Genomic DNA, 114,902 nt, shown 5'->3' with positions numbered 1-114,902 from the left:
ACTGAGCACTGTGAAGTTACTCTGTACTCATCCCTGTAGCCCTTACAGGGTGCTCCCCACTGAGCACTGTGAAGTTACTCTGTACTCATCCCTGTAGCCCTTACAGGGTGCTCCCCACTGAGCACTGTGAAGTTACTCCATACTCATCCCCGTAGCCCTTACAGGGTGCTCCCCACTGAGCACTGTGAAGTTACTCTGTACTCATCCCCGTAGCCCTTACAGGGTGCTCCCCACTTGTGGTTTCTAATTCTTATCGATTAATAAAATGGAAGGACCCCCTAACTAACGAATAAAAGGATCCGGTTCTAATCTGGAGAAGGGGCTCAGTTTGTGTTTTTTCAAGAGATAAAGATAGAGCACGGTGGCTGCCAGAGAGATTAATTAGTCAGATGAACACACATTCCAAATCTTATAAGTATCACCTTGAGGACTAAAATTCCTCTTTTGCTTAAAATTCAGCTAGAAACTGAAGCTCCCAGAAAAGCTGTTTTCCTGCTACTCTCTGAGCCAGCTCCCCCACAAGAGGCCAGAGACTAGCCTTAGCCTTACAATTCACAACTAAATAAAGTACCTAGACTTCTCCAAAAAGAAAATTTACATTGCTACTCTCTCATTGTCTAGATCTCTTTCTTTTTTTCAAGTAGGTCAATCTACATTCTCCGGCCAGACCTACAGACGTGCCTACCCCTCCCCCAAGAACACACAGGTGGCTACTGCTATCTCCCTTCCAAGGACATTCCAACACGTGGCTTTCAGTCTGAGATAGAATTTAGATTTACCAAGAGAGCTAGGGAAATAGAAATTTCTAATATTTACAGAGATTAGTTCTTATTTTGATAGAGATGGACTTAGTCCCTTAACTGGCCTCTGGCTTTTCACCCTTGCTGTTACTGCAAGGTGTCCTTCGTTCCTCAGACTAATGGGAATAACAGGGATGAAGAGAAAAGACTTCCAGCTCCTATTTTAGCCACAATTCGTGGTGTTACTAATGACATAATTCTTGTCTAGGCCTTGCTAAATCTGAGGTTGACAAGTCTCCTATAGAGACTGCGCAAAACTCAAAACTGCGCATACTTGTTCGTGATCATACAAATACAGTATGACTACCGCTTGGCGATCGTGATCATACAAATACAGTATGACTACCGCTTGGCGATCGTGATCATACAAATACAGTATGACTACCGCTTGGCGCAAAAGATTACTGCGGGAGAAGGTCCAGCTTGACCGTTTCTGAGTTCCCTGTACGACACACCTGGTTTAAAGGAGGTTGGTATCTGATTCCAGCTAAAAACCAAAAATACCTAAGGCTCTGCCTCCCCTCCCCAAAAGATACCGAGAGCCACAGATGTGGGTCATTATAACACCCACGAGAAAAATCGGGTCAATGTCCACCCAAGCCAAAGTTAAAGGCCCACTCATCTACGGATGAAAAAATCATTTGATCACCTCAGTTAAGCGTTGCCTTATTAAACTTAATTAATAGGGGGGAGAGAGGTTGGAGACCGTACTGTCGAAAGGGCAAGCCCTTCACTGCCTCCCACCCAAATAAAAAAGCCAATTGGCCTTGTACTAAGGAGCCGGTCTTACCCCTTCTCCCTGTTTCCCTGCCTGTCATCCAAAATTGCGGAGGAATATCAACTCAGTGTTATTCTTAATAAAGCGTATTTCAAATTTGTTCAGTCAAACTTAGCCAGGGTTCCAACGCCCTACTTAAAATGCAACCAGGAAGTTACCTATTCAGCACTAATTAGCATTATAAAGTCAGAGCCTACAGCTCAGCACTATCCTGTTAGTGGTTTACTAGGATAATAAGGACAGTCTTAGCCAGATACAGTTTACCATTAGAAAAGTTAGGGAATCCCACGGAAACAGGTTTTTTTTCTTTAGCCCTAAGAACTCAGGCAGAACTATTAAACATAGATAATTTTTCTGCCTCAAGCCAGCCTTTTCTTTTTTTATTTTTTTTTATTTTTTTGTTAACTAATGGGAGGAGATGTGGTTTCCCTTCCCCCACCTGCTTGAACCTGCTTGCTCAAGGGTGGAGCTTCCTGCTCATTCGTCCTGCCACGCCCACTGCTGGACCCTGCCGCTTTGCTGCTTGGAGGCACACACGTGTTGGTCCTGCTACTGGACCCCGAGATTGTTTGGCGGGAAATCGGGTTCCCTCCCCCTTCCTTTATAACTGAGTGTCTGGAAATAGTAAAATTGAGCTTTGATCAGAATACTGTCTTAGCTACATTTCTTTCTCTCGCCGCCTAGCCCCTCTTCTCTTCCAGGTTTCCAAAATGCCTTTCCAGGCTAGAACCCAGGCTGTGATCTGCTGACCGGACACAACACCCACTGAGCATTCCAGGTTTTCTTTTCCTTTCGCTGTTACTTTCAGGAATGCTCTATGTTTTCATTAATCACATTTGTGCCACCTAGCATACACCACCGTTTACAGAATAAGAATGTCTATGGGGAGAACCATGTTAACAATTTGAAGACTCTGATTTTTTTTTATTTTATAAACTTTATTATTAGAAAAAAAAACTTGCAAATGACTAAGCACACTTACATACACCAAATTAACCAGAAATAATTCTTTTCAAGAATCTCTTAAGTACAACGTTTCCTTTATCAGAATTATAGTGAAAAAGAGTTAACCTGGGACTGTGGAGAGACTCGGTGGTCAGAGCACTGGCTGCTCCTGTAGGGGACCAGGCTTCAACCTCCACATGACAGCTCACAGCCACCCATAACTGACCCCAAGGGATCCATGCCCCATTCTGGTCTCCACAGTACACACACACACCTGCAGGCAAAACACCCACGCACATTAAGTAAAAATACAAGTTAAGAACTGTTTAGCAGCTAAGCAGGATAAGGAAAGATGGGGCCCAGCAACATTACAAGCACTGGACTGGTTTGGGTAAGCACTTACTGGTTTGGGTAAGTTCTGATCACCTGAGCAACTTCTACAGGAAAGTTTTCAGAGGGAAGTTCACAGCCACCTTCCGTGTCCTAATGTAGTAGATAACACCGCACTCACCAACATGGTATTCACTGTGTGTCAGAAGCTGCCACTTATGCAGTCATCCTGGGGCTGTGAGGCAGGGGCTAGAATCCTCACTGCATGACTGAGTGAAGTGGAGATGTTAAGGTAGCTTATCCAAGGCCATAGAGTGTTAATTGCTAGACAGGAATCCAGATCTGTGCGGTGCCCAGCCTGGTGCTCATGCATGCGTTATGTAAGATTACTGAAGGGACTGGTATCAGCACAAGACGCCATGGCCAGGTTATCAACACATAGGAGATTTATTTGTCCCAGAGAGACAAAGAACAGGAAAGACAAGAGGAGGGAGAAGGGGACAGGAACAAGAGAGGGGGAGGGATATTTACCCCAGAGGGACAAAGGACTGCCTCTGAATAGAGAGGACAGACGTGACACATAGGAAAATGGCAGTTTATAAAGGTACAAGGGGTAACCCTGTGTTAGGATGGGGTGTTTAATTTTAAATGGGCATGTTAATTAGATGAGTGAAAGGGATTTTTTTAATTATTATTATTGCTGGGCTTTAATAATTTGCTAGTTGGACCTTGGTAGTCAACCTCGGGAGGAGGAAATGGCCAAATCAGGAAATAGACCCTGTGGCCAGTTTTAGAAACCTAATCATTGTTTACAAGGCAGAGGGAATGGGGAAGAGCCTGCTAGAACCCTTCAATTATTTTGGTGGCTCTGTCTGTGTTTCCCTTTCAAGTGTTTCTTTCTTCTTGCGTGACAAGACTTTTCCTGGGGAGATACAACACACATCTCTACTAAACCTAGATAAGGAGCCCACAACAGACCTCATTGCAGATACCACCAAAGTCCCACTTGGTGAACCAGTGTGTCTTATTGGGGTTAGTAACAAGAGCAGAAATGACTGAAAGACAGCTGCACCACCAAATCGCACCGCAGCACGAATGACAGCTCACAAAGTTGGGAACCTGGAGCACACTGCACAGCCTGCAGGCTGCTCAGAGGGTTGATGAGTGTCCCATGGCTCACTTCATCTAAGCCTCTTCTCAGCACCTGACTGGCTTCTATTGCTTACCCTGAGAGGGAGGGGCCTAGTGAATCTGGTCAGTTTCAGGGACTTCCTGAGGCTATTCTGAGTTGTTCCCCTCTGTCTTTGGAGTTTTCTGGGAGATGGGATGATTCAGCCTCAGAAGAAACTGCTACACAACACCCCCAGCCTTGACTTTATCCTGGCCTTGCATCCCTATTCATGCACCATCTCTAAACTTCTTCACCCATACCAATGTCTGACATCCTAATGATTTAGGAGTCTCTTGGGCATCACTGCACATACTGTTTATTACAGTCAAACATATAAAAGAGCAGCTGGCTAGACTGCTGGCTGTTTTGAACATCTGATAGAGGCTCCCAGTAGGGACATCACTCCTCAGTTTTGTTACACCTGGAAACTCCAACTTTATTTATTTAGTTTTCACAATTAAGCGAGGTTCTGAATAATTAATTCTCACTAATTAATCAGAGAGGTTTTGTTTGGTTTATCTTGGTTTTGGTTTTGTTTGGTTTTGTTTTTTGGTTTGGTTTGGTTTGGTTTGGTTTGGTTTGGTTTGGTTTGGTTTGGTTTGGTTTGGTTTGGTTTTTCCAGACAGGGTTTCTTTGTATAGCCCTGGCTGTCCTGGAACTCACTTTGTAGACCAGGCTGTCCTCAAACTCAGAAATCCACCTGCCTCTGCCTCCCAAGTGCTGGGATTAAAGGTTTGTGCCACCATGCCCAGCTATGAGAGAGGTTTATAATTCAAAATTAGTTTACTAAATTAAAATTAGGGATGGGATGAGGGGAAGGGTTCTAACTAATCTAAGAGAAGGGATGAATCTACTGACCAAACCCCGGGACTGGGCAGCCGAAGGCATACCTAAGGGCAGCTAGAACCAGAGATGCCTGGCCATCCATGCTTTTGGCCTGTACCTTGTCAGGCAGCTCTTAGACTGACTTCATTTGTGGCTTCAAGATCAAAGCACAGTGGTCCCCACTGCCAGGTCCCTGGGAGAGTTCTTCCTGGGCCAGTGCATGGCCATGCCCCACCCTTTTGCCAGGGTGTGAGTTTGGGCTTTCAAATGAAGACAAGAAATGTGGATGGTAGGTAGGTGCCACACCCACTCCAGTGAAAACTGTGTGGCAGGCCCAAAAGCTTAGATGCAGTCCTGAGGCAAAAATGTTTCATGGAAACAGCCTCCTTGAACCTTGGCATTCCCATAGCATGAATGCTCCAAATTTGTCCCTGCAATAGTGTGGAGGGTCTTGCATGCTTTCTTGCAATATTTTACTGGATAGGAGCTAGAAGTCTCAGGGCAAGCTTAGCAAAGTATACTTAGAATTCTCATTACAGATGTGAATGGCAGCCTACATTACATAATAGTAGAAAGAAGGTGGGTTGTGGTTTTAGGAGTATGGAGCTCCCCAGAGGAATAGCATAATCAGGTATTTACTAAGGGAGCCCTGGTGGTGGGTTAGCAATAGGCTAGCATTACATCAGACCTTTCACCTGGCTCCTGTGAATAGCTGACTTTAGATAAGGCTGATCTTATCTCAACTGTAAACATTGACTGGTTCCTGCCAGTCTTTTTGTATGCATTTTTTTGTTTTTGGTCAGATAACTTCAATGTACCTTGGCTGATGTGTCACCTAACTTCTTTGTTTTCTTCTGTAATATAAGTCTGATGCTCACTTTGAGAAATTACATTCAGATCAACACTCCCTTGTGTTCACATCTGTTTGTCACTCCCTGCCCATCTGTACCGGGACCCTGATTCTTCTGCAGGTTGAGGGGCCAACTGAGGCCAGTCCGCAGCAGGTAGGGAATGATAGAGCAGGTGGGTAAAAGATCGGGTAAGCAATCAGTCGTGTTAGGACAGAGACTGTCATGGTATTAAAGATCCAGATGTGGAAACTTAACAGTGTCACCTTTCTCTGAAAATCTAAGAATATACTTCACATTCATATGAGGATCAAAAACCTAAAAGTGCAAGCAATCCCTAAATGCCATCAAGTCTACGATTCTTTTTTTTTAACGTTATTTTTATGTGTATGAGTGTCTTGTCTGCATGTATGCAGGTCTACCACAGGCATGCCTGGTGTCTGTAGACGTCAGACTCATATACTCTGGAACTGGAGTTATGGATGGGTGTGAACCACTATGTGGGTGCTGGGAACCAAACCTGCATCCTCTGCAAGAACAAGTGCTCTTACCTGCAGAGCCATCTCTCCAGCCCCTCAGGTTTTCTTTTAGTTGCTTTTGTGGGTTTTACTGCAACAGAGGCAGGGTTCACACCACAGTGCATGTGTGTGGAGGTCAGAGGACAACACAGCGACATCTTCTTCCATCTTTACTGGGGTCCTGGATATTGATCTCAGGTCATCAGGCTTGGGCAGTAAATGGTTTTCCCTAGTGAGTGCTCTCAGCAGCCCAGGATTTTTCTCCTCTTCCACTTCCTCTTTCTCCTCCTCCCTCCCCCTCCTTCCTTCTTTCTTCTTCTCTTCCTCCTCCTCCTTCTCCTTTCTTCCTAGCTGTCAGCCATACTTCTAGGATATCTAATCCCAATGAGCTCTTTCTAATCACCAAGATTCTTTTGCCTTACACTCTAAGTTTAGACACCCAAACAAGACTTCCTCTTGTGTCACACCTAAATTGTGGCCAGGTCTACTTTTAAAGTGTAGCCACACTCTGTGGTCTCCACAGTGGCATTACTCAAAAATTCTGGTGGAAAGACATCCACCCTTATGCTTCCAGTTCTGAGAACATGCCCACTTAATCCTCACTGTGGTCTCTAACGTCTGTCCCATTCTGACAAGAGTATACACTGAGGGCACGGGACCGCTACACTTGGTTTTCTTTGACAACCTCTACTGACATATAATTATATTGACAAGTGTGTACTCTTCTCTTACTACTTTTCATGACTAGAAATGGGGACCCTGAGCCTCCATTTATAGAGTCCTGGCCATGTGCTTCCAGTTTACTAAACACTTTGCATTAAACCATCTTGATTCCTTCCTGCAGACATCTGAGACCTTACCCTATACTCTGTCAAAAAAAAAAAAAAAAAAAAAGTGTGGCTTTCCCAGAAGCCCAGATGAGTCTCACTGTGTTCCTCTGACTGGTGTAGAACTTGCTATGTAGACCAGGGTGGGTTCAACCTCAAAAAGCAGAATGCCACCTGCCTCTGCCAGCTCCTTTTGTTTTGTTGGTTTTCTAAGCATGCTCATTCTCCTCTCCCTCCTCCCCCTCTTCCTCCTCCTCTCCCCCTCTCCCTCCTCCTCTCCCCCTCTCCCTCTCCTCCTCTCCCTCTCCCCGTCCCCCTCTCCCCCCTCTGTCTCTCACTGTCTCTATCTGTGTCTGTGTGTGTGTGCGCGCGCGAGCGCGTGCACGAGCACATGCTCGCGTGCCATAGCCTGTGTGTAGAGGTCAGATGACCACTTTCAGAAGTCAGTCTACGAGTCTACTTAAATAGGGCAACAGCCAAGGCCCACATTCAGTCACACTAACAGTTGTTTTATTTGTTGTTCAGTGATGGTTGTTTTGAGACAGAATCTCATAGCATTCAGGTTGGTCTTGAACACACCACGTAGCCAAGTTTGGCTTTCAATTTCTTTTTCTTTTTTTTTTTTAATTAGGTATTTTCCTCATTTACATTTCCAATGCTATACAAAAAGTCCCCAATACACTCCCCCCCCACTCCCCTACCCACCCACTCCCACTTTTTGGCCCTGGCGTTCCCCTGTACTGGGGCATATAAAGTTTGCAAGTCCAATGGGCCCCTCTTTCCAGTGATGGCCGACTAGGCCATCTTTTGATACATATGCAGCTAGAGTTAAGAGTTCCAGGGTACTGGTTAGTTCATAATGTTGTTCCACCTATAGGGTTGCAGATCCCTTTAGCTCCTTGGGTACTTTCTCTAGCTCCTCCATTGGGGGCCCTGTGATCCATCCAATAGCTGACTGTGAGCATCCACTTCTGTGTTTGCTAGGCCCCAGCATAGTCTCACAAGAGACAGCTATATCTGGGTCCTTTCAGCAAAATCTTGCTAGTGTATGCAATGGTGTCAGCGTTTGGAAGCTGATTATGGGATGGGTCCCTAGATATGGCAGTCTTTAGATGGTCCATCCTTTCGTCACAGCTCCAAACTTTATCTCTGTAACTCTTTCCATGGGTGTTTTGTTCCCAATTCTAAGAAGGGGCACAGTGTCCACACTTTGGTCTTCGTTCTTCTTGAGTTTCATGCGTTTAACAAATTGTATCTTATATCTTGGGTATCCTAAGTTTTGGGCTAATATCCACTTATCAGTGAGTACATTTCGTGTGAGTTCCTTTGTGATTGTGTTACCTGGCTTTCAATTTCTGATCCTCCTGCTTCTACCTCCTAAGTGCTGGGATTACAGAAGTGAACCACAATGGCCAGTAATGTTCTGCTCTTGATGATAGTTGACTCTGGGGCAGTTTGATTGAGAATGGCACTCATAAGTTCATACGTTCAAATACTTTGTCCCCAGTTGGTGAAAATGTTTGGGAAGGTTTAGGAGGTGTGGCCTTGTTAGAAGAAGTGTGTCAGGCTTTTGGTTTCAAAGGACTGGGGCCATTCCCAATGAGCCTTCTCTGCCTTTGTTTACAGATGGAGATGTGTGCTTTCAGCCTGCCTCGGCTGGGCTTCACTCCACCATCTTGGACTCTAACCCTCTCAAACCATACACTAAATTAACTTTTATACGTTGCCTTAGTCATGGTGTTTTATCGCAGCAATAGAAAAGTAATTAAGACACTGCCCTACAAGTGTTCGGAAAAAGTGGATCAGGAGGGCAGGCTGAGCATGATGTGCTCTTCCAGCCATGGAGCTGTTAAGATAGTTCATGGAGCTAGAATCTGAAAGGTCAGACTCACTGGGCATGGAAGCAGAGACAGACAGATCTTCGTGAGTTCAAGGCCAGCCAGGGCTGCATAGTGAGTTCCAGGCCAGCCAGGGCTGCATGATGGTGAGAACCTGTCTCAAAACAAAACAGAAACAGAAAGAAAGGAAGAAAGAGAAAAAAAGATCAGATGTTTAATGCACCCAACATAAAATAGAAATATGCCCGTTTTTAGAATCAGTTCTGATTTGTATCTGAAGCCCTCTCTACTCCCAGTAAGGTACAAGAACCCCAGGCCCAGGTTAAAGCAAGGTTAGTCAAACTACTATCTCTCTTCCATTTTTGTTTATTTTTTCTCTTTCCCCTCCCCCAACTCCTCCCCACCTCCGTAACCTCCATATCCACCCAACTTTATGTTCTGTGTGTGTGTGTGTGTGTGTGTGTGTGTGTATGTATGTGTGCGCGCGCAAGCACTGTCTAGATGTGAGTCTCTGTGTTAGTTGTCATCCACTGTAAGATGAGGGCTGAGGGTGCTAGGAATTGAACTCAGGTCCTCTGGAAGGCTAGTGTGCATTCTTGACTGCTAAGCCATCTCTCCATCCCCTATAACTTAGTTTTTCTTAACAGCTGAGTAATATTCCTTTCTATAAATGTACCACGTTATCATGATAAGATGTAGCACATTTCATTAAGCAGTCATCAGCTGAACATCTAGGCTGCTTCAGTTTCTGGTGATTACACACAGGGCAGCTGTGAACACGGATGAGCCAGTGTCTGCACAGCAAGACGCAGTGTCCTTTTGGTGTGTGCCCAGGAGTGGCAGAGTTGCATCTTGAGGCAGAGCTATCCCTAGGATCCTAAGGACCAGCCACACTGATTTCCACAGTGGCTGTTCAGTTTCCAGTCCCACCAGCAAGTGTTTCTCAGCCATGTGTGTTTCATCTTTTGAGAGCTTTCTGCTTCATTCTCTACCCCACTTTTCATTGGGTTGTTTTCTTAATGTTCAGGGTTTTTGTTGTTGTTGTTTGTTTTGTTTTGTTTTGGTGGTGTTGATGGTGGTGCTTCGTTTTGTTTGTTTGTTGTTGCTTCCTACACACAGTCTCTGTCTGGAGCTGGTTCCATTCTCTGGAGGTAGCCCTCCTTGAGATGTCTCATGGCTCTGACATCTCTAGGATCTTGGTATCCTCACCACAACTCGGCCTCACCTTCATAGCTTCCCACACGGCCTCTCTCAGCCTTGCAGGGATTCCATCCTTGTTGCAAGTTGCCTGGCCTCAGCGGCTTTCTGATACCACGAAGGAAGAATCCACAACCCCTTCACTTCTGCATCTTTCATGCCTCTCATGGATGGCACTGGCAGCTTGACCGCCAGCTTGGGATGGATGCTCCGCACCCCACAGTTTCATGTGCCGCTGCTTTGCTGAACAAAAGAGGTGGGCTCTCTTGTCCTCATTTCTCTTCCATGCAGTAAAGCATGAATGCATGAACCATGAGCTGTGGCGAGAACAAAATCAGTCAGGGTGAGGAAGATAAATTCTCTGTGTACCAGGGTGAGTGAATTGGGAGGTGGAGTGTTTGAAAGGGAAGTGTGAAGGAGATGGGCCATGAAATAGATGCTGAAGGAACAGGAAAATTTTGAGCATCTGTGATAAATCACGGGAAAGGCATCTGCAGGAGAGAGAGAGAGAGAGATTGAGAGAGAGAGAGAGAGAGAGAGAGAGAATATAGGTATAGGTGCTGCCCCCCCCCCCAGCTAAGGTACATGAAAGGATCAATGAACCACTCCATCTGTACACTGCATTCTTAAACAGTCACAAGAAACCCAAAAGGTCCAAGGTTTGTGCTGAGCCATCTCTGCTCTCTCATCTGGTGTCCCCTGTGATCTAGGGAAGGCATTTGCAAAACACCCGAGAGATGACGGATGGGACCACAATCTCCATATGGCGGAACCATATGGAGATTAAGTTCATAACCTCAGCCTTCTTAGCTCTGTGGACTGTCTAAATGTATGTACCCCTCTGTCAGGGGTCAAGCTGGACACTAGGTACGACACTGTATATGACCAACTAGTTGCCTGTGCTAACCCACTGCAAGGGCTAACAAAAGCAGCAGGGCTCAGCTCAGCTTCTGAGAGTGCAGGGGACTGAGGGAGTCAGATGGGGACAAGTGGAGCCTTGGGCGCAGACTTGTGTGTGTGTGCTAGTTGGTTCTTGCTTGCTTAGAGCAGCAGCACACTTGTCAGACCCTTTGGCTTGACAGGAGGTCACTGAGCAGGCTGGAGCCAGATGCTGACCGTTGAGAGGAGTTAGTTCCTGAACGTCAGCATTTCTAAAAGGCTCTGAAATCCTAAAAGCAACAAACGAGAGATTCTAAGCACATGTGAGTGTGAGAATGCATATACGAGTGTTAGTGTAAGAGTGTGTGTATGTATTGTGTGTGTGAGTGAATTGTGTGAGTGTGTGTATATGTGTGTCAGTGAACATGTGTGTGTTTGAGTGTATATGTGTGTGTGTGAATTAATGTGTGTGTATGAGTGTGTGTGTGTTTATGAGTGAGTATGTGTGTGAGTGTGTGTATGTATGTGTATGAGTGAATGTGTGTGAGTGTGTGTATGTGTGTGAGTGCGTGTATGTGTATGAGTGAATGTGTGTGAGTGTGTGTATTTGTGTGAATGTGATGTGTGAGTGTGTGTATGTGTGTGAGTGTGTGTGAGTGTGTGTGTGTGTTTATGAGTGAGTATGTGTGTGAGTGTATGTATGAGTGTGTGTATGTATGTGTGTGTATGAGTGAATGTGTGTGAGTGTTTGTATGTGTGAGTGTGTGAATGTGTATGAGTGCATGTGTGTGTGTATGAGTGTGTGTATATGTGTGTGTATGAATGAATTGTGTGTATGTGTATGAATGTGTGTGAATGTATGTGAATGTAATGTGTGAGTGTGTGTACATGTGAGTCTGTGTATATGTGTGAGTGTGTGTGTGTGTTAGAAGATCAGCAGTGTGAAAGAAGGGGCTACACAGTGGCACAAGCTCTCTAAAGGAACCACCCTAGGGCTTATCTATCACCAGATTTAGCTGGAACAGAATTGCAGCAAAGCTGAGCTTTGCCGCACAGTCATTTTAAGAGGAGCTGGGTTTATCCTGCAAGTACAGGTTTGAGCCCTTAGAAGCTGGGCTGTCTTTTAGTGAGTGTCAAAATCATTCATCACTTTTAGACCGACACTGGGAGCTTCTGCCCAGAGTTTCGTCAAGGGAGTCTGCTATGGTCCAATCTGAGTGCTGAGTGTTCTGCTTAGGTCACTTTTTAAAGTGACATCACTAAGACACATGTTGAGTCGTCTTCTCTCTGTCATAGCCGGGGTATCCATCTCAGTGTCTGCTCTTCTCTCTTGTACAGTCACAGGGGAGTGGGGGAGTGTTTGCCAGTCATGCTAGCGGCAGGCATAGCTCTTTGGTTCCACTTCCAAAAGTCTGCAGCAGTCTTCAGAAGTCGGGTGACCTTGAAAAGCGTCCTGCAGCCGTCGCTTGGGCCTGAGCAGGTGCAGTTTGGAACGACCTCAAGAGGGACTGAACCTTTATAGGCAGCAGCCTGCATTTAGCTGGCCCTGCCTGCGCAGACTTACTAAATCAAAATTAAATGTTAATGATGGCAGTGTCTGTGCCCCTCTGCTGGGGAAACTGAAATGTGGAGAGAGGAGACGCTAACAGCTGTCAGTAATCGGGTCACTGCCTTCCCCTGAGCCTGGGGTTTGAGGATTCACACCAACACCTAATAATCGTCCAGCTCTGTGAAATATTCCTCTGTCACCATGTCTGACTGGAGGACATGTTCTTCAGAGGCTGTCAGCTCTTGAGAGAAGCACAGAGGAGGGGACAGATATGAGTAGGAAACAGATGTTAACAAACAGAGTGGTCCTCTGCCCCTCACAATAGTGTCCCCCCCAGGAAGCTGTGGAAGCTGTCCCGAAGCCGCTGTGACCAACACATTCTCCAGGGCCGGAGAGCTCCCCCATGGGCCTGTATGTGCTTTGGTTGTCTTTCCCTATAAAATGAGGAGATCCTAACGACCTACAAAATGGTCTTGTCAGCTGAACCTTGAGAGACTCCTGCCCCTCATTAATTCTGAATGGATGATCAAAGGCTGTGGACCCCTAAGGACTCAAGGTTACATTCACAAACAATGGCTGGTTGGATTCCGGTGTCTGATATAAGCCACTGAGAAGTGAATTTCAGCAGCATATGCCAAGTGAGGAGTGTGGGTCCCAGCCTTGGGGATGACCCTGGATCTTCTGCGTGGTTGTTTCACTGGTGACTCAAGTGGCCTTGAGGTGTGAAGTCCAGCCCATGTCTCTCAAATCAACAAAAGAATTTTATGTGTGTGCTTGCTGGGGGCAGTAGAGTTCTCATGAATTTAAAAAGAGAAAAGGAAAGAGGAAAGCGTGGGAGGAGGATAAGGAGGAAGAGGAAGGGGAGGAAGAAAAGAGGAAGCAACAGCAGCTGTTCTTGCTTCTCAGGCATTGCCACCGGGTCAGCTGGTGGAGTAGACCACAGCCAGGAGCACACAGTGGGGTTTGCTCTCTGCGGCTAGGCTCCGAGTCCTTCACCATAGGGTACTTACTAGAGGCATGTGGGAAAACTGTCACATGTGAGTACTGAAAAAGAGACAGGCTAGTCATGGTGGCCTGCTGCAAGCTTGAGGTTAGCTCCCTCTGACCAGCCGGGGCTACACAGTGAGACCCTGTCTAAAACAACACAAACTTAACTCTTTACTGCCTGGAAGGATGGTTAGGTGATTAAGTGGACTTGCTGCTCTTCTAGAGAACCCAGGTTCAGTTCCTACCCGCTCACATCCATCCAGAGGTTCACAGGTACCCATAACTCCAGCTCAAGGGTATCCAATGTCCTCTTCTGGTCTCTATGGTCACCCTCACTCATGTGTACATAGACACACACACACACACACACACTAATAATAAACCCCAGAACCCTGATGGTTGGGATCATGCTGGGGCCCAGAGATCAGACACCTTCCAGGATGTCTGTGTAGGGTGCACTAAGCAATTTGATCTAAAGGATATGATGAGATCCTCAGAACAGTAAAGAATGGACGTCCTTCTGATTCCGCCTTGCTCCTCCCTTCACGATCTAGGAGATGCTCTTTGTAATTCCCTTAAGTTCTGCGTTAAGGCTAGGCCGCCCAAGAGAACACACTGCCTTCACCCCTACTATCCGGCTATCTCCGTCTAATTCAGGAAAGAAGGCAGAGAGATGAAGCCACATGGAAAGTGGCTCACCTACAAAGTCAAGTCTGTCCCTTAGACTCATTCAGATTGCAAAGAGAACCATTCGCAAGCTCTGCCTCTGGCAACCTCACCATCACTTACGGACCCTCCACACTGTCCATACCCCCCACCTTGCCCTCCCTGAGAGAACAGGGATTCGAACTCATGAGCCATGGTATGCTGGAGGTTTTACACTGTCATTGCCTTTGTGAAAAAAAAAAAAAAAAAAAAAGAAAGTGTGATCCTTCTCCAGTTGACCTTTGTCATCTCACTGAATCGCTATGGGGACCTCATCACCCTACAGTCACATCGGAGAAGAAAATTAAGGTTACATTAGGGGCAGAGAGGAATCTGTCTATAGGACTGGACCGTACATGGTCTTCTATGTCATCTGTGAAGTGCCACACTAAGGCCATGTGCCACCAAATAGTCCCACAAGGTACCTTAGTCAGGCCAGGCTATGGTGAAATTTAAGACGTATTGGCATCCCAGACATCAATGGGGCCCAACCGCTTGAGTGTCTTGATGACTGTCTACCACCAGCCAGTTAGAGGCAGTGTGAGCCACTTATGAACTTGCTGGGAACTGGAACTCGGGTCCTCTTGGAGAGCATTGAGACGTCTCTCCAGCCCTAGACCTCGGGTCTGCTGTGACCTATCCCTCAGGTTCACTCCCTTTTCTCCTTAACTGCCCACTCTTCCTCAGACATCTGCACGAAAGCTCACACTTAACCCCATTTCTCTTGACTTCCATTGCTGAAGACCCACATGCCCCATAAAACTTCTCAAATGATCTGTCATGCTTTTCTCTTATTAGTCTGTCATAGGAGTGTCAGCCATGGGCTGTGACATTGAGGGGAAGATGCTACAGCATCCCTTACGTCTTTCCATTAATTGCATAGTTTGGACCTTAAATGGCTCCCAAAGGCCCACATGTTAAAGTCTTAGTCTCCAGCACGGTGCTATTAGGAGGTAATGGAGTGGTGCCTTGTGTGTGTGGGGTGTGTGTGGGGTGTGTGTGTGTGTGGTGTGTGTGTGTGGGGGGGTGTTTGGGTAAGTGAAGGTATGTCCTTAAAGGAAATCACAGGACTCGGGCCTTTTCATCTCTCTTTTCTTCCCTCCTTCCTCCTCCCTCTCTTTCCCTCCCTCCCTCCCTCCCTCCCTCTCTAGCTTTCCAGCCTTGAGATGAGCAGTGTTACTGTACTGTGAGCTCCCACCATGATAAGATGGTGAACAACAGGACCCGAAGGAACGAGAGCAAGCAGTCATTCAAGGCCCAAATGTTCCAAAACCACAAATCCAAACAAACCAACCTTGGCCAGGCACAGTGGGGTCTGTCGACTTAGGAGGACAAGGTCAAGGGTACTACAAGTTCCAGATCAGCGTCAACCTCAAAGCGAGGCCTCCCATCTCAGTGAGGAAGAAAAGGTGGGGTAAGTCAGCGAGCTGGAGAAATCGGGGAGACAGTCTGTTCCTAGCACATGGGAGGCACCAGGCTCAGCAGCAAGCACTGGCACACGCGAAACTCATTATCTTTCTAAGTTGATTCTCTCTGGTATTTACTACAGTGACGGAAAGTTAAAACAACCCCCCAACACACACACACACTCACACATACATACACATACACACACTCATACACACACACTCACACATACATATATACAATACATACACAAACACATACATACACATACACACACACTTTTTTTTTAAATAAAAAATTTCATCTTTCATTAGCAGGAGGTTTGCTTAAAAAATAATTCCCACGGCTATAAAAAGTAGTGATTACTTGTTCAGCTGCAAAACAAGTCAAGAAAAATGAGCGCCAGGTGGGGAGACAAATGTCGAGCCCTTGCGGAGTCTGCAGAACCCCAAGGGAAGGCCTTCCTTACACCCAGCCAGAGAACAGGAATGCTGACTGCCTGCCCATCAGCGCTTACACAGCGGTGCAAGTACGGACTAAAGGTCTGAGAAAAAGACGACAGACAGCAGCTAACGGGCGTGACCCAGAAGAGGTCTTGCCTGCCTTACACCGTGAATGTCTTTTGTCATTGACTTAATGTTATTATTCGAGAAAAGCTTTGCTATGTTGAGAAAAACAAAGTCACCCACTAAAAATTTAGAACACGGAGAACATTTAAAAATGTCCCCACCCAGAAATAATTCATGCTGACACCAGTACTTAGTTATTCTGGTTTGCTTCAAACATATACACTTTTACAATGCACTCGACGGTCCTCCTAATTATTAGTCCTGCTTGAGGAAATGAGGTCACGGTGACATCTCCGGCTTAGAGTGCGGCAGTTGCCAGAAGTTTATGGGAGCAACAATGTCACACATCTCGGGTGACATTCTCCATGTTCAGATAATGGTGGTCTGGGGTGGTATTTGTACATAGCAAGGCTGCTATGCTGATGTGAAAAGAGCCAGAAAGAGGAAACTCCTGCCTTAATGGGAAAACAAAGGTGGGTGCCTCCCAAGGACTGACATGTGAAGTCCATATCTGATCTCCACAGGCAGTGTGCATGCTCACACGCATGTGCACACATATGTGTGCACACACAGACTACATAGGCATACAGGCACAAACATACACACATGCACAAGCACAGACTCACAAGCACACATATGCACATGCACTTGCATCAGGCACACACATATGCATGCACGAACACACAGATACACATGCATACAAGTGCACACACAAGAAGACAGGTTGGACTGGGCCAGGTGAACACACACACACACACACACACACACACATGCACTCACACAGGAAGATATGAAGGACTGGGCCAAGCTGGTCAGATATGTGTTCAAGGCAGGTCCTGAACTTGTATACCTGAAGCTACAGGCCAGTCAGCTCCCCTTTCTGTGCCTAACCTAACCAAATCCAAAATGAGGGGAGAGGGACCTATCCCAGATGCCCCAGATGGTTTGAATGAGAATGTCCCCCACAGGCTCATAGATTTGAATTCTTGGTCACCAGAGAGTGGCACTATTTAAAAGATTAGGAGGTGTGGCCTTGTTGGAGGAAGAATGTCACTAGTGGTAGACTTTGAGGTTTCAAAAGTCCTAGCCAATCCAAGCCTCACCTCCTCCTGCTGCCTGCTGATCCAGATGTAGAACTCTCCAGCACCACTTCTATCTACGTGCCACATGACGGTGACGGACTAAACCTCTGAAACTATAAGCTAGTCCTAATAAAGTGGTTTTTCTTCATATGAGTTGCCATGGTCATGGTGTCTCTTCACAGTGACAGAACACAAACTAAGACACCAGGCCACAAAAACCACTTCAAGTGCCAAAGCCGTCCAGAGAAATGGATTTCAACTCCCAGATCCCTTTCCCATGGGGTCTCTCTCTCTCTCTCTCTCTCTCTCTCTCTCTCTCTCTGTGTGTGTGTGTGTGTGTGTGTGTGTAGGAGAAGCTGATGTGTGTGCACATGTGTACTACCTCATTTTTAATAAGATTATTTACCTGTTTCTGCCTTTTATGTCTGAAACTTGAGTTTTCCATGCCTTTTAATTCTTTAACAGTTGAAGAAAATGAACCTAATCAAGACCCCTAGATAGAAATAGGTTTGTGACTCCCCTTAGTAGAGTGTATGCTTAGCCCTGGGTTCCTTTTTTCACCATAAACACACACACACACACACACACACACACACACAGAGAGAGAGATGCACACACACATGCATGTGCAAGCAGGGAGAACATCACATACAAGGACAGAGGGAAGGGTAGGAAGGGTTGGTCTATAATCCAAGGTGGCCTCTTTGGCACTTGGACTTTGGTCACCAAGTCAACAGAATCGTAAAGAATAAATTCTCATTGAAGTCATGCAGGTCAAAGCACTTGGTTACAGCAGTTCTAGGATGTAAGCCCCCAGCGTCACTTTAGGGGTGTGAGGGTGCTCCCGTCGGCTTCTTCACTCTCTGGTCTTTCCTTCTGTGTGCTGGGAAGCTCTGCAATCTTGATAGCCTTGCTGCTCTCCGTCTCTTCTCACCCTTTGTCCAGGGTAGAGGAGGGGGAGATTCTGACTGCCACGGCTGGGTAAGTATGAGACGACCTTCCCAGATCTGTCTTCTACCCTGCTCTGGGAAGACCTCCCACTCAGCTCCACCATGCTATGTGTGATGGCTTGCTTCCAAAGAAGCAGAGCTTGGGACAGTATCGGAGGCCATCTTCCCTGACCCTCCTCAGACGTATCCACCAATGTATTTTTAAACTGCCTGACTTACAACTTTTTTCTCCTGCTATAAAGCTCCATGAAGCTATGTTGGAACATAGAACCTGGGGTAACCTGGCTCCCTGTTTCCAGGGCCATGGCAACTCAAATTTGCCTCCTCTTTTCTACCAGATATTATAAAACCTGTGTTTATGACAATTAATTCAAATGTTTATCATCCTTGATAAGTCTCCACACTCAGTCAGTAAAACCTTCGTTCACCCAAAGGCCCCACTGCATTCTCAGTTAAAGTGGCTCACTTCTCTCTGCTTCATCCCCTTTGCACCGATTCTTTTAAAACCAATGGAGACTGTGAGGTCAGCCCCAGCCAAGGGAAAGACACAGTCAACCACCTGCCTGCGTTAGAATAAAAACCAGTGACTTCCTGTCTCTGCATGCTCCCCCTCCATGTGCACCCCCTTGATCAAGAGTAAAGGTTTGTGGTGTTGAGATCTCTCTTCTGCTACCCCAAATTTATTCTTAAACCCTTTGTTGTGTGAGCTGTGACAATCCTAACAAAAGAGGTAACAGTGATTTCACTCCTGAAATATAAAGGAAACAGACTAGACGTCTGTCTAGACGTCCACGGAGCTTGTGATTAGCATTTAGGGTTGTTTGCTTCTTCTTTTTTGTTTTCTTTTGTTTTGTTTTTTTGTTTGCTTGCTTGTTTGTTTTGGTTTTTTCAAGACAGGGTTTCTCTGTATAGCCCTGGCTGTCCTGGACTCACTTTGTTGACCAGGCTAGCCTCGAACTCAGAAATCCTCCTGCTTCTGCTTGAGGATTTGGGTTTTCATGGATTTTTTTTTTAAGCCCACTAGACTGGGTTCATGGTAGCAGCCCTGTGGTTGTCTGCCCTATCCATCCTCGAGCGGCAGCTGCAGAGCCCAGGTTGCTATAGCGCATGTACCACAGCGAAAAATCAGTGGTCAAAGAGCCTAATCTGCTTGTCATCAGCTGTCCCACGATAAACTCACCACAGAACCCTATCACAGCAATTCACTAGGTCTGGATTGTAGCTGGCAATCTACAGTGACCAGGCTAGCCTCGAACTCAGAAATCCTCCTGCAAACAGCCCGGCTGTTTGCTTGTTCTTCTTTTTTTTTTTTTAAGATTTATTTATTTATTATTATATGTAAGTACACTGTAGCTATCTTCAGACACACCAGAATAGGGCGTCAGATCTCATTACGGATGGTTGTGAGCCACCATGTAGTTGCTGGGATTTGAACTTGGGACCTTTGGAAGAGCAGTCAGTGCTCTTAACCACTGAGCCATCTCACCAGCCCTGTTTGCTTGTTCTTAAAGAAAGCATTTTGCTTTTTAAAAAAATATTTATTTTATGATCATAGACTTCTGTTTTGCCAGCATGTATGTCTGTGTGAGGGTATTGGGTCCCTTGGAACCGGAGTTACAGACAGTTGTAAGCTGCCATGTGGGTGCTGGGAATTGACCCCAAGTCTACTGGAAGAGCAACCAGTGCTTTTAACCCAGGCCCAAAGAAAGCATTTCTTATTGTGCCAAAAATCAGTGAAGCTAAAACATCAATATTTATGTTAAATGTGTAACTTCTACCCACACAATAAAAGCAGGCAACAAGCTAATTTCAGCCTCGGTCTTTTTCTCTTCTTTATTATGGGTGGTTTTTTTGTTTGTTTGTTTGTTTTGTTTTGTTTTTTGAGATAGGATCTACCCTTGAACTTGTGTAGGTGAGATTGGCTTGGGCTTCACAGGATGTGTCCATGTACTTAGCTTATGCCTGCCTTATCCAGACAGAAATGTGTGCCAGCTACAATCCAGACCTAGTGAATTGCTGTGATAGGGTTCTGTGGTGAGTTTATCGTGGGACAGCTGATGACAAGCAGATTAGGCTCTTTGACCACTGATTTTTCGCTGTGGCACATGCGCTATAGCAACCCGGGCTCTGCAGCTGCCGCTCGAGGATGGATAGGGCAGACAACCACAGGGCTGCTACCATGAACCCAGTCTAGTGGGCTTAAAAAAAAAATCCATGAAAACCCAAATCTCCTGCTTCAAGGCTGGCCATGATGGCACACACCTTTAATTCCAGTATTTACTAGGGAAGCAGAGGCAGGAGGATTTCTGTGAGTTCTTTGAGGCCAGCCTACACTACAAACTCCAGGCTAGCCACGCGCGGTGAGACCCTGTCTTAAAACAATAATAACAAAACTCAACCCTGTTTATAGCTAGGGATCACTTACACCAAGAGGACGCAGGCACATCTCTTCTGCTGTTTTCTTCCCATGTGACTTTCTATTACTCTCCTACCTCAGTTTCCCTGTCTGCACCATGAGGTTAATAACTGAAAGAAAAGATGAAGAAAGGGGAAAGGGGGAGGGGGACATGACCACTCCTAAAGTATGGAGAGGAGTTTTATTGTAGATATGAGGGAGAAAGCAGACAGAGGGAAAATTTCAGGCTGAACATGACCAGAGACTAAACTGGACCATGAGAAGAGATGGGGAGGGCGGGCAAGAGAGGAGATGCCAATCAGGTCCAAGAGGCCAAGAGAGTGGCAAAGTCGAAATGGCTGAGTTATATAGGGATCAGGCTGAGGGGAGGAAAGTGGAAGTCCAGCTCCTGCATAGAAGAGGTTTAGAGTGGGGTACGTGGTAAGAAGTGCTGGGAGGAGCCACAGATACTGAGGGATGCTGGGAGCGCTGCCAGGCTTTGGCTTTGATATGTTTATAGGCACCTCAGTTAGCCATAGCTGCATCTGGCTCGCTTATGTAAGAGCCAAGTCAGTTACACAATCGTTTTGCTGGGTAAGTGGTATCCTTAGCTTTATTAGAGTCTCTCTCAATGTCACTGTGTTCTCCAGTGGGCGTGAGGAAGAAGCCATCTTCCCAGTGAGACTGACCTTCCAGCAAGGGCTGTGAGGATTCTCCAGAGGGCCAAATCTGCCCCATTCTACGGAATCATCCCAGAGCGCTGCCTTTGAGCCTATTTTCTAGCTCCCTGAGCAATTTTGAAAGTACCTAATTACCTCTATAAAAAATTCCTAGTCTGGGATGGAGAGATGGCTCAGTTTGCTGTGCAAATGTAAGGACCTGAGTTCAAATCCTGGGGATCCACTCAAAAAAAAACCCACAAAAATAACAACAACAACAAAAACCAGCATCTGTGGAGCTTGCTGGCTGTCAACCTGAGAATACCGTGGAAAGTGGCAAGGCAGGACACTTGATGTCTTCCACTGGCCAACATGAGCACACTACACATACACAGTCTCCCTAAAACACATGTGTTGTGCTCAGCTCCTACAAATAAATCCTTAGCACCCTGCCTGAGTCCCTGTCTATGTCACTGCTATGAAGAGTCGCCATAACCAAGACACCATAGGAAAGAAAGCATTTAACTGGGGGCTTGCTTACAGCTTTAGAAGGTGACTCTATGCCCACTGTGGCAGTTGGGCAAGCATGGTGCTGGAACTGTAGCTGAGAACTTACATCTTATTCACAAGCTGGAGGCAGAGAGAGAGAGAGAGAGAGAGAGAGAGAGAGAGAGAGAGAGAGACAGAGACAGAGACAGAGACAGAGATAGAGAGACAGAGAGAGAGACAGAGAGAGAGACAGAGACAGAGAGAGAGAGAGAGAGAGAGAGAGAGAGAGACTGGGCCTGCCATAGGCATTTGAAAGCCCAGGCTGGCTTTAGTTCTCCATGCTAGGCAGTGTTTTTGAGTTGTTAGCCCTAAGCATCTACAGGAAGACTTAGGAAGAGCTCGGTACTGTTTTAGGCCACTGGCTGTTATAAACAAAGGCCCTAAGAACAGGCATCTTATGATCAACACTCATTTCCCAGAACCCTAGAGACCAAGGTTTCGGTCTTGGTCCCCACTGACTCAGTGCCTGGTGAGGGTGAGCTCTCTGCTTCCGGGGGGGGGGGCACAATTCTCTAGGGCTTTGTTCTTAGTTTTTTCATGATAGGAGTGCAATATTAAAAGTGCTTCCATAAGAACACTAATTTCGTCTGTGAGGACTCTGCCTCTGTGACCTGCCCATACCTTCCAAAGCTACTATCTCCAAATGCCACTGCCCTGGACACAAGCACTTAGTGTATAGTGATGGTGTTCTGTTGATACATGCTTTGATCCCAGAGACTGTTCTGTACCTCCAAATAATACAGTCTGTCATAGACTTATTAAATGTCTGAGTCTTTGCCTCGGGGTATGATGGGGTTGATAAATCTCCACTGAAAAGTAAAAGTTCCTGAGATAACCAAGGAGACAGTGAAATGTGGCTATCTCTATACACGTGTGGTTATCTCTATACGTGTGTTGCTATCTTTATACATGTGTGGATATCTCTATAAATGTGTGGCTATCTCTACACATGTGTGACTATCTCTATACATGTGTGGTTATCTCTATACGTGTGTGGTGTGTTCATTTTCTGCATTTTTATTTTGTTGTGTGTGAGAGTTTTTGCCTGTGTATGTATTTCTTTGCATGCATATATGGGTACCATATGCTCCAAGAGGCCAGAAGAGGTCATTGATCCCCCTGGATACAGAGTGACAGGTGGTTGAGATCTCTCTAATATGGGTGCTGAGAACTGAACTCAGACCCTCTGACAAAGCAGCAAGTGCTCTTAACCAGGGACCAGTCTCTCCAGCCAGCCATAAAAAGGCCTCTACTTCACAGCCACAGCTGTTAATTACAGGTTGTAATTCATGAGAGCTAAGCAGTATAACTGGGACAAAGCAGAGGCTCTGCTGTGACCACAGAGTTGTTCATAAGTCTGACCAGCCGGGCTCACGGGGCCTGGACTAAGGAAGCAGAAGGCTGTGGGGAACCAGCTGGCTTGTCTCTCTGCCACGCCCCAAGCTTGACCTACCTTCACTGGGCACATCTGCTTCTGTCCCTGCAGAGGGGCTCTCAGCCTCTGTAGATACATGCCAGGGTTAGGGATACTCCCCGGCAGTGCCTTCAGCATCCTCATTACAAGACTTGGCATACGCATACTAACAGGAGCTCATAGAACAAATGTACCACTCCAGAATCACTTCTGTATAAGTGGGGGGGGGGGGCACGGGGAGGATGTGGCTTTTGGAGGTGTGAGACCAGGTAGACAGTGTGGCATGTAGGTAAGAATACTTCAGGGATCAAGGACTTTGTAAGCTTAAAAATCTTTCTTTTCATATAAGTATAGCTAGTCCATTGAACGTAGCCTCCTAGCCCTCCCTTCCGTTTTTCTCACAAGACTTTGTTACTTCAATAGGAAAACCATGTGATGGTTGTGTCTGGATATAAGAACATGATGACCTTCACGTTTAAAACAGAGACTCTTTGCATATGTATCCCCATGTATCCCCCCTGAAATAGCTCAGTGGCTTTAGAGTTTTCCTTATCCAAAAATACGGTCTGGTGACTCTGAGAAGTTATCAGAGTAAGTACAAAGATAATAATGAGATAAATAAAAATAGAACTCTGGAAGCTGTCCAATGGCCAAGTCGTGCTCACGATGCAATTAGGCAGTTGGAGAGGGGCATCCATTTACCCGAGCCACTGGGGCACCATTGAAGAGATCCTTACTCCAGTAAATGAGAGTAAATGGGCCTCCAGTGACTGGGAAACTTGAGGCTGTTTTCAGAAGTTCTGATTTGCACCCAGGGAGTACCAGGAAGAATCTGGGAGGAATAAATAGCCAGATAAATAATGCAAGAGCCGCGTGTGGGCCAAGATGGAAGTCGGGGTTGAGAGAGCAGGTGCTGACGGATGTTTCAAAGCGTATGTCACAGGAAGGTGATCACAGCACATTGATCGGCTTTGACACCGGGGTGTTGGCAAGGGCAAGGATGCACATGGACTCACTTGTCTATTCCTAGCTGAAGCAAGGGCTGAGCTGAGGATGGAGACAGCAGCCATTGGAAGTAGGAAGCTCAGGGGAGAGTAGCCGGTTCCTCCTGGAGCCCCTGCTTGTCACAGCTGCTTTCCTTGCTGCAGACTGTGGAACTTACAGTCACTGTAAGGAACTTCTCTGTATCTTCATGGGCCGTTTTTTTTGTCTGCAGATGGAACGTCATTGGTTATTTTCACTTTTGAAATTAGTATTTGCGGGAGAGCGAGGTGCCTCAGTGGATAATAAAGTCACTTGCTACACAGCCCGGGAGAGCGAGGTGCCTCAGTGGATAATAAAGTCACTTGCTACACAGCCGAGTTTGATTCTCCATTAGAGGGAGAGAATGCAGTACCACAAGCTGTCCTCTGACTTCCACTCATGTGACGTGGCCCTCACTCACCCACAGATCACACACTACAGTAATAAATAAAATTAAACAGCAAATAATGTCAACGTTTTAAAGAGTTTTTAATTAAGTAAGGAAATCAGCCTTGGCTATTTCCAGATAGACTAGTGCCTTCACCATATTGGAATCTCTTCACCATTACTATGTAAACAAACACAATGTTCCCATGTTTTTGGATATCTTAAGACCTAACAAACCGTTAATATGTCAACTTAAAAATACCAGCTGTTGCCTGGCAGTGGCTGTGCATGTCTTTAATCCCAGCACTCAAGAGGCCGAGGCAGGCAGGCGGCTCTCGGAGTTCAAGGCCAGCCTGGTCTACAGAGTGAGTTCCAGGACAGCCAGGGCTACACAGAGAAACCCTGTCTCAAAAAAAGGAAAAGGAAACAAACACAAAAATAAGCTGTCACTTGTTCAAGTGTTCAGATAATCTGGAAAAGGAAGCTAAAATATTACTCTGGTAGACCAAGTTGTTTTAAGCATTTCTATATCAAAGATGAGTAGTTCCGGGGCTAGAGAAATGCCTTGACAGCTAAGAGCACTGGTCCAATTCTCAGCACCCCAACTTATGTGTCCCAGGGGATCTGATGTCCTCATCTTGTCTCTGCAGGCAGAAGGCATGCATGTGCTGCATAGACATACTTGCAGGCAAATTCATTCGCATAAAGTAAAAATAAACACACCTTGAAAAAAACCTACAGCTTTGTTAGCCTGAAATGTTTGTGTCTGGATGTGGTTTTCATGGACAATCCTATCTTTAGTGTTTTCTGGGAGTACGCGGTTTGTCCCAAGGAGAAGAACATGTTCCACCTCCTCCAGAGGTTGGTGCTCTGATGGCTGAGGGTCTGAGAAGCACCCAGAGGGTCCCGAGGATCCTGATGGATCCTCAAGAGCAGCCTCCAGAGTGGCTTTGCTCTCGGCCTCCGCCGGAGTCAAGTTCTCTCTTCTAACTACAGTGACCTTTAGAGTTTGGGACATTTTGTTTTGCTGTTCTGAGGAGTGAATCCAAGGTGTTGCACAGGCTCAGCGAGTGCTTTACCACTGAGCTACACTACCTCTATGTAGATGGAAAAAAAATGACAGCTCGGTGTCCCAGTTGCTGGAGGGCATGCTCACTTACAGGGCTAATGTATCCATCAGGCAAAGATGAGGTGCCTGAGGGGTTGACCAATATGTTTTAATTTCTTTTAAATTAGAGGGAAAAAATCTCAATTTAATCCGACAGTGTTAAGTATGAGTACCAAATTCAGCTTGGGTGTTTGTTTGTTTTGTCTCTTGTGGCCCGCACTCACTTCCAACTCACTAAGTAGCTGAGGCTGACCTTGAACTTCTGATCCTCTTTCATCTACCTAGGCTTACAGGTGTGCAGTACCATGAATTATTGCATGCAGGATCTGAGACAGGATCTAGGAATTCTCATGCATGCAAGGCAAATATTCCACCAGCTAAGTTCTATCCCCAGCCCTCTGCTGGAATGATACCATTTGTATAGCAATGCAATGGTGAACTATGACCTCGAAAGCTTTTCCTGGTGGGGAAGCTGCCTTGGGGCCAGGAAAGTCAACTGTGTCACTGATCACCCTGGGTAAGAGCACCCGACTGCTCTTCTGAAGGTCCGGAGTTCACATGGTGGCTCACAACCATCCATAATGAGATCTGACTCCCTCTTCTGGAGTGCCTGAAGATAGCTACAGTGTACTTACATATAATAAATAAATAAATATTTTTAAAATATTTTAAAGACCTATTTAGTGTGTGTGTGTGTGTGTAAGTATGTATATGTGAACTTCACATCATGCCCCCAGCCCCACTCATCACCCCTTCACCTCGTACCTGCCCTCCACCCTTGCAAATTCCCCTACAACAAAGAGAAAAAAAAAATCTCGTGGAAACTGTAGGGTAGTCACAGCGTGTCCCACTGTGTTCCATTTTGTCCACACCTCTTTGCTTGCAAATGTTCATTGCAATGACTCGTTGGTCTGGCAGGAGGCCTCTCAGAGCCTGAGTCCTTTGAGAACCTACATTGGCTTTCCTTTTCTTTATTTCCCTCCACCTCTTCCTCCTTTTCCTTGTTCCTTTTTCTTTTATAGTGCTGGGGGTGGAACTCGGGGATTTAGGCTAGGCTAGCCCTCTAGTACTGACCTCCAACCCCAGTCTAGTTTACTGAGACAAGGTCTCATTATGCAGCTCAGAATGGCCTTGAGCTCACGATCCCCTTGCTTTCGCCTCTGGAATGTTAGCATCATCAGCAAGTGCCAGCACCCATTGCTGGAACCCAATTCTTAAGTCAGCTCACAAGGCTCTGACAGCCACCCAGAATGAGACACCAAGCTGATATAGTTTGCACTTCCTTGTCTCTTTTTACACATCTGAATTCACAGAATTTAGGGTTTTGTGGTTTTTTTTTCATATCTTGAAGGATGTATAATCCTTTCACACATTAAAATGCTGTCCAATGAGCAAAAAAATTGAATAGTCATGCATTCTATAAAGGAACCATTCAGATGGTAAATAAGTGCATAGGAGGCATCCTTAGTCACCATCGAGATGGAGACTGAGACCGTAGTGAGGCAGGATCACACACCCACCAGAATAGCTAAAGTGTTTTAAATCAACAAAACACAAAATGGTAATGCTTTAAAAATCGTTTTGGATCAAACCAAAATTTGTCCTGCCTACAAGATGTGAAGGAATAAAGATGGGACAGAGACCAAGGAATCAGCCAACCAATGATTGCCCCAACTTGAGACCCATCCTATGGGAGAGAGCCAACTCCTGACACTATTAATGATACCCTGCTATGCTTGCAGACAGGAACCTAGAATAAATGAGAGACTTCATCCAGTAGCAGATGGGGGCAGATGCAGAGACCCATAGCCAAACATTAGGTAGAACACAGGGATGGGGATGGGGGTGGAGGGGGTGTCCTGTGGAAGAGTACAGGAATGTGGTTGAGCGAACTGGAGGGGTTGAGGACACCCCAGGAAGACCTACAGAGTCAACTAACCTGGGCCCATTGGCTCTCACAGAGACTGAGCCACCAATCAAAGGAAATGCAGGGGATGGACCTAAGCCCCCCTACATGTTTGTAGTAAATGTGCAGCTTGGTCTTCTTCATGTGGGGCTCCTAACAAGTGGACTCTGTCTAGACTCTGTTGCCTGTCATTGGATCCCCTCCCCCTACCTGGACGGCCTGGTTGGGCCTCCGGTGAGACAGAATGTGCGTAGTCCTGCTGGGACTAGATGTCCCAGGGTGTGGTGGTATCTAAAGGGGAGGGGGGGCTTCCCCTTCTCCTTAGAGAAGGGTAGGGGTAACAAGGGGGAAGATATTTGTAAGAGCAGGACTGGGAATAAGGGGGAGCCGTAATCGGGGTGCAAAATGGATATTTTAAAAAAGTAGTGAAAAAATTGTTTTGGCACTGGTTGTGGTGGTACATGCCTTTAATCACAGCATTCATGGGACAGAGACAGGTGGGACCTGTGAATTTGATGTCAGCCTGGTTGACAGAGTGAATTCCAGCAGAGCCAGGGCTAAGGAGGGAGACCTGTCTCAAACCATCAACAAGAAAACATTATTTTGGCAGTTTCATAGCAATTCTTTGCCCATCAATAACTCCTACTTACCCCAGAGGAAAACGTGACAGTGGTGCAGCCTTGCTGGAGAAAGCGGGTCGCTGGGGGTGGGCTTCGATGGTCTTACCGCTCCGCCCCACTTCCGGCTTGCTCTCTCTGTTTCCTGTGTGTGGCTGGGTTCTTCTCGCTCAGCTTCCTGTTCCCAGGTCTCCTGCGGCCGTGCCTTCCCCACTCTTACCTCTCTCAAGACCCCTGGAGCCACAAACTTAAATGAAATCTCTCTTTTATAAATTGCTGTCGGTCATGATGTTTTGTCACGGCAACACAAACACAACTGATACGTTGCTGGACAATTTTTTGCTTTTCTCCTGCAGGTGTGCTTCATATCAGCTTAAGTTTCGGGCGCAGATGAGATAATTGAGGACCACCATGGATAAGGGATGGATAACATTCTAGTTTTACCCACTCAAAGCAATGGTGTGGTTTTTCCTTGTCCTGCCTTATCTTTTGAACCACCTATGGAATGCGCCCGTCCCGGAAGTCCTACCTTGAAGCAAGGTTACACTGTGATGCCATCAGGAATAAACCAACCTACAACCTAAACACCATAACCTAGCAGGCTGTGGTGGGCTTTTATCCCAGCACTGGGGAGGCAGAGGTAGGTGGATCTATGACAGCTCAAACTGGCCATGAGATCCAGGACAGCCAGGGCTGCTTAGGGCCCTGTTTCCAAGACAAACAGACAAAGAAAATTCTGAGTGTAATACTCATGACCAGACTCCAGCCCATGCCAACAACCCTAGAAAGGACCCGATGAGTCCTCCATTTGTCAGCTAAATAGTGCTCGGTGAACACTGCTTTCCTGTTCACGGGAAGACTGCAATAAAGCTTTGTTGGTGCCTCTGGCCCCTTTTGTTTATTTCCACAGAAAATGCCTGTGTTCAGCATCACAACCAGGGAACTTACGAAGGTAGAAAGCTTTCATAGTGGCTGCAATAGCAAGTGATGGAGAAAACTTCACACCGCTGGTAGAAATGAATTTAATGTGGTCATCACAGAAAACAACTTGGTCAAGGTCCCCCCAAAAGCTACATGTGGTGTTACCATGGGACCTGCCAATTGCCCACCCTAGTATTTACCCCAAATAAAGGAAAATATATTTCTACACAAAAATGTGCCTATAACTGTGTACAAGAACATTCTCCATAGGAGCTGGGGACAGGGAGCCACACAAGCGTCTGTCGGGGAGGAACAGACAACACCTGTGGAGTGCCCAAGCTGAATTTGTTTCCTGACTTTTGGTTTGTGAAGCTAGGATTGAACCCAGGGCATGCTACAACCATGGTTCAGTGCCGCATATTCATAGAAGAGATTATTACACAATGCAGAGATGCATGCTACAATACACAGGAGACTTAGCAGTAGGAAACCCATGCAAGAACCCAGACACAGAAGGAACACTTAGATGACCGGTGCTTCCTTAGGCTTGCGATGCAGCTGAGGATGACTTTGAACTTCTGTCTGATCCTCCCGCCTCTGTCTCCTAGGTGCTGGGATTATGCACGGGGGGGGGGGGGGCACAGCATCACATCAGTTTCAGGAAGCACTGGGGATTAAACCCGGTCGCTTAACCAATGAGCTACAGTGCATTCCCTGCTTCATTCATCTGAGATTATTTTGTTTGTTTGGTTGGTTTTTTTTTTTTTGGTTTTTCAAGACAGGGTTTCTCTGTGTAGCCCTGGCTGTCCTGGAACTCACTCTGTAGACCAGGCTGGCCTCGAACTCAGAAATCCACCTGCCTCTGCCTCCCAAGTTCTGGGATCAAAGGTGTGTGCCACCACTGCCCGGTACGGTTTACCTTCAGCAGAAAGCTCTAAAAATCAAGGATCCTTGAAAAATAACCACAAGGCCAACATCCTCCCTTCTAAAATTAACGTCGTTCATTTTTATGTTCCTGGTTACATTATAGGTTGTGGGGAGAGGGTGTGGCGGTAGTCCCAAGATTGCCCGGGACTGCAGCCAAGTCTTATGACTTGTACCTGACTTCCTCATACACCTGAAAATAAGCCACATCCATCGTGAGAGCTGCGCAGGCGCACCATGACGCAAGATCAGGCCATTTGACAAAGGCCAATGAACTGAGATTACGCAGATGGGGTGTGGTTGAGGGGTTATATAAGGGATTGTGATTGGGGGCTAGAGTGAGATTCCTGCTTGCATGTTGAAAGGTTCCTGAATAAACTGCTTTGAGAAGAACACTGTGTCATCGCTCTTTCCTGCTGGTCGGAGACAGAAGCGACACTAGGTTTTTTTGTTTTTTTTTTAAAAACCAAATAATCCACTTAACTTTATTTTGCACACGTTCAAGATTTGTCTGCATTCACATCTGCGTGAGGGGGTCAGAAACTAGAGTTACAGACACTTAAGGGCTTCCATGTGCATGCTGGGAGTTGAACTTGGGGCCTCTGGAAGAGCAGCCAGTACTTTTAACCAATGAGCCATCTCTTCAGCCCCCCTCCCCCTTTTTGTCCTTTGAGATAGTCACTCATGTGTCCAGGTAGTTCAGACTCACTAGGTAGCTGAGGCTGGCCTGGAACTCCTGATCCTCCTGCCTCAGTGCTGGAATTCTACAAGTGCACTCCACATTCTGCCCGTTTCTGGCATAGAGGAGGTTTCCCTCAAGTGCACTTTTGACTTGTGTAAGTCAAGGATGAAGACTTGCCTTGGACAAATCTGATCTCAAATATACAAACTCCGTGAGTATGAGCTTATTCCATGTGCTGTTACAGGTTGGATCTGGACTGTCCCCCAGGGGTTCATGTGTTAAAGGCTTGATCACTGGGCCACAGCTTCAGTGGCAGGTGGTAAAACTATAAGCAGAATGGCCAAGAGAAAGATTTGGGGTGAAGGAAGTGTGCCCCCTAAGGTGTCATGGGGTCCACTCTCACTTCCTCTTCCACACGAGTCAGAAGTTGACTGAGCCTCTCGGTTACACACTGCCACCTTGGTATATCATGCCAACCCTGGCCCAAAGCAAAGAGGCCCAAAATGCCCAGGAACATGAGCCAAAGAAAGCTTTCCTTTTTTAAAGTTGATTTTAAAATGTTTTTATTATCATTAATGTGTGTAGACATATGCAAGAGAGAATATAGGGGCCCAGGGAATGAACTCGAATCTCCAGGTTTGTATGGCTTTTGCCCACTCTGCCATTCTGCAATCCTTGAAGTTGACTTGCCTCAGACATTTGTTAAAGACACAGAAAGCTAAAGCATATGCCAATTTAAGGGAGAAAAGAAGCCACCTCTATCTGCATCGCTAATGGCTTCCACCTGGCTGTGGATGAAGTACGCTAAAGACTCCTGTTTCGAACCAATAATTGTTTCCATTTTCTAGTCACTGTATGAAGTAATGACAGTCCGTTACAATATTCAAGTGACTGTACGCTTGTGACAACCTTAGTCTTTCTTGCTGCTTTGACAGAATATCTCTGTGACAGTAATTTATAATGAACGGAAATGTATTTCACGCTATTCCGGAGGCTGGGGTGGAGTGGACATCGACAGGAAGAAGCCTCCTTACTGCAGCATCCTGCAGTTTACGCAGTGGTAGGTTCAAGCAGGGGCGGGGTCACAGTTCAAGCAGGGGCGGGGAAACAGTTCAAGCAGGGGCAGGGTGGGAGTCCCTTTATATAGAATCCATTTCCAGCATATTAAACTCCGATAATGTCACCAATTCTTCCCTGTGTGTTTGTGCACGTTTGGACACGTATGTGCAAGTGCATTCTTGCACGGTTGTGTGCACAGGGCAGAAGATAGTGGCCGGTGCCGTACCTCAAGAACCGTCTATTTATACTTTGTTTCTCTTGTTCTGAGGCAAGGTTTCTTGTCAGGCTGGGACTTTGCCAAGTACTCTAAAGTAGTGGGCAAACAAGCCGTCGTCCCATCTTGCCATGCATTTTATATTATTATTAATATTTTTGAGGCAGGGTTTCTCTGTGTAGTCCCCGCTGCCCTGGAACTCACTCTGTAAAGCAAGCTGGCCATAAACTCACCGAGATCCATCTGTCTCTGCCTCCCCAGTGCTGGGGCTTGCACTTCGGCTTTTGTAATGTGAATTCTGGGGCTCAGACTCAGAGTCTCACACTGGAACTCTCTCCCCGGTCCTGCACAGCCATCTCTTACAGATCCAACCTCTTCAGAATGCTGGAATGGCCAGAGAGCTTCAGCAGCCCTGGGAGTGACTCAGCGAGTAAAGCGCTCACCTCTCAAGAATGAGGTCAGAGGTCAGAGGTCAGATCTCCAGCACTCAGGCAAGACCAGGTGTGAGGGCCACGTGTCAACAGTCCTACAAGGGGGGAGGCAGAGAAAGGAGAATCCTGGGAGCTCTTGAGCCACCTCACCTGATGTTTGCCGTGGTGATCAACAAAAGATCCTCTTTTAAAGTGGAAGAGTGGACTGACCCTCAAAGTTATCCTCTGAACTCCACATGTGCACCATGACACATTCATGCTCTCTCTCTCTCTCTCTCTCTCTCACACACACACACACACACACAAATAATTTAAAAAGTTAAACTGTGAGGCGTTATGGTGAACGCCTTTGACCTTTGATCCTAGCACTCAGGAGGCAGAGGTAGGTGGATCTCTGTGAGTTCAAGGCCAGCATGGTCTACAGAGTGAGTTTCAGGATAGCCAGAGCTACACAGTAAGACCCTGTCTCAAAATAATAAGTAAGTAAATAAATAAATAAATAAAATCAATATGTTAAAAAAAAACGGCACTGTAAGCTTTTGTGGTACACGTTAAAACCATAGTACTCATAACACGTATACAGTCACCTAACCACTCAGTGACCACTCCAGCATCGGCTCCAGGCAAACCTGCAGTGCAAACATCAGTCAGTACAAGACCTCAGTCCCAGGGTGTCCTAGGGTTTCTATAGCCTCATCCAAACACCATGACCAAAAAGCAAGTTGGTACCAGGAGTGGGGTACCCCCTTGACAGACCTGACCAGGTTTTGAAGGACGATTATGAAAGAACTTTGGAACTTTGGACTAGAAGAGCCATTGAGTGTTGAGAGCTCAGTGGGATGTTCTCTGGGGACCTGGAAGAAGAGAATGTTGAGAGTAGCACAGACCTCAGAGGCCTGGCTTGTGAAGTTCCAGAGGGAAGTTTGAGAACTCTCCCAGGACCATTTGTTACTTTGAATTAAGATCTGTGATTGTGGTTAGCTGGGGCTGAAGAATCAACTGTGACTAACAAGATACCAAAGCTACTAAAGTGAAACTTTGTTTTGCTTAGATATCTGATGTTCATCAGCTGGAGCTAAGAAATTAGCAGAGATTAAGAGATCACTCAGCATCACTAAGGTGAAATCTTCTGGGAAGTGTTTCCTGGGAGCACAGAGGAGCTGTGTTCCAGAGGCAGCTACGGTTATACCTAGTGTTGGCAGCGAGTTGGTAATGTGTGAGAGACACCCAGGTGGACTGGTTTTGAAGGCATGAAGGGGTCATGGAGATCAGCTGAGGCTTGGCACTGTAAGAGGCTAGGAGACACTATTGGTGAAGGTGCAGCCTCAGTGGCAGTTGAAGGGCCAGGAATGAAAGGGTCATGCAAAGAAGTTGAGGGTTAGCGCACCAGAAGGAGTCTATGAGAGGCTATTGGTGAAAGTGCAGCCCCATTGCAGCAGAAGACCTCAGTGTGTTAGAGATGCCAGTTGATGAGATGACCACCATGGGACAGCAGCAGCAGTGGAGTGGAGCCAGCCAGAGCCTGGAAGACAAGCTGTGTGGGCTGCAGAGGGCAGAGCTGGAGAAGTGACCCAAGCCCTTTGGATGAATCCAGAAGATTACAAATGGATCCCAGACACTGGACTGCTGGAGTTTGATTTTGCTTTGATTTGGCTGTGACTTTGTCCTGATTTTTCCCTCTTGAAGTAAGAAAGTATTTTTTTACCAGAGCCCACAATTGAGAGACTTTGAATTTTAAAAGAGATTGGCTATTTTAAAGGACTGATATTTTAATGTGCTTTAAATTTGTAAAGACTGTGGTCCTTTTAAAGTCATTTATGTTTTTAATGTGAGATCTTGGAGGTGAGTAAGAAAGGAAGGGTTGTGGCTTAATAATGATGTGTTTGTGTGTCAAGTTGACAAGGGGTCGGTTGTACTGGCTGGTTTTGTGGATCCACTTTACACAAGCTAGAGTCATCAGAGAGGAAGGAGCCTAGTTGAGGAAATGCCTCCATGAGATCCAGCTGCAAGGCATTTTCTCAATTAGTAATCAATGGGGGAGGGCCCAGCCTACTGTGGGTGGGGCCATCCCTGGGCTGGTAGTCCTGGGTTCTATAAGAAAACAGGCTGAGCAAGCCAGGGGAAGCAAGCCAGGAAGCAGCACCCCTCCATAGCCTTGCATCAGCTCCTGCCTCTAGGCTCCTGCCCTACTTGAGTTCATGCCCTGAATTCCTTTGGTGAAGTATAAGCCAAATAAACCCTTTCCTCCCCAACCGGCTTTTTTAGTTATGCAGTTTTGTCACAGCAACAGAAACTATAACTGAGACACGGGCTAAGTGAGTTCCATTATGTGGACTGTTCAGGGCACAGGCCTCCCTCCTCAAGTAACTCAGAATTTGAAACAAACGAACCAGGAAATCTTTTTGCCCATCTTCAAAGTACATTTCTCATTCCCCTTATCCCTTCATTCCTTACTTCTTTCCTTCCCTTCCTTCCTCCCTGTGTGTGTGTGTGTGTGTGTGTGTGTGTGTGTGTGTGTACCCTCCAGCTACCAGGAATCAAACCCAGGACCCTGAACATTCAGTTTATCACTCACATCTACCCAAAGCTAGCTGACCATGAGCCAAAAGTCCAGAACTTTTAGTAGAGAGCCCAGACTAAATACACTATCAGGTGAGGCTGCTCTCTCCCAGGCCCTGCACTCCCACCTGCCCGGCACATTTGATGGGCAGGCTTCAGTAATCTCAGCACAGGGAGGAAAATCACTACAAGTTCAAGGTCAGCCTGAGCGGCTGAGCAAACCCTGATTCTGCAAAGTCAAAAAGAATCAATAAGGTAATAGTGTTGAATTCTTTCACCTGAAGACATATTTCAGGTGGCGAATGGAGCCGGGTGTGTCTCCTATATTGAAGTCAGTTAACTAAAAAGATAAGAGAACTTTGAGCTATGCCTGAGTACCTCCATCTGTCAGATGATCTTAAAGCTCTTCCAAGTTAAAAGCCTTGTCTAAGGCTGAGCCGAGCAGAGCACAGCAAGCCCTGAGCCCCAACACTCAAGAGGCAGGGGCAGGCAGATCTGTGAGTCCCAGGCCACCCTTGTCATGAGCTTCAGGTCAACCAGGGTAGCACAGTGACACTGTCTCAAAAGTAAAAATAATTGTCAGGTGGTGGCACATGCATGGCCTGGGCTTACAGAGTGAGTTCCAGGACAGTCAGGGTTACACAGAGAAACCTCGTCTTGAAAAACCAACCAGCTAGACAATCAAACAAACAAACAAACAAACAAAAATGAGTAACAAGTGCTTCGAGACTTCAAACTCTACCCTGCAAGCCGGGGACTTTATCAAAATCCAGGTGACATGTACCTTGCTACAAATACTCCACACGTCCTATTATAAAGTGTCTGAGGTGACAATTTCTCTGAATGTGACCACATCTCTCTCCCTGCTGTGTGCCTATATCGTCTTCTCTGGCATAATAGACAAAGCAACTGAGAGTCTGGAGCCAGAACTGAGATCTAGTCAGGAAATCATCATGAGCCAATCCTGCCTCCGCCTCCTGTTAGCAACTCGCCTGGAGACCCTACATCTCAGGAGGTCAGAAATGGGGGGACATGGAGAGCTTGCAGTGAGCTCCTTTCCTAAACACCCAAATACTCCAAAGGAATTGTTATAGCTTCACCCCATGACACTGGGAGAAATCATGTCACAACACAGATGGGAAAAGGCCCCATCATCTGAGTCCCCCTTCCATAAGATTATACACCCTGGACAGTTGTCTGTTACCGTGACGATTCTCTTTTTACATCCTATGGCTATAGCATATCAACTCAATGCAGGTCAATGCATTAACTAGGCATGTAATTTTTAAATCACCCAGACAGACAGATGGGTGCAGATTAGATATACGTTTCATTAAAAATTTGTTATTATTTATTGCTTTGCTGTTGGTTCAATCTAAACGGAAAAATGTAAGAGTGTCATTGGCTTACTCAGTAAATATGAATGGATTACCTACTAAAGACCAGGCATAGTACCACGTATGAGCATGCCATGGGTATCCCACAGTCCCCATCTCTGCTTCGGAGGACTTTTTAAGCCCAGAGATAAGGTGAGCAAGCAATGAGCAACATCACAAGTGCAGACAGTTCTAACATGGAGGATACTGGGAGGATGCTGTGTGTGCTATGTGTAATGTGTGGTGAGACCTCACACTGGGGAGCCTCAGCTGCCTGGAAGCTCAGGAAAGCTTCCTCAAGGGGACTGCAAAGCAGCAGAGACAGGCTGCCATCTGCTTGGCCTTGTACACCTGTGTTCACCTAGCGCTGATGCTTGGGCAGATTGGTGTGAGTGTGTGTGTGTGTGTGTGTGTGTGTAGCATGGTTCAAGCTTCTTTCATGGCAACACACACACACACACACACAAAAGCTTCAGCACTTGTTTGTTATCATTATATACCAGTGTTAAATGTCAAGGGAAAACAAAAGTTGCAGCAACCTCAAAAGATGGGTTTGGGGGAGGGGTTGCTCAGGATTCCAAGGGTAGTTGCTTGGGGGCTTCTTGCTGGGTTTTAGCTGTCGGCCGCGCCTCAGAGCAACTCTTAGGCAGGCTCTCCCAAATACTGTTTTCATAATACTGCTTTAAAAACAGGGTCCTCCCCCTCCCCCATACCCCCGCGCGAGGACCGATTTCTAGTTGCATTTTAGCCAATGCTCAGATCAGGTTTTTCAAGCGACAAAGAGATACCTGAGATCCTGGGCAGAGGACATCCTAGCTCGGTCAGATTTGGGCAGGCTCAAGTGACCAGTGTCTTAAGGCAGAAGGGAGTCGGGGTAGGGTCTGGCTGAACCTTCTACCCGGGCTTTTAACTCAGGGTCTAGTCCTGGCGCCAAGTGGATGGGACCTAGAAAAGGTGACAGAGTGCGCAGGACACCAGGAAGCTGGTCCCACCCCTGCGCGACTCCCAGGCGCTCCCTCCCCAGGCCTCCGAGGATCTTGGATTCTGGCCACCTCCGCACCCTTCGGATGGGTGTGGATGATTTCAAAAGTGGACGTGACCGCGGCGGAGGGGAAAGCCAGCACGGAAATGAAAGAGCGAGGAGGGGAGGGCGGGGAGGGGAGGGCGCTAGGGAGGGACTCCCGGGAGGGGTGGGAGGGATGGAGCGCTGTGGGAGGGTACTGAGCCCAGGCGCCAGAGGCGAAGCAGGACCGGTTGCAGGGGGCTTGAGCCAGCGCGCCAGCTGCCCCAGCTCTCCCGGCAGCGGGCGGTCCAGCCAGGTGGGATGCTGAGGCTGCTGCTGCTGTGGCTCTGGGGGCCGCTCGGTGCCCTGGCCCAGGGCGCCCCCGCGGGGAACGCGCCGACCGACGACGTGGTAGACTTGGAGTTTTACACCAAGCGGCCGCTCCAAAGCGTGAGTCCCTCGTTCCTGTCCATCACCATCGACGCCAGCCTGGCCACCGACCCGCGCTTCCTCACCTTCCTGGGGTAAGTGCAGCCCCTAGCTTCCGTCCCTTCGTCTGTCCTCGGCTCCCCCTCTCCTGTCCAATCACACTCGTGAGGGCCAGCCACTCTCTTTGCTCAAACAACTTTGTGTTTGCTCTCTGGAGCCTCCCTCCCGTGTGCAGTCACCCCTCAAAAGACTTTTCCTGATTCATTTACTCAGCGCTTGTTGCCTGGGCACCAGCCAGGCCCAGGTATGAAGAGGAAATTTGGAGGAAAACAAAAACAAACGAAGCTGTCATAAACCCTAGCACTTTGTCTGGAGCCTTTGATTTTTGCTTCAGTGTAAGACCAGTAGGCTGGTGTACCTTAAACTCTGTTAGGAAGTTTTGATTTAAAAGAGGAAGAAAGAAAAGATAGGAAAAGCCTCTATGGAGAAGAACCATTATTCATCTTGCTGCCTTTTAAGCATTTAAATATTACTGGGCTGGGTGTGATACAGTTAATGGACTGTGTACCTCGCATGCAAGAAGACCTCTATCCATCCCAAGAGCTGTGTAATCCCTGGAATAGGCACACACTTGCAGTCTGGCACTTGGGAAGTAGGTGTAGGAGGATCAGGAGTTAACGGTGATCTTTAGCAACATAGCAAGTTTGAGGGCAGACTGGACTGAATGGGAGTGGAGGGAGGAGAGAGAGACATGGAGAAAGGAGCCGGAGACTGACTGACTGGGAAAATGATAGAGGTCAGTGGGACAGACAGGAGAGAATATGACCAAAAATACACTTTATACACATTTGAAGATGTTGTGACGAAACCCCATTATTATGTATAATTAATATATGCTAATAAAAACTCCTTAGAGGCATGATTCTCCAAGATGAGGGTGCAGAGCGGAGGCTGCCTCATCAACTGCAGGAACCACATCTATGGCCCCTGCTCCATGAGTGCAGACTGTCCCCAAGATGAAAGTCTCAGGCACAATCATAGGCCTTCTAAACTTGGGAGCCTCCAGAGATGACCACGTCCTTTGTTGTTTTTGACATTGTGTAACCACTATCGCAGGCTGACCTTGAACTCTCATCTCCCTGCCTCAGCCTCTTGAGGGTCACCACACTCAGTTGACTACATCTTCACCAGCCCATTCTGTCACCATTGTCAAAGGCCTAGACTTCGATGGCATGTCCGAGCCCACACTATCTGGCATCACTGCAGATCTCACACAGATTCATTCCCATGGCTAAGGGTCTGGTAGTCCAGCTACCCTGGTTTTTCAAATCTAACCCATTGGATTTCTGTAATGGCTTGAGAGAGTTGGTGCTTCTTATAAAGCTAATTGTTTTGTCTTGCCTAGCATACACAGAATCCTGGGTTTCATCCTCAACATTTTGTAAAACGAGGCATGGTGGCTCATGACCTCCACCCCAGCATTCAGGAGCCAAAGAAGTAAGGATCAGCAGTTCAAGGCTATCCTCGGCTACATAGCAAGGCCAGGGGGAGCTGCGGCAGACGTTATCTTAAAAAAAGAAAAGAAAGAAAAATGTAAAGGTCGGTTGTGATGGTGGACGCGTTTAAGCCCAGCATCTGGGAGGCAACACTGAAGAAATTAAGGTTGTGGGGAATTAAATAACTCATCTATGGCCCATCAGTAAATAGAAGTAGTCTTTGAAGCCAGACTCTGATCACAAAAACAAAGGCATACCAAAAGACAACAAACTAATTATTATTTTTAAAGGAAATAGGGCTGTGTGTGTGTGTGTGTTTTAAATTGCCTAGAAACAAACTGATAGACTGATTAAAAACAACAACCTCCATTAACATTCAGCTAGGAGACTTGGGGTGCAGGCCTCTGACGCGCCTCCAAGGAGGTTTCACCAGATGAACTCGGAGGTATGAGTTTATTACAAGCACTGGATGAATGGAAACAGGTCTCTCTGTCACATTTGTAACCAGAGAACAGACAATACGCAAAATTTAAATGTTAATCATAGAAGACTCTAGAATTGAAAAAGGAACATCTGTTAAATTTCTCTTCCCTGGGGAAATTAGTCAGAATATATCCTCAGCCTGGATTAGTGCAGAATACCAAGGAGACCCAGTCCTAGACACAACGTGAAGCAGAATTGTGATGTGAGCCTCCTATGCCAGACACAAATGTAACTTTAAAACTTTTTAGTAGACACATTTTACAAAAGACAGAAAGGCCAAACACCATTACCAGTTATCATCCTAGCACTTAGAGACAAAAGGATCACTGTTCAAGGCTAGCCTGGGCGACAAAGTGAGGTCAAGCAAAACAGCAAAAAGGAAACAGAAACAGTAACAAGTAGTGTGTGAACACTAAGGTTTGGCAGTGCTGGAGCCAGAGTCCGGGGTTCTGCACACTAAACAGCCTGCTCTGCCACAGAGCTGCATCCGCAGCCGCTATCAAAGCAGTATGAAACAGCTCACATTCCCTTTCTGGCATGATGCATCTAAAAAATTGTGGTTTTCCCTTGTCAGTTCTCAGTTCAGTCCGACTACATTTTAAGTGCCCAGCAGCTATGCCTACTGTATTAGAAAGCGCCACTCTGTCTGAAGTAAGGCACACACACACACACACACACACAGGGCCACAATTCCTCATTCAGATGACACATTGTTTCAGATGACAGAATGTAGTGTTGAGGAGTGGTAGAAATCATAAGTTCTTCGGGCCAAAAGAGGCATTGAATGACAAAGCAAAAAAAGAAAGCAAAAGAAGAAGAAGAAGAAGAAGAAGAAGAAGAAGAAGAAGAAGAAGAAGAAGAAGAAGAAGAAAGAAAATGCAGCTTTTGCTTGCTTCCTATGCTGATCTGCTTCCTTTTCTTCAGGAAACATTGTTTTTGTTTGTTTGTTTGTTTGATGTTTTTGTTTTTTGTTTTGTTTTGTTTTTGCTGTTTCATTATAATTTAATAGTTAAATTCCCATGTCATCATTGACAGCTGCATTCTGTGTATGGAGAAGCATATGAAGTGCATGCTTTAATAACTCATTTTATTGGTTACTTTTCTTCCACTGTGATAAAACACCACAACCAAAGGCAACGTAAGGAAGACCTTTCTTTTTAAAGGTCTATTTATTTATCTTATGTATGTGAGTACACTGTCTCTGTCATCGGACACCCCAGAAGAGGGCATCAGATTCCATTACAGATGGTTGTGAGCCACCATGTGGTTGCTGGAAATTGAACTCAGGACCTCTGGAAGAGCAGTCAGTGCTCTTAACCGCTGAGCCATCTCTTCAGCCCAAAGTAAAAGAAGTCTACTTGGGCTTATATTTCAGAAAGATTGTGTAATGGTGAGGAGGAAGGGGTGGGGAAGAAGGGCAGGGGTGGCCAGGCCAGGAGTCTCCACAAAGCAAAGTGCTTCTGGAAGTGGGGTAAGGCTGGAAGCTCTCAAAGCCCACCCCTAGCAGCTTCCTTTAGGGAACCATGGGATCAAATAAGTGTGACTGTCTTAGTCAGGGTTTCTGTGGCTGTGATGAAACACCATGACCAATAAGCAAGTTGGGGAGGAAAGGGTTTATTCAGCTTACACTTCCACGTTGCTGCTCATTAGAAGGAAGTCAGGACAGGAACTCAGAGCAGGAAACTGGAGCCAGGAGGAGCTGATATAAGAGCCATGGAGGGGTGCTGCTTACTGGCTTGCTCAGCTTGCTTTCTTATAGAACCCAGGACCACCAGCCCAGGGATGGCATCACTCATAACAGGCTGGGCTCTCCCCCATTGATTATTAATTGAGAAAATGCCGTACAACTGGATCTCATGGAGGCATTTTCTCAACTGAGGCTCCTTCCTCTCTGATGACTCTAGCTTGTGTCAAGTTGACATAAAACCAGCCAGTACAAGGCCTACGTGGGACATTTCTCATCCAAACTACCAGACCCACGTGGCAAAGGGCCACAGGTGCCCTGTCTAGTACTGAGAGAAAGAGTTTTGGCTGCAGAGACAGAGAACTAACAACCACCTCAGGCCTGATCCCTGAGTCTTGTCCCTGACTGACCTCTTGGTGTCCCCTTCCCTCCTAAGCCATTTCACTACACTCCCTGGAGCCTTGAGCTTGGTGACCCGCTATCATTTTCATGATGAAATCCTTCACCCCTGTGCCCTAGCTAATACGAGACCTAGAAGCCTTCTCTTCCACCTTAGCCTGTGGAGTACAAGCTGTGCGTTCTCATACTCCACGCCTGAGCCTACTTGTAGACAACGACTCAGAGAACATTTGGACGCAGACCGCTGTAGCTTAAATCCCTGTTTATTACCTTCAGTGAGGGAGCTCAGCTCCTTTTTGTTTAGGTTCTATATTTATAAAGTGAGGATGATAACAACACCCACGTCATTGTGATTTCAGGAGACCGAGTGGGAAGAGAAAGAAAATCCTTCCAACCTGCCTGCAGCGCTGGGTGAAACCGATGTGTACTAAAGACTGTTGTTGAGACACCAGTGTGAGGTCCCCTCCAGCTCGCCTTCAATCCTTGTCGTTTCCCTAGTCTCCATATGGACCAAGACCTGGCCCGCTCGGTCCCAAATCCCACTGTCATCTTAGGTGACATCAAGATTACCCCCAGAAACAAATCTCTCAATGTCTCCATTCTTGAGTCAATTGCTACTCAGTGTTGGGCCAGTTTGTATCACCCCGTCAAATGTGAGCATTTCTTCTCACGGCCACATTCTGCGGCATCACACGGATACCTTAAAAACAGCCAGAGTGAGAATATTGACACCAGGGGAACTGGCAAGCCCTGAGAACCAAGGTGCCTTATTTTCCCCCTGAGCACACGCTCTCCACTCTCCTCCATGTCAACCTGCAAACTTCATGACCACGTCTTGACTCTTTGTCTCTATTAACATCTTTTCTGTCTGTGAAAACTTTAAATTCCAACTTTCTGCTCTTGGAGCACAACTCCACGCCTTCTCAGCTCCTTCATGTTATAGCAAAACTATAACATGCGTGCACGCATGTGCGCGCACACGCACGCACGCATGAACACTTTTGAAAAAGTCCGTCCCTGAGCACCTGTCTCCGCTCTACTTCCTCCATACCTGAGCTTTTGAATTTATCACCCAAACCCTTCTGTGGATAATAACCTCTGCTTCTGCCTCATTGCTCCTTCTGAGATGCCACCTGTCACTTAGTCCAATTCCATTCCCTGCCTCTTTTGGAACCTCTGGGCTGGCCTTTAAGTTTGGAAATGGAAATATAGTGGCATTTAGTGCATAATAATAAACCACCTCTGCTTCTCTGTCAAAGAGAAGCAATGTAGTTTTGCCCTAAAAGTAAAATAAAACACCTGCAGACTGCTCTCTCTCTCTCTCTTTCTCTCTCTCTCTCTCTCTCTCTCTCTCTCTCTCTCTCTCTCTCTGTGTGTGTGTTGACAGCTGCCTTTGTAAAGAGAACAGCTGCCGCTACCTTACAAATTCCTTTATTATTTCCATGTCACCATGGTAGACGGCGTGGCCCCTTTCTTTTTCCTGCATATGATTGCTATACTGTGCCTTTGATCAATTTTGTTTTTATGGCAAGTTTCGCAGCTGTGTTAAATCTGGGTTTTTGTTGTTGTTGGTGGTGGTGGTGGGTTCCCCCCTCCCATCAGAGGGTATTAATATTGTACTCTGAAACCACAAGAGGCACTTTATAGAAAAGGGAACAGACAAGAGCTCCTTAGTAGCAAAACTTTGAGATGCATGACTTGCTTTGTGTGGCAATGGCCACAACAATGAGGTTTAATGTCATCTTTTCAAAAACAGTCGCTGGCTAGCCTTCCCTTGCCCTTTCTCAGGCTGGCTTTCTTGTTCATTCACTTAACAGATATTGGCTAAGCACTCCTGTGTGCCATTCCCTAGGCATTGAGGAGAATCTGATAGACCAGGCAAGGTCCCTGTCCAGTATAAGGGCAGCAGCTAGGACAGGCAGACCAGTGAGATGCATAGGGGAAACGATTTTAGAGAGTGGGAAACCCTCTGCAGAACATACGGCAGGTTGAGTTTAGGGAGACTGACCCATGACACTCTCAGGGATCCATACCTCAGGGGACCAGGCTTTGGTCCATGTGCATCTGACCCAGGCCATCATTGGGTACTACAACTCCTTTTTCCTCTAGGTCCCAAAGGACACCAATCTGTTATGTTGTCTCAATTACAGACAGTAGGTAAGCACCTTACAGATAGTAGGTACATAAACCTAAGCTGATCTCTTGTCATCAAAGTCAAAACGCTGAGGGCCAGAAGCAGTGCCTGGCCACAGTCAGTGTGAGGCCTGGGTGACTCTCTGAGGAGGACCTTTGCATGAGCTCTAGGGCTGTGTATTGGCGCTTGTGGGCTATGTGAGCGATTATGTGTCCTCTTCACTGAGACCCTTATTCCTACCCTCTCTAAGACCCTTGAACATATCCATAATTGCTACGTGGAAATGCTTGTCTTACACTTCAGCTAAATTGCTTTGCTCAGGGTGTAACATAATAGTGTGCTAGTCTCTGGAGAAGGCCTGTTGTTTTGTTTTTTCTGGTTTTGCTCCAGGACCTAGGCATCTGGTGCTATGACAAGCCTCTTCGTGTAGATATCTGGTCCCACCTTTGCTGGCTGGGTGTTTGGTTCTTTGGTCAGTGTTTACTCCAGTGTGACAGGTTGTGGACCCACTGAATGATAGTTGGTTTTCAGTCTGAGGCCACTCTGGGTTTCTGTGTTCAGACTCTAACTGGTCCCAGATCGGAAGCTCTGGTTGAGACTTTGGCTTAACACCCTGAGCAGTCCCAGATGAGTGAAGAGGGTTGGGGTGGGTGGTAGGCTGTCAGTGGTGGGCGGGGGCTAACTCTGGAGATCTCTTAAGTGGGGATTGGAGTCTGGCTCCACAGAAGGTGGGCAGAATCAGAGCTAGTGATATTGTGGGTTGGCCAGGATAGCTTCTGAGTGGGGGTGATGTGTGTAACATTGGCAGGACTAGGGATACCCTAGAGGGATAGACTAGAGGGAGGAAGGAGGGCACAGGTAGCTACCTGGGTCCCTGCCAAGTGTAGTGGCTGTGGAGTTCTGGAAGATATCAAGCCTGTAGTCTAGGTGTGTGTGACTGACTGATCCTTGACTTTATACCGAGGAGTCTACAGGATATATCCCCAGCCTAGGTACATTTCTTGAGTTCCAGTCACATGTGGCCTGTGGCCCTTTGTGTTTGGTGGCTGTTTATGTATTAGTTAGTTTTGTCAACCTCAGTCACGGAATATCTGGCAAGAACAACTTAAGGATGGAAAGGCTTGGTTCAGCATCTTGTTCATCACTCCAGGGACATCACGGTGGAGGGAGCTGCAGGCCACTGGTCTCATGGCATCTGCATGGAGAGCAGAGAGACACTGTTCACTTTCTCTTTTTTATTCAGTCTGGGACTCCAAACTGTGAGGTGGTGTAACCAAAGTTTAGAGTAGATCTTACCCCCTCCATTAAACTTGTCCGGAAATACATTCTTAGGCATACCTAGAGGTATGTTGCCAAGGTGATTATAAACACAGGCAAGTTGCCACTGAAAGATGTATCCACCACAATTGGTATCTCAATTTCTACAGATCCTTCTGCCGCTTTCTTCCTCCTGCCTTTCCAATCTATGGCCAGGAACATGTTCCTCATCTCAGTAAATGACAGTGCCATCTTCCAAGGCGCTGCCCCCAAACTCACCCTGACTCCTCTACTCTGGTTACTCCCTGGATCTTTATTTCCGTGTCTGGAACTGCTCACCTCTGCTCATCCCCTAGAGGCAGAGAGCAACCAGAAGTTAAGGAGTAGATGCACCAAGGGCCGAGAAAATGAAAATGTTTAACTGAAATGTTAACTGAATGTTTAGCTTTCTCAGAAAATAATTACAAGCTGCAACAATGTTGCATGTCTATAAACCTAGTGTTCTGGGCACAGTGGGAAAGAGATCACAAGTTCAGGGCAAGCCTAGACTACGTGTTAAGATGTCTCAAAAAAACCCTAAAATAATATTAATTATTATTATGCTTTCTTGCCTGTCTTGAAACAGCTCTCCAAGGCTCCGTGCTCTGGCTAGAGGCTTATCTCCTGCATACTTGAGATTTGGCGGCACAAAGACTGACTTCCTTATTTTTGATCCCGACAAGGAACCGACTTCCGAAGAAAAAAGTTACTGGAAATCTCAAGTCAACCATGGTAAAACTTTTAAAAGATTGTCTATTTTAGTTAGCCTGGATCAGTCATGAGACTGCTTAGTGAAAAGTGTCATTGCTCAAACCTGACCCTTAGACAAGTAGAGAACCCAAGAAGAGTCAGTGGGCGGCTTCCCTCCTCTGATCTCTCCTTGACTATAGAGCATCTCAGACATGCTGTGCAGGGCATAACTGGGGGTTTTGAACAAACACTGGTTGTAGCTGAAAAGTATCTGTTTGGCGTAGAAACAGACTGGAGAATGTTTTTAGGTAACAATGTAGCAACAGATGGAAACACATGGTTATGTGAGGAGAATGGAAGAAAGGCTGAGCAAAGAAACACAGAGGGGAACTTCTACCTGAGCACAATTTGCTTTACTGGGCATTGGTTCTCAACTTTACAGACTGTCCTATCCCTGGGGTGAATCTGAGTGATGGGATCTCATGGCTCCAACCTTAGATTCTGTCTTTACCAAGCTTATCAGACGGCTCTGATATGGGACGTGTGTGGACCTTGTCTGAGAACCTACCCTTGCTGGCCCCAAGGATTTGTCCATGACCTGAGACACCAGATATCTGGACAGTTGCAAGATGTATACTTCTTCACACCTTAAGAGTGTATGCATTCTGGCTACGGTAGTGAGCAGCATTTAACCAGTTCATGTATAGCATATTCCTCCTTTCAGCTTACTTTCTCCAGTGAGAAAGTATTCAGTCAGTCAGCTATTGGTCCTAAACTGGAAGAATGGTAATTAGAAAAAGGCAGGAAGAAGGCTCAAGGGCCTCCTTTAATAATAAGTTTCAGGTGTTGCTCAGCCGGGCAGACTCTTGCCCACCAGTTATTAAGCATTCCTGATTTTCCTTTTTGGCTATTTGCCTTTTTTTCTGCAGTCATCATTTAAGTTTCGATGGGATGCCAATCTTTGCACCTCACTTTCCTTAACCCAGGGCTGACGAGGAGGCTCCCTGGGACCCCCAAAGCTCCCCTGAGATATTCTTTGTGAGCACTGAGGTAGAAAAGGGACTCTGTTAGCCAGTCACAGGATAGTGTCCCAGGAAGGAAGTCATCAGCTGGTCAGCTGGCTCTGGCAGCAGTTCTGGCACCCCTGCTGTCTTGTGATAAAGCCATGCAGGCTTCCTGGGAGGAGAGTTGGGGTGGCTCCAGAAACTTGGGGAGTGCCAGCCTTCCAGGCAGAACAGTCAGCATTTGCCAGTGCAAAATAATAACTTTCTATGTGCTTTGATTTTTTTAAAATGTGTGTGTACACTTTATCTGCATGTATGTTTACCACACGTGTGCCTGCTGCCTGAGGAGGTCAGAGAGGGGTTGGATACCCTGGAACTGAGTTACAGACACTTATGAGCCACTAAGTGCGTCCTGGGATTTGAACCCAGTGGTTCTACAAGAGCACCAAGTGCTCTTAGCTGCTGAGACGTCTCTTCAACCTTTTCTGGCTTTTTGTTTGTTGGTTTGTTTGGTTGGTTGGTTGGTCATTGTTTGTTTTATGAAACCTACTATATTTTTATTAAGGACCTCCAATTTAAACATGATCAAGTCTCCAGGTTAAAAATGTTGAACTCTGTGGCTGGAGAGATGGCTCAGCAGTTAAGAGCACTGACTGCTCTTCCAGACGTCCTGAGTTCAATTCCCAGCAACGATATGGTGGCTCACAACCATCTATAATGGGATCTGATGACCTCTTCTGGTGTGTCTGAGTACAGCCACCGTGTGCTCAAATACATAAAATAAATAAATCTTTTTTTAAAAAAATGCTGAACTCCATCTGGTAGGATTGTTAGATGAGCAAGGTTCAGTGTAAACCCTCAGTCTTGCCCTTGTGTGAATCCTTACAGACCCAGCTTCGTGCTCCTACAGTGTCTTCTCTTGCTGTTGTCCCTGATTTTGTTCCCAGTTTTCATCCGAATCTGGGAGGAACAGGACAGTTTTGCTTTTGTTTCTTGTCCAGGAATCACTTGATTCTGAAAGTCTTGTGAAATGGCACGGAAGGAAGCTGGTCAGGTATCCTGATTTATTTTTAAGACAGGGTCTTGCTACATAGTCACAGATGGCCTCAAACTCCTGCCAATCCTCCTGCCACAGCATGGGGGGGGGGGGGGACACACTGAGATGATGAGTGTGTGCCCCAACGGTCAGCTGCATATTAAAAATGAACTTTCATTTTTGAGCTGAACTCTGACCTCCGTCGGCATCCAAATCTCTGATCGGTTGGTTCAAGCTGTTGAGGGGATTTCTTGATTAGCAAACTATTTGAAATCATGTCCGGTACTCCAATGTCAGGACATATACTCCCAATGTCTTTTAAGTTGTCTCCCGTAGGTTGTTCTCTTGGTAGCCATTAACCAACAACTGTGGTCCATGTAGCAGAATATATGTTTCTCTGATCTTGTACTTAGTAACCAGAAAAGTAGTCGGTTGCCTTAGTAGCCACATTAACAGTCGACTAGATATCCAGGTTGAATTTCAACCTTGTCCCTGTGAAAACGGTGTCCCTGAGTGCTCTTATCTGCTTGCAGATATTTGCAGGTCTGAGCCGGTCTCTGCTGCCTTGTTGAGGAAACTCCAGGTGGAATGGCCCTTCCAGGAGCTGTTGCTGCTCCAAGAGCAGTACCAAAAGGAGTTCAAGAACAGCACCTACTCAAGTAAGAGCTGAAGGCGCCCGTAGATGTTCTAGCCTCAGGTGTGCTCAGGGGTAGGGGCTGCACTTGGATGCAACAACTGCCAGGGCAATGCATGAAGCTCCGCAGTATTTAAATACTATGGAGAGTTAATGAGGAATCGGGGGTGTGGCTCAGTTGGGGGCGTGGCTCAGTTGGTAAGGTGTCTGCCATGCAAACATGGGATCTCTGTCATTCACATGAACACTACGTGCGTTTCTATGTGAGTTACCCCAATACTGAGACAGGTGGTCTCTTGGCACAGTGAAGAGCAGTTAAGATGGCTTAGCGGTTAAGAGCGCTGGCTGTTCTTCCAACAGAACTGGGGTGACTCCCAACAACCCGTGACTCCAGTTCCGGGGAATCTGGCCATCCTTTTTTGCACTGTGCACCAGAAGCCCATGTGGTACACAGAGAAACAAAGAGCAATCCATAGAAGAGCCACCCTGAGCCCAAAGCTGTACGGCTTCCCCCTGACTTCTGACTTGGGCAGCCCGCCACAGAGCAGGATTGAGAAAGCAACTTCTTACTAAGGTTTTGATCCCTATGGACGTTCTCAATAAAAAAAAGGAGGCAAAGCTAAAACCCAGAAATGAGAGAAAACACTCAGCATCTGTCTTGCCGTGTCTGGGTTCCTCACCCAGAGATCGCTTCCAGTTCCATCCATTTACCCACACGCTTCATAATCTCATCCCCCCTCCCCCCATTTTCCAAGACAAAGATATTGTGTGTAGGGTTGGCTATCCTAGAACTCATTCTGTAGACCAGGCTGGCCTTGAACTCAGAGATCCGACTGCCTCTGCTTCCCAAGGGCTGGGAATAAAGGCGTGCAGCACTACCGCCTGGCTCATAATTTCATTTTTGACAGCTGAATAATTTCCCATTGTGTCAACGTAGCACATTTTTATTATATCCTGCGGTTGATTGACATTCGGGTTGTCTCCATTTTCCTGGCTGTTGCGAGTAGAGAGGCAGTGAGTGGGGCTGAGCTGAGTGTCTGTAGTAGGATATAGAGTTCTTTGAATAGAAGCCCGAAAGCAGTATGGTTGGATCACGTGGGACTTCCAGTTTTTATTTTGAAGTGCCTCCCTACTCCTTTCCATGCTTGCTGCACCAGATTGCAGTGTCACCAGCAGTAAATAAGTACTTGTCCCCTTTCCTCACACCCTTACCAGCATTTATTGTTTTTTGTTTTGTTTTGTTTTGTTTTTGTTTTTCTTAGCCATTCAGCATAGGATAGCATTGAGGCTTTAAAGCAAACGAGACAGGCATTCTTCATTAACTATGAAATGTTCTCATCTGAAAGTTGATGTCAGATGATACTGCTTGGATTGTACTGAGAGGACAGGTATGGGCTACCATGGACTGAGTCCTTCTGTCTGTTTGTTCGTTTGTGGGTTTTTGTTGTTGTTGTTTGTTGTTTTGTTTTGTTTTGAGATGGGGGTCTTTCTATGTAGTCCCATCCTGGCGCTGACTAGGTTAAATAGGCTGGCACCGAAATCAGGGAGACCCTCCTGCCTCTGCTGCCCAAGTGCTGAGATCAAAGGCGTGCTCCACCACACCCAGCACCTTTAATGTTCTTGTTGAAACTCTTTTGAGGTACCATGAGCCGCGTCCAAAGGAGACGATAAATTTAATTGATAAATGTGTGTATGCTGACTGCCCCACCTACTTTTTATTTCCTGCCCCTCCTTTCTTGCCCTCCTATTTATTCCCCAAGACACAAGCATATTGCAGTTTGCCTGAGTCATAACTCACAGTGGCCTCTGATTACTCAAGCAGAAAAAATAAGAGTCAGCCGTCTCTCATTCTAAGTCCAAAGCTACAATAAACAGTGAGGACAGTTTATCAAAAGCAGAGGCAGACGGAACACACGGCCTCTTCCATCCAATAATTAGCCACGCTCTGACGGCAAGGGGGAAAGTTGCATAAGGAAACAGAAAGTTCTACTCCAGTGAGCACATGGTTGACGGGAAAGCAAAACGGCTTTATCTGCAATAAGGAGGGAGCTGTAGGGGTCAGGATGGAAGGTCAAACCAACCACCACAGCCCTTTTGCCCAGAGCCTAATGTAGAGCAAGCCCTAGCTCACCTCAATTCTGTGAAGCAGAGAGAAGGGTGCTGTAGAAGAGGTTAAAGGGGCTCAGAGGGTACCGCAGGACAGAGTGTGACACAGCTGTGGCCAGTTATCCAGGTTTGGCGAAGATGACTGGTGTAGGGAGCTGTGCTAACATCAGTGAGGGCAAAGCAGCCTTATCCTAGAAGCCATCTAGGACTTCCATAGCTGGAGAGAAGTCAAGGCTGACTTCGAACCCTCAGAGGGCGGCTGGCTTTCTTGAGGTTACAGACTACTCAATGAGCAGTGGCTTCAACTTAAAGTCCCCAGCTGTATTATTCAAGTCCACCATTGAGACCTACTGCTGCTAAAGGGGGCAGAGAAGATTGCTTTCAAAAACTTACTGCACACCAGGACCCCCAGAGCTCTTCTGGAGACATCCAGGAGACTAATGGAGTCTTCATGCCTGCTACCACAGCACCAGGCTATGGCCTACTGGTGCCATTTATGATTTCACAGAAGCATATCAAAACACCAGTTGATGCAGGAGCTTGGAAGGAATTCATTCCGACCCTCCAGGAAGATTTGGGAGGATTCAAGATATCAGTGGAGGAAGTAACTGCAAAATAGAAAATAAATAAATAAATAAATAAATAAGATGGCCTGGTTTCACTTTCACAATAAAATTTGTCACAGCTGAGGAGTTACTGCTTAGAGATGAGGAAAGACAAGATGAGATCAATTCCTAGAGGAGATGCTGTAAGTATGGAGAAGCGACAGGGTCAAACTTAGACTGTTACATAGACAGAGCTAACACAACAGCACAGGATCTGAGCGTTTGGCTCGGTTTGTAGAAGCGTTCTCTCCAGGTAAGAGGCTGTCAAACCGCATCACGAGGTACAGAGAGATCAACAGTTGATAAGACAAACTTCATTCCTGTTTTAAGAAATTGCAGTAATGTCTCAACCTTCAATAATCCTAACCACCATCAGTTAACAGCTGCCCAAATCAAGACCCACTGCCTCCAGCCAAACACTACAAGGAGGTGCAGACAATGACTAGCATTTTAAAGAGGTAAAAGGTTTTTTGTTTTCTGTTTTTTTTTTAGATCTATTTTTTTGTTTGTTTGTTTTGTTTTTGTTCTTAGAGACAAAGTTTCTCTGTGTAACCCTGGCTGTTCTGGAACCCTCTCTGTAGTATATGTGCTGCCGAAGGGAGCACAAACTCTCTCTGTAGACCAGGTTGACCTTGAACTCATAGATTCACCTGCTTCTGCCTTCCCCATGCCAAAAATAAGGTGTGCAGTACCACTGCCCGGCAGATCTATTTATTTTGTGTGCATTGGTGCTTTGCCTGCATGTATGTCTGTGTAAGGGTGTCAGATATGCTGGAACTGGAGTTATAGACAGTTGTGAGCTGCCATGGGGGTGCTGGGCATTGAACCTTGGCCCTCTGGAAGAACAGTCACTGCTCTTAACTGAGTCATCTCTCCAGTCCCCAATCCTTTCAAATTAAGCTATATACATATTATACATAATACTACTGCATTTAAAATAGACTATGGTATAGTATAAATATAACTTTCAGTCATCCTCAGAAACCAAACATTTGTATGACAGATTTCATTATGATTTCATGTTTTATTGCAATGGTTTGAAACCACGTATCTCCTAGCCATGTCTATTTAGTACATAGACTAATTCACCCATCTTTGTAAGATTTGCTACATACCATCTGGATTTCAGTATACCAGACCAATGTTTATTATATGCTATATATTTATATATATAAAGTACATAAAAATGTGATATATAAGAAACCAAAGTGATCCAGGCTTGGATGGCTCACACCTTTGATTCCAGCACTTGGAAGGCAGAGGATCTCTGAGTTCCAGGCCTGCCTGGTCTACAGAGCAAGTTCCAAGATAGCCAGGGCTACACAGAGAAACTCTGTCTTGAAAAATTAAAGAAAAAAATAAGAAGAAACCAAAAATGAATTATGTGCTGATGAGTAATATAGTTCTCTAAACTCTGGCTTTATTTATTTATTTATTTATTTATTTATAAGTTTATGCATTACCCAAAATGGTATTTTGCTTGCCTGTGTCTGAGCACAATGTGCATGCAGTGCCTGTAGAGGCCAGAAGAGGGCATCTGATGCCCTAGAACCGGAATTACAGACAGATAAGAGCTGCTTTCTGGGAGTTGGGACTAGAGCCTGGGTCCTCTGGAAGAGCAGCCAGTGTTCTTAACTGCTAAGCTCCAACTCTGGCCTTCTTAAGTGGAGTCAAACTACCCAGACATGTTGGCAAGCCTGATTATTTGTTGAGTTAAATTTGGCATAAAGCAGGGCCATCTCTGATCTCTCTGTAGGAAAGGCAGAAAGTACTAGAAATCCACAGTGTAATGTATTATTTGTAAGACATCATTGCATAGGTATGCGAGGAGACCACATGGCATTGGGTAATAAGTCACTCCATTTCCACGTTGAGGGGTCATATTAAACATTGTACCACGTTATCTTTACTTTCTGAAACAGATTAGTGAGGACATGTTATCTTTTGTCACCAGGGTGACAGATTTGCTGCATCCTTACACCTTACAGAAGTGGCCTTACCATGGGGTAACTGGCTTGGTACAGTTGAGTCACTTGTGTTGGTGATGCTAAAATGTACAAAACTAACTAACTAAAATAAAATAAACTAAAATAGGCATCCTAGAAAATATAGGTAAGTTTCCCAGTGCGGGTCCTATCGGCTCTGCTTACAACTCTCGACCTTGCTAGTGCTGTAACCCCATTAATACAGATCCCCATGCCCTGGTGGCCCCCAAACATTAAGTTATTTTTGATGCTAGTTTATAACTAATTTTGCTACTGTTATGAATCCTAATGTAAATATCTGGGTTTCCCAATGGTCTTAGGTGACCCCTGGGAAAGGGTCAGGGGACCTCAAGGGGTCAAGACCCACAGGTTGAGAACCACTGACTTAAGTAGTGGACAAAAAGCATTGGCCTTGAGAGCTGCTTGAGCAGAGAGAGGGAAGGAGCCGCCTCGTTATGCTGATCAGATTTTGAGCTAGCCTCGGCTTCCTTTCCCTCTACCTTTCTCCCCTTTGCCTCTGCCCCCCTTATGTGCAGCCATGTTCTGAATGTCTTTACATTAATTTATGTTGTAACTAAAAGGAAAGATTGGTGTCTCCTGGTTTACATTCATCCCAAAGCTCTCTCTGCTTTCCCACTGCGTGTGTGTGTATGTGTGTGTGTGTGTGTGCCTGTGTGTGTGTGTCTTGTGTGGAGGGCAGAGGACAACTTGTGGAAGTTGGCTATATCCTTCCACGTTATGGATGGAGCCAAACCCAGGTTGTCAGGCTTGGTGGCAGTCCCTTTACTTCCTGTGCCACATTGCTGGCCCCTTATTTTTATTTCTAAGCATATATTTGAACTCAGGAGTAGAGTACCTTTGTCCTAGGAGCTTTTCATGTTTATGATGTAATCAGGAGATGTATTGTTAAACCTGAAAACTGTGAGGAGAAAGACTAAATCCACGATCGTCTAATTAACATAAGCTTCATTTAATATCAGCCAAGATGGTGGACATGGATCCATACCCAGAATTCCCGGAGACTGGCAGTGAATTAGGTTATGCAAGGCTAGGTACTTCCTGTCTTCATCCAATGAGGCATGAGAAGGGGGCTCAACCCTACATCCTGATGTACTTCATGCCTATGTATCTTCCACCTACGTGTGACCAACCAACCTTGTTCACTGAAGTGGAAACATGTGGCTTGTTACTGTACATGAACAACAGCCTCCAGTGCAGGCATACATGTTTTGCAGCCTACTTTAATAAGGGTTCAGGCCCTCTCTAGCCCCCCCCCCCCCAGCAGAGGCAGTGGAAGGAAGAGTCGTTAGGATGGGAGTGGACCTGTGAAGCAGTAGCTCTCTGGGGCGAGCTTGATCTTCTTTGGCTGCATTTAGTCCCATAGCAAACACCAAATACGACTCAGCAGCAGGCCAGTCCTCTAGGCAGGCACCAGGCAGCTGTAGTTCAATCCTGAAGAAACCACCAGGCTTGCCAACCAGCCCGAGGTGATGCCGCAGACACAGCAAGTTGCTGCAGGAGCCTCACAGGCAGTTCTTGGGTGAGTTTCTCTCAATGGCAGCATTACAACAAGTTGAGCTCAACAATGTTATGTAAGGCGAACCAATACATGCAAGTCTTTAGTGAAGAATAGCGAGGTGTAGCAAACCAAACTAAAGCTCAGTGCTCGTCTCCCACTGTCTCTGGGGTCATATTTATACTCCTCTCTCACAAGTCTTTCCATGTGCTTGCTATAGCAAAACATCCTCTCACCTGTGTCTGCTTCAGGAAAACAGTCTTTCCCATATCCAGCAAAACATCCTCTCGCCTGTGTGCGCCAGCAAACCATCATCTGACCCGACTGACTTTCCAAAGAAACTAGAAGTTTCCACTTCACTCCACCATTCCAGGATGTTATCTGTCCTTGGGCAAATGGGGCAGGCATTTTTTAATGGATCTCTTAAACACAGTAATTTAAACTTAAAACCTAACTCAAGCATCTACAGTATTGCATACATAAACATCCAGTACATTTGGAAGAATTTAAAGAAACAGAGGCAGAGGGAAGCATGAACAGAGTATACTCAGCAAAGCCGGCATGCCAGGCTTTTTAGAAATGAGGACTAGGCAGCCATGGTGCCTTACACCTCTATCATCTATCTATCTATCTATCTATCTATCTATCTATCTATCTATCTATCTATTGGTTTTGTTTTCCAAAAAAGTCTTCACATTTTTGTTTTGTCATTGTTGTTTGAGATGGGGTTTCACTTTATAGCCCAGGCTAGCCCCAAACTCTTGATTCTTCTGCCGCAGAATTCCAGGTACTAGGACCCCAGTTTATGCCACTAAGTATGGTTCTCAGCCTTGCTCTTTGGAGTAGATGTCTCATGGTCCTCACTTGGGACCACGTGTGCCCTGGAGGGTAAACCCGTTGCTCCTGCTCCTCCTGCTCTCGTCTGTCATTGGCAGAGGTGAACCTGTGACTCAGGTTGATTATCCCTGACCCACTTTCCATGTCACACTTGCAATATGCAAGTGATCATGGGCGTGACTGCACCGGCAGCTAAGCTACAGCTTTCGGTAGTCTCTTTCGCTAAGTGTAAATCACTGAACTTCATTTACATGTCTTATTAATGACTGCTGAGGAACAGCCAAGCCAAACCCAGTGTGGAGGTAGACAAGCAGGTGAGCTGTGTAGACCTCATAGCAAAGTGAGTGTGGAGGTTTGGTGTGAGCTCAAGGCTAGAACCTTTGTTCCGCCCCCTCTCCTGGCCAACCCAGGCTGTAGGCATCTTTATGAATCAATCATGGATAACGTGGGGGTTTACACAACAAAAGCTGGTGTTCGTGAGGATCTGCTCGTCTTGGAGCAACCAGATCTTAGGGTCCCCTGTACAGCACCAGACTAACCCTTACACTGAAGGCTACCCAGCAGCCTTTGCCAACAGGGTTGAGTCTGAGACTGCACTGCTACGGTTACAAAGGTGATTCAGGCAAAGACTTAGAGGCCAAAGAAGGCAACACACTTTTTTTTTTATGCTTTGTGTGTCTTTCTCTGAAAGATATGATTATAGAGACTTAAACGAAGTAATGACCAAATGACCATCTACTATAGACCAGGAAGAATTAAAAAGTAAGATAGAGAGATCTATAACAGAAATAAGTAGACTAAAGACAGGTGCACTTAAATAGAAGTCTACACTTTCAGGACAAGGGATAGGAATAATCCTAGAGACGATGGAAGGTGACTTTCCTATGTGAGCACTTAGCATGGTCTCTGAGCACTCCGAGTGTCAGATGTCCTAACATGCTCACAGGCATGTCATTGATTATTTAAGGATCACATGCAAGCGTGCACTGTTACCCTGGACTTATAATCAGGAAATATTAGAGAGGTTTATTGAAGTGACAACCTCACTGTAAAGTAGGAGGCAAAGCCATTTGTCCCGATGGAATTAGCAACCGTGTGGAAATGGCAAGACCCTTTACTCAGGGAGAGAGCACTTCCTAGAAAATGAAAAATAACCAAAGTGTTCCACAATTACTTTATGGAAAGCATTGTTAGAGTGTTTTCATTTTAGGCACAGCTCAACAACCTTACAAGAACCAGTTCACTTAGTTTGTATAAAAAGTCCAAGGAATGCATAATAAGGCCTTTAGTTTTTTGTTGTTTTTTTTTGTTTTTTTTTAAAGAGAAAGGAATGATTTCAAACCGCTATGACTTTCATCTATCCTCCGATGCTTAAATAGTGAAGGCATTTCTAAGAGACAAGTGTAACGAAGTAACTACGTGTAACTAAGTCTCTCCTACTGTGTTATAAGAATTTTACCATGAAAAACTCTGTATGTTAGAAATCTTTATCAAATTAGTTCTTCAATTATTTCAGGACCAATCTGGATAATGATTCCCTAATGAAGAGGGGGTGGGGGTAATCTGACATCTCATTTCAGTGCTTTCTGTAGCAAAGCCACTTTTAAGGAGAAAGTCTTGATAATTACCAGATAGAGAGGTAGGGGTGTGTGTGTGTGGGGGGGGGTGTGGGTGTGTGTGCCTGTGTGCCTGTGTGTGTGTTTAAACTAAAAGAGTTCTTGAGTGAATTTCTGCTGAATAAATGATTTGAGAATTTATGTGAAAATCATAGAGACTTATTATATCTATGATATCCAATTCAAAGGCCACACTTAAAATTGTATTGTTGAGGATGGAGAGATGCCTTCATGGCTGCTCTTCCTCAGGACCTGGGCTCAATCCCCAGTACCACACAGCAGCTCACAACCATCTGTAACTCCAGTGCCAGGGAATCTGACCTCTGAAGGCATTACATGCACATGGTGCTACACAGACATGCATGTAGGCATGCATGGGTGGTTATCCATACACATCAAATAAAAATGAAAGTGTAAAAACTTAAAATTGTATCGCTGACACTCTCAAAACCGAAGTAGAAAGCTACAATCACCAACACTTAGGAACTGGAGGCAAAAGGATTAGAAGTGTAAGGCCCTTCTAGTCTGGAGAGTGGACTTGAGGCCTGAATAGAGTCCTCGGCTTCCTACATGCTAGCCAAATACTCTACCACCTGAGCTACAGCCCCAGTCCAGGCCTTTCTTTGATCGCTTGTCCAGGTGTGCACTGCTTAGGCATAAGGACAGTCATTCTATTAGGAATATAATTCTTTTGACTAAACAATATAGAGAAAACTCATGAAGAGCAAGCCCAGAGGCAGTCGTCACAGCAACAATGTAGCTAAACGCCGCCTTTGGTGACAATGTAACTAAATGCTGCCTTTTGTCTTTCAGGAAGCTCAGTGGACATGCTCTACAGTTTTGCCAAGTGCTCGGGGTTAGACCTGATCTTTGGTCTAAATGCCTTACTGCGAACCCCAGACTTACGGTGGAACAGCTCCAACGCCCAGCTTCTCCTCAACTACTGCTCTTCCAAGGGTTACAACATCTCCTGGGAACTGGGCAATGGTACAGTTCACTCATAAATACATTCCCTTGATGATATTTTTCTCTTTTTATATTCTGTCAGTCTCCATCTCATTTTTTTTTTTCCGAGACAGGGTTTCTCTGTGTAGCCTTGGCTGTCCTGGAACTCACTTTGTAGACCAGGCTGGCCTCAAACTCAGAAATCCACCTGCCTCTGCCTCCCGAGTGCTGGGATTAAAGGCGTGCGCCACCACGCCTGGCTTCTACCTCATTTTTTGAGGCAATGTCTTTTACTGAATTTAGAACTCAATGATTAGCTAGATTCTTTTTGGCCACCGAGTCCTGGGATCCCTGTCTCTGCTGCCCAGCCATTGCTGGGTTATAGGCATACTGCTGTGCCAAGCATTTCGTGTGGGTCCTGAGAAGATGAACTCAGGCCTTCTTGCTTTCTACAGCAAGCACTTTGTTAACTGAGCCATTACCCTACCCTAAATGCTGGTGGTGTTGGCTACATCTTTCTCTCTCTCTCTTTCTTTCTTTCTCTCTTTCCTTCCTTCTTTCTTTCTCTCTTTCTTTTTCTTCCTTCCTTCCTTTTTCAAATGTGTATTATTATTATTATTATTATTATTACTATGTATTTATTATTACATATGTGGTAGGGGAAGGTCACATGCCACAGCACACACATGAATAGGTCAGAGGACAGTTTTGTGAAGTTGGTTCTGTCCTTCCAGCTCCACATGTGTTCTATCATGTTCCTTTGTGATAAGAAAAACTACAGGAACTATCAGCTCCCGGCTTCCCCCCAGATTCCCATGAGCCTTGCAGTCTTTTAAACCTCTTGTGCTTAGCACACTGGATTTGACGAAACTCTCTCTCTCTCTCTCTCTCTCTCTCTCTCTCTCTCAGTCTCTCTCTCTCTCTCTCCTTTCTGGGTTGACCACTATAAAGCACACTCTCTAAAACAATAAGCAATAGAAATTATTTCTTCTAGGCTGGAGAGATGACTCAGCAGTTAATAGCACTGGCTGCTCTTCCAGAGGTCCTGAGATAATTCCCAGCAACCACATGGTGGCTCCCAACCATCTGTAATGGGATCTGATACCTTCTTCTGGTGTGTCTGAAGACAGGGACAGTGTACTCATATACATAAAAATAATTAATTAATTAAAAAATAAAAGGAATTATTTCTTCCACAAGTTGCTTTCAGTTATTGCAACAGAAAGTAGCCACTGTACTCCCATCCACGTTCCAACTTCCCTTTTATACTGTCTTGAAGTTTCCAGCATAGATTATAGAGAGTTGTGAGCCACCAGGCAGGTCCGGACCATATGGAAGATCAGCCTGTGCTATCCACTGTTGAGCTGTCTCTCCAGTCCCAAGGAACTTACAAGTTCCAACTAACATGTTAGTCAGATTTATTAAAAAATATTTGTAGGGAAATTTTCCATACATCAATCAATAGTGCTAAATGTGAAAGGTCAAATCAAAACGTTATTTGATGAGCTCGTGCTATTAGGGCAGACACTGTCCTACACATAATAGTCTTCTCCCTGCCTACTCTTCTTTCTTGTTTTCTTCTCTCTCCCTCCCTCTCTCTGTCTCTGTCTCTGTCTCTCTCTCTCTCTCTCTCTCTGTTTCCCCGTGTGTGTGAGCATTTACATGCTAGTGTGTGTGTATTTACATGCTAGTGTGTGTGTGTTTACATGCTAGTGTGCTTATGCTCATATGCACGAACATGCAAAAGCTGGAGAACACCCTAAAGTACCTAATTCCTTGGGTGCCTTCTACCTTTTCGTGTGTGAGCAAGACATGGTCTCTCACTCACCTGGAACTCACTTTGTAGACTAGCGCTGGAGAGCGAGTCACAGAGGTCCTCTTGTCTCTGCCTCTCCAGTGCTGGGTTTACAAAGGTGCCATGGTGTCTGGCTTTTTTACATGGAGTCTGGGGGTCAAATTCAGGTCCCCCTGCTTCAAGGCTGGAGTTTTACCGCCTGTGCTATGTCCCTAACCCTCATTTTTCTATTGTTTTTTGTAAGGGAATAAATAAAAATCGGGCTACTAAGTCTCGGATGTAAGCTACTTTCCAGATGCCGGTTGATTTAGCATCTCGCTAATTAACTTGAATTTGCTTACTACGCCCTCATGCCATGATTCAAATGTTTAGGTTTTCAAGATCTCCTCTTGCCGGGAGTGGTGGCGCACGCCTTTAATCCCAGCACTTGGGAGGTAGAGGCAGGCAGATTTCTGAGTTCGAGGCCAGCCTGGTCTACCCAGTGAGATCCAGGACAGCCAAGGCTACACAGAGAAACCCTGTCTTGAAAAACAAAACAAAACAAAACAAACAAAGTTCTCCTCTTTAATAACTTTCCTTGACTTTTAAAAAAAGATTTATTTATTTATTTACTTATTTATTTATTTATTTTATGTATATGAGTGCACTATAGCTGTACAGATGGTTGTGAGCCATCATGTGGTTGCTGGAAATTGAACTCAGGACCTCTGTTCGCTTGGGCCCCACTCGCTCCAGCCCAAAGATTTATTTATTATTATATATAAGTATACTGTAGCTGTCTTCAGACACACCAGAAGAGGGAGTCAGATTTCATTATGGATGGTTATGAGCCACCATGTGGTTTCTGGGACTTGAACTCAGAACCTTTGGAAGAGCAGTCAGTGCTCTTAACTGCTGAGCCATCTCACCAGCCACTCTCCTTGACTTTTGATTCTAGGTTTTGTAGTTTGAGCAATGCTTGTTGCTGTATGTTTGTGTTTAAAGAAAGACATTCAGGTAAGAGGTGAGTGTGAGACTTGCTGTCTTTCAGAGCCCAACAGTTTCTGGAAGAAAGCTCACATTCTCATCGATGGGTTGCAGTTAGGAGAAGACTTTGTGGAGTTGCATAAACTTCTACAAAGGTCAGCTTTCCAAAATGCAAAACTCTATGGTCCTGACATTGGTCAGCCTCGAGGGAAGACAGTTAAACTGCTGAGAAGGTAGGAACTGGGAATGTACAACTTTCTCTCTCTCTTTCCTTCTCTCTTCCTTCTTTTCTTTCTTTCTTTCTTTCTTTCTTTCTTTCTTTCTTTCTTTCTTTCTCTCTCTCTCTCTTTCTTTTTGCCTTTCCTTCTTCCTATCTCTCTTCTCCTCCTCCTTTCTCCCCCTCTTCCTCTTCCCCTTCCTCTTTTCCATCTTCCTCCTCCCCTCCACTTCCTCCTTCTTTCTCTCCTCCTGCTTTCTTGGTTTTTCTTTTTTTTTTTTTTTAAAGATTTATTTATTATTATAAGTAAGTACACTGTAGCTGTCTTCAGACACACCGGAAGAGGGCGTCAGGTCTCATTACGGATGGTTGTGAGCCACCATGTGGTTGCTGGAATTTGAACTCTGGACCTTCGGAAGAGCAGTCGGGTGCTCTTACCCACTGAGCCATCTCACCAGCCCGTTTTCTTGGTTTTTCAAGACAAGGTTTCTCTGTGTAGCACCAGCTGTCCTGGAACAGGTTATGTAGACCAGGGTGGTTTAGAACTCAGAGATTTACCTCTGCCATCTAGATTCTGGGATTAAAGGTATATGCCACCACCACCTGAAGCCTTCTTACTTTTTTTTTTTTTTTTTTTTTGGTTTTTTCGAGACAGGGTTTCTCTGTATAGCCCTGGCTGTCCTGGCACTCACTTTGTAGACCAGGCTGGCCTCGAACTCAGAAATCCGCCTGCCTCTGCCTCCCGAGTGCTGGGATTAAAGGCGTGCGCCACCACGCCCGGCCCTTCTTACTTTTTTAATGCTTAAAAAAAAATGTATACTTAAAATTACCCACTGAACTGAGTTTAGATGGTCCTAATTTTGCTGACAACAGCCAACACATTGTATGAAGAGGCAGTTGAGCATGTGCCTTCAGTCAGGCTTAAGTAGGAGATTGCTGTGGGCCTTATCGATGTCCAAGAGTCTCCTCTCAGCCTGTTTGATCCGACTCTTGCTGGTCTTGACATAAACAATGAGCTGGATCGTGTTGATGAATTCTGTCTTCTCCTTGACTGACTCAGAGGTCAGGGGAAACCAGAAGAGGGCAGAGGGATCAAGCTTGTTCCTCCAGGAGATGCTATTGCTGAGGTATACAGATTGCCTCTGGAGCTGCGGGGTCTTGGGCAGTGGAAGGGGGGTGATGTGCAGCTCTTCCTTCAGTGGCCTTTGTTTTCAGTGGCCTTTGTTTTCAGTGGCCTTGGCTTTAGCTTCAGCTCTGAGCGGGAAGGGGGTTTCCTTCTTAGCTTTTGCTGCTCTCTCGGCAAGAAAGCAGATCCACTTTTCTTCCCGTGGAGAAGCCCCAGTAGTCCACACACTAGAAAACAGTTTGCTGCTTAATTATATGGGTTATCAAAAGAGGAACCATTGGCTTAAAATTCCAAGGATTCTGGAGCAAATGTCAAATAGGATTAGGATGTTTGTGTTGCCTGAGGCTCACGGCATAATCAGCCATCTTCAGGGAAAAAGCTGTTCTGAAGCACGCGTTTGTTTGAGGGGATGTGACCTCACCACGGAACGTTTCTTCTAGTTTCCTGAAGGCTGGCGGAGAAGTGATCGACTCTCTTACATGGCATCAGTAAGTACTCACATTACAATATCCCGTTATTAACGTCAGTTTGTTTAATGCCCCCCCCACTCCACCCCCATGCCTCAGTGATGTAATTATAGTTACATTACAACTGGGCTGGAGAGCTGGCTCAGCAGTTAGGAGCACCACTTGCTGTTCTTACAGAGGACTTGGGTTTGGGTCCTGGCTCACAACTGTCTGTGACTCCATTTCCAGGAGATCACTTTTCTGGCCTATAAGGACACTACACACACGTGTGCATATAACTCATACAGGCACACATTTACACACACACAAATATAAGTTGGGTGTGGTGTGCACATCTTTAATCTTTGCACTCAGGAGATCTCTGTGAGTTCAAGCCCAGCCTGGTCTACATATTGAGTTCCAGGCCAACCAAGACTACAGGGTGAGAGACTGTGTCTCTAAATAAACAAACAATTAGCGTCTCTCTCTCTCTCTCCTTTTAAATAAGGATTCTTTTTCTGATGTTGGTTTGGTTTCTTGTTTTGATTTTTTGAGATAAAGACTCTGTGCAGTCCCCCCTCCTTTCCTTTTGGTTTTTTGAGACAAGATTTCTCTGTGTAGCCCTGGCTGGCCTGGAACTCACTCTGTAGCCCAGGCTGGCCTCAGACTCAGAAATCCACCTGCCTCTGCCTCCCAAGTGCTGGGATTAAAGGCGTGTGCCACCACCTCCTGACAAAAGAATAAGAGTTCTTACTGCTGAAAAGGTAATTCCAGTTATATTTATTGTTGTTTTTGCCTGACTGCTGATTGACTTTTAAAAGTTCAAGTAATAAATAGGCAGCATTTTGAATGTCATTATGCAAAAAAAAATTAATAAAACAAATGTAATGTTTTAAATAATGTGGTAGTTCTTAAAAAGCTCGAGGTACATGGCCAACTGAGCCATGAGCTACAGAAGCAGGTAAAACCAGTTGCTTGGCAAAGAATGAATAATCTGAGAACCTGTATTCTGCCTGTCTCTTCTTAAGGGGAAGAGATGATATGATATATAGTTATTTGGATAAAGTAGACCCTTCCCCATGTTAGTTCCTCTCTGGAAGAATTTCTGCCTTTTTCAAAAATAATAACGCTGAGAAAGGGTATGAAGAAGAAAGAACAAGGTTCACAACTGACGTAACAGCAGGAAGTAACGCGTCATTTTTTTTTTTCTGAATAATTTAGCTATTACTTGAATGGACGTGTTGCCACCAAAGAAGATTTTCTGAGCTCTGATGTACTGGACACTTTTATTCTATCTGTGCAAAAAATCCTGAAGGTAATAGTCTATCTGAATTGTTCATGCCACACCAGTCTCTATGACACGGTCTAAGGATGTCTATGGATATTAGAAAAATATTAACATATTTTTCCTACTTTTAAAGAGTAAGCACTATGTCTCCTTCCCCGGTTTCCTCCTAAGCATTAGATCTTATCAGTTGTGATGATTAGAAATTGAAATACTTCTAACGGCCTATCAGTGGAGTTAACTATTATAGACCATATTTATTCGTCCTCCTTCTAGTAGGCCCATAAAAGAGAATGATAAAGACCTGGGTGGTTGCCGATGTAACTAAGAGGACAGATGAGCCTGCAGATGTAACGCTCTGTGCGATGTTCACGATCAGCACTGAGGTGGCTGACCTGTTTGCAACGACCTCGTTCCTCAGGTCACTAAAGAGATCACACCTGGCAAGAAGGTCTGGTTGGGAGAGACGAGCTCTGCGTACGGCGGCGGCGCGCCCTTGCTGTCCAACACCTTTGCAGCTGGCTTTATGTGAGTGAGACTGTGCAGCCTTTCGGGCTCAGGGCCCGGCTCTTCTGCATCTGCCAATGGCAGCCAAACCCGTATCAAGTACAGTCTCTGAGGGAGAGCCCTAAAACTGTGTGGCAAGGACTTAGAAAAAAAAGTGGTTTTCCGGGCTGGAGAGATGGCTCAATGGTTAGGAATGCTGGCTGCACATACAGGCCTGGGGTTCGAGTCCCAGCACCCACGTGGTAACTCCAGTTTTAGGAGATTCAGTGCCCTCTTACAGTCTCCTCGAGCACCAGGTATGCACACGGTGCACGGACATGCATGCAGGCAAGAACACTCATGCACCTTTATCTAAAGCTTGCTAAACCTTGTTGGACATCTTTATTTAGTGTCCCTAGCCATCCGCAGAGGGTGTGGGGGAGATGATCCTTAGCAGTTTGGTCTTGGTTCTGTTTGACGTCACTGTTGACGACTGTCCCTCCCCCCACCCCAAACCACTGGATAAGGAGCGGTCTGTGGGATAGGAGAATTTAATTCTGCTCTGTAGAAGATGTCTTGACCTAGAGGAAACAACTGCAGCCTATGAACGACATTCTAAGCAGAGCGCATTACCGTTTGGGAGGGTGTGGGCATCCAGCCGCCGCCGTCTCATTGGATCGACTCATTGGCAACTAATGACTGCTTATGGTTTCCTGCGAATTCCTCCCACCTAGACGAACGAATCTACATGTAATTCGAATGGAATGACTTTGTTTTCCAATCTAAAGAGAGCTCTTGTCACTCTGTCCCAGGTGGCTGGATAAATTGGGCCTGTCAGCCCGGATGGGCATAGAAGTCGTGATGAGGCAGGTGTTCTTCGGAGCAGGCAACTACCACTTAGTGGATGAAAACTTTGAGCCTTTACCTGTAAGTGACCTCACTCTCCTGCGTCTGTGAGTAGAGCAAAGTCTGCCCTGGACCCTGGACTAACCTCCTGGGAATAGTCTGTGCCCTCAGTAAAGGGTCATGTGTGGTAGCAGGACCCTTTTGGATTTTTTTCTTTTCTTTTTTCTTTTTTTGTGATTCAAGAATAGAAATTAAGAATCAGGAATTATTTTAAAAATATTGTCCCCCCAAAAAGCAAAAAAGCTGGGTGGTGATAATCCCAGCCCTCAGGAGGCAGAGGCAGGGGGATCTCTGTGAGTTCAAGGCCAACCTGGTCTACAGAGTGAATTCCAGGACAGTCAGGGCTACACCTGTCTTGAAAAACAAAACAAAAACAAAAACAAAAAAATCTACTTGGAGTATGGTGCGCATTTTATTTAAAATTTTGAACGAATGTTTTGCATTTTTAGCAGGTCAAAGCTAAAATTGCTATTCTAGGCCTAGAGGACAGCTCAGTGTGGGGAGGTACTTATTGCAAATTTTGATTTTTTTTTTTTTTTTTTTTTTTTTTTTTTTTGAGATGAGAATTCTCTATTATATAGCTCAGGCTGGCCTGGAACTTACTGTGTACCTCAGGCTAGTCATGGTCTCACAGAGATCCCTCTTCCTCTGCCTCCCAAGAGCTGGGGTTAAAGGCACGCACCACCACACTTGGCCCCTTCATTGCACTTTGAATCCTCAGAGACTATGATAAGCCTGGTGCAGCAGCGTCCTCTGTGATCCCAGAGCTCGTGTGAGGAGAAGGGACATGGACTTAGAAGTCCTGGAAGTTTTGAGGCAAGATATTATGGTGTACCTAGCAACAAGCAGAGAGATCAACGAGGAAGGTTATTCACACTGACTTAGATACAATCTATGTATGGGGAACAACCTGTGCCTGCACTCACATACATATATACCAAACACACACACACACTCACACACACACACTCACACACACACACACACACACTCACACACACACTCACACACTCACACACACACACACACACTCACACACACACTCACACACACACACACACACTCACACACACTCACACACACACTCACACACACACACTCACACACACTCACACACACACTCACACACACACACTCACACACACACACTCACACACACTCACACACACTCACACACACACTCACACACACTCACACACACTCACACACACACACTCACACACACTCACACACACACACACACACACACACGCACGCGCGGGGGTGGGGGGTGAGTAGGAAATGCTATCCTAGTTACTAGCAAAGATTCAGAACTTTTTATGATATCCAGGTGTGTGACTCCTGCCACTAATCCCACTTGAGAGGCTGAGGCAGGAGAATCACCATAAGTTCAAAGCCATCCAGGTTACACAGTGTGTTTCAAGCCAGCCTGGGCAACAGGGTAACCTTGTGTCTCAACAACAGCAGACAACAAATTATGTTATTAAGTCATGAAGTTTTTTCTAACTTTACAACAGACTAGGGCTACGTATTTGTTTTTAAAACACCATCCTAATAATTAACTATTTTTCCCCTAATCTTCAAGATTTGAGACAGGTATGGTGGTACATGCCTTTAATAGCAGCTGGCAGCAGTCAGCCTCGTCTACATAGTGAGCTCTAATCCAGTAAAGAGCTACATAGTGAAACCCTGTCTTATAAAAAAATTATAAGTGTATGTATGTACATATATAATAATTTTCAAGATACTATGAATAAAATTTTATTTTTACCTATCTTATACTATATTTGATGCTAGATGAGGAAATTTAGCTTTTATCCAACATTCTACCTTATGTATGTGTGAGTTCTGTGAGCGAGTGTGTTATGACTGTGATTGAGTGTGTGTGTGTGTATCTGAAACTTAAGGCAGGATAACCATTGCCCTAAGAAGCATGGCATTACCCTTCTTACTCTGTATCAATGGAAGCCAAATGTGGGTGCACACCTGCCATCCCTGTTATCCAGTAGAAGTAGAAAATCAGACATTCAGGGCCAGCCTCAGCAACATAGTGAATTTGAAACCAGCCCAAGTTACATGATCCTATCTTTCAAAAACAGAAAATAAATAATTAAACATGTAAAATGACACTTGAAGATTTGTTTCCTAAGGATATTTTAATGGTACAGTTTTTTTTTTAAACAAATAACTATTTTTTTTAAAGATTTATTTATTTATTATATATAAGTACACTGTAGCTGTCTTCAGACACTCCAGAAGAGGGAGCCAGATCTCGTTGTGGATGGTTGTGAGCCACCATGTGGTTGCTGGGATTTGAACTCTGGACCTTCGGAAGAGCAGTCAGGTGCTCTTACCCACTGAGCCATCTCACCAGCCCGGTACAGTTTTTAAAAATGTTTTAAAATTTTTATTTTATATGTCTGGGTGTTTTGCTTACATTTATGTGTGTGCCCATGTGATCATACCCAGTGATCTCAGAGGCCAGGAGAAGGCATTGCTTCCTCGGACAACTGGAGTTACAAACAGTTCTGAGCCACTGTGTAGGTTCTACAGTCTGAACCCTAGTCCTTCCGAACAGCAGACTCTTAACTGCTGAGTCATCTCTCCAGCCCTTCTAAGAATGATTCTTCAGAGAGTGATTTGAATATATTTAGCCAATATTTCAATTTCCTTGTTGAAAATAGTATGATAGTTGATTTATTCTTGTCAGAACTTATCCCATTCACTGTGGTCATGAAAATCCCTGGGGTAATTGTCACACTGGTATACGATAGCTGTGTAGTTGGCTTGTTAAGACACAAATGAGAAAATAACCAGAGACCTGTTTTCGGTTCCTCCCCCAATGAACTAGGATTACTGGCTCTCTCTTCTGTTCAAGAAACTGGTAGGTCCCAGGGTGTTACTGTCAAGAGTGAAAGGCCCAGACAGGAGCAAACTCCGAGTGTATCTCCACTGCACTAACGTCTATCAGTGAGTATGGAACACATCTTTCTCCCAACAGCAGTCTGTATTGGGGAGTGTACTGGCTAGTTTTGTGTCAACTTGACACAGCTGGAGTTATCACAGAGAAAGGAGTTTCAGTTGAGGAAATGCCTCCATGAGATCCTACTGTAAGGCATTTTCTCAATTAGTGATCAAGGGTGGGAGGGCCCATTGTGTGTGGGACCATCTCTGGGCTGGTAGTCTTGGTTCTATAAGAGAGCAGGCTGAGCAAGCCAGGGGAAGCAAACCAGTAAAGAACATCCCTCCATAGCCTCTGCATAAGCTCCTGCTTTCTGACCTGCTTAAGTTCCAGTCCTGACTTCCTTGGTGATGAACAGCAGCATGGAAGTGTAAGCTGAATAAACCCTTTCCTCCCCAACTGCTTCTTGGTCATGATGTCTGTGCAGGAATAGAAACCCTGACTAAGACAGGGAGGCACGTAACTTCCTTCTGGATTGGGGAGGTGCGTAGCTTTCCCATCCAGCACTCCGGTTGCCCCCTAGCTCTGTGATTGTTGGGACCTGTATCGTTTTTCTTTATCCCTTCCTGTTTGTCTTCATGATAGCAGGATCTAAATTCAAAAAATTGCTAGCAGGGCTGGAGAGAGGGCTCCATGGGGTATGTGCTCCATGGAAGCATGGGGACCTGCGTTAAGATCCAGCATCCGTGTAGAAAAAGCTGGATGTGGCAATGTAGGCCTGTACTCACAGCACATTTGCATAAGTGCGCATGAAAGCATGCACACACAAACACACATACACATACACGCAAATTGCTTAAATGGGGGCTGAAGAGATGGCTCAGCAGTTAAGAGTACCAGCTGAGGACCCAGGTTCAATTTCCAGCATCAGCACCCACATAAGCAATTTAAACTGTTTGTAACTCTGGTTTTAAGGCACGAAACACTCTGGTTTCAGCAGGCACCAGGCACACATGCAGTGTACAATTATGCAGGCAGACCACTCATACACATAAATAAGTTTTTAAAAATAATAAAACAAGCCAGGCAGTGGTGCCACACACTTTTAATCCCAACACTTGGAAAGCAGGAACAGGCGGGTCCTTAATTTTCTTCAGCCTGGTGTACTGAGCTAATTCCTGGCAGCCAGGGCTCAGAGAAACTTTGTCTCAAAAAACCAAAATAGATAAATAAGATTTTTTTAAAAATTGCTTAAATAAGCATTTCCAACCTAGCAAAGATTCACAATTAAAAAGGATTCTAATTGTTACAACCTATAGTGAAAATATCCTGAAATTTTCAGGAATGAACACAAAATATCACCACACTCAGATGAACTTGAGGGACTATGAGGCTCAATCTGTCATGGCTGATGGGCTAACACTAGCCCCAAAGCACTTAACAGTTTCCATTTCTGGTGACAGGGGGAGGGAGCTGTCTGACTAGGAAAGTTGGTGGTAAGAAGTAAGGAATGGTTGAAATGCATGAATTCTGGAAAAGTCGACTGACTTCGTTTTTGTTTTGTTTTGTTTGGAATGGAGTCTTACTAGATAGTCTTGACTGGCCTGGAATCTGCTCTGTAAACCAGGCCTGCCTCTGCCTCCCACCCGCTCTGAGGAAAGGCATAGACCACCATGCTTTGCCTTTGTTTGTTTAATTATTTCTTATTTTATGTGATAATTATATTTTGTGTGTTCTTTTACATGTATGGGCATGTTCACATGTGGGGTGCACATGTGTATTCCCAGGTGTGCATATACATACGTGTGTGCATGTAGAAGCCAGCATTCTCAGGGGTCCTTCCTTGGAAGCCTTTTGTTAGAGGAACCCTCACAGGCTTGGAACTTTGCCAAGTTTGTTAGGCTAGCGGGCCAGCAAGCGGGAGGGGGTCACGGCACGTCTCTACCTCCCTTCCCACCATCACTAGAATAACAGTTTATCCATTTCCCCAGCTCTGTCTCAGTCTTATTGTTTATTTATTTATTTCATGTATGAGTACACTGTAGCTGTCTTCAGACACACCAGAAGAGGGCATCAGATCCCATTACAGATGGTTGTGAGCCACCATGTGGTTGCTGGGAATTGAGCTCAGGACCTCTGGAAGAGCAGTCAGTGCTCTTAACCTCTGACTGAGCCTTCTCCCCAGCCCTCAGTCTTATTATTTTTATTTTATATGCATGATGTCTGCCTACATGTGTTTGTGTACCGTTGCGTGTGTGTGCCTGATGCCCGGGGAAGCCAGAGGAGAGCATCAGCTCTAAAACTAGAGTTACGACAGTTGTGGACTGTCACGTTGGAGACTGAATCCTGGTCCTCTAGAGGAACAGCAGGTGCTCTAACCAGACTCCTGTTCAGTCTTTTTATAAGACTGGGAATAGCTCTTGTTTATACAGTTTATAATGAATTCACATGACTAGATCTTATTATTATTAATCCTTCCTATATATATAAAATATATGGCCTGGCTATGGGCTTCTGGAGCTCCGTGTAACAAAGGAGCAAAGTGTTCTCTCTTGGGAGGTGCTGGTGTGGAGAGCTGTACCTTTCTTGTTTCCTGAATAAGGCCACATGACCAATCTAACGTCATCCTAGGAAAGGATGCTGATAGGTCCCACCCCCTTTGTGAATAGGGCCCGCGGTGTGTCTGATCGCATGCATGTTCAAGTTCTCCATCAAATATATCAGACAAATATGTGACTGAGTTAACCTGTTTGCATTTAGCCCACGATATCAGGAAGGAGATCTAACTCTGTATGTCCTGAACCTCCATAATGTCACCAAGCACTTGAAGGTACCGCCTCCGTTGTTCAGGAAACCAGTGGATACGTACCTTCTGAAGCCTTCGGGGCCGGATGGATTACTTTCCAAGTGAGTAAAGTTGCAAACTTTATGTAAGTTTATTGGTATTTATTACAATGGAGACGGGTTTTTCATGGAGGGGGAGAAAAGGGTAAGCAATGCATTCTAAGGATTTTTTTATTTCAGGAATTCCATATATGAATACTTATGTTTACGTAAGTGTAACTCCAGTGTAGAAGGATATAGACACAAACTAATAGTCAGCCTGGAAGAATATCTGCAATCCCAAATATCTTCACATATCAAGATCCATTCAGTATATTTAGTTTTTTTTTTAATATTTTTTTATTTTTTAAAAACAACTCTTAAATATATTTGAATCATATCCTTCTTTTCTCAAGTCCTCCCAGATCCCCTTCCCCTCCCTACCCGCTCAGCTTTAAGTTCTTTCTCAAAACAAAACAAAAACAAAACAAAACCAAAACTCAATACAACTACAAAACCCCCAAGACCGAGAAAACAAAATGGAGCAATACCCAGAAGTGGTGTTTGTTGTCTCCCACCTGGGGAGGCTGGGTGTGCCTCTCTATTGGAGAAAACTGTTCAGTTGTTAACCTTTACCCTAGTGGCTAGGCATTCATTCATTCATTCATTCATTCATTCATTCATTTTTGAAAATACAACAAAATAAAATATAAGACAGAAACTATCACATCAAAGTTAGAGAAGACAAACCAATAGAAGGAAAAGAGCCCAAAAGGAAGCAGATGAATCAGAGACCCTCTCACACTCGGGAGCCCCGGGAACCACATTCTATAGCGCAGAGGACCCGGTGCAGACCTGTGCAGGCCCTGTGCATGCGTCTTCAGTCTCTGTGAGTTCATATGGGCTTTGCTCACGTTGGTTGTTCAAGGATGGTGTCCTCCATCCCCTCTGACGCTCACAGTCTTTCTGCAGAGTTCCCTGAGGGAAGGGATCTGGTGCATACCTCCTCCTTAGGGCTGAGTGTTCCCAGGGCTCTCACTCCTGCACAACTGTCTGGCTGTGGGTCTCTGTATGTGCTCCCATCTGCTGCAGGAGGAAGTTTCTCTGACGATGGCAGAACATGACACTGATCTATAAATGTAGTAGAATATCCTCGAGTTGTTTGATTCCTACATTTTTGTTTGTTTATTTAAGACCAGTATTATTTGGCTTTACCCTAGGTCCCTGGAGTAATCTAGTCTTAGGTTCTTGATCACCAGTGTAGTGTCAGGTATGGGTTCTATCTCACGGAGTGGGCCTTAAGTCAGATCAGTTATTGGCTGGTCACTCCCATGGGCTTTGTGCCACCATTGCTTTAAGGTATCTTGTAGGCAGCACACCCTTGTAGGTAAAGGGCTTGTGGCTGGTTGATGTTTATCGTGTGCAAAATACCTTCCAAATTTAGATTATTTGTTCTGAAAAGAAACTCCTCTTGGTGATGGATAGCCACAGAGGCTGAACCACATGTCTGATCTAGTAAGGGCATGTGGGCGGAACAAAACACACACACAGGGCTGGATAGGGTTCTTCTGTAGCAGTGAAGTAATTCATTCTCTCTTTCTCCCTCTCCCTCTCCCTCTCCCTCTCCCTCTCCCTCTCCCTCTCCCTCTCCCTCTCCCTCTCCCTCTCCCTCTCCCTCTCCCTCTCCCTCTCCCTCTCCCTCTCCCTCTCCCTCTCCCCCTCTCAACTGCTAAGGGAAAAAATGGCCATAAATGTGCTTCTAGATAAATCACTTGAATTGTTCCTTTTTTTTTTTTTTTTTTTTTTTACTGCTCCGGCCCTGCTCACTCGGGCCTACAGATGGTTGAGAGCCACCATGTGGTTGCTGGGATTTGAACTCATGACCTCCGGAAGAGCAGTCAGTGCTCTTAACTGCTGAGCCATCTCACCAGCCCACTTGAGTTGTTTCTAACTACATGTTGTATGTGCATTCCTGAGTGCAGGGGTCAGAATAGCATATGCAGGTCAGCTCTGTGCTCCCACCTTGTGGCTCTGGGAAATCAGATCCAGGCTGGTAGGCTGGGCAACAAGTGCCTGGGGTCCTCTGCTCTGCCAAACCTGTTGATGACTAATTCCCTGAACCTGCATCTCACCTGCAGCTTAGCAGACTTTTCTCCTCATCCTCCCGTTTCTGTCTTCAAAACCCACAAGAAGTCACTTTCCTCAGAGAAACCCCATCCTCAGTGCTGACCAGCTTAAACACACATCCTTAGAGCACACTTGTGAGTGTAGCTGATTAAACGCCGCAGCCTGAGCAGAGGGGACCTTGCTGCCTTCCTGTCTTACACAGTAATCAGATTTGCCTTCAAACTGAGAGACAGGAGCACTAAAATCAACCCTCAGACTTTGGTAGGCATTGTCTAATGGGCCTTCAATTCATGCTGAGCGATCTTACTATCACCACTTAGAGATACTTTTCAAGACCTATATTTGCTTGTGGTTTCCTGAAGCTGGTCATATTTCCTCCCTGTCCTCATCTAAGACTCAATGTGATACGTAAGTGTAAAAGCAAAGCCAAGGCCTGCGAACCTCACTGTAGATTTGGAAGCCCCTGGCACCATCGTGGCATGTTGTTCATAGGTCCTGAGTTGTGGGACTCAGAGTTGAGCATCTAACAAAGGTTAACAAAGATGGAAGCTTATTTCTACCCACGGATCCTAGTAAGAACGGGAGGTGTAGCAGGACACGGTGATGCACACCTTTGATCTCTGTGAGTTCAAAGCCAGTCTTGTCTACAAAATGAGAGGCCAGCCAGAGCTACTTAGTAAGATCCAGTCTTAGACAAGAGATGAAAAGGCTTTAAAAGCAAACAATACAAGCCAGGCATGATAGTGCAGACCTATAATCCCAGCACCTGAGAGGCAGAGCCAGGAGAAGGTTAACCCACAGGTTAGGAGCCAGCCTAGGCTACATAGTGATTTCCAGGTCAGCTAGGGCTACAGAGAGAGAGAGAGAGAGAGAGAGAGAGAGAGAGAGAGAGAGAGAGAGAGAGAGAGAGAGAAAGAGAAAGAGAAAGAGAAAGAGAAAGAGAAAGAGAAAGAGAAAGAGAAAGAGAAAGAGAAAGAGAAAGAGAAAGAGAAAGAGAAAGAGAAAGAGAAAGAGAAAGAGAAAGAGAAAGAGAAAGAGAGATTGGCCCAGGATACATGGATTAAGTAAATGCACTAATGGACTCTTAGAATTCTGTGTGTCTGCTAAACCGATGTGGTGGGTGAGCGCTGAAAGATGAGAATGAACATTAAGCCAGGCGGTGGTGGCGCACGCCTTTAATCCCAGCACTTGGGAGGCAGAGGCAGGAGGATTTCTGAGTTTGAGGCCAGCCTGGTCTACAAAGTGAGTTCCAGGACAGCCAGGGCTATACAGAGAAACCCTATCTCAAAAAACAAACAAACAAACAAACAAACAAACAAACAGAATAAACATTAGCTTTTAGTAAATTGAAAACAAGTTTTAGAAAATATACACAGCATACCTGTCTTTGTTTAAATAAAATGCATTCATATGCATAGAAAGACGAAATACATATGTCAAGATGTTACAAGGAGGATTCGGTAATAGACTACTTCTGTTCGGTTTAGTTTTGTTTAGGGGTTGTTGCGATGGGGTCTCCTGTAGCCTTGAATATGCTGTGTATTCAGAGCTGACTTTGAACTCCTGACCCCACTCCCTGAGAGCAAGGATCACAGGTCTGACCGGGTTCGCTCATCTGTGTGCAAAGCAGTGATATATAAGATGTTCACACCGCTTATTGTGTACAGGCATCCTGACGGGTGTTATACATGTGTCATGTGCATTCCATATACAATATAAAAATAACTCAGCTTGTCAGTTTTTAGCAATAACAAAAAAATTAAAAAAAAAAGAAGACCATGATAATGACATCCCTGAGTACAGTGGAGGTAGGAAGACTGCTAGGAGTCTGAGGCTAGCCTGGGTTACATAGTAGATTCCAGCCTGAGATACGGTGTGTGATGCTCTTTCAGAAACCAGGGTAAAATAGGCAGCCGATCTGTGCATGTTTCTGTAAAAGGCCACATATACTCTGCTAGTCCACCCATGTTCTCTCCCACTCCAGTTTTAAGTGTGTCTCAGTCAAACACCCAAGCTCACCTCACAAATTGTATAATTCAAGCTGCCACAATGCCCCACCCCACCCCCACCCCTGCCCTTGATGACCTAGAATGATTCCACAGGTTTTGTAGGGGCCACGGTGCATGCGCAAACCTGCCTAACACAAGCATGTCTTTCCTTCCTGTAGATCTGTCCAACTGAACGGTCGAATTCTGAAGATGGTGGATGAGCAGACCCTGCCAGCTTTGACAGAAAAACCTCTCCCCGCCGGAAGTGCACTAAGCCTGCCTGCCTTTTCCTATGGTTTTTTCGTCATAAGAAATGCCAAAATCGCTGCTTGTATATGAAAATAAAAGGCATATGGTACCCCTGAGACAAAAGCCGAGGGGGTGTTATTCCTAAAACAAAACCCTAGTTTCGGAGGCCACCTCCTTGCTGAGCTCCAGAGCTTCGGGAGGGTGGGGCACACTTCAGTATTACATCCAGTGTGGTGTTCTCCTCTAAGTAGAATACTGCAGATGGTGACAGTTAATGGCACTGTGTGGCAAATGACTCTTAGCCCTTTGCATGCACTATTTTAGGGGTTGTTTAAAAATGTACAGGAATGCCTCCAATATGACCAAAAGGCAAATAAGTGGAGGATATGCCTGATTTTTTTTTAAAAAAGGCTTTGTTTGTTTTTATTTTATTGTTATTTTGGTAAGAAGATTGTCAAATACGACCTTCAGAAGCCTCTCTCTAGCTCCAGTGGGGGAAGGCTCATTGCAGTAACACCACATGGCTGTAAAAAAGGCACCTGCTCACACTCTGAGAGGAACTAAAACAGAGAAACAGACCCTGTGCCTCTTCTCTTCCTTCTTCACAAGTCTGGGAAAGGACAGATGGCTGGGTGGAGTAGTCTTAAAGATGAATAAAAGACCAGTCACAGCCAAGAGGGAAGGGATGCCTATGGTTTGGAAATGACTGTAAAGGAGCCGGTTGGCTGATTGGGAGACGTTTCTGGAAACACCTGACGTCATCACCCTTGATTAGTGTTTACTTTTTCTACACCAATAGCTGTTGCTTTGCTTGGAAAGCTTTGGCCTGTGAGTAGCAGAAGCGTCTAAATGAGGACGTTTATAACCCTACATACGGAGTTGTTGAAGTGAGGTACGGTTGGACAGCTGAGCACATCAGCAGGGGCCCATCTTCTTTCTCCCTCTCTGTCCTGATGTCTGTAGTGCTGGCTCCCTTCTTGGCCTGGGCACGTGATGGCTACAACTGGTATATTGATTCATTGAGATCCAGCAGCAATCAGAGGAAGATGAGTGCTTTCTTCACAGACCTGAAGAGCTCTTTCTTGGAAGTTATCTTAGCAAGCCTTTCCTCAAGTGTCCTCAAGTCTTACCGGCAAGGAATACGTCTGTGGTCATTTCTCGTCACCATCCACGAGTAGCAATGCCTACAACTGTCTTCAAGCAATACTCCCTGGGGCAGAGAGGTTTAGTGGAGTCCACAGCACTGGACACTTGCTTTGGATTAAGTAACAAAATGTAATTCTCCCCCCCCCACCCCAGGATTTTAATCCTAAGGATTACAGTTCTGTATGTTTGCCTGCTATGAATGTTATGTCCACTGAATTTAGTACATTGATGAAGCTAGAACCTAAAGTTTGTATGCTTCAATACTCTCAATTTTTATGCAAGTAAGTTTTATATTTCCACATTTGAAATAAACTAATTTTATAGCCTCAATTTGCATGGTCATTCTTCTAATAAATCTAAAGCTTACAGGATCTTACATTTGAAAGTCTGGTTTCGACAGGTTGGAGCTTTGGCTCACTGGAAAAATGTTAGCTTAGCACAGACAAAATGCCCTGGGTTTGATCCTCATGACTGCAGAATGAATGAATGAATGAATGAATGAAGCTGCTTCTTCCTTCACCATTTTCTTGTATACCCCCTACCTGTACTTGTTTATTCTCCCCAACATTGAAGTGCTTGACTCTGCAGACTAGGAACAATCAGGCATAAACATAATTTCCTCCTTCAGTCACCAAGTCTTGGCTTACCTATTTTCCTCCTTGTCCCTCTTCTGCTAAGCCCAATGCCTAATTTTTACTTGTGTGACGATAGCAACATCTAACTTGTTCATTCATCCCGACCTTGCCTCAGACTCTTTCAAGATTGATTTCTTATTATTTTACCTGGTGGGTGGGGGCTAGGGAACATGGGCTGACATGGGCGCACATGGGTGCACCAGCCCTCACAGGGCAAGGGCAAGACCATCACATTCCCTTGGAGTTGGAGTTACAAATGATTATGAACCATGCTGGGAACTGAACTCGGGTCTTCTGCAAAAGCAGTTAAATGTCCTTAACCACTGACCCACCCATTCTCCCTGCCCTGTTGGAACTACCCAAGTGCCTTTCCATTCCTTACAGGCCGGTGAGGTTCTTCAATAACTGGCACCTGCCTTTCTTTGTCTTAACCTTAGGCACTTCGGCGGCAACTCTGTTCTCTCTGCACACACGATCCAAGCAGCACGTGCCTGTGCCTTCTTTCCTTCCCATGCACGTGCGTGTGTGTGCGTGTGTGTGTGTGAGAGAGAGAGAGAGAGTCTGTGTGCGAGTGCGCATTCCCTCTGGCTGCTCTGTCTCCTTTTTTTTTTTTTTTTTTTTTTTTTTTTGGTTTTTCGAGACAGGGTTTCTCTGTGTAGCCCTGGCTGTCCTGGAACTCACTTTGTAGACCAGGCTGGCCTCGAACTCAGAAATCTGCCTGTCTCTGCCTCCCGAGTGCTGGGATTAAAGGCATGCGCCACCACGCCCAGCTTCTGTTTCCTTTCTAGGTGACAAATGTTCATGTGTGTGTGTGTGAAGGTACATTCAGACCTTAACCTCAACACCTCTTCCAGCATCCAAGTGACTTACATTGTTCTACTCTCTCTGCAGACTCTTCCCTGACACTCACAAGCTATTTCAGCCATTTTCACCTCATGTCACTTGATGCTTGCAAGTGGACATGTCACGTGACACTTACGGGACCTTCATCAGTTTCTTATTTCCTGTGATCCGTCATACTGTCACAAATATCTTTCTAATGTCATAAAATAGCTGACAAAAAACCTAAAGAACAGGCCACCCAAGTTCCAACCCTGGAACCCACGTAATGTTTCGTGGAGAGAACCGACCCCACAAAGAACTGACCTCGAAACATGCAGGGTGTCATGTGTGCTTCCCCCAACCACACACACTAATAACAAAAATGGACTGAGGCATTTTGATTTTGAATATTCAAAGAATTTATATTTGAAACCTGAGAAGGTATTGCCTGCGTAAATTTAAGTTCCTACTTTAAAAAAAAAAAAAAGGCTAGAACTATGTTGTGGATTCTATCCAGCTTATTAATTAGAACTTCATGACTGTTAGAGTCAGAATGTTACAGATCCAGAACCAAAATTACCTTTGACATTGTCTTCATCAGGTTTCTATTCCTGCACAGACACCATGACCAAGCAGCAAGGGCTTATTCAGCTTACACTTCCACACTGCTGTTCATCACCAAAGGAAGTCAGGACTGGAACTCAAGCAGGTCAGGAAGCAGGAGCTGATGCAGAGGCCATGGAGGGATGTTCCTTACTGGCTTGCTTCCCCTGGCTTGCTCAGCTTACTCTCTTATAGAACCCAGGACCACCAGCCCAGGGATGGCACCACCCACAATGAGCCCTCCCACCCTTGATCACTAATTAAGAAAATGCCTTACAGCCGGATCTCATGGAGGCATTTCCTCAAGCGAGGCTCCTTTCTCTGTGATAACTCCAGCTTGTGTCAAACTGACACACAAAACCAGCCAGTACAACTATCTTTAGTTCCCTTGCTGATCAGTCACTGCTAACCTCTGTCTCTGAACTAATATCCAACCATCACATGAAACCTTTTAATGTATTCACTTAGTCTACCAAACCCCAAACTTAAACACCATAGGATTTATTCCTTCCTTTTGGTGTGTACTATTACTTCTATGTTGGAACATGTTTCTGGGGTAATCTGAAACCGTGTTCTTGAACCACAGTCACGCATGTGGCTCAGAATAAACTCATATTCCCTGTGAAGTAAGAGGTGTGGTTTTGTGTTGATGTATGTTACCTATTTTAAAATATTTGTAAATTTACTTGACTATTTTGTTAGTCGTTGCTCATTGGGTAAAGGTGCTTGCCAACGAGACTGGTCTGAGTTAAATCCCCGAGATCCACATATTTGGCTTCACATACATGTGAACACATGCACACCTAGACACTCACACACATATGTGGACTCTCATTGTTTTAAAATTATTGAGGCAGCTGGACATGGTGACACATGCCTTTCTTTAATCACAGCACTTGGGGAGGCAGAACAGGCACATCTCTGTGAGTTTGAGGTCAGTCTGGTTTACATAGACAGTAAACCAGGCCAACCAGAGCTACAAAGCCCAACCCAGCTTCAAAAAATGAAGGAAGGGAGGGAGGGAGGGAGGGAGGGAGGGAGGGAGGGAGGGAGGGAGGGAGGAAGGAAGGAAGGAAGGAAGGAAGGAAGGAAGGAAGGAAGGAGAGGGAGGAGGGAGAGGGAGAAAGAGTCAAAGTAGTTTAGAGGCATGTACAATAAGAGGCATATGCAATACAAATTGCTGGTAAGATACTTCTAATAGCCAATAGGTGTATGAGAAAGGCACGGCCGAGTGAAGACCAGTGCTCAGTTATATTACTGAATGTTAAATGCAATAACATTGAAGTTTCCCTAATCTTTCTTAGGGAAAATACTTGTCTGCCTTGTTAGTGAGACCTTTTAAGCTCACATACCTGTTAGCTTTTAATCTGCACCTTATCTTATTGCTCCAATGATTTTCATTATTTATTTCACCCTTGTGGTTCACAGCCTCTCCATAAAAAGAATACTTTCCAAGTCCAGGAATAGAACTTCCCAGGGCATATGAGTTTGAAACCATTTTTACCTTCTTTCTTTACAAAACAAAACAAAGAAAACAAAACCTCAAACATTTATTCCATGTATTTAGTTATTTAGTGTGTGTGTGTGTGTGTGTGTGTGTGTGTCTTCCACGGAAGGCCATGGACATCATGTCACAAAAGCAAAAGGTTGCTATTGACCCTCTATGGGGTTATCAGAACAGGGCAGAGAGCCATGGTCGCTCCTGCTTCATGCTAATAACTATTCTTTGGACCCAGTCTAGTCTTTACTCTTCTGCCTTTTATAATGTCCTACTACCACTGCAGGACAAGTTGAAATGGGTTTGAGAGTGAAAAAGTTGGTGTACTTTAAAATACATTTTTTTCAAATTAAAAAAAAGCAATTTTTAAAAAAACAGCTTTATCATCCTTTCCCTCTAAAATGGAAAGCATTCGCAATGATTTTTGCATTTTAAATATTGTGTTGGGAACTCCAGGCAAATGGAAATGGTGTGCAAGAGCCTCGTGTTTGGCATGGCGGCACCTATGCTACCTGAAAGGGTGCTTGAAAATAAACAGCGTGGAGGCAACTTTTGGGAAAAGAAAGGAGCCTCAAAGGCTGCAAACCTGTACAGGAGTCAGAGCTCAACTGGCAAGCAGCAGATGGAGCTAAAAGATCAAAGGACCAGCCGCGCTTCCCAGACTGCAAAGGCCAGCGCGCCCCCTGCTGCACCTTCCTCAAGCGCCAGGCCAGGTTGTTACACGGGATCACAGAACTCACTGCATAGGCTTTAAGGAAGGGCACCGAAAAGGATACACCACCACCTCAAAACACTAAAATCCAGATAAGCGACTTGTCCAGAGCCAGTCAGTGAGGGGTTACGGTGGAATAACACATACCAGGTACCTGCAAACATGCAAAGGCCAACTATATTAACAAGGGTCGCATAAAGTTGGTTATTGTTTTGTTTTTCTTTGTTTTATTTTTCAAGACAGGGTTTCTCTGTGTAGCCCTGGCTGTCCTGGAACTCACTCTTTAGTAAGCTAGCCGAAAACTTAAAGATCTGACTGCCTCTGCCTCCCGAGTGCTGGGATTAAAGGAGTGCGCCACCACCACCTGGTTATGAAGTTGTTCTTGAGTGAAACTGCATCCTTTTTGGCTGACTGTCAAACTTAGGTTCACCTCGAGTAAAGAATTTCCCTTAAGTATATAGATATAGATAGATATAGTTAAATTCATATATATGTATATATATGAGTATATGTATATATGAATATACATATATATGAATTTACATAATTTGATTTGGCTTTTTGTTTCCCTTTTAGTGTTAGAAGCTGAGCATTCGATGTAGTTAACATTTTTGGACTTAAGTTTTTCTTTTTATGGTAGAACTATTAAACAAACACTCTCCTTTTGAGTTCATTAAGAAACCTGGAGATGGAGAGATGGCTCAGCGGTGAACAGCACCTGCTGCTCTCCTTACAGAGGTCCCATGTTTGATTTCTAGCACTCATACGGCTCAGCCTGGTCTGTAAATCCAGTTCCAAGAGCGCGCGCGCCACCACTGCGCATGCCCGCCCGCGGCCCGTCGCCCTGGATGACGTCTCCGACCGGCGTCCAGAATAGCGCCATGCTGCGCTGGGGAGGCGCGGGGCTCGCGCCGGGCCTGCGGGCCGTTCGGTCCGCATGGCTGCGAGGTCCGCGCGGACTCCCATTGGCCCTGGTGCGCAGCGCAGGGGTTCCGGGCGCGCGGGATCGGCGAGTCCCGGCCCCTGGGACGCAGCGCGGCCGAGCTCTCAGCCTGTCGGCCGCGGCCGTGGTGAACTCGGCGCCCCGCCCGCTGCAGCCCTACCTGCGCCTCATGCGCCTGGACAAGCCCATCGGTGAGTGGGGCGGGCTGGGCTGCGCTGCGCTCGACAGCCTGCCTGCCTGCCTGGCGAGCAGGGCCGCGGCGACCGCGACTCCGCTGCCGCTGCGATGCACCCATTGGGCCAGTCCCCTCGGGATTCGGTCGGGACCTTAGCCAGGGACACGCAGATTTTCCCACGCTCTGAGCCGGGAGTCCCGGGGACGGACGTTGATAATCACGTATTCCCAGACCATTCCACAAACTCCAGACCACTCCTACCCCATTCAGATGTGAGCAGATGCTCCTTTGCTTTCTCGAAGCTTTTGATTGTTGATTTGCAGTTTTGAAGCATTTCTGCATTCATTAGTTTTCGATTTTTGCCTCCAATTATGTAAGGCCCATGGGGCATGTAAGTAAGACTATTAAGAGCCAGACCAGAAGGACCCCAGTAATGTTGGTACTGGGCTTTTTTCCCTCATCACCGGTTACAAAGATTGAGAGCATCTGAACACAGACGGGTTATCGTGCTTCAGGATTGCCCGTCAACGTAAACCCACACAAACCTCTCTATGACCTTCTTCTTTTCCTCAGTCGTTTTCATCGAAGTGCTCACGCACTATTGACACCTGTGACACACTATAAACTCCGTCTTCCCGGAAGGCTTCTGTCTAGTTCATAAAACGATGCCTGGAGTTATAGATGAAGTCGCCTGGCCCTAGTGACAGAATGAGCTAGGAAAACTACCAGCTTTGAAAGAATTTGTATCTGGTTGGAAAAGACAGTTGGTGATCTAGGAAAGTATGGAAAAGTATCAGAGGTATAGGTCATGTACAGGGAAAAAAAAAACTTACTGTCTCCAGAGCTAGAACAACTGAAAAAAAAAATAGTATTCCAAAGGAAATGCTATATTATAGAGGAGTAGAGAGGTCTTGGAGGGATATTTTCAAAATCCAAGGGTAGCTAAATATGGTGGCTCACATCTATAGTCTAACATCCAAGGCAGGAGGGCTGATTCAAGATGCAAGCCAGTCTGGGCTATGTATTCTGAAATAAAAACCAAACAAACAGACTTACTGCTGAAACATTAAGACTAAGAGCCTGACCTGTAACCCTGGAAAGATGTAGGGAATAGTGGGAGACAAGGCTGGACAGAGGAAGAAGGACATACCTGAATTCCAGCTAATCTAGATGTCAGTATGTACAGTTTCAGCGTATGGAAGTACATTCAAATGCCAAACTTATTTGTTCTTCCTTTACCTATCCAGGACCCCCAACGTGGCCCCGTTTGGGTTTGGTGTTTGTTTTCGGACAGGGTCCCCTATGTGTCTTTGGCCAACCTTGACCTCTTGCCTCTATTTCCCAGTTGCCAGGACTGCAGGCACTCTCCTCCATGCCTGCCTGGACCTGTTTTATTTTGCATAAGACAAGGGCTTGCTTTGTACTGCAGGTTGGCCACAAACTCCAGAGCTTGCCTCAGCGTCCAGGTGACAAAGCGGGTGGGGTGGCAGCAGCCAGGTGTCACTGTTGATATTCTAGATGTGAATGCTCCCTGTGTGGGATTTAAGCACCAAATCACTGCAACAAGAGATTATAGACACCTATTAAATAGAAGGCAGGCCTGCCATTATTAGGGTGTTGTGTAATTCAGGGTTTATACAAGCATTTTATAATTCTGTTCTTAGATTCTGGGTGACAAAGCTACAAGAGAGACTTGCAGACATGCAGGACAGAACAACAGCTGCCATTGTTTCTGTTTTCACAATTAAACATTAATCTAGTGGCTGTACATCCTGCCGTGTAACAGGACTCTATAAAGTGATTCTGAGCCACATTTTTGAGCCAGACCTTGTGGTTTTGAACCTTCAGCTCAATCCAGTGGAGGGACTATGGTTAAATTACTTTCTGTCTCTGCACCATCGTTTCTTTCTCTATAAAAGGAAAGTGCTAATGTTGACTTTAATCTACACATGGTAAATAATTTGACCATAATGCCTTCACATAAGGGCTCCGGAGGCATTAGTCACAGAACTGGAGGTTAGAGAAACTTACCTTTGTAGTTATTTGTGTTGAGTGCCTTAAGATACTGGCCTGTATGTTTTGATTCTAAATAAGACAGTTACAAGGTAAAATTCATTCTGTGAATGGTTTTGGACCCCTGCCTTGTGTCAGGAACAGAAATTGGCAGTAGAGTTCCTAGTTTAATATGTGTATGTCTTGTAAGACAGTGATACAGTTATTGTTTTACTGTATTGATGTTATATCTACTTACTTTCATAGAGCAGTATTAGTCGTTGTGTTTTAGAAGGCAGTAACAAAGCTTTTTTGTTGTTTCTCAGTACTAGGAGTGGAACTCAAAGGGCCTCCCATAGGCTAGTCAAGGGACTTACCTACCACTGGGCTACATCACTGGTCAGTCTACCAGTGTCATTTCAGGAAGTTTTGGCAGGTGGCGCTCTTTCCACCAGGTTGGCAGTATGTTTCCCTCTTCACTGCAGTTCTGGGTTGTCCTAAGGGAAATATATCATTAGAGAATTGTAAGCTCAGTCTACACAGACACTTAGCCCTGCCCATCCCATTCAGAATCTGACCATTTTATTTCCTCTCCCAGAGAATCTTTCCATTTTATAATAAACAAGTCTGTCTACAACCTGTTCGGCTTTTCTCACTACCTCTACACCTTTCTTCACAGAATAACTGTAAGGAATGAAAGTGTCACAGGGAAGATAGAAAGGAATTCCCCTAGCAATCAGTGGGGACAGAAGTAGGGTTTTTGTGGGGTTGGGACTTGGGTATGAGAAGGAGTTTTTGACTTATAGTTCCGCCAGACTGCTGGTTTAGAATTCTGTCTTAACACAGTGGCTTTGGGCAAACCATGCCTCCATCTCTCAGTCTCTGCGTTCCTTACCTTTCTCTTGCTGTGATAAAGCCTCATGACCCAGGCTGGGCTCACAGTTCCAAAGGGACAGGAGTTTGTCGTGGCAGGGAGCCTGGCAACAAGTCACAGCCAGAGCAAGAGCTGGGAGTTCACACTGTGAACCATGAACAGTATACAGAGGGTACACCCAGAATGGCGGCATCTTCCTCCCAAAGCCTCCCTCCAGTGGCACACATTCTCTTAGATTATGCCTCTGATGCTCCCAAATAGCACCAGAGCCTATGGAGACTCCTCCTCAGACCATCCAGCTAAAGTTAGTGTTATAGAAAGGCCTTACTGTCTCCTGTGAGAACCCACAGTATTTCCTGGAGGCTCCTGGAACAGAACTGCTGTGTACCTGGAATTCATAAACACACACTCCATTCTTTGAGCAGTGTCTTCCTATAACAGGGACTCAAGGAATATTAATATTCTAATTAATATTAGAGAAAGCCGTGCCTGTAGTCATGTATGTTATATATGTTAATATAGCCTGATTAATCCTTTCAGGTTGTAGATATAGCTCCGTGGTGGAGTGCCTGTAGCTTACTAAGTCCCAAGTCTTGGTTTCAGAGCTGTCTGTCCTCCATAATACTGTCATCTCATTAAAGTTCAGTGAGGTAGGTGTTTATTTTCTCTGTTTTCAGATGAAATTGAGACGTCCGCCTTCAGCCTCTTTAGTGTCAAGTATCTGCCCCCTTCCAAGCACTGGTGTGCTGGCTCCTGTCAGTAAGTGAGCATATACATAATTGTAATTGGGCTTGTAGCCAAGGAACGTCTTGCTTCACTGTGTACTGAGTTAGCCTAGGACTGCTAAGTGGAGACTTCAGCCCTAGCTGCACCAAGCAAATGGTGGCGAAGTAGGTTCTCCGCTGGGCCTCAGCTGCACACTGGGAGCTCTGCCTTGCTCTTTATAAAGAGCGGCTGATTCTCTGCCTCACTTTGTGCTCCTCCACCTGTGAGGCGGTGTTATTAGTGATTCTTCCTTTAGGACATGGTGAGCACTGGCTGTTTATAGAGTGTTGGCAGTGCTGGCCGGTACTTCATGAGCATACAGTAGATGTTAGGTATTGTTCAAGTTTAGATAAGGTATTCTAAGTGTGTGTGTGTGTGTGTGTGTGTCCACGGCAGCCTGGGTTCAGGCACTGAGCTGGCCACTTCTCAAGGCGTTTACCCCTGGGCCTCTTACATTTCTGCTTTATAAGTAGCTTAAACATTATAGTGACTTTAATTTGACCATTTTTGTGTATTAATTGATCCTTATTCCTTTTCCTCTACCTCCTTCCAATGCCAAAGATGAAATCTAGAGCCCTGGGTCACGTGAGGCAAATACTCTCACTGAGTTCATACTGTGGAGCTCAGGTTGGTCTCGAACTCATACTCCTTCATGCACCTCGCCTGGCCCCTTTTCTCTCATATTCCTAAATCAGGAAGGAACACAAGTATCAAAGCCTGTCATTATCCTGGCACCAAGAATGCTGAAGCAGAAAGATCTCAGAATCAAGTCCAGCCTGGGCTATAGGAAGGCCCTGTACCAAGCAGAACAAATCTTTATACCCTTTGGACTTTACCTAACAGGCAAGATATGCAAAGACTAATTAAAAGACTTCCATTCTTGAAATAGAATATCAGAGGTCATTTGTAAGTCTCTAATCTGTATAAAATACTTCTATGCAGTTAACTTCATCTAGTTTATTGGCTAAGCATTAAAATTTAGCCCCCTTTGTACACATGGCTTCACACTAAGCCAGACTGAAGGCCTCAGCCCAAGGCCGTCTCCGTGAACTACACTGACTACCGTAAAGGGGACTTTGACTGACTTTTAAGTCCGTGTATTCCTAACAGCTGAGCCATCTCTCCAGCCCCCTTTGTCCATTTCTTAACTGTACTATTTCTTTCTCTGTCTCTGGGAGCTCTTTGTGTGCTAGGGTAAATGCTTTTTGTTTTTGTTTTGTTGTTTTGTTTTGTTTTTTAAGATTTTATTTATTTATTTTATGTATACACCAGAAGACAGCATCAGATCCCATTACAGATGATTGTGAGCCACCATGTGGTTGCTGAGAATTGAACTCAGGACCTCTGGAAGAGCAGCCAGTGCTCTAAACTGCTAAGCCATCTCTCCAGTCCCTAGGGTGAATTCTTATTTGCTATATGGTTACAGATGCATTTTCCCTTACTTTGATGGGTGGTAGTGTTGTTGCTGCAGGTTGAGTGGCTTTATTTTGCTTTTGTGACAAGGTCTCACTCTGTGTCTCTGGTTAGCCTAGGACTTGATTGCAGGCCTATCTGGCTTTCACCTTGATCCTCCTGCCTTTGCCTCTTGGGTACAGGGTATAGATGTACATACAACACCATACCTGGCTTATCCCCCAGTTTTGTCAGGTTTTGTTAGGGAAGTTGCTATTTTGTTTTGTTTTAGACAGGGTCTTGCGATGCAGCCCAGCCCAGCCTTTGAGCTCCAGAGACAGTCTCACTATGTAGCCCTGGCTGGCCTGTAACTTGTTACGAGGCCAAACAATCTACCTGATGTCTGAGAGTAAAGGAATTCCAGTAATTAAAGGCATGTGCCGCACAGGAGTCCCCAGTGCTGGTTCCAGCAGTGACCTGTCACTTTGCTTATGCACTTTGGATGTAGTAATGGTGCTGGGTAGTTGGGGTTGGGGGGGGGGCGGATGGCAAGGGGGACTTGGTTGTTTTTGTCAACTTGACTCAAGCTAGAGTCATCTGGGAAGAGGCGTTTTCTTAATTAATGATGTGGGGGCACTTAGCCCACGGGGGGGGGGGGGACAGTGCCACCCTGGTCAGATGGTCCTGGGTGGAGGAGAAACCCGGCTGAGTGAAGGAAGCAGTGAGCATCACTCCTGCCCCCAGGCTCCTTTATGACGGACTGCTGGGGATGCACAGCCAGATCAGCCCTTCTTCCCCACGCTATGGGCTCTGTCACGGCAGCAGATGGAGCACTTACCTCACTTAAACTGTTCCTTTCTTTTTTCTGTGTGGTTTTGGTTTTGTTTAGGAACCTGGCTGCTGTATTTGCCATGCACTTGGAGCATTGGTCTGGCCGCTGACCCAGGTTGTTTTCCAGACTGGTACATGTTATCACTTTTTGGCACTGGAGCTATTCTGATGCGTGGAGCAGGCTGTACTATTAATGACATGTGGGACCGTGACTTCGATAAAAAGGTAGTTTCACCCTGGGAAGGAACACAGAGGCCTCTCTCATTTTTTCAGAACACCCAACGACATCACACGAGTACCATTGAAATCCACCGTGAAAGGCAGGCAGTTGAGTGGCCACTGTCAAGAAGTGCCGCTCACTTCCCTTCCAGCAGAAGAGTGGCCACAGGACAGGAGTGTGCTGGAGTTTTACAAGTAATTTAAAATGTGGGAGACAAGGGTGAAGAAGTTAAAGGTAGGAACTGCAGTTAGAGACTGACCTGAACCTTTTCGTGTCTAAGAGGTCTGTCACCCTGCTTTCAGTCAGATCGTAGTTTAAATGAACCTCAGCAGTAGGCACAGCAGTACTGGCTCCACCACAGCCCCCATCCTCCATTTACTCTACAGCTCCAGTGCCCAGGCAGCAGTGGCCCAGCACTGGTAAGTGGAAAATTCCAGAGCTTCAGTGGTATGCTTTACATTATGTACCATCCGAGGGTCACCACAGAGCTCTTCTGAGGTAGTCTGACAGGTCCTGGTTTAGCCTCAGTTTTATAGTTAGTCTCTTACTGTGCCACAAAAGTATAAGCAATTGTATTGAACAGTTTGTTCCCTCCCCCCCTCCTCTGTGTGTGTGTGTGTGTGTGTGTGTGTGTGTGTGTATGTGTATGTGTCTGGGTCTGGATCTGGGTCTAGAAGCAGGATGGAGTGGAAGATGCCAGAAGCCATATGATTAAGCACCTCCATGCTATGCAGACATTGGGGCTGTTTGATTGGCCAGCAAATGCAAACCTGATTTGCATGTTCCCATTTCCTGGGTAATTTTTCATTCTGCATATGAATGAGATTTCAGATTCATGTTCAGAGTAGTTCAGTGTTCCTTTTTTAAATGCTCAGTATAAGGCTTATAGAAAATGAAGAAGGAAGCTATAAATTAGCTCATCTGTGAGTAACAGCATACTTATTTATAGAAATGGACATTGGGAGTTAAATATTCAAAAGGGATTTTGTTCTCAGTTACCTTCAAAACTAATCTTAGATTTGAGATTGGAAAGTAGGGAATTTGAAGAAGAAATGAAACTTTATATCTTGAGTTTCTTTATCTGACTTAGAGACCATGTGAAAGTCCCGCACTTTACCTGTGTTAGCACTGCTCAGGTGTCTGACTTCTGCCCCTAAGGTGGACTAGACATGCTTGCCTTTATTCTTCTCACCAAGAACTCCAGATGTCACATAGAAGACAACACAAGAGACTGTAGCAGAGCCTCTGGAGCCCCCAAAAGCAAGGGAATGACTTTTCTGGATTCTTCTTTGCCTCGTATATCTCAGTCTTGGAACTGAAGAGGCCAGCAACCTGGAGACACAAATGGACACAAATCACAGCCAAACACTGACAGATGCCTACTCCTCTGGGAGCCATTGAGGCCAAGGAACCAGAGTTAGCTAATCCCATCTGGAAGTAATTAGCATCCACAGCTCCTTCCCCCTGCCAAAGGGTTGTCAAAAACCCAAATAAAACAAGGTTAAAATGCACTGGCTGTTTGTTTCGAGGACCTGGGTTCAATTCCCAGTGCCCACATGACAGCTCACAACCATGTGTAACTCCAGTTCTAGAGGATGTGACACCCCCTCCAGGGTCCTGTAAGCACCAGACAGAGGTGATGAACAGACATAAGCAAAGCACCCATGCAAGTACAATAAAAACGAGAGACTCTTAGACACCTGAGACATTTGGATTTCAGGTAGAAATACTGAAAAATGCCTGAAGAAATAAAAGCTGACTGTCTGAAGTTTGGCAAATGGTGTAAGCACACTGTGTGCTTGTACATGGCATGAAGGTGAGTGCGTGCCTATAAGCATGGCTAAGCAAACCCACAGTAAGATGCATCGCCATCAGGCCGGGCTGAAGAACACCTGAAGCTCCTGAGTGCATCAGGAGACAAACACTGCAGTATGATCCATAAAAAGAAGTACAGCTACATTGGATTTCACAGGAATCAATTTATATGTCAGAGACCCTTTTAAAAGTGTTAAAGGGACGAGTTAGCAATATTTTGAAACCACATACCTACCAGGATATCAGTACTTAAAAAACTCTCAGAACCAAACTGAATTAAAATCTGATTAATATGTACATAGAGCTATCTCAACAGAGAAGAGGCCTAGATTGCAAGTAACACATAAAGATGTTTTGTTTTTCACAACATCATTAGCTTTGACTCATTGCAGACTTGAACTGCAGTGAAACATCATTCATTATACAGCACTGGGTGATTGCGGTGAGAAACAGTGCCAGGGCTCACTAGCCGGCAGAACAGTGCCCGAGCACTGCTGCTGCGGATGAGTCAGGGGCGCACCAGACTTCAGATGGGGGCCTGGCTTGTTGGTTTACTCTAGGGGCACACCAGTCATCCAAGTTATGGGTTGCACATCTGGGAATTAATCCATAGAAATAAAAACTGTTCACATGGCATTTTCCATATGAATGTTGCAGTTGCTAGGTGTTGGTGGAGGGCGGGGGGAGAGGGGAAGGGGGTGATCAGTTCCTAAGGAAAATAGAGATCCTTGGAGGAGGAGTTTATAGATCTTGTCTGTATTGATGAAGAATTGTTGCATATAGGATGTCATCAATGAAAGGTATGATAAGAACATATGGAGTTTCCATATTCTTAAATGCAGTTATCACAAAGAATGGGCTTCATTAAATAATCAAGCCATCCTGGCATGGTGGCACATCCCTTTAGTCCCAGTGCTGCAGAGGCAGGCGCAGGTGAATCTCTTGAGTTAGAGTTGAGTTCCAGGACAGCCAGGGTTACACAGTGAACCCTGTCTTTACAGGGTGAGGGATGGAGAAGCCAGTCAACCTTTTCCATTTTCTCCAGGAGTCTGAGTTATACATTGTCATGCAACAAAGCACAAGTGTTTCAGCGTTGTTGAGATGGGTTTTGCTTATTTAAAAACGTTATCTATTTCCTTTAAAGGATGAGGTAAAAATCTCAGGCTAATTGTAACCCTTATTTCAGTTTCCTGTAGGCAGTGCTACCCATCAGTAATGGTGTGGTTATGGCTCAGGGATGGCTTAATGCACTGACTAGTAAATGGCTTGCTCATATTAACTGATAAGTGCGGTGCTGTTGGGGCATATCAGGTTTGTATGTCTGTTGACACTGGGCTAACATTGTGATTGTGATTGTGTGGCAGACATTAGATCACAAGCATTGACTCCAGTGTGAGTCTTCCCCAGATCTCAGTTCCTAGTTTCCAACAACACTGAAGTTTTCTTACTATAATCTTGTGGTTGAATTTGGTATAATCATGTCACATTTCAGGGGGGAATAACAGCAGTCATTATTGGTATGTTTAACAGCACTGTCCACACTCCCCAGCAGATTTGCCATTAGCATTTCAGCATAGTCAGCCTAACATCACAGACCCATTCAGGAGTGTGGCAGACACATCGGCTCATCCTGACTCACTGCTTCCTGTTCTCAGAGCAGGATGTGGGCTTTACTAGGTATCTGCCATGGTCCCTTGCTCCCGAGAAAGCCTGCTATTTCGCCACCTTGCCTGTGTATGGGAGCTGGATATGGGCTTGCTGAGCTGAGTGGCTACGTATCTAGATCTGGAAGACACTGTTAGTTTGGAGGTGGGGCTGGGAATGGTGTCACAGCACTTAGCCCTTTACAGACACTTCAAACTATTTAAATACACAGTGTTAGTTCTTGATGGGACTTCACTCTGTTCATAATTGTTCCTAAGAGCCTGCCCTTAGCCTTTAACATGCTAAACATGCACGTTTTGTCTGCATGTACGTTTGTGTACCAGAGGAGGGCAGCAGATCCTTTTTATATTACAGATGGTTGAGAGCCACCTTGTGGTTGCTGGGAGTTGAACTCAGGACCTCTGAAAATGCAGCCAGTGCTCTTAACGGCTGAGCCAACTCTCCAGCCCTCACTTTAATTTTGAAATAACATTTATTTGTATGTGTGAAGGAAACACCGTTCACGAGAGGAAGTCAGAGTAAACCTGGAGGAAGCATTTCTCTCCTGTTGTGTGGGTTTCAGTTCATCAGACTTGGAGGCGAGTGCCAGCCCTGCACTGTCTCAGGAGCCCATGGAGCATCTGCTAATCACTGTTTACATGAACGACTGACTTGGCATATAACTTAAGGGCTCTGTTTTCCTGTGTTGAGGTTACGAGGACAGCAAGTCGCCCAATTGCTGCTGGAGACATTTCAACCTTCCAGTCCTTCGTCTTCCTTGGGGGACAGCTGACCTTGGCACTGGGCGTTCTCCTGTGTTTAAACTACTACAGGTACATGAGATGTGGTTTCACAGTTGTGTGTAAAATATCTCCTCTGACATGTAAAATGTGGGGATGGAGGGGATTCTCTTTATTACAGATTTGCTTATTGAAAGGCCTGAGAGTCAGCAGGGCACAGGACCTCAGCACACTGTCAGATCTGCTTCCGAGACACTGCAGCCAAGAGCAGCCTCGCTCTGAATTGTAGAGTTTGCTCTAGGTACTCCTAATAGGACACAGAGCACATCCCTGGGTTCTCAGGTGTATGTGCAACAATATGTGTGCATATACTATGCGGCCTGTTATTGCTGAGTACCTGGAAGCAGAAGTGGTTGGGCTCAGTTAGCAAAAAGTGGAACTGAATCTTTCCCAGAGACTATAACTAGTCAAAATAGCAGAAGAGAAAACCAAGAGGGCCCACATGGGGCTCTTAACTAGACACAGCATCAGATGGCTGTTTTCAGAGTGCTTCATGAGTAAGGATGAGCAGAGCAGAGAGTGCCACAAAAGAGATTAGACCTGGTCATGTCAGGCCCAGCAGCTTTGACAGTATGAAAGGCTGTTAGGTGAACTTTGAGGAATCTCGGAACAGCTTATGTTTCTGTGCTGTTTTCTCTTTCTTTGTTTGTTTGTTTGTTTTATAGATGTTTTGTTTTTTTAAAACAGAGTCTCACCTATGTAGCCCTGGCTGTCCTGGATCTCACTCTGTACACCAGGCTGGCCTCAGATTCAGAGATTCTCCTGCCTCCATCTCCCCACTGCTAGAATTAGAGGTGTGTCTGCTGCTCTGCTATTTTCTCTTTCTTGAGAATGGCTGCTGTGTATGCAGGGACCCTCGCCAGTCTGATGAACTCTGGTAGGCACATGGAGAGCTAGGGGCGTGACTCACTTGGGGAAGTCCTTGCTGCATAAGTATGCTTAATCCTTAGCCCCCCACTGTAAAGTCAGGGATGGGGGTATGTTTAGAATGCCAGCACTCAGGAGGCTGAGGCAGGCAGATCTTGGGATTGCTGGCCCAGCCAGCCTCTCCTGGTTGCTGACCCTCAGGTTCCAGTGACTACCTTGTCTCAGAAAGCAAGATAGCACTCTCAGGATCACATCTGAAGTTAGCCTTTCCTCATCTCACATGCATGTGCACACACATACAAACACATGCATGTACACACACTTTGGTTTATTGTACACCGTTTGGAGGTGGCCAACAGTACAGGGTGGGTTACTTTGGTGGGACTCTGGAGCCGGGCTGCTGTAAGATTTGAGTCTCCCTATCCTATCTATGGATGAGCTGGGTGACACTTGGCTCCTGCATTGCTTTGCACTTCAGTTTCCACTACAAAAGGGGATGAGATTAAGACGGCCTGGTGCCTAGTGAAGACTGAAGAGTAAATTAACACAGTTGAAACACTTACAGTAGTACCTAGCTCATGAAAGTACTGTGTGGGTTAGCTTTTGTTTTTGTTGTTTTGTGACATGTAAAGCACTTTTCTAATCATTTCCTAGCGTAGGTAAAGTCAAACTAAGAAAAAATGTTCACAAAAATATTACTAAATACAAAAATACCTTGCAGTTATTATCACTAATGACTTGAAAATATTTAGTGATTTCTGAATGATGCACTAATCCTGTAGCTTCTGTTTCTAGTATAGCAATGGGAGCAGCGTCCTTGCTTCTTGTCGTCACCTACCCACTAATGAAAAGAATCACGTTTTGGCCTCAGTTGGCTTTGGGTAAGTTCCTTCACACTGTCTGCCATGTTTTTATATCCTGCACAGGGTGTGTGTGTGTGTGTGTGTGTGTGTGTGTGTACAGGTGTGTATACATGACTGTCAGGTTAACCATCAAGTTTTACGAAAAATAAATTTTCATACTTTAAAGGAGTTCATTTATTCTCGTTGGCCAAGAAACTTTACATATTTATTAAGATTATCAGGATTATTATTTTAAAACTCTAACTATGTCATGAAAGGTGGTTGATGAGAGCATCCTGTGGAATTCGGAAGTGAGGGAGGAAGCACCTAAGAAATAAAGGTGAATGCTGAGAGCTCCAGGGGCTCCCACTCTCTGACAGTTAAACACAGTGTGTCTATAGTCTCTGGCTCCAGTAATCGACTGGGAGTGGCTGGAAAGCATCCTCTGCACACACCCAGCATCAGCATCACACACAAAAGATAGAAATGTTCTTCATGGAAGGAGAACCTACTCCTGCATCCCCCCTATTCCTAGGCCATTCTGAATCACTCCTAGGTGGATTCAAATTCTGCGAGCCATTTTTCTAGTAAATAAAAGAATCAAAGGACATTTCATGAAATAAATGAGGACTTGATTTGTGGGATAGTGTGATGGAATATTTATCTTCTCATTGGATATTCATTCTCTCTTTCATTTTTTTTAATGTAGAAAGTAGTGTTGTGGTGGATTTGGAATCTTTTGGTACAGGGAGTACAGGCACACCCTCTCTTCAGGCTAACACACTAAAGCTGCTATTGTTTCTACTAACAGTTATCCAGCCCCTACTTGGACTTTGTGCCAGGAACTGCACCAGGCACCCAGAAGATAAACAAGACTAAAACATGGTCACCATTTTTATGGACTAGAGGACAGCAGACAGGCAGGCCATCGACGTACATTGTGACAAACATGAATGTGGTGGGACCACAAAGGAGAGGTGTTTTCTCAGAGGAAGGGTGTTCTGTATGGGAACAGACAGTGTGAGAGAGGGAAAGGGTTTCTGCAGAGTGGCCTCAGATACTGTGTCTCAGGGCCTGAGAGATCTGAAGGCAGAGTATCCATTAGAAAGCTGAGCATCTAGCCTGGACTTAGGGGATGATCAGCCTTACAGAGAGGACACGGCAGCTGCCAGCGTGTGGGGACTTACAGACCACAAGAGGCTGTGCTTGCGAGTGAGTAGTAAGTGTTACATCTGTACTCTTGTCCCATAGCTCAGAGGGGAGGGAAGAGGAGCCAGCCTGAGCCCCACAAGTCAAGTTACCTTATTGAACAGTGTTATCCTTTTATTAGCGATGCTATTTTAATGACTAGTTAAACGTTCTGTGCCTAGTCTGTTACTCTGTAAGACGAATGGAGTAAATACCAACCACAAGAGATTGAGAAGATCCTGTGAGGGAAGGACAGACAGCAGAGCAGGCTGGACGGTAGTGAGCCTGTGACCCACGCTGAGCCCCACACCCCATGTTCCTGTGCAGTGCTGACATACGATCTACTTGTCCTGTCACCATGTAGGATTGACTTTTAATTGGGGTGCGTTACTCGGATGGTCTGCTGTCAAGGGCTCCTGTGATCCGGCTGTATGCCTGCCTCTGTATTTTTCTGGAGTTATGTGGACACTGATATATGATACTATCTATGCCCACCAGGTAAAGAAATGATATTTTCCTAACTTTAGTTAAGCTGCTGCTGTTTTCTAAGAACCCTGTTTGTTTCTTTGTTTAATTTGGCTTTAGTTTTTTTGAGACAATGTTTCATATTACCCAGGCTGGCCTTAAACTTACTGTGAGGCCAAGGACAACCTCGAGCTCCCAGTTCTCCTGCCTCTGCTCCCTAAGAGGTGGGATTACAAATATGCACAGAGACTTTAAAATAAGGACCAGGTTAAAATGCAGGTTGTTATTTTCCTAAAAGGAAGACTGTTCACAGTCCCCTCTTCCAACAGGCAACGTTCCTGTCTCTGTTTGTTTACTCGACAGTTTGGCTGATTGTTCCCAAGCATTTACGTAGTACTTAGCATGTTCCAGGCACCATTTTAATGCTATGTTAGCTCCCTACAGCCTGCACAGAAGGGATCGTTTTGGCCCCATTTTATAAATAAGTAACTTGCCCAAGGTCCAGGCCCGCGCCAGACAATCTCTATGGTCTGTACTTTTCGTTGCTCTGCCTCGCTGTCTCCCTCTCTAATGTCCATATTAGACAGACTTGTAATTGGGTAGTGATAAGCATTTCCTTGTAGTTAGTTTAGTTTTTAGTGTCCAAGACAGAGTGTCCTGTGTCACAGGAGGCTGTCCTTGAACTCCTGCCCTTCTGTCACAGCCTCAGATTCAGGGTCCTAGGAATAATCACTCCCATGTTTTAATCCATTCTTTGTCGTTGTTACTTGAAGTATGACAAGTAACCCCTTGACTTGGAATGGGATCACTGTTTTCAATATAATGATGTCTGTTCTGGCAAACCAAGCTGTGTCTGAATTTTGACAATTATAAATAATATTGTCCTCATTAAAACTGGAAAATGTTGTTCTTGGGCACCTGGAGACGCGGCTCCACAATTGAGAGCACTCACAACTCTCACCCAGGACCAGGGCTTGGTTCCCAGCACTCATGGCGGCCCACCGGTGCCTGTCATCCGGCTCCTGGGTCTCCACGGCAGGCGTGTGGACACACACCACGTAAAGGAGGATAAGTCTCGTAAAGGAGCACGGCTTGGGGGCATCCTCACGGCGCTCAGTGCTTCTGAGAGGCTTGCTTGGGATGCTTCCTTTCTGCTTTTCTTGGTTCATGGCCTTTGTTTGTTCTTTCGCCAGCTGCTGAGGTCCAGTTGACAAACACTGTCTATTTCTAGTGAGTGTGAAGGGATGCTGTATCAAACTCATCACACACCGTGCGGGGTGATTAGCAATGCCCCCCCCCCCCACACACACACATAATTAGTTAACCACCTGCGTGTCTAGTGGAGATATATTCTTGAACTTTAAAAAAAAAGATGATTTATTATTTAGTGTGTGTATGTGTAGGCAGGCATGCGTGTGCTCCCCTAGAGACAGGGAGAGCACCAGAGGCGGCAGCACCCGTTCTGGAGGAAGGAAGGGAGCAGCTGGGCTGAGTGGGAGGTGGTGGGCGTGGCTGTGCCGAGAGCTTTTTATGCATCTGTGATACAAGCTAGAGCAAAACAGAATGGAGAACTCTAGAAGAATGGAGCTCAGCAAAGAATAAGACTTGAAACTGGGTGTGGTAGTACACACCTTTAGATGGTGGTACCTTTAGATGCCAGCACCCAGCAAGCAGAGGCTGACAGCTCTGTGAGTGCCAAGGTCAGCCTGGTCTACACAGCAAGTTCCAGGGAACATGGAGAGACTGTCTCAAAAACAAGATAAATTTTGTTAACTATAATAATATAATGATAGTAATTATAGTTACATAATTAATACTTATATTGAATAAAGAGGGAAACAGTTGATTTTAGTCCTAACGTAAAAGTCTAATCCCAAATCCTGATGGGGTTGTAAGTAGTAGAGCGGTGCATAGAGAGGGGAACTGCTGGTTGTCCAGTGTGAGGAAGCAATGTCCTGCCTATCGTGATCTGTTCTACATCTCTCACTTCTATAGCTTGTGATGTATCTCCATGCATCATCTTTAAAACCTTGTGCTCTTTGGTTAGAGAGCAGAGTTGGTTGTATAACCTTGTAAATATATTAAAAATGGCTAAGTTGACTACTTAGGAAATGTGATCTTCATAGTACTGAATTAAATATTGAAACACACTTTTCTGTTCCTGGTATTAGGACAAGAAAGATGATGCTCTGATCGGCCTGAAGTCCACAGCATTGCTGTTCCAGGAGAACACCAGGCAGTGGCTTAGTGGCTTTGGGGTGGCCATGGTGGCAGCGCTGAGCCTGGCGGGAGCCAACAGTGGTCAGACCGTCCCCTACTATGCTGCCGTGGCTGCAGTGGGAGCCCACCTGGCTCACCAGGTTCGACCTTAGCCTTGTTCTCCCTCTGTTTTCCCTACTGTAAATTATGGAAATTATTAAAACAAAACAACCCCTGTTCACTAGGCAAGGAACTTCTTAACACAACTGCGTTGTTTGCGTGCTTTGCATTGCTCCTCCCTCAGCTTCAGCTTGTCATAGCAGAAAGTTAGCATTGCCGGTTGTGTGGCATAGGCCTTGGATCCCAGAGGCAGAGGATCAAAACACATCTCTGTGAGTCCAAGGCCAGCCTGGTCTACAGAGTGAATTCCAGGGTAGCCGGGACTCCATAGAGAAACCTTGTCTCAAAACAAACAAAGAAAATTATCCTTGTTAATGTAGAGAGAAAGAACACACACTTAAATAGGGATTTTTTTTCCCTTTTCTGATTTTTCTGAAATTACTTCTGATACATCTATAGCTGAAGCTTGTGCATTGAATTCATTAGTCCAAAAACAATCTGATAAACCTATAATAATAATAATAAGGCCAGACAGATGAAGGTGCTTGCCACCAAGTCTGATGGCCTGATTTTGATCCCCAGGACCTTCCCTTGCGTTGATTTCTGACAAGTGTCCCTTGTGTGGGGACCACTGCCAGCCAGAGAAAACACAGCCCTGGAAACCTGCAGTCCCAGCAGCTCAGAAAGCAAGTCGGCCGAGGCACCTTAGTGAAACCTGCTCTCAAAAGGAAAGCCAAGGGGTCAGTGTTAAGGAGTTAGGGGGCTTGCCTAGCATGGGGGCAGCCCAGGGTTCAAGGAAAACAAAACTGTCCTCAGGATGTTCACCCAGGCTTCTAGGGAGCCTGCATAGAGAGCCTATGAAACAGTGAGCCAGATCTAAGGTGAGCTGCACCAGTGTTGTCGAGCTTTCTTTGACTAGAATAAGAAGGTAGTCACAAGCCCGACGATGTGTTTACAGCTTCAGTGCAGGCAAGACTGCAATGACACGGACCACAGAAACTAGTCACATACACAGCACGTCTGCTCCATGGCCTCGCTACAAACACTGGGATTCTTCAGTGTTTTCCTCTTGAGACAGATGCAACCCCTTGCTAAGAGCTGAGAACTTGGCACTACAAAGCCCATATTCATGAATTAATTGTCTGGTGTATATAGAAGTATACACTAAAGTGTTAGGTCGCAAGGAGGGGAAATACTCAAGCATCTGCAAGTATTGCAAAATGGATGTGGCCCGAGAGATAGTGTAAATGGCCTCTGTGGTCCTCAGCACACTGTCTTAATTTCCCTTTTTGTTAAAGATAGTCTCTAGATGTAGCCCTAGCTGCGCGGAAATTCTGCTATCTAAGAGGAAATCCCCATTTTTCATCTGCTGACGTCTAAATAGAAAAGTGAGAGTTCAGGCCAGTCAGACATGAGGCATACTGTGCTCATATCCTAGCCCTAGGGATGCTGAAGCAAGAGGATCTAGAATTCAGGGCCAGCCTCAGCGACACAGTGAGACCCTGACCAAGAAGGAAGGGAAGTTAAATGAGGCCGTGTTGGTTTATCTGCAGGGCTGGTGTGGGGGAAAGAACTGTCTGACCTAGGCGGCTGGACATAGGTCTGGGACTCCGGATCCCCTGTCAGCACAGGAGGGAGTAGAAGCACATGGGTAGAACATCTTTGGTTGCCATAGTAACCCGGAAGGGTCTCCCTCATCTAGTGAGTGAGAGCCAGGAATGTGCAGGGTCTTTCTCAGTTGAGAGACTGCTGCAGAAAATAAGACTGAACCCCAGGGATGGGAGCTGCAGGGGCCAGCGTGAGTTCCTGAATGGAAGGAAGGTCTCTCCACGGGCAAGTGGAGGCCCTTTTCTGAAATGCTGAGGCCCATAAGGCTTTGATTTTAAACTTTTTAAAAAGTTTGCAATACTGACATGTATATAAGATATGTCTTAGGCATGGGACCCAAATTGAAGCATGAACTTCACGTGTGTCACATCTATCTTAGTCATGTAGCCTGAAAGTGCTTATGTACAGTCAATTCAGAGTTACCTGAATCATCCTGATCGATTCATCCCAGAAGCCACATTGCAGTGTCCAGCCACTGTGTCAGTTTAGGACATTGGAACATTTCATAGTTTTATGGTTAGAACCAGGCAGAATGTCCAGTGGGCTGCCTCGGACATTCTCATAGCCTGGGCTCTTAGGGCATAGCTCGACTGATTCTTCAGTAATAGTTGTCTGCATCTTTCTGCATCGGAAGATAGTTAGGCTATAGTAAGGGCTTCCTGTAGCTTAGGCTCTGTAACTAAAACCTGAGCTGTTTCCCCTGAGTAGACTTGCTGTGCAGTCCAGATGTGTCCTAATGTAGCTCCCTGCTCCTTCTTCAGATTTACACTGTAGACATCCACAGAGCCGAGGACTGCTGGGACAAGTTCACCTCCAACCGCACAGTAGGAATGCTCCTGTTCTTAGGGATTGTCCTTGGAAACCTGTGCAAAGAAAAGACGGAAGAAGCAAAAGATGCCGAAGCCGTTAGAGTGGGAAGTGAGCAGACGAACTGAGTTTGGCCCCTCAGGAAGCAGAGGCAGGAAAACTGTGAGGTCAAGGCATCGAGCGGCATAGTAGGACCCTATCTCAAGCACACCGGCTAGAGTGGTAGCTCATGGGAAGTGTGGGCACCATGATGTATACCCAAGGCTCTGGGTTCTCTCCTAGCAAATAAACTCATTTGTAAAACTCTCAGGGCTTAAGACTACATTGTTAGGTTTGGATGAGCAATCTGTTAAAGAAGTAAGAAGTACTCGGGCAGCGGGTACTGGACTTTACTAGAGCTGCTTTCAACCAGCTCCCTGTCACAGCACCCGTCCCAGGGACCTGGGGCTGGGTAGACCCCAGTGTTAGCATCCTGCAACCTCTGTCCTTGTTCCTCCTCATCCAGAGTTTCAGGAACTTCCGAGAACAACTTGCATAGCTCATCTAATGGCTTTTATGACCTGGCCGTGTGCTTTATTTTATTCCTCACTAAGAATCCCCTTGAGAGAAGTTGGGGCACATCATTCTTTACTGTGATCTGTACTCACTGCCAAAGCTGTAATTCAAGAAGCCATTCTGATTCTCAATGTTTTAGAAGGATGTTGGCAAATAAAGTTGTTATTTATATCCATAGACGCGACTCTTCATTACAGAAATTTGGATGTGTGTTTATTTCTTCTTTACCTTGGCCAGTCCTGGTCTGTGGGATGGTAGGATGTTATATAACAGGTTACCTTTCATTGTGTGTCTGTCAAAGCAGCCAGAAAACCTAAGTGAGGTCAAGTCACTCCCCAGCCCACACGCCAGGGTCTCCCAGTCACTCAGGACATGCCAAGTCTGACATGCCTCTAAGCTAACCTCATCTCTTACCTTCAGACTCACACTGCCTGCCTCACTGTCCCACACTGAGCAGACCCCCTCGCCCAGGGCCTGTGGGCTTACTGTTCATTGGCCAGAGTGAAAATTCTCACAGCAGGCCTTCAAATATCACTCTCTCAAAGATGCTCTGAATTTTCAACTAATACTGCCTGCGTTTCTTTTCATTCGTTTTAGATTTATTTTTATTTTATGTGATGAGTGTTTTACGTGCATGTACAAATGTGCACCGTGTATATGGTCCTGGTGCCCATGGAGGTCAGAAGAACATGTCAGATCCTCCTGGAATTGGAGTTCAGGATGGTTGTGAGCACCTCAAGGATGTTAGGAACTAAACCCAGGTCGTCTGCAAGAGCAACAAGTCTAGCCCTTAATAGTTTTCTCCTTATATACCTATGGTTGTGTTGGCAGGTATGTTCACAGTGCCTACAGAGGCCAGCAGAAAGCATCAGAACCCTGGTGCTGGAGTTAACAGACAGTTGTAGCTGCCCTGTGGGTGCTGGGAATTGAACCTGGGTCCTCTGGAATTTCAGCCAGTGCCCTTAACCACTGCGCCATCTTTCCAGTCCCACCTGTGCTCTTTCAACTCATGCTCTTGTTTGTTTGTTTTTTTCCTTTGTATTATCAATTACTAAATCGAGATATAGTGTACTTGATGTAAGCAACTCTTACTGATGGCGGGGCGACCTCAGTATATGATGCTGGACTGCAGTAAGCATCGGCTTGAGTGGCAGTAGTTCCCGAAGCACTCAAGAATGTTGAGAGGTCACAAGGTAGCAGCCCTACGTGCCTCACAGCAGCTTAATGAGGGGAATCAGGAAGAAGGAGATAACATCCGGGCAGCTGGATGATGGACAACCCCTGCTGTGCACCTGGGATGCTATCTCGAAGTCTGTTACCTCCCTGGGCCAAGGGGCCATCGGGCTCAGGAGATGAGGTAATGGGAGAGGGAATGAGGAAACTGAGAAAGAAAAGGGGGGCGGGCTGGGAGCCTAAGAGGGAAGAGTCCAGGTGCCCTGTGAGAGCCCTGCAGAGCCCATCAGACAGTCTGGAGAACCCACACTTCCCAACAGGGAGCTTTCTGCCTGTTCCAGCTTCAACAAGCATCTGACTCCCTGAGGGAAGAACCTGGACACCTGGACGGCCAGCCCTCGGGATAGGGATGTTTGAAAAGCTTAGCCATGTCCATTAGCACGGCTTCAGTGAGAAGGGTGAATGTAACGAATTTCAATCGTATGTCATTTCCCTACGTGAATTAATGAAAGTGACATGGAAACAAACCTTAAAATGAATGAAAAATCTCAGCATTCTTGAGACACAGGATGTTCAAATCACAAGCCCTCTCATTTGTAAAGATGCTTTGACTTAATCAAGTTGTAGGCTTTTATACTTTTTCTTACTGTATTAAGACTGAAGATGTTATGTGGGTAGATAAGGGGGAGACGGGAACAAAGGGGGAGTAGGTTATAAGCTCTGAGAAAGAATCAACCAAGCTCAGGTCAGGAAGGAGTCCAGTGGCTGTCCAAGTCCTGTCCAGGGCCACTCTGTCCCAGGCCAGGTGAGGGCACTTGCTGATGTTAGGGTTAGGGTGCTGGTCTGGCCTTGGAAAATGTGCTCGATGGAGACCCTCACCCTAGTCCACTTCTGAGCCTGTGGATAGAACAAGAGCCTTAGAGCTCAGTGTGCTGCGTCATTGGTGGTGGGCTGGAGGCAGGACAGGAATCATATGACTGAATTGCATCCCCGTGGCCACCTCTCCTTTCTCCTGGTACCCATGCTAAGTATTCAAAGTCTCCACCAGACTGTAAAGGGCTCCGCCATCAGGCTGCATCCTGCTATTTCCCAACTGACTGCCCAACCCCACCCCAACACACACCCTCTTGGCTTGGCCTCATCGTGCTCCTTAGGTCACATTTAGCCATCCTGATAGCAGAGAGCCCAGTCATAGGCAGGTGAGCCTGCTGTGAATCCCACCACATTCTCATCTGCAGTAGCTGCCAACGTTTGGCTGAACTGGCTACGTCACCTCCTGTTATGGGCAGGGCCTTATTAACCTTACCAAACATTCACGTTTTGAAATTCTTTTTTTTTTTTTTCTTTTTTTGGTTTTTCGAGACAGGGTTTCTCTGTATAGCCCTAGCTTGTCCTGGAACTCACTTTGTAGACCAGGTTGGCCTCGAACTCAGAAATCCACCTACCTCTGCCTCCTGAGTGCTGGGATTAAAGGCGTGCGCCACCACGCCCGGCCTGTTTTGAAATTCTAACCCTGAATATTTCACATGGCTGCATTTGCAGATTAGGCCTCTGAGAAAATGACTAAGTTCTAGGTAAGCGGCTGTCCAGGGAAGATGGAGACACAAGGCAAGTGTGGGCAAGTGTAATGGCACATGCCTGCAATCCCAGCTTTGACAGGCAGGGAACTGTGAGGTCCAGGTCAGCCTGAGCTACAAAACCAGACCACTGCAAACCATCCAGAGACAGAAGCCCGCTAACAGCAGAACGGTGGCTAGCATCAAGGGCTCATGCCTCACTGAAGCATCCAGAAGATCGAGAAAACCAATCTTCTTGCTTAAGGAGCCCCAGAAAGCCACTGACCCTTCCGTGGCAAGGCCGCACTTGAGGTGGAATCCACCTGAAGATCTCCTGCCTTCACCCCACTTCTCCCTCCACTCAAGCTCTGGTCCTTCCTGTGTCTGCTACTGCAGTGAGCTGGAAAAAGGACCCCAGAACTTACTCATTCATGTTACCTTACATGCTAACAGCACCGTAGCTATGCCCGAGCTAAGGGCCAGGTAAGAACATAACCCTCTCGTGTCAGGAATACAGAGTAATCACAGGCTTTCTTTACACAGGAGATCAAAGGAAGGAGGAGGAGATGACATCACAGAAAGCAAGAGATGCAGTGAGGGAGGGAGGGGCCGCGGTCCAACGCATGTGAAAGGGCTCCTGTCTGGGACCCAGAGAGAGCCAGGCTGACTCCTTCCCGTTAGCCCAGTGAGGCTGATTGGAGACTGGTTATTCCCAGAACTATAAGCGCATGCACTTGATCTGTTTTAAGCCACTAGACATATAACCATCTGTTATATATAAAATGAACAACTCCAACTCTTGTAGCTTATCTTCCATACTCCCTGAGAACCTACCTAGTCTATACTCAGAAACAACGCTAAGAGCTATGTTCCAGCCCTAGTCACAGCCACGCGGTTTGGGATCACTGCCTTAAACCCTCACTTCTTGGAGGTCTGGGTGTTCAAATTCGTTGAGAAATCTTCTGTCTCCCCTGTTAGAAAGGGAAACTCAGAGCCCTCTCCTGCTCCAGCACACCACACTGGAAACACTTGAATACTTGCCTTTCCTTGTGACGAGTGAACTCACCTGCGAGTGTCCCACGTGGTGTGGCCAACAGGCATAGTTAATGTTCTTCACAGTTCACAGTGTGAGGTGTCACAGCAAGGATGTTTTCATTTCATGTGCACAGGATCAAAACCTGTAATGAATACCGAAGACAGATATGAGAAAGGTTCTACATGATGCGCTGGTCACAATGTTGCTTTGCCTTGTAACAAACACTAGAAGGCTTTCCCTCCTAAGCTTCTTGCTTGAAACTACCCTGTGAATAGAACCCCAGACTTGTCAGTGTAGTCTTTAAAAATAGACTTCCAGGTCACCCCGGTACCCGAGGAAGGTCTCTGTGTACCTACCTACCTGTCACTTTTGAGGATTGCAGAGTCCAGGGAAGATTGAGTGTAATATTGTGAACCTGTTTGTGGCCTGAGAAACATTGTCTCAAGTCGCATTCCAGAACGATCTACATCTCTCTGTCCTCAGAGCACAAAGCCTCATTCCTGACTCCGGCCAACATGAAGATAAATTTGTTTATTCCTTAACAGTAACCAGGCAGGAATAAGCTGTTTCTTTTACAACCTGTGACTTCCAGTGGCACCGAATATTTTGCAATGCATTGTAGGAAATTTATGTTCCTTCCTTATGGCTTGTTTGGGTGCCTTTGCCCAGTGGGTAACAGTTAATGTGGGTGCACGCTGCCTTGATGAGTAGAAGTACCCAGAATCTGACATTAGACAGACTCCTGCTCTCGTTGATAAGATCATCGTTTTATTGGTCGAAGGAGGATTTTGGATTTTGTATTTTATACAGAACTCTCTCTTCTTTGGAAAAGGGGGCATGTTTAACATCTACAGACGACCTGGTTAGTCTAGTGGGAGACCCAGGCTGCTTGCCTCAGGCAGAGGTGAATTGTTCCATCTTCCGGAAGTTTTTAGTGTTGTGTGTAGCACCGTGCCATGTGGTACCCACATGAAGCTGTGAGCACTTGAAACATTGGCTCTTCTAAACCCAAGTTGTCTTTAAGTGTAAAACACACACTTAACGATGAAAACTTTGTATTAAAACCCACAAAATACAGGGGCTGGCTTTGAATGTCTGATCTTCCTGCCTCAGATGGGATTGCATGGTTTTTTGTTTTTTTTTTTTACCACCATGCCTGGCTCCCAAATGCATTCCTTTGTCAGATTCCAGCACATAAGCACAGGCTGAGACAGAGATGCTCTCCTAGCAACCGAATCCCTTCTTCCTTTCTTCTGGCTAAAGCCAGGCAGTTATCAGTGACTCCTCCCAAAAATTAAGTATCCCAAATGCAGAGCCTCTGAGCTCCACCTCCAAACTCCATAGACAGCCACCCCACTGACCCAAGTCACTATCTCCCCTCCCGTGGATACTGCAGTAGCTTCCTAATTGGTCATCATCACCACCACACTCTTCCTCCCGTCATTACAGGAGCCCTTTAAAGCTTTAGGTGGCGGCACAGCATCTGCCCACTACTCAGAACCTCCCAGAGACTCCCGGCCTCCCTCAAGGTGTAGCTGAGGTCCTGGGGCATGGCCCTGTGTGGTCAGACTCTGGTTACCTGCTGTGACCCTCCTCTGCCGCCCTCCTTCAGTTCTAGAAACACTCCCTCCCTCGGGGATTGCCATGGCTACCCTCCCTCCCTTCCCACTTTCATCTTTGCCATCTCCCCAACCCCCTCGGTCTCTGTTGTCTGGACTCGCACAGCACACGTGGGCCTAATCACGCTTTCCCCGCTTTATCTACCGATAGGAAGCTGATTTGTCTTTATCGTCTGTCCTCACCAGTAGCTAAGCTCCACAGGGCACCGGTGTTTTCTGTGGAGATCAGCGCTTTCCTTTCAGCACTTGGAACAGTATCGAGAACACAGTGATTAAAAACTAGCTGTCCCTGTAGGCAAAGCCTTTCAAAGAATACCTTGTGCCTGAGGTCATTGGTTGTAGCCATTGTCCCTTTGCTCCCCAAGTTCTAGCCTAGGCGTGTTCTTTTAAAGAGTAAACTTAGTAACTAGTGTGCCCCCTTTGCTACTACTCTAACAAATATAAATTATGACCACACTTCATGCTTAAGCAATGGAGAGACAAACACAGTGTCTAGAGCAGGAAATATTCTTACCACAGATTGTTTTCAGGTTACCCTATGGCTTCAAAGACAGAAGCAAGAAAACACTAACGGATTAGAAGCCAGGGTAAGGAAAGGTACCTGCCATGCAGACCTGGTGACCTGAGGTTAATCCCCGGAACCCGTTTCACAAAGTTATCTTCGACACATACATTGTGGCACACACGTGCACACTCAGATATGCATACATGTGTGTTTATACACTACCAGTAATAGTTTAGGAAACGTACTTATTATGTGCAGACGTGTGTCTACACGTGGGTGTGTGCACGTGAGTACGGGTTCCTGCAGAGGCCAGAGGTATTGGATCCCCTGGAACTGACATTCCAAACAGCTGAGGGCCACCTGATATGGGTGCTGGGACTTGTACCCAGTTTTTCATTTTTCCCATCCCCACATTCGTGCTTCCGACTGTCTTCAGTTTGGCTCTGGCTGGTCTTCATGTGTGTGTATATAAACACTCCTGCCCATGCAAATGCTAACAGAAGCTGCCCTACTCTGAAACCAATCCAGGAAGAAGGAAGTAGAAGTACAGAAACCTTGGGAGGGATGAACAAATTCAAGAGACAAAAGGGCCAGGTTCCTGGTTTTCATTCCATTGTCCTGGAAGCAGCAGAGGACTGTAACAGATGTGGGGCAGTGTGGAGCAGCTGGGGCTCTTCCATATTGTCACCTTGGGAAAGTGCTAGGCACTTTCCTACACAGTGAACAGTGACTGGGACTTAAAACACTGTCACTGAACTCTAAATTTGAGACTAAAATTCTCTCACTGCTGCTTTGTCTGCACATGAACTTGGGTTCCAGAAGCACAGCCCTTGTCCACCAGGGCTCACCAGTCTACCCTGTGATCACAGCCCTCCTAAGCACAGACATCTGGTTGGCAGGTGGAGTCCTGACATCCTAAATCCCTGCACAGGTCCATCAGGCAGCCTAGCTCATCCAGTACCCTGGGTAGCCTAGAGCTGCACCCTGGAGCAGCTGGCCATTCTCTCCAGCCCTGACTGTGAACTACTAGCCAGCCTCAGTTCTTACAGTCTCCAAAGGGTGACCCTGCTTGTTCAAATACTATAGACAAGCAGGCCCCAGCCACCCAGCAAACTTGTCCAGTGGTCCTCAGCCACATCCTCCCCAGTGTTTTGACTCTCAGCTTAAGGAGAGAACTCCTCCCCAAGTCTCTTTTGTCCCTGTGTACTTTTGTCAGTTCTAGAGTACCCTTGATTTTCCTTATCCCTTCTTAGCAGAGTTAATAATTCTTTCTGTTAGACTTTCCCTGGTCAAATTATGTTTGGACTCTGGTCTAGTACCAAGTCTGACAGAGCGAGAACTGGCACCTCTGATAACCTCTGGGTGGATACCTTGAAATGGTAGTTCATTCTCCTTAAAACCCACCAAGGCCCCCCTCCCATCACACACACTGTCAGATCTCAGCTTGCTTCAGAAGGGCAGGGACATGCTAGAACCTAGGAAGAGCGTAAACGCCACATTTTCCAAATCCACGTCATCAGAAACCCAGTGACCGTGAGTGGGAGAATGTCCAGGTGTGAGGCAAAAAGAGTGGAGGACCCCAGAAGACCAGGTCAAGTTCATTCACCCAAGAGTGTTCTCTGAGAGCTCTCCTGCTGCCCTAAGAATGGGAGACCTCAAAGGCATAAGGAGATAGGAGAGTTGGACTGTATGAATCCCCTACACACATACCCTTGACTATGTTCCCAGGAAAATCCAAAAGACAATACCCTTGAAAAGCTCCTCTGTCACCTTTATAGGTTAGCTGTGACTGCATGGGTTGTCACCAGTGAAAGAGACTCCCTGATTGATGTGTTTGCTTGTTGAGACAGGGTTTCTCTGTGTAGCCCTGGCTGCCCTGGAACTCACTCTGTAGACCAGGCAGGCCTTGAAGTCAGAGATCTGCCTGCCTCTGCCTCCCAAGTGCTGGGATTAAAGCTGTGCTCTACCATGGCCTAGCAAACTCCCTTATTTCAATAATAAGGTAAGTAATAATAATATGGTAAGAAGCCACAGATGAAGAACCAAAGTGGCATATTATTTACAGAATAGGGTGGTATATCAGCTGACATGGGTCACAAAAACCTTTGACAAGGGCTAATTAATCATGGTGTCTCTAGGAACAGAGCAGTCTGCCTTCCGTATTACCCCTTCTATATTGGGAGAAATTCTAAGTCTGGTAGCCAAGACTTTGATGGGGTTGTTATAGTGAAAAAGCCCAGTTCCTTACCTGGGTTCAGAGATAAGAGGATTACAGACTAAGAGACCCTTGTCCAATGAGTGTCTGTTGGCCCAGCCTAACCAGAGCCTGGAAGATGGGGCAATGGAGTTCAGTCTGGCCAAGTCTACTTACTACAGAGACACCACACAAAGGAAGGGCAAACCAGAGCAAGGGTTTGACTGTCAGCGGTAGGAGTCTCAGTCCTACACTGTATATGTGTCACCTACATGTGTGCTTGTGTACACGGTGTGCAGCGCCCAGTAGAGGCCAGGATATGGCAGCAGATCCATTGGGACTGGGGTTATGGATGGTTGTGGGTGCTGGGAATCGAACCTGGGTCCTTTGGAAGAGCAGCCAGCATGGCATGAGGCTCTAGCTGGAACTTGCTGGGTGCTTGGCACCGAGGGATGGACAAGGTAAGCTAGACTTCAGCTTCGACTTGGTGAAAAAAAGAAATGTCCTCACTCCTGTTTCCCCTGCTCTGAGGAGCTATGGAAAGCAGAAGTGTCTGGGTCCCCCTTGTTCTCGGTGCTACTGAGCCCATACCTTCAGGGCTTCCTCAAGCTAGTGTGTCTGGGCCCCCTTTTCCTCCAGGAGGGTGACCACAAATCCTGGCCTGCCTGGTGCTTTCTGTGCTAAACTAGGAAAGTTCTGAGAAAAATGGGCCACCCCTGGAACCCAGAAAACCAGCGCCATTCCACTCTTTGGAACGATAAGGATCAGAGCACTGATTTGCTCAATTTTTATCTCGAATTAAGTCTGTTTTGCATGTGAGAGAGAGGGGGGGGGGAGAGAGGGTAGAAGGGAGAGAGGGAGAGAGGGAGAGAGAGGGAGAGAGAGAGAGAGAGTTAGTTAGTTAGTTAGTTAGTTAGTTAGTTAGTTAGTTAGTTAGTTAGTTTATGGTGTTTTAAGATAGAATCTTAGATAGCTCAAGCTGGCCTTGAATTTGCTGTGTAGCAGAAGCTGACCTTGAACTCCAGACCCTCTTGTTCCTACCTCTGAAGTGCTGGACTTATAGGCACATGCCCCCACCCCCTGATGAATTCCACAGTATTTAAACCCCAGCAAAAATCTGTGGTTTTTAAGTAAGATACATTTAATTCAAGGGACGAGAAACTTCTTAGAAGTTGAACAGCTGCGTGTGGGGCCTTTGTTCTTTAAATATATTTTCGTTTTCTTGCCCCAACTTCCTCTCCCCTCCGCCCCCTTCTCTTTGTCTTCTTATGTGGAAAACTGAGAACAGAAGTGTCTAGAGGGCAGGCAAAAGATAAAACAAGAGAAAAGTTTCAATTCTGGAATCTGCTTACTCATGTCAAGTTCTAAAACAACACCTTAGGACAAGTGACTTACTTATCGTATCAAAGCACAGTGACAAAGAGTCAAAGTCCTACAGCCCTGGCAGGAGAGACAAATAATGATAAGCTGGGTGCACAGAGAGCAGCAGGTGCTGATCCAGTCCCATTTCCTCTGAGGATGGGTCTGGAGGTGTGGGAACTGAAAGTCAGTCAAGTTGTCCTCTCACCCACAGACTAATCTGCTCTGCGGGGGGGTGATAAGGGCAGAGTCACTGAGGACTCTGTTTTGAGCCAGTGCCAAGTGAAAGAGAAACGTCATGGGCAATGAATACCAGCTGCCAGCACTGGACAGCCCCAAAGAGTGTAGGGTGCTCACAGTACAAGGTCCTTGGAGAGGAGCCCCTCTCTGGAGGCGTGCAGGCTTCAGCGTGAAGGCTGCCCCTTTTCTGAGATCTAACTCAAAAAAGCATAACCTTCCCTTTCCACCTCCCATCTCTTCTTTGGATGCCGACCAAGATCCTAAGCATGCTCCAACTACCACCCACCTCTCTAGAGCTAACTTGTCGACCTACTTGTAGAGCCTAACAGACTAGGCTTAACTCTCTTCCTCTCCATCTTCAATCTCCCCATTCTCTGCCCGCCTCCCCACCCCACCCCCACCCCCAGTGCCTCTGGAGTCAGGCCAGATCCAAACTATAGCAAAGGCCTAGAAATTCAATAAAAGAAAGACAAACATTTAAGCCGAGTTTGGAGACCACCCTTGTTTGTTAAGAGTAGCCAAAGACAGGGATGTAATGGAGCAGGAAGACCAGAGAGGGCAGATGGTGACTGACAGGAGGAAGAAAAGCCATCTAGGAGCTGGAAGTGTGCCCAGCCTTAGAGACTGAACAGAGCAGTGAGTTCCTGGAAGCCATCGAGGAAGCCAGTGAGGGTAGAAAGAACAGTCCACAGCAGGTGTCAGAGAGAAGCAAGGGCTGAGAAGGGTCCTCTGAGCTTGGGCGTCAGTCAGCAAGGACTAAACTGAGGTAGCTTTTAAGCAGGGAGGGGCACTTCCAAGATCTAGATGTGAAGAACGGTGGTAAGTTGTCAATATAGACCCAGTGTCGGGCTTTTGCTGTTGAGTTCAAATGAGAGATGTGTGAGACTAGGTAGAAACAGGAGACGTGGCCAGAAAACGGCTGGCCAACTCAAGTCTCTTGGAGAGAGGAAGGGAAGCAATCTAGAGCTCGCACGCAGGAATCCATTTTTCTAATTATTTAGAAACTGAGCAAAGAGCATATAGTGTGTAAAGTTCTTGCCTTGCAGGTGCGAGGACTTGAGTTCGATTCCCCAGAACCTCCAGTTTTTAAAATCTGCATAAGGCTGGAGAAATGGCTCTCTGGTTAAGAGAGCACACTGCTCTTGCAGAGGACCCGGGATCTGTTCCCAGCCCCCCACACTGAGTGCCTCACAACCCTGCGTGACACCAGCTCTAGAACATCTGACACCCTCTCCTGGCCTCTGAGGGAGCCCACACTCACTTACTTGTACACACACCAATGCACACACACACAGAGAAAAATCTTTAGAACAAACAAAAGAGACACCATGGTGCATGCTTCTAACCCCAGCACTGGGCAGGCAGAGGCCGGTGGATCCTGGTGGTCACCAGCCAGCCAGCCCAGACATAAGAGAGCCTGTCTTAAAAACAAGGTAGGTGACTCCTGGAGAACAGTAACTTCTGTTACACACACATACACATGTGCACACGTGTATATGCACACACACACACACACACACACACACACAGCGTCAGCTGCATCCTCCAGTTCCTCCCTAGCCTGGTGTACACCGACTGCCACTCTTACATTCTGTGCCAAGGTCGACTAAGAACCCTTTCTAGGGGAAATCAATCTGGAAACGCTGGTACTCGGGCCGGCAGAGAGGAGCCCATTCTGTAGTAACACAGTAAGCCAACCATTGTCTGACCACAGCAGGAGCATCCTCCCTACCTGTTTAGAGGTCCCGCTCACTTCAGCCAACCACACTCCTCCTCATCGGGCATAGAGCCTGCAGCTGAAAGCCCTGGTCTCAGCACCACTTTCTTCTGTGCCATGCTCTAGGTGCCCGAGACCCCACATGTTTCTGCCTACACAGCCCTGAGCCTGTTCACAGGTCTCCTCTTTCCTTGTTCAGGTCCTCCTAGGGCTGACTGCACAGCAGGAGCGTATAGCCCTGGTCTCAGGGATTTCCAAGCCATATGGGTTTGGTGGGGATGAGAGAGCATAGGCTGCCAGCACTGCGCACTGGGAGTCTGCTGCAGAATGGGGTGGGACAGGGGTGGCAACACGACAAACCTCTGCTAAAGATGGTAAGCGAGGGAGACAGCTGTTCCCATGGTCTGTTGTGGAACGTCATGCTATCTGAGCTGTCTAACCTTGACCCTGTCCTGCAGATCACTATACATGTATAGGGACCTGGGAGATGGTTAAACAGCACAGCACATTGCTTACATTCCCAAGCTTCTAGAGTCAATCCCCACCCAGCACATGGGGCTCGGGGAGGAAGGAAGGGACGGAGGGAGGGAGGGGTGAAGGAAGGGGTATGTGAGTTCAGAAGGGTGGAACATGTATTAGTCAATCTTTTTTTATTATTATTATTTTAAAGACTTAGGCTTCCACTTATGGTCCTGCCCCAGAGGTGCTCTGGAAAGCAAGCTCTGTGAGAAAGAATGGCATTGGTGGGGGCTGGTGAGATGGTTCAGTGGGTAAGAGCACTGACTGCTCTTCCAAAGGTACTGAGTTCAAATCCCAGCAACCACATAGTGGCTCACAACCACCCATAATGAGATCTGATACCCTCTTCTGGTGTGTTTGAAGACAGCTACAGTGAACTTATACTAATAAATAAATCTTTGGCCGGAGCAAGTGGGGTTGGCCAGAGCAAGCAGAGGTCCTAAGTTCAATTCCCAACAATCACATGAAGGCTCACAACCATCTGTACAACTAAAGTGTGCACTCATATACATAAAATAAATAAATCTTAAAAAAAAAAAGAATGGCATTGGTGACCCACTTTGTAGCATGCCAACTGCTGTGAGATCTGTAGTGTCTGTGATGCCATCCGTACAGCACAACTCAAGTGTGAAGTTGGCTCAGTTGACACATTTGAGCCTCCTGAGCCAGGGTCAGAAAGACCCAAAGCTCGGCTAAACTCGGGTGCTGGAGGCCAGGCTATCTGCTCTCACGACCTTACTGGCTTTTCTCTTGTTATCCCGCTTCATCCTCCCAGGAGCAACCGACGTGCATTGACTTCAAGCTCTGTATTGACCAGGGAGTGGCCAGGAACCGAGATCGAGACCTGCTTTTTTGTTTGGTTGGTTGGTGTTGTTGTTGTTGCTTTGTTTTCTGTTTCTTGAGACACTGTCTTGCTATGGAACCCAGGCTGATCTCAAACCTGCACAATCCCCCGCCCTTGCTTCTCGAGGATTTAGATTGTAGGTGTGCAACACCACATCTGATTGGTTTAAGACTTCTCTTAAGGTTGGCTTGCACCATGTCTCACCCGTAGGAGTTGCCTATGCAAAGCATTCATCCCCAGTGGCTTCTAGGCTCCTGGATTGTCCTGCAGAGTGTAAGTCAATTTCCATGGAGTATGCAATCAAGGGGATGAGGGGAAAGAGGCAAGGTTTATCCACTGTCCTGCCTAGAACTTGTCAGACACAGCAAGTGGCTAAGTCTGGTGCACATTTACAGGAAGGTAAAATAAGTCCCTCCCTTTGGAGGGAAGAGTGCAAAGTATTTGTGAACATATCATAAAGCTATCATGAACCTCTGTAAGGAGGTGTCACATGCAGGGCACTAGGATACATATGGATGTGAGGTCTTGTGAGGTCTTCATTTAATAGTGAATTAGTGGGCACCCGGATCTGGAATTGGTAACCTTTACTATCAGTAGGACGATATGTGCACGTGTGTTTGCCTGGGGTTATGGACTGAACGTTTATGTCCCCCCCACACTTGCTGAATTAGAAGCCTAAGCCCTGATATGGTGGTTGGGTGCAGCACAGTTAAGTGGGGTGCAGCACAGCTCAGATCTCACAGGGATGACTTCACACGACAGCTTCATGTAAAAAGATTTCTATACTCATCCCACAATAAGGCAAAAAAGAACATTATATATTTTTAAAATTAAGCATGTGACTTCAAGGAAGTTCTCTTGAACTTAAGAGAGTTCTAACTAAGTTCCAGAACAGCCAGGGCTACACAGAGAAACCCTGTCTCAAAAAAACCAATTAAAAAAAAAAAGAGAGAGTTCTAACTAGATGGCTCGGAGCCAC

At 45.9% G+C, this 114,902-nt stretch overlaps 2 protein-coding genes across 3 annotated transcripts; both read left to right on the top strand.

The window, feature by feature from the left end:
• The first annotated feature begins 37,642 nt into the window (after positions 1–37,642).
• On the top strand, positions 37,643–77,119 carry Hpse (heparanase). Its single transcript, XM_021162327.2, has 12 exons — positions 37,643–37,956; positions 45,940–46,085; positions 48,617–48,742; positions 58,196–58,369; positions 61,153–61,321; positions 62,872–62,919; positions 64,099–64,192; positions 64,584–64,690; positions 65,461–65,575; positions 68,406–68,524; positions 71,217–71,363; positions 75,574–77,119. Exons 1-12 carry the CDS (start codon positions 37,754–37,756, stop codon positions 75,731–75,733), a joined length of 1,608 nt encoding a protein of 535 aa, XP_021017986.1. The 5' UTR covers positions 37,643–37,753; the 3' UTR covers positions 75,734–77,119.
• Positions 77,120–81,908: 4,789 nt separating this feature from the next.
• On the top strand, positions 81,909–101,338 carry Coq2 (coenzyme Q2, polyprenyltransferase). 2 transcript variants are annotated; one of them, XM_085836922.1, is made up of 8 exons: positions 82,059–82,193; positions 85,721–85,802; positions 88,090–88,256; positions 92,422–92,543; positions 94,173–94,258; positions 95,772–95,905; positions 98,044–98,232; positions 100,561–101,338. In XM_085836922.1, exons 2-8 carry the CDS (start codon positions 85,721–85,723, stop codon positions 100,732–100,734), a joined length of 954 nt encoding a protein of 317 aa, XP_085693048.1. In that variant the 5' UTR covers positions 82,059–82,193; the 3' UTR covers positions 100,735–101,338. The 2 variants fall into 2 exon arrangements, with proteins under 2 accessions (XP_021018286.1, XP_085693048.1); XM_021162627.3 differs by lacking the exon at positions 85,721–85,802 and having other exon boundaries at positions 81,909–82,193.
• Positions 101,339–114,902: the final 13,564 nt, after the last annotated feature.

This window comes from Mus caroli, unplaced genomic scaffold (genome assembly GCF_978045245.1).
Source record: "Mus caroli unplaced genomic scaffold, Mus_caroli_1 scaffold_4, whole genome shotgun sequence".
Lineage (NCBI taxonomy): Eukaryota > Metazoa > Chordata > Mammalia > Rodentia > Muridae > Mus > Mus caroli.
The sequence above is the reverse complement of the archived record's forward strand: the minus strand, read 5'-3'. Positions and strand labels throughout refer to the sequence as shown.

Coding starts and splice junctions, on each gene's coding strand:
- Hpse (XM_021162327.2), top strand. CDS start 37,754: ATGCTGAGGCTGCTGCTGCTGTGGCTCTGGGGGCCGCTCGGTGCCCTG. Junction 37,957..45,939: donor CGCTTCCTCACCTTCCTGGG/GTAAGTGCAGCC, acceptor GTCTTGAAACAG/CTCTCCAAGGCTCCGTGCTC. Junction 71,364..75,573: donor CCGGATGGATTACTTTCCAA/GTGAGTAAAGTT, acceptor TCCTTCCTGTAG/ATCTGTCCAACTGAACGGTC.
- Coq2 (XM_021162627.3), top strand. CDS start 81,941: ATGCTGCGCTGGGGAGGCGCGGGGCTCGCGCCGGGCCTGCGGGCCGTT. Junction 88,257..92,421: donor ACCGTGACTTCGATAAAAAG/GTAGTTTCACCC, acceptor TCCTGTGTTGAG/GTTACGAGGACAGCAAGTCG. Junction 92,544..94,172: donor CTGTGTTTAAACTACTACAG/GTACATGAGATG, acceptor TTCTGTTTCTAG/TATAGCAATGGGAGCAGCGT.